The sequence below is a fragment of the Cynocephalus volans genome, chromosome 15, assembly GCF_027409185.1.
Source record: "Cynocephalus volans isolate mCynVol1 chromosome 15, mCynVol1.pri, whole genome shotgun sequence".
Classification (NCBI taxonomy): domain Eukaryota; kingdom Metazoa; phylum Chordata; class Mammalia; order Dermoptera; family Cynocephalidae; genus Cynocephalus; species Cynocephalus volans.
In genome coordinates this window covers 4270567-4414745 of record NC_084474.1, presented here as the reverse complement: position 1 = coordinate 4414745, position 144179 = coordinate 4270567, and the positions used below count along the sequence as shown (strand labels likewise).

The 144179-nt window shown below is 37.3% G+C and overlaps 1 protein-coding gene and 1 non-coding gene across 5 annotated transcripts; one reads left to right on the top strand and one right to left on the bottom strand.

Moving 5' to 3' along the window:
• Positions 1–2074: 2074 nt before the first annotated feature.
• Positions 2075–2239, bottom strand: LOC134364261 (U1 spliceosomal RNA). Its single transcript, XR_010021818.1, has one exon. It is a non-coding gene; the product is annotated as a U1 spliceosomal RNA (small nuclear RNA).
• Positions 2240–31120: 28881 nt separating this feature from the next.
• KAT6A (lysine acetyltransferase 6A) lies at positions 31121–139519 on the top strand. 4 transcript variants are annotated; one of them, XM_063079120.1, is made up of 18 exons: positions 31121–31200; positions 33217–33304; positions 33618–34537; positions 85420–85528; positions 89885–90000; positions 90607–90688; positions 93324–93459; positions 94785–95101; positions 97424–97542; positions 114410–114525; positions 121596–121737; positions 123233–123394; positions 124478–124571; positions 126527–126758; positions 127494–127701; positions 128894–129496; positions 132472–132784; positions 134835–139519. In XM_063079120.1, exons 3-18 carry the CDS (start codon positions 33938–33940, stop codon positions 137495–137497), a joined length of 6012 nt encoding a protein of 2003 aa, XP_062935190.1. In that variant the 5' UTR covers positions 31121–31200; positions 33217–33304; positions 33618–33937; the 3' UTR covers positions 137498–139519. The 4 variants fall into 4 exon arrangements, with proteins under 4 accessions (XP_062935190.1, XP_062935189.1, XP_062935192.1 ...); XM_063079119.1 differs by having other exon boundaries at positions 33217–33347; XM_063079121.1 differs by lacking the exon at positions 33217–33304 and having other exon boundaries at positions 31127–31200.
• Positions 139520–144179: the final 4660 nt, after the last annotated feature.

Here is a 144179-nt window from a genome sequence, read left to right as displayed (position 1 = left end):
ATACCAGCACCCCAGCTGCTTTGGCTGCTCCAGCTGTGGGTAAATTGGCCCCAGGTGTGGCTGGACTTGTAGCTTTGGAAAATACAAACCAGAAGCCTTGGCAGCATCCACCGTGATATTAGGTTTGCAGGCTTGCAGCATGACAGAGCTATGAAGGCTTGGGAGCCTCCACTTCAATTTCAAAAGACATATGGAAAAGACTGTGGTCCCAAGAAGAGATCTGTCACAGGGCAGAGTCACCACATACAGTCTTCACTGGAGCAGTGCCAAGAGGAAATGTGGGGTTACATTTGCATCAGAAAAACCTGGGCCAAACCCATGGCTCACTTGGGAGAGTGTGGCGCTGGGAGCGCCGAGGCCGCTGGTTCGGATCCTATATAGGGATGACTGGTGCGCTCACTGGCTGAGCGTGGTGCGGGCAACACCAAGCCAAGGGTTCTGATCCCCTTACTGGTCACAAAAACAAAAAAAAGAGAAAGAAAAACCCCAACAGTGCCATGCCTAGTAGAGCCATGGGAGTAGGACCACCATGAAGACCCCAGAACTGTAGAGCCACCAGTGTGTAATGCCAGCCAGTGAGAGCTAAAGCATCACCTGACACCAGGAAGACCATAGGAGTAGAGCTGCCTGATGACTTGGGGATCCAACCCTCACATCAGCATGCAGAGGACATCGAACATAGAGTCAAGGTACATGATTCACCAGCTTTGAAATTTAATGCCTGCTCTGCTGGGTTTCAGACTTGTTTAGGACCTGTTACCACTTCTTTTTGGCCTCTTTCTCTCTTTTTGAATGGGAATGTGTACCCTATTCTTGTCCCACCATTGTATCTTGGCAGTAGATAACTTGTGATTTCACAGATGAGACTTTGAACTTTGCACTTTGAGTTGAAACAAGTTAAGACTTTGAGGATGAAATGAATGTATTTGTATTGAAAAGGACATGAGTTTTGGGGGATCAGGGAGGAATGCTGTAGACTGGATGCCCCCCAACCTCACTGAAGCTTAAATCCCTGCTGTAACTGTTGAGGGTAGGAAATACTACTATGGTAATCGAAAGGTGGGGCCTTGAAGAGGTGATTAGATTGCAGGACCATGCCATAGAAAATGGATTAATAACGGTGGTCATGGGTGTGATTCTGAGGGCTTTAAAGAGAAGAGCACATGAGAGGTGAGTCTCTCTCTGCTCTACCATTTTCTGCCATGTGAGATCCCAGGGTCACTATTGTCACCACCAGATGACAACAATGGGCCTGTGGGCTTCCCAGCCTCCAAAACTGTAAGCAATAAATTTTGTTTTCTTTATAAATCACCCAGTTTCGGGTATTTTGTTATAAACAACAGAAACAGACTAACACACTGGCTTAACTAATAAAGACATAGGTATAACAACACATATTCACCATTACAGTATCATACAGAGTATTTTCAGTGCCCCCAAAATCCTCCATGCTCCACCTACTCATTCCTCCCTCTCTGCTAACCCTTCACAACAATCTCTTTCCTGTTTCCATAGTTTTGCCTTTCCCAGAATGTCATGTAGTTGGAATCATACAGTATATAACCTTTTCAGATTGGCTTCTCTCCTTTGGTAACATGCATTTAAGTTTCCTCCATGTCTTTTCATGGCTTGATTAGCTCATGTCTTTTTACTGCTGAATAATATCCCATTGTCTGGATGTACCACAGTTTATCCATTTACATATGGAAGGACATATCTTGCTATTTTTTTAATCCCCCAAATTAATTATTATTATTGCTGCTTTATAACAACCAATGTTTGTTTAGAATTACCCATGTTAGATCTTTTCTTAGGATTATTTTCTTTCTTCTTGAAACACATCCTTTGGAAAGCCCTTTAGTGAGAAGCAAATTTCCTTTCACTTATCCCTCTTGGAATTTATTGGAATTCCTGAATCTGTGGATTTCTGTCTTTCATTAGGTATAAAATATTCCCTGCCACTATTACTTTCAATGTTGCCTCTCCCCATTCTGTTACCTACTTCAAGAACTGAGAACTCTGTGAGGACTTATACAGCACTGCTTGCTTCACAAATACATACCTTTTTTTTTCTTTTAAACCCTCACTACCACAGTCCCTCACTACCACAAATTGTGCAGGCAAATTTCCCACATCTGGGGAAATCTCAGGGGTCAGCACATCCCGAGTGCAACAGGATAAGCTTCATCCTGGCAAAGCCACCCTCATGATCATGGTATTTCCCCTGCCATGTAAGTCCTAACACACATCTTAACTAAGTGCTTTAGTCTATTTGAACTGCTATAACAAAACAGCCTAAAGTAGGTGGCTTATAAAGAACAGAAACTTATTTCTCACAGTTCTGGAGGCTGTGAAGTCTAAGATCAAGGTGGCAGCATGGTGGGTTCTGATGAAGGCCCGCTTCCTGGCTTATCTTAGATGGATGCCTTTCCTGCTGCATCAAGTGGCAGGAGAGTGAAGGGAGGGGTCTCTTTTATAAGGGCACTAATCCTGTTCATCTGCCCTCATGACTTAATCACCTCCCGAAGGCCTCACCTCCTAATACCGTTACTTTGGAGGTCAGAATTGCAGCATACAAATTTAGGGGGACATAAACATTCAGGCCATAGCAACCAGTCTTTCACAGTCTCTATTGCTTTTGTTTCTGGGCTGCATTCTTTGAAATTCCTTCATATTTATCCTCTACTTCAATATTTAAATTTTGTCCATTATACTATTTAACTTTTCTGTTTTTGTCCCAACTTTTTTTTTTTTTTTGGCAGCTGGTCAGTATGGGGATCCAAACCCTTGACCTTGGTGTTATAAGGATGCACTCTAGCCAACTGGGCTAACTGGCCAGCCCCTTGTCCCAACATTTTATGATAATTTTCACAATATGGATAAATGGAAAGACTATTACCCTAAACTCCCATACACCCACCACCCATACTCTAGAAATTACATTTTACTCTGCTAACTTTATTACGTATCTATCCATCAGTCCATTCCTCTGTGCATCCATCAGTCCAACTCTTGTGTGCACATCAAAGTCAGTTGCATCATCAGTACACTTTCCCTCAAGACTTCCATTTAGTTTTTAAAAAAAATTTTTTTTAATTTATTTTTTATTAGAATATTCATTGTCACAAATCATCTTACTCTTTATGTCCCTTATCCAATCCTTCCCCCTCCCCCTCCTCCTCTAATAACCATAGATTTGTTCTCTCCATCTGATAGATTAGCTGTTCCTCTGTTGGTTTGTTGCCCAGATGATCTGTCCAGTACTGAGACAGGTGTGGTCAAGTCCTCCCATATTATTGTAAATCAGAAGCTTCTTCTATTACTCCGGAGTGTGCTTTGTGGAGAGAGAGGACCTTTTCTTTCTTTTTTTTTTTTTTTTTTTTCCTTCTCCGCTGGTGCCTCTCCTTATGTCAATGCAGTTGAGAGTCTGGCGTGCCATCTGCACGGTGGCTGTGACTGCTGCTACAGAGACTAGCAGCTTTTGCGGAAGCCGTGGCAATTGCGGTGGCTGTCGTGGACTACCTGCATGGAAATGGTGTTTTTGGTGTGCTCTTTACCTAGTTGCAGCTGGGTTCAGCTTCCCCCGGCTTCACACCTCACAGCCCCAGCAGGGCATAGTTTTGATTTTTAATTTGTATATTTTCCATTTCAAGAAGGTCCATTTGCTCCTCTTTCAGATATACCCAGTCATTTTCTGATAATCTCTTGCTCATCACTCATCTTTCCAATTTCTTCTTTTTACTTCTTTTATTTCTTAAATATATTAGATATGCTTACTTTATAGTCTGTATCTAAGCTTGTCTGATCAGTGATTAAAAATACAGAATGCCAAAAAGAAAAAGAAAAAATATGGAATGCTTAATTAAATTTGAATTTCAGGTAAACAACAAATAATTTTTTAGTATAAGTATGTCCTAAATATTTCATGGGACATACTTATACTAAAAATCTATTCATTCCTTATCTGAAATTCAAATTTAACTGGATGCCTCATATTTTATCTGAATCTTATCTGAAAACTCCCATATCTTAAGTCTCTATAGGATCGATTCCATTGTATTGCTGAATCTTACTTGTGATGGCTTGTTTCTGTGTTTATTCTGTGATTTTAGGTTGCTAGCTCATTGTTCTCTAAATTTTGCTGTCATGTTTCTTCCAGGCCTAGGTTGAGGATATAATCTTCCAGGGAGAAGATGCATCTTCTTCTGCCAGGTATCTGGGGCACTGTAGATCTGGTCCACTTTAAAATTCTTAGCTAGTGGTCTTCTGGACCATGCAAAGAGTGAAAATTTGGGACAGAAACCCTCAAAAAGACTAGTAGCCAAAGAATGTCAGGGAAAGCTTTCTCTCTTTTTTTTTTTTAAACTTCTGCCTAAACACAATGTGGAAACCATCTTCCTTGCTGCTGGCCTTTTGTAGGTGTACATTCTCCTAGTTCATTCTTTTCCTTGAGATCTTACTATTGCTGAGTCCTACCTTTACTGTTTGGGGGAGTAGGGAACTCCCACCCTGCACAGACCCGATCCTTAGTACAGTGCACAGGCTCTGGGTCATCATGGAGCAGCTTCCATATTTACTAACTTACTTCCATGGACTTCTGTGCTGGTTTATTCCTGGCATTTAAAGGAATTCCACCTGAATTCTTCAGATGCATCTATTTATTTAAATGAGTGATTTTAATATTTTGGTTAGCTTTTGGGATCTTTTGTAGACTCTCCAGTTAGCCTTATTGCTGGAAATCTGTGTTCTTTATTCATCAATCTGATTTTATAAAGAGTTGCTTCAGGTGTTATTAAATATAGAGATCTAAACCAGGTAGACCCTATCTGATTATTAACATCTATAATACAAAATAAGTGAAATTTCTTTTGGAATTCTATCTTACGTTAAGAAGATAATCTTTTTCTGGGTTTGCCACGTGGTATAAACATGGTATAAAAATAAATCAATTAAAGTAGCCGCATCAAAAAAAAAAAAAAATGCAACTGGAATGACCAGCTTTGCTTGTTCAGAACACAGGTAACATCACACCTCTTTCATATTCAAAGTAATTACCCAATCAGTCCACTAGTGACCCCCATTTCCACTGCTGCAGAGCCCACTGGCAGCGGGGGCTCCCAGGCATAGACGTTTTACTTCACACTCAAGCACTCGCCCACATGCCGGGGCGGCGGGGTCAGGAGGCAAGTCCAACCTCTCTGGAGTGACAGTGCTCCTGGCTACACAGCCACCCTGATCATCTTAGCCTGGGTTTTGGTTCAGACTCCCCTTCCCTAATAATAAGTGACTGCCAGGGACACTCAAGATCTCTTCCTGATAGAGTACTTCAAACAGACCTGACTCAATAGAGCTGAAACATTCTAATAACATTGTACCTCAGTCCCATAATTTTCTGGAGAAATCTTGGTCCCTATGCAAAATTTCCTTTCCCCTTCACAAGATAGCAAGTTGTAAGGGAATGGCAGCCTTTGTCAAGTCATTAGAAATGGTCACGTTATAGCCTTATCACAGGGCAATAGGTACCTAATTAAGAACGGCCACTCAAATGATTTCGTTCTAGAAAAAAAATTGCTCCCAAGATGAGGTGCTTTTTGATCTCTAATACCACACATGGGAGCAGATGGGAAATTTTGACTAACAGTTTGTGGCTTAAAAAATGTAGAACTGTTTACCTCACCAGAAAACCACTATAAAAGAGTTTAAAGAACTATATCCTTATAGTTTGATTATTAGCTGCAAGGAGAAAAATAGTAACTCTATAGTAGTAAAACCAGACAATAACTTGACCAGGTGATCAAAGTTAACTTCACTAACTATACTAGTCCATTCGGTTGCTTATAACAAAATAACTGGAACTGGGTATGTGGTAAGAAAAAGAAACGTATTGCTTACAGTTTCTGAGGCTGGAAAGTCTAGAGTCCAGGGAACTCATCTGGTCAAGGCTTCCTTGGTGGTGGCTTCAGTGACACAGGGTATCACAGCGTGGGATGCTGGAAGCAGGGAGAGAGAGAGACTCTCATGTGCTCTCCTTTTAAAGCCCTCAGAACGACGCCCATGACCACCATTATTAATCCATTCATCAGGGCATGGTCCTCAGAATCTAACCACTTCTTCAAGGCTCTACTTTTCAATTACCGTGATAGGATTTCCCACCCTCTTAACAGTCATAGTGGGGATCAAGCTTCTAATGCATAAAACTTGAGGGATACAATTCAATCCTTACCACTAGCTAAACATCTCATTAAAAAAGAAGAAAGATCTCAAATCAATAACTTGACTTGCAAGGGCTGGTCAGATCAGTTCATTAGAGCGGGATGTCATAACACTAAGGTCAAGTGTTTGGATCTTCATACCTGCCAGCTGCCAAAAAATAAAATTAAAAAAATAACTCTCCACGTTATGAAAACGAGAAAAGAAGAGCAAACTAAACCCAAAGCAAGCAGAAGGAGGGAAATAATAAAGATTAGGGTGGAAATAATGAGATAGAGAATAGAAAAACAACAGAGAAAATCAGCCAAACCAAAAGTTGTTCTTTTTAAAAGATCAACAAAATTGACAAACCTTTAGCTAGACTAAACAATGAAAAATAGAGAAAAGACTTAAACTTGAAATCAGGACTGAAAAAGGGCCCTCACTCCAATTTACGGTGTGGGGGGAAAGGAATGAAAGAGAATAATATGAACAAGTGTATGACAACAAATTAGATAATTTCAATGAAATGGACAAATTCCTATTAAGACACCGTCCAAAACTGACTCAGGAAAAAAGCCGAAAATCTGAATAGGCCTGTAACAAGCTAAGAGATTGAATTATTAATTTTAAAACTTCCCACAAAGAAAAACTCAGTTCCAGATGACTGCATTGGTGAATTCTACCAAACCTTAAAGATTTATAACAATCCTTCATAAAAAATTATTCTAAATAGTAGATTAGGTAACACTTTCCAATTCATTCAATGGGGACAAAACCAGACAAACATATCACCAGGGGAAAAAACCCTACAGACCAGTAGCCTTTATGAATACATTGGCAGATGTAAAAATTCTCAACAAAATACTAGCAAACTAATGCAGCAACACACAAAAAAGATTATACACCACGACCAAGTGGGAATTATCCTAGGAATGCTAGGTTGGTTTCAGATCTGAAAACCAATTAACGTAATATTCCAAATTAATAGGACCAAGGACAAAAACCATTTACTCATCCAATAGATGCAGACACAGCATTTCACAAAATCTGGCATGTTCCCATGATAAAAAATACTCAACATAAGAATAGAAAGGAACTTTTTCAAACTGATATAGGCCATTAGCAAAAACCCACAGCTCTCATACCTACTGGTGAAAGACTGAATGCTTCCCCCAAGATCAGGAACGAGACAAGGATGTCTCCTCTCACTACTTCTCTTTAACACGGTACTAGAGGTGCTAACCAGGGCAATCAGGCAAGACAAAGAAATAAAATGTATCCGAATTGGAAAAGATGAAGTAAAACTATCTCTACTTACAGATGACTTGATTTTGTGTATAGAAAATCCTAAGGAATCCATAAAAAAAAACCCTTAGAGCTAATAAACAAACTCAGCAAGTTTGCAGGATACAAGATCAATACACAAAAATCAATTGTATTTTTATATATTAGCCATGAACATTCCAAAAATCAAACTAAGAATCAATGCCATTTACAATAGCATCAAAAAGAATAAAATACTTGGGTATGAATTTAATAAAAGAGGTGCAAGACTTGTACACTGAAAACTGTAACACACTGTTGAAAGAAATTTAATAATATCTCAATAAATGAAAAGACCTCCCATGTTCACAGATGGAAACATTTAACATTAAGATGGCAGTACTCCCCAAACTGATCTACAGATTCAATGCAATTCCTATCAGAATTTTAGCTGGCTTCTTTGCAGAAATAGACAAACTGACCCTTAAATTCACATGGAAATCAAGGGATCCAGAAAAGCCAAAAAAATCTTGAAAAAGAACAAAGAAGTCTCATAGTTTCCAACTTCATTACAGCATGGTTCTGATAACATGAAGGACCAGGGTTCAATCTCTGTACTGGCAAGCCACAAATAAATAAATAAATTTTAAAAATACACAAAAACAAACAACAACAACAAAAAAAACCAATTTCCAACTTCAAAATGTGTTACAAGGCTTCAACAATCAGCTGGCAGTCAACTCAGTTTGGCCAACTGCCCCCTCAAAAAAACTTCAGCAATCAGGATAGTGTGGTGCTGGCATACAGGTAGACATATGGATCCATAGGACAGAATAAGGAGTCCAAAAATAAACCCTCAGAATTCCTTTTCAGTCATTTCAAGGGTTTCCTGCTCTATGGGGTCTGGTACTTGAGAATTACTGTATTCTTTTGGTAGTGTCATACTTTCTTGGGTTTTCATATTTCTGGTATCTCTACATTGATGTCTGGTCATCTGGTAGAGCAGCTGCTTTTTCTTACTCGGGGGTGGGCTTTGAGGAGACGTCTTCTTTTTCTGGTCTCTGCTGGTGACTCTCTTTGTGTCAATGCAGTTGAGTGGGCTGTGAACTGCTTGTAAATATCTGTGGCTGCTACTGTGGCAGCAAGCTGCCTTTGCAGTGACAGTGGCCATGGCACTGGCTGTGCTGGATCACCCATGTGGAAGTGGTGTTTTCAACGTGCTCCTGCCTTCTGCCACTAGGACCCCAGGCATGCTCCTGCCTTCTGCTGGGCTCAGGGTTACTGCCTGCAGCTCCCACCTAGGTCCCTGGGTGTGCTCCTGCCTTCTGCCCCAGAAAAAAATCCCTTATATCTATGATCAATTGACTTCAGACAAGGTCCCAAAACAGTTTAATGGAGAAATAATAGTCTTTTCAACAAATGGTGCTGGAAAGACTAGATATCCACATGCAAAAGAATTGTAGTGGACCACTATTTCATACTATACACAAAAAATAACTCAAAATGGATCAAAGACCTAAATGTAAAAGATAAGCCTATAAAACTCTTAGAAGAAAACATATGAGTAAATCTTCACAAGCTTGGTTTAGGCAATGGTTTCTTAGATATAACATCAAAACCACAAGGAATAAAAGAAAAAAGATAATTTGGACAAGAGAATTAAGAATTTTTGTGCTACAAGTGATACCATCAAGACAGTGAAAAGACAACCCACAGAATGGGAGAAAATATTTGCAAACCATATTTATGTGATAACAGATTGTATCTAGAATATATCTTAAAAGCTCAACTTTTATTGTTGACACATAACACAATTTAAAACGGGCAAAGGAGGCTGGCAGGTTAGCTCATTTGGTTAGAGCATGGTGCTGATAACACTGAGGTCCAGGGTTCCATCCCTGCACCAGCCAGCCACCAAAATAAATAAATAAATAAGACAGGCAAAAGATTTGACTAGATATTTCTCTAAAAAAGTTATATAAACGGTCAAATAAGCACATGAAAAGATGCTCAACACCATTCCTCATTAAGGAAATCAAAACCACAATAAAAGTGTTTCACAGCCACTAGGATGGCAATAATCAAAAAGATGGACAAGTTTTGTTGACGATGTAGAGAAAATGCAACCCTCATAGGCTGCTGGGAATGTACGATAAAATGTGGTATATCCATACCTGGAATATTATTCAGCTATAAAAAGAAATAAAATTCTGATACACGCTACAATATAAATGAACTTTGAAAACATTATGCTAAGTGAAAGAAGCCAGTCACAAAAGATCACATATAGTATGATTTGATTTATACAAAATGCCCAGAATAGGAAACTATAGTGACAAAGTAGACTAACTGTGAAGGGCTGGTGCTAAGGTGAGGGCAGGGCAGGAGGGAGATGAGGAGTAACAGCTAACTGGTATGAGTTGTTTTCTTTTAGGGGGGGATAAACATGTCCTAAAGTTAGATTGTGGTGATAATTGCACAATACTGTGAATTTAATTTTAAAAAATCACTGAGTTGTACACTTTAAATGGGTGAAGTTTATGGTATGTGTATTATATCTAAAGAAAGCTGTTTTAAAAATAATTTCATCAAAGAGGGGCAGGTGGAACTCACACACCTCCAGAGACGATACCCAAAGAAAGAAATAATATTCCTTTTGTGGGATTCTGTCTTGGGATGAATGACCTGAATTCACCATGAGGAAACAGAAAAGAGACTGAAGACTTTCCTGTAACATAACTGGGCTGTATTCTTGTATGGTCTGAAACATTTTCTCCCATTCTGTGGGTTGCCTTTTCACTGTCTTGATGGTACCATTTGCAGCACAAAAGTTTTTAACTCTCATATAGTCCAAATTATCTATTTTTGCTTTTGTTGCTTATGCTTTTGATGTTATATATAAGATATTATTGCCTAACCCAAGGTTGTCATGAAGGACCAACAAAGGTTGAGAAATTTACCAGATTAGAGACTAGAGACACGCAGTACGTGATCCTATGCGGCATCCTGGGGGAAATTTCTCAAACAATATATTTGGGTTAGTTAACAAAATTAGAATGCAGACTGTAGATTAGATTGAAGTATTGCATTTGTATCAATTTAAAATTCCTGAACTTTATAACTATACTATGGTTAGGTGAGAAGATATCTTTGTTATAAGGAAAAAACCCTATAGTGGCACTGGCTGAGCATGGTGCGGACAACACCAGGCCAAGGGTTGCGATCCCCTTACCGGTCAAAACAAACAAACAAACAAACAAAACCCTATAGTGGAAGGCAGGACATAGGTGATCTGCTCTGCCACAGAGAGATCAAAATCCTCATGAAAAGGACATACTCAAGGGCTTCAAAAAGTTCAAGGAAAAGTGTGTATTATCTTTTAATTCCATTTTTCCACAAACTTTTTGAAGTACCCTTGTATACATTTTTACATCAAATTATTATATGCTATTTTATACATAAATGTATGTGTATATATAATTTAAAATAAAAACATAATTTAATGCAATATACGCATGCATATGTATATAGAGAAAACAAAACAAATATGGCACAATGTTAAAAATCTTTGGGTAAAAGATATACAAAAATTCTCTAGATTACTCTTGTAATTTTTCTATGTGTTTGAAATTATCTCAAAATAAAAAGCTTTTAAAAGTCTATGGGTGAAGAATCTAACTTTCATGTTTACCATTTTATTTTAAAAAAACTCCTGCAACAAATATGGCAAAAGGTTAATAGGAATTGATCCTGTCTCTTGGACCCAGCATGAGGTAGTGGAAAGAGCCGGCAGCTGAGGACAGAAGAGGGCCCCTCACATCACATGGGTCAAGTCCCTCAGCCTAACTCCCAGGGAAAGAGCAGGTCCCTGAGCTGTGCACGACCTCTGGCCTTGACCCGCCTGCTGCAGAGACAGAGGCAGAGGTCATTCTTCTCCACATGCAGCCTGGAATACCTCACTTACATTGCTGATTTAATCCCCCTGAGTTTTTTCCACCACACATCAGGTTGAATAAACTATTCTGATTTGGCTTTTTTTTTTTTTTACTACAAAATGTAACAAATACGCAAAAGAGTGTACGAAAAGATACGTTCATTTTCAAGGATAATAATATAAACACCTGTGTTCCATCAGCCAGGCTATGAAATAGAACAGTATTCACTCTCTCTCTCCACCCAAATCTCATCCCTTCCTTTCTCCAGTCTCTTCTGACTTTTATGATAATCATTCCTTTGCTTTTCTTCAGTTTTTATCTACTGAAATAAAGGTGTATGAGCCCCACCCACATGGTCAGATCTTCCAATCACCTTAATTATGAACAGACAACAGAGAGGCAAGACAGATATAAAAGCAATGGAAAAAGCCCAATTTAGAGAATCAGAGAATATGCAAGGAGGAAAAATCTTGAATCCATGTTCGATGCCTTCTGCATGCTGGTGTGGGAGTTGGGTCCCCAAGTCCTTGGGCAGCTCTACTCCTGCTGCTCTCCTGGTTTCAAGCCACACACACTTCAGCTCTCCCAGGCTGATGTCCCACTCTGGTAGCTCCACAGGTCTGAGGTCTCCATGGTGGTCCCACTCTCATGGTTCCACTAGGCATGGCACTGATGAGGCTTCTCTGCTGCAATTCCAACCAAACGTTTCTGCTTGACATTGCTCTAGTGAAGACTGTCTGTAGTAAATCTGCCCCTGTGACAGATCTCTTTCTTTGTCCTCAGACTTTTCCATCATTCTTTGAAATTTGGATGTAGGCTCCCAAGCCTCCACAGCTCTGGCATTCTGCAAGCCTGAAGACTAAACTCTATGTGGACACTGCCAAGGCTTCGGCTTGTATCAAAGCTGCAGGTCCAGCTACACCTGGGGCCAAGTTAGCCACAGCTGGAGCAGCTGGAGCAGCTGGAGCAGCTGGAGCAGCTGAGGTGCTGGTGTGGGGAGCAGCATCCTGAGGTGGCCATGGGCAGAGAGGTAAGATAAAGTATAACATTTATAAAACAAGAAGGTATTATTAAAAGGAACATTAGGAGAATAAAAAATAGCCCTTAGAATACTAAAATGTTAGTGGATATGAAGAACTCAATAAAACATTGGAAAAATATGCTTTGGAAATTTCCGAAGTAGAAGAAAAAGATGAAGGGATAGGAAATTAGAGAGAAAAGGGCAGAAAATAAGAGAATCTGTCCAGTGGGTCCAAAACCCAAGCAATAGGAGATCCAGAAAGAGAGAAAATGAGAAGTGGATGTCAGCAATGACATAATGCAAGAAAACTTACCAGAACTGGAGAATGAGTTGTTGAATCAAAAGCCCCATTGAGTGTCTGGCATATGGGTTAAAAAGACTGACACTAAGGTACAGCACTGTGAAATTTCAGAACATTGGAACAAAGAGAAAATTCTACAAGCACCTAGAGACAAGGGAGGAAAAAACAAGTTATAAAAAGAAAAGGGGTATAATCTGGAATCTGAATAGTTTGGGATTTTTCCTTAGAAACTCTGGAAACAAAAAGACTACAGAGCATTGCCTTCAAGATTCTGAAAGAAAAAAATTTTTATATAATTTTATTTTATACCCAGCTCACTTATTTATGTATGAAGATAAATTAAAGATATTTTCAGACTTTCAAAATCCCCTAAAATTTGCCTCCCATGTACCCTTTTCTTAAGAAGCTCTGAAAAAAAAAAGAGTCAAGAATCAGGAAAGATATGAGTAAAGAGATGATTCTAGAAGATTCTAGACAGGAGAGGAGCAAAGAAAATAAAGAAAGAACACGAAAGGAGGTTTCAGAACCATAGCTACATATCAGATGTAGAGGCCAACCAATCCAGTGTACTCAAAAGATCAACATATTGAAGGGTATAATTTCCAAGATGTTGCCATTGTACCATCTTTTAACTTGAGGACAGAGTGAGCCTGGCACTGGTTGTTACCTAACCTTGACGTGGCTCAACCATATGCTAATGAATTTCTGCTCTATTCTCTATACCCTGCTGCCTGAATCATCTGAGGACACTTACTTCACCCTACAGAAGTGGTGTGCTTTGATCTACTCTTGAGCACTAGAAGTGGGCCATAAGCACAGGGGCATGAAATACAGAGCAACACACTCTCTCTTAAATATTTCTGTCATGCATCCAACACCTGGCCCACATGCACTCCAGTCCTGCTTTGTGCCATGACCACAGTGAGCCCTGTGATACCAGCCTCACTCATGACCTTACCCACTGGCCTCTCACGACAGTAGCCCTTTTTTACACAACTAGGTTTTTACTTGTTTTTCAGTTTAAAAAAATAAACAATAAATTATTTTGTTTAGGAATACAATCATAGATGGAAAACTGTAAAGGAAATTATTACACAGGAGAGTGGTTACCTGGAAGATGGGGAGGGGAATATAGAGGGAAAAGCAATTGGAAGGAAAACAAAGGAATCAGTAATATTCTATTTATTAACCTGAGTGTGTATAGGGGTGTGTGTATATGTGCATGAGAGGGGAGGCTATGTGAATGTCCTTAGTGTAATTATTCTGTAAATTCCACACTTTATATATTTATCTGTGTGTTATACCTGAATGTTTGCTATATTTCACAACAAAAATTCCTTTAAAAGAGATTGAGTAAAATTACTGGCATTTTGCTCAAAAATTCTTTTTCCTTAATCAAGGATTTCTAGACAGTGGCAGAGTAATTTGAAGCAGTCTTTTCCCTCAAGGTATTTCAATGATCCTTCTAAAATCCATTTTCAAGTGCTCAAGTAGTTGCATATGGCGGGAGGACAGAAGATACAGCAGAGCAAAGGAGATGAATCCCTGGAGGCAGAAAATGCCAGGCTGTGGGGGTCTTGGGCAGCTCAAACAACTCTGTGCCACCACAGGGAGGTCCTAGCTCAGTCTGGACAAAGACCAGGTGTGTACGGCCAGCCTTTCTTCATCAACACATCTGGGACAGATCAGGATGTACTATGGGGTTCCAGTTATGTGTAATAGTTAAGCTCACAGCAAATGCCCTAGATGCTTAAAGCAAGTGGATATTTTTTTGAGATACAGCTCTTGGATTGCCACCGAATCTGGAAGAGATTGAACACCTAGCCATTAGACACCAAGACACCACGTAACCTAAGCAGCCTTACACGAATCAGGTGTCAGCTGACCAATCAGCTGTTACACTGCTCCTGCCCACAGGTACTTCATCATCAAAAGGAGTAGGTATGTGTAATCAGGACCAGACCTGAACAGGTCCTGAAAGACAGATGGACTGTATTTACAGTATGTCTACTCATGGTACGCTCTGGCTCCTGCTCAACTGTGGCTACTACTGTGTCCTTATGGAGAGTTCTCGAAATCCAGTTGACTGGGGAGGAACTTAGAGCTTGGCTTACCAATGGTGCTTGTGGTATAGTAGCCTCACTCAGAAATTGTCCTTAAGGACAGCGAAGCTGTTAAATCCTCCCAGGAGGTTAGAACATTAAGCAGCACATTTTTCTTGTCTAAGACATCCAGAAGAAGAGATTAGCCTGATTTAAGAACCTACATTGATTCACAGACAAAGGTTAGTGGCTTGACTGGATGATTAGACCTTGAATGACCATGATTGGGAGATTGCTGACAAGGAGCTTTGGGGAAGAGGTTTGAGGACAGACCTCTCAGAATGGGCCAAGAGTATGCAACTACTTATGCTCAGGCAAGTGTTCACCAACAGCTCTACACTATGGAGAAGGCTCATGACAGTCAGGTTGGCAAGACGACTTATGCTGTGGATACCAGTCAACTTTCTTCTCCACCCAGTTCAGTACTTGCTCAATGACTCATGAATCGAGTGGTAGAGGTGGCAAGCCAACATTGTGTGTCATGGGATCATTGCCATTGTTGAGTGCCCAACACACCAGCTGCTGTAGCCAATCCTGATTCCCTAGGGGAACCAGCTGTCATATGGTAGATTGATTACATAGCACTGGGACTCTTTGGTCAATATATCCTCTCAAGGGTAGCTGCATATTCTGAACTTGGATTTGTTTTCTTGTCTGCTTTATTTCTTCTAGCACCATCATCCACGGGCTTTTGGAACATTGTACTGTCACGGTATTCCCACTTAATATTACTTCTAATCTAGAAGATCAGTCCACACTACAAAAAGAAAGGTGATAGGTTTATCTTCTCAGGATTCATTGAGCTTACCAAGTACTCAATCATGCAACAGCAGCTGGTTGCCCAGATAGGATGGTGGAATGGCCTATTTTTGCCAGGTGGGAACAATAACATAATTGCCTACTGCCTCAGAGAGACACAGCAGGAAAGAACTTTCCAGTCGGAATGGAACGCACATATAGAAGCACATAGACATGAAAAAGCACAGCATATCTGAGCCTTGCAGGTAACCGAGAGAGGGAGAAAATGGGGATGGCAAGAAAATGGGGCAGGCAGCAAGCTTTGCAGGTCTCACTGAGCAGCATGGGCTTCCCCCATAGGTGATGGAGAGCCAAGGAAGGGTGCCATATGCGGTCACAGGGGTCAGCCCAAACCCGAGTACAATTTATGCTTTGCAGGAAAGCTCTCATAATATCCTCCCCTCCACAAGACTAGTCGCCCTAGTGACACTTTCTTGCCCCTTGCTCTGGAGAATTCATTTCACAAGTACTTGGTGTTTTTAACATACGTCCACCAATTCTTTGATAGTCCTCCCTCCAGGAGGTGGAGCTTCCTCTTACCTTTGAGTGCCAGCTGGATTTGGTGACTGGCATGTAATAATAGAATATAGGAAGAAAGCACTTTACAGTGGAGACATACCTTAACTAAAGACTCAAGGAAAGAATCCCTTGGAAAGAACATGCAATAGAAATAGACCCATAGAAGATCCAGCTATTGTAATGATCACAAAGAGCTTTAATGGGTAGGACCAGTATGATATGTTCAAGAAAGTGTCACCAGTAATACATCATGTTAATGTCAGGTAGCCCCTCACTCATGCAATGAGAAGGGCACATCGCTTTGAGGTCTTCTTCCCAAAAGCTGGGTGAGGGCACACAAGAACTCTCTTGTACTATCTTTGCAACTCTTCTGTAAACCTAACATTCTTTCAAAATAAAAGTTGAAAGAATAATTTCAAAGTAAAAAGCAAAACATTTAAAAAGGGGGAAGAGGAGATAGTAACTTTGCTTCCAAAAGAGCCTTACTAAAGGGATTTTTAAAAGATATATTTCAATCAGAGTGAAAGTGATGGAAAGACTGAGATGCAAGAAGGAACGATGAACAAAGAAATTTTTTAAGTATTTGGGTAATACTAGACAAACATCAACCATAATATAAATAATTAGTCGTGTTTCAAGAGTTTAAAAAATAGAGACAATATACATAACAAAAATACCAAACATATCAAGAGGGAATAAAACAGTTAAAATGTTCTAGGATTCTTGTGCCATTCAAGATGATGATATAGATATTAACTTTAGACTTTAATAAGTATATACGTTAACATTTCTGGGGTTACCACTAAAAGAAGAATATTTATCATCCAAAGCAGTCATGATTTTTTAAAATCTAAAAATAAAGAAAATCCAAAATAGGACAGAAAATATAGAAATATAGAAATAGAAATAAATATAAAAAAGACAGGATAAATAGAAATCACAAAATAAAATGGTAGAAGTTATACAAATAACAATAAATGGACTAAATGTTCTAATTGAACAATGAACTTTAAACAGTATTTAAAAAAAATACTCGGCTTATAAGAGACATTTCTAAGACATAAGCATACAGATGAAAGTAAAAGAATGGAAAAAGTTATAGCAGGTAAATACTAACTACAGGAAAGTTAGTACCAGACCAAATAAGTTTTAAGGCAAAAAGCATTACTAGAAATAAAAATAAGCAGAATATAATGTTTAAAAGGTTTAATTCCGTAAAATGATATCATAATTCTAAATGTGTACTCATCTAATAACATAGTCTCTAATATATATATATATATATATAGCCCCCAATATTTATACATATATATATATACATAAATTTGGAGAGAATGTCAAGAATAAATAGACAAATCCACCATCATAGTAGATTTTATAATACTACTCTTGATAATAGATAAATCAAGCGAGAGAGAAACATCAAAAGGAAACAACAAGAGTTGAACATAATTAAGAAGCTTGCTTCAATAGCCACATATAGAATATCATTTTACAATATCACTTTTTTTCAAGCAAAGTGAAATATTTAAAATTTAACACATGCACTAGGCCATAAGGCAATTCTTGACAAAATTTTAAAGGATTATTTTCATGCAGATTATGTTCTTTAACTGTAGCCCAATTAAGTTAGAAATGATAATAAAAAGATGACCAGAAAAATCCCCATATCTGAAAATTAACAAATATAAGTCTAACTAACTGAGAAAAACATAGAGAATTGAAAATGATAAAAACATCGCATATTAAAATATAGAAAGAAGTGTTAAATTCTTACCTTAGAAAAGAAAAAGAAGTGAAAATAAATGTGCTAGTGTCCACTCAAAAAGTTAGGAAAAGAACAAAAGAATAAATAGAAAACAGAAAATAGAAAAATAAAATAGAAATAGAAAAAAAGAAAGAAAATAGAAAAAAAGAAGTATTAAAGACAAGGATGGAAATTAAGGGGGCAAAAAGATATACAATAGAGAAGATCATCAAAGCCAGAAGTTGTTTCTTTGAAAATATTCATAGCACTGATAAGCTTCTGTCAATAACGTTCATGGAAAAAAAGGAGAGGTGAAAATAATATCAAGAGCAATAAAAAAAATTAAAGATGCTACAGAAATTACATGGGTTATAAAGAGATATTATAAACAACTTCCCCAAAACTAAAATGAAATGTATAAATTCTTAGAAAAATATTTTATCAGAATTGATTAAAGAAGACAGAAAACCATAATAATCTTACCACTATTAGGAAACTGAATAAGTATGCAAACATTTTCTCTTAAAGAAAACACTAAGTCTGGATGGTTTTATTAGGGAATTTTTCCCAAATATTAAAAGAACAAATAATTCCATTTTATAAAACTTTCTAGAGTATAGAAAAGGAAGGAACTCTCTTTTCTCATTTTATGAGGCCAGCATAACTTTGATACTAAAACAAGTAAGAATAATTCAAGACTGGAAAATTACGGATCAGGTTTACTCTCGGGCATAATCACACAAATCCTAAACAAATGATTGATGAATGTAATCCTAATATTTATAAAAAAAGATAACATATCATGACCAAGTTGGGTTTGTCCCAGAAATGTAAGGTTGACTTAACTTTAGAAAACAATCACTGCCATTCATTACCTTTAGAAATTAAAGGAGAAAACCAACCATCATGTCATTAGTTGTAGGATAAGCAGTTGGCAAAGTTTAACATTTGTTCACGTTAAAAACTTTTAGCAATGTGGAAATACAAGGGAAGTCTTTAACCTCATTACTAGGATCCTCAAAATACCTACGGTAAACATCATCCTTAATTTGGAAGCATTCCTTGTAAGATAGAAGCAAGAAAAGTATACCTACTATCAACACACAGAGGACAAAGAAAGTATTGATGCGTCTTTGTAAATTAATAGTGGGAGCTTCTGTTCACCAAAAGACACCAGTAAGAAAAGTGAAGAGAAAAGTTTAAAACTAGGGGAAATATATGCAACATATATAACTGACCTGTATCAGTCAGTACCTGGAATATATAAAGAACAAAGAAAAACGGAGAGCACTTTCAGTCTTCATTGGAAGTTGTATTTCCCCAGTAAAAATAAAAATAAAGAAGCAAGAGAGGAAGAGAGGAAGAAAGGAAAAAAGAAAGAAAACTAAGAAAAATATAAGCAACACAATAGAAAAATAGGCAAAAGACTAGAACAAGAACTTCACAGAAAAGGAAACTAAAATGGCCAATAAACACAAGGAAAAAAGGTCAACTTCACTAGTAATCAGGGAAATGCAAATTTAATACTACAAATAATAACAATACTAGTAAGAATTAAACTTATAATGTACTTAATATACAACATAGAGTGTTTTTAGTGCTCTATCTATAATAACTTAAAATTCTCACAACGATCCCATGTGGTAACGTGGTATGCATTAGTGCTACTCACTAATACACCCTGCATGAGAAAATGTAACAAGTCTTAAAATCAGATAGTATAAATCCTCCAACTTTGTTCTTTTTCAAAATTCTGTGACAATTCTTTATCTTTTGCATTTCCATAAGACTCTTAGAATCTGCTTGTCAGTTTCTACAAACAAAGCCTGCTGGGATTATGATTGCAATTGCATTGAATCCACAGATCAGTTAGGGAATAACTGGCATTGAGTTTTCCAACCCCAAAACAAGATACATCTTTCCATTTTCTTAGGTCTTCTTAATTTCTCTTGGCAATATTTGGACTGTTTGATGAACAGATCTTGCACATTTTGTGTCAGATTTATCCCTAAATATTTCACATTTTTGACATTATTGTAAAAAATTGTTTAAGGTTGCTTGTTAGTATGTAGAAATACACTTGGTTTTTTTTAAAAAATTGTGATAAAATACACATAATATAAAATTAATCATGTTAGCCATTTTTTTAATTGAAACATGATTGCACATATCTGTGGGGTACAGCATTGAATATCAATACCTGGTGTGCAATATGTGATGTTCAAATCAGGATAATTAGAATATTCAGCATTATACAATGTAATAATTTTTTGTGGCCCTTTACTAATTTCTCATTAACCATCCCCACCTTCTCACTTCTGGTGGCCTCAGTTCTGTGCTCTCATTTTGAAAGTTCAATGAGTTATTGTGATTGTTGCATCTTTGCTTCCTTTCGTTGTTTCTCTCTTATTTTTCACTTAGGAGTGAGGATGTGGTGTTTCTTTCTGTGCCTGGCTTATTTCACTTAATTTTCTCTAAGTTCTTCCATGTTGCTGTGAATAACAGAATTTCATTCTTTTTTATGGCAGAGTAGCATTCCATTATGTATACATACCACATCTTCCTTATCAAGTTGCCTGTTGATGGGCTTTTAGGTTGGATCCAACTCTTGACTACTGTAAACAGAGTGTAATAAACATGGGAGTGCAGGTATATCCCCCTGATATGATGATTTCCATTCCTTTGGGTATATGCCCAGAAGAGGGAGCGTATGGTAGTTCTATCTGTAGTTGTTTAAGGAAACTCCACAGTTTTCCATAACAGCTGCACTAATTTACAGTCTCAACAACTGTGTAGGAGTGTTCCCCTTTCTCTGCATCCTCACCAGTATTTGTTATTCTCTGTCTTTTTGATAATAGCCAGTTTAGCTGGGGTGAGATGATATCTCAATGTGGTTTTGATTTGCATTTCCCTGATTTAATGATGTTGAACAATTTTTCATGTGATTGCTGGCCATTTGTATGTCTTCCTTTGAGAAATGCCTATTCAGCTCCTTCACCCATTTTTTAAGTTGGGTTACTTGTTTTTATTTTTACTATTAAGTTGTTTGAGTTCCTTGAATATTCTGGATGTTAATTCCTTGCTGGATGCATGGTTTAGAAATATTTTCTCCCATTCTGTAAGTTGTCTTTTCACTCTGTTAATTGTTTCTTTTGCTGTGCAGAAGCTTTTCAGTTTGATATAATCCTATTTGTTTATTTTCTCTTTTGTTGCCTGTGCTTTTGGGGTCTTATTCATAAAGTCATTGCCCAGTCCTACTTTCTGAAGTGTTTCTTGTATATTTTCTTCTAGGAGTTTTATAGTTTCAGGTTTTGTATTTAGGTCTTTAATCCATTTTGAGTTGATTTTGGCATATGGCAAGAAGTACAGGTCTAGTTTCATTCTTCTACATATGGATGTCCAGTTTCCCCAACACCATTTATTGAAGAGGCAGTCTTTTCCCCAATGTATGTTCTTGGTGCCTTTGTCAAAGATCAGTTGGCTGTAAGTATGTGGGTTGATCCTGGGTCTTCTATTTTGTTCCATTGGTTTGAGTGTCAGTTTTTATGCAAGTACCTTGCTATTTTGATAACTACAGCTTTATAGTATAATTTAGATCAGGTAGTATAATGCCTCTGGCTTTATTTATTTATTTATTTTGCTCAGGATTGCTTCGGCTATTCAGGGTCTTTTGTTGTTCCATACGAATGTTACAATTGTCTTTCCTATTTCTGTGAAGAATGTTATTGGTATTTTGGTGGGGATTGCATTGACTCTGTAGGTTGTTTTGGGTAATATGGACATTTTCAAAACGTTAATTCTTCCAATCTAAGAGCATGGATTGTTTTTCCACCTTTTGTGTCTTCTTTAATTTCAGCAGTGATTTGTAGTTCTTGTTGTAGAGAGCTTTCACCTCCTTGGTTAAATTTATTCCAAGGTATTTTACTTTTTTGGTGACTACTATAAATGGGCTTGCTTTTTTGATTTTTTTCTGAAAGTTTGTTATCGGAGAATAAAAATGCTACTGATTTTTGCATGTTGATTTTGTATCCTGCAACTCTACTAAAATTGTTTATCAACTCTTCAGAGTTTTTCTGTAGAGTCTTTAGGTTTTTCTGTATATAGGAACATGTCATCTGCAAACATGGACAGGTTGACTTTGTCTTTCCCCATCTGGATGTCCTTTATTTCTCTCTCTGGCTACTACTTCCAATACTAAACTAAATAGGATTGGTGAGAATAGGCACCCTTGTCTTGTTCCTGTTCTTGGAAAAGCTTTCAGCATTTCCCCATTCAGGATGATGCTGGCAGTGGGTTTGTCATATATGGCTTTTATTGTGTTGAGATACTATTCTTCTGTACCTAATTTGCTAAGAGTCTTTATCACGAAGGGATGTTGAATTCCATCAAATGATTTTTTTGTATCTATTGAGATAATCATATGGTCTTTATCCTTGATTTTGTGGTTGCGGTGTATCACATTTATTGGCTTACATGTCTTGAACCATCCTTGAATCCCTGAGATGAATCCCACTTGATCATGGTGTATAATTTTTTGATGTATTCTGATCACTAAAATTTTGTTGAGAATTTCTGTGTCTAAGTTCATCAAGGGTATTGGCCTATAGTTTTCTTTTCATAATTGAGTTGTCTGATTTTGGTGCAGGGTGATGCTGGCCTCATAGAATGAGTTATGGAGAATGGCTTGTTTCATTTTTTGAAATAGTTTGAAAAGAACTGGTATTAATTCCTCTTCAAAGCTTTGTTAGAATTCGGCAGTAAAGCCATCTGGTCCCAGGCTTTTCTTTGTTGGGAGGCTGCTGAATACAGCTTCAATCTCATTGCTTGTTCTTGGTCTGTTGAAGTTTTCTATTTCTTATGGTTCAGTCCTGGTACTTTGTATGTGTGCAGAAATGTATACATTTCCTGCAGGTTTTTAAATTTGTTGGTGTATAGTTGTTTATCATAGTGTTTAATGATGCTTTGTATTTCTATGATATTGGTTGTAATGTCTCCTTTTTCATTTCTGATTTTTGTTATTCAGGTCTTCTCTCTTCTTTTTTTAGTTAGCCTAGTTAATGGTTTGTCTATTTTGTTTATCTTCTCAAAGACTAATTTTTTGTTTCATTGATCTTTTGTATTACTTTTCTGGGTCTCTACTTTATTTAGTTCTGCTCTGATCTTAATTCTTTCCATCTACTAATTTTGGGATTGGATTGTTCTTTGTTTTCTAGTTCTTTGAAGTGTAGCATTAGGTTGTTTATTTGAAATATTTCCATTCTTTCAATGTAAGCATTTATTGCAATAAGCTTCCCTCTTAGTGCTGCTTTTGCAGTATCCCACAGGTTTTGGTTTGATGTGTCTATTTTCATTAGTTTTGAGAAATTTTTTGATTTCCTGTTTAATTTCTTAAGGACTAATAGGTCATTCAGGAGCATGTTGTTTAATTTCCATGTATTTGTATAGTTTCCAGAGTGTTACTTGCTATTGATTTCTAGTTTTAATCTATTGTGATCAGAAAAGATAGTTGATTTCAATTTTTAAAAATTTGTTGAAATGATTTGTGACTTTACATACAGTCTGTTCCATATGCTGCAGATAAGAAAGTCTGTGAATGTTGGATGAAATGTTCTGTAGATGTCTGCCGGGTCCAATTGGTCTAATGTGCATTTTAAATCCTGTGTTTCTCTGTTGATTTGTTGCCTAAGTGATCTGTCCAATGCTGATAATGGGATTTTCGGGTCCCCAAATATTATTATATTATGGTCTCTGTCTTTCTTTAGGTCTAGTAGTGTTTGCTTTATATAGCTGGGTGCTCTGGGGTTGGGAGCATATATGTTTATGTTTGTTATGTCTTCTTGCTGGATAGATCTCTTTATCATATACTTTGGCCCTCTTTGTCTCTTTTTATGGTTTTTGGCTTAAAGTGTATTTTATCTGATAAAGGAATAGCTACTCTTGCTCACTTTTGTTTTCCATTTGGTGATATATATCTTTTCCCATCACTTCTCTATTAGTCTTTGTGTCTTTACTGGTGAGGTGAGTCTCTTGTACATAGCATATAGTTGAGTATAGCTTTTTTAAAAAAAATTTTTATTTTTAAGTTTTTATTTATTTTTTATTTTGGGAGTTTCTTTTTAATCCAGTCAGTCTTTTGAGTTCAGAATTTAACCTGTTAATATTTATGGTTGTTATTGAAAAGTATCATTTTAGTCTTGACATTTTATTGATTTTTGTTTGGATGTTTCAAATATCTTTTGTTCCTTTCTTCTCCTTTTATTTGTCTTATGTGTTTGTTGGCTTTTTGCAGTGGTTATTTTAGTTTCTTTCTTTTTTTGTTTGAATTTTTGTTCTACCAGTGGGTTTTGTTCTTTCTTATGTGTTCTGGGTAGTGTTTTTCATTTTATGGATATATGCAGGACTTCCTTGAGGATTTCTTGTAGGGCTCATGGTGTGGTGGTGAACTCCCACAGTTTTTGTTTGTCTGGGAAATGCACTATTTCTTCCTCATTACTGAGGGATAGCCTCACTGGGTATAGTATTCTTGGCTTTTATTTTTTAATTTTAGTATTTTGAATATATCATCCCATTTTCTTCTGGCCTGTAGATTTTCTCTTGAGATGTCTGTTGTTATTCTCATGGGGACTCCCTTATAGGTGACTTGACACTTTTCTCTTGATGTTTTTAGGATTCTTTGTCTTTCAGTTTTGCCAGTTGGACTATAATGTGTCTTGGAGAGGACCTTTTTGAATTGAATCTGTTCAGGTATCTTTGAGACTCCTGGATCTGAAGGTCCATGTCTCTCCCTATACCTGGGAAGTTTTCTGCTGCTATTTCATTGAATATGTCTTCAATGCCTTTTCCTTTTTCCTCCCCTTCTGGAACACCTATGATTGGGATGTTTCTGTGCTTAATGTTGCCTGGAACAACCTCATAGATTTTTTTCTCTTGCAGGTTTCTTTTTCATTCAAAAAATTTTTTTCCTTTTTTTTGTCTGCCTGAGTTATTTTGAGAAGAGTGTCTTCAAGATCAGAAATTCTTTCTTCTGCTTGCTCTCTAGCCTGTTGCTTAAGCTCTTGGTTGTGTTTTTTATTTCGTTGAATGAATTCTTCAGTTCCAGGAGTTCCACTATATTCCTTTTAAATGTATTAATATCTTTGTAAATTTCCTCCTTCATTACCTGGACAGTTTTTCTCACTTCATTGTCTTCTAAGTCTTTTGTATCTCATTGAGTTTCTTCAGATTGTTGCTTGGAATTTTTTTTCAGTCATTTCAAAGGTTTCCTACTCTATGGGGCGTGATGCTTGAGAATTATTGTACTCCTTTGTGGTGTCATATTTTCTTGTTTTTTCATACTTCTAGTATCTCTACATTGATGTCTGCTCAGCTGGTAGAACGGTTGCTTCTGTTATTCTGGAGTAGGCTCTAAGGAGACTTCCTTCTGTACATATGTTTTACACTGACCATTGAGTAGGGTGTTTTAGATTGGCTCTGGGTTGCCACAGTAGTGTAGTCTCCATGTGAGTATTTTGGCTGTATTCAATGTTGGAATTGCATGTGAGTGCCTCTGTGGCCTATACATTGTGGTACTTAATGGTTCCTTGTTGTGGTTAGTGACGCTGTGCTGGGTCATCAGGGACATGGACAAGATCTTGAGTTCTTGGGAGAAGCTCCTGTGTGCCCTGTCACTCTTTGGCTGGGGGGGTGTCCCTGGGTGGGCTTTTTGGCACCCTAGCAAATGTCCCATGATGCTGATGGGTGAACTGGGGTATCCTGGAGCCCCTCAGATTGAATGGCTAAATCTGGGTAAAGTTTCTCTTTCCTCTTTCCTCCAGGCAGAGGCTTCTTTTGGGTCCTTGCTTCTCTCAGTTGGGGGATGGGTTGGTGGTGTTTGGGAATTTTCTTCCTTACTCTATTTGGCTATCATAGATTTCTGCACTCTCCAGGAATTCTGTGTGTCTCTCTCACTGGATCAAGGCAGTCACATGGGCTGCACACATAACTCCCACCCCTAGGTGTGTTGTCAAAGAGGGCAGCATACTTCCCTCAGTATGTTGGGCCACTGGGTCGCAGGTCTCCCCTCACTCACCTGTTTCCCTGGGCTCTGCTTGTGACCTTCTTTGGGTCAACGTAGTCAAGTGGTTGATGGGCTACCTGCAAAACAGCAGTGGCTGCTGCAGTGATGGTGGCTGATGTTGTGGCAGCAGGCCACCCTTGTAGCTGTAGTGGCTGTTAATGACCACCCATGTTGCAATGGTGTCTGCAGCAGCAGCAGGCTGCCCATGTGATGGCACCCCACACACTTGCCAACTGTTGGCAGGGGCTGACCATGGCTCTTGATGTCCCTGCACCCTCCTGCCATCTCTTGGCAGGGGCTGACTACAGTTCCTGAGGTCCCTGCAGTCCCTGAATGCTCCTGCCAGCTGTTGGTGTGGGCACCCATGGCTCCTCCATCTTAACTATTTTTAAGTGTACCATTCTGTGTGATTAAGTACATTGATTCTGTTTGCAGCCATCACCACCATCTATCTCCAGAACTCTTTTCATTTTGCAATACCTAATCTCTGTACCCATTGAACAATAACTCCCCATTTCTTCATTATCCCAGGTCCTGGTAACCACCATTCTACTTTCTGTCTCTGTGAACTTGAGTACTCTAAGTCTCTCATGTAAGCAAAATTGTACAGTATTTTTCTTTTTGTGACTGGATTACATCACTGAACACAATGTCCTTAAGGCTCATCCATGTTTTAGCATTTTAGAATTTTGTTCCTTTTTAAAGACTGAATAACACTATATTGTATGTCTACACCACATTTGTTTATCCACTCAAACATCTTAAGACACTTGGGTTGCTTCCACCTTTTGGCTATTGTGAATAATGCTGCTATGAGCATGGGGTGTACAGATACCCTTCGTTTGAAGGAACTCTTTCAACATTTCTGGCAGCTCAGGTTTGCTAGTGATAAACATCTTAGATTTTTTTTTTTGTCTGAAAAATTATTTCACCTCCATTTCTGAAAGAACTTTGTGCTGAATAATTCATTTTTTAAAATCTTTCAGTGATCTTGAGACATTTTTTCATTTTCTTCTTGGTTGCATAGTTTCTGAGAAGGCTGATGGAATTTCTATCTTTGTTTTTTTGTATGTAATGCATCTTTTTTCCTCTGGCTGATATTAATATTTCTCCCTGGTTTTCAGCAATTTTTGCATAATGTGCCTTGGTGTGATTATTTTATATTCTGTTTGGTGTTCATTGAACTTCTTGAATTTGTGGGTTTACAGATTTTATTAATTTGGGGACTATATCAGCCATTTTATTTCTTCAAATCTCTCCCACCCCCTTTAACACAGGTTGAATTCATTTTCAGTACTAAGATGATGCCCTCCTGAGGACTAGCCTATGAAAAGTCTTTACATGCTGGCTGGACTCATCCATATTAGAGCTCTGGGAATTGTTTTGTTTCTTGGTGGTTGTCTCCCCAGGTAGTTTCTCCTCAAACACATGCAAATCAATATTCATCCAAGGAATGAAGAGGCTCCCTCTGTAGATATCTGAAGTTCTATATTTGTGTAGTTTCTCTCTTTCTGGTTCTGTGCCCTGCAAATTCAGCTACTTTGGCCTCCCTTCATCCTGATGTTTGTCTGCTTAAGTCAGCAATGTTGCTGGGCTTGGGCTCCCCTGCCTCTGTCCTGTGGCCTGGAAACTCTCTCAAGGCAGTAGGCTGGAGCAATTATATGGCTCCACTTGTTTGCTTCTCCTATCTTGATGATCACTGTCCTGTATTGCCTATTGTCCAATGTCTGAAAACCACCATTTCATATATTTTGTCAGGTTTTCCAGATGTTTAAGAGGGTAGGATAAATCCAGTCCCCATTACTCAGTCATGGTCAGAGCAGATGTTCTTACCTGGAGAGATTTTAAAAATACAGAGCCAAATTCACTTATTCTCAAAAATTTAGACTCAGTAGGTCTGATGTGGCATCCTGGACTCTTTACCTATTTAAAAAGTACTCAGGTGATTCTGATAAACAGGCAGTGTTAGAAACTATATCTTGATATGTCAGGCTGAGCCTTGTTCAGACATTGTTCTATTTAGAAGCAAGGCCAGAACTTTTCATTTTTGAAACTTTTCCTGATTCTGATGGGGCACTTACAGCAACCAACAATCCAGCTGAAAACAATTGAAAGAGCTAGATAAAATACAAAACACCTGCTTGAAGGCATCAGCTAGCTGCTGAGGCAACCAGATCTTGTGAGGACACAATTGCAGAGAAGTGGAAATAGGGGGTTAGAGTTTAGTATCCACTGGGTCGAAGGGTCCCAGGGAACATACAAGACTCTCAGGTGGAACCCCTGTAGGGCATGCAATAGGAGCAGCAGCACTTGCCAAAACCCAATTTCAAGTTAGTTCAGTATCTGACTGATTAAAGTGATTAGCCCTCGCTCTAGCTCCTTTGCAAAGCATAGGGTAAGCCTTCTCTGGATCAAGATAATTTTTTCCAGAGCATCTACAATTCTTCATAGTTAATGTGTGACATTCTATTAAAACTGCCAGGCAAGCCAAGAGCTGGGGGATAAGGGAGAAGACCAATACAAATGGAAAGAATATACAATAGAAACAGACCCACAGAAGATCCAGCTATTGTAATGATCAGAAAGAGCTTTAAAATACCTAGGATAAATATATGTTCAAGAAAATAGAGGCAAAGATAGAGAAAATATTTAAAAAGATGGAGAACTTCTCCAATGAATTGGGTTTCATTTTTAAAAATCATATGAAAATTCTAGAACTTAAAAATATGACTAAAATTAAGAAATGAATGGGTTTAAAAGCAGATACAGTTGGATAAAAATATACAAACTCATGCACAAAAAGAGAAAAAAGAGAAAAAGATGATAGAAAATAGAGATGATGAACAATGAAAAATTCTTACATGTGTATAATTCAAGTCCTAAAAGGAAAAGAGATGAGAAGAAATAGTGATCAAGAATTTCCTAAAACAGATAAAAGGTATCAAAGCTACAAATTCAAAGGACTCCATGAGGGCTGGCCCGTGGCTCACTTGGGAGAGTGTGGTGCTGATAACACCAAGGCCACAGGTTTGGATCCCTATATAGGGATGGCCGGTTAGCTCATTGAATGAGCGTGGTGCTGACAACACCAAGTCAAGGGTTAAGATCCCCTTACTGGTCATCTTTTAAAAAATAAAACAAACAAAAAACCCAAAGGACTCCATGAGTGTCACCCATTCCACTCATGAACACAGGTGGGATGAGTACAAAGAAAAGTACAACTAGACATATTATTGTAAAACTGTTGAAAACTAAAGACAAAAAAAAAAAAACCCTCAAAAAGTAGTCAGAGGACAAAAAAGACACTGCTTTCAAAGGAGTAAAAAGAAATGACAAAAAGTAGAAGTCAATGGAAGCACATCTTTACAGTGCTGAAAAAAATTTATAGCCAGCAATAATGACAAGTAATATCAAATTTTTAAGCAAAAAACACAAAAAACAAAATCCCAGAGAGAACCTGTCACCAGCACACCTGCTGTAAAAGAGGAATTACTCAAACGGAAGGAAAAAATTCTAGACAGAAGCACAGAAATGCATGTTTAAACAAAGAGCAATATAAAAAGTATGTAACACGAAATGGGAGCGGGCGGCGCTTTTTTGCGCAAGACTACAAAGGTACAGATAAGTAAAGCAAAACTAGACAAAGGGGAGTACATCAAACTAAAAAGATTCTGCACAGCAAAGGACACAATAAACAAAGTAAAGAGACAGTCTGCAGAAAATGTTTGCAAACTACACATCAGAGGCTCTTGCATCCAGAATGTATAAGGAACTCAAACAACTCAACAGCAAAACAAACAAAAAACCCAATTAGAAAACAGGCAAAAGGACCTGAACAGACATTTCTTAAAAGAAAACATACAAATGGCCAACAGGCACATGAAAAAATGCTCAACATTCCTAATCATCGGGGAAATGCAAATTAAAATCATAATGAAAGACCACCTTACTTCAGTTAGACTGGCTGTTTTCAACAAGAATGAAAACGTACTGGCGAGGATGCGCAGAAAAGGGAACCCTCCTACACTGTTGATAGGAATGTAAATTGGTGCATCAGGTGTGGAAAACAGTATGGAGGTTCCTCACAGAACCAAAAATTGAACTACCATTTCATGTTACATACTCATTCCTTGTTATTATTGAATGGTTAGGTAGTCTGTAGTAAAGAATTGGGCTAAGGATTAGAGTGGAGGAGGGATATAGGATAGGAAAGTATGGGTTAAGGCATAAAACAGGGCTTGAGGTGGGTTGGAAACTCCAGCTCCTTACTAGTGGCTTAAACGATCTTTATTCCCTACCTACAGAGACAGCGAGTGAGCGAGCGAGCGAGCTCCTACCACTTGTCCAACAGTATGCTAGGCACTGGAGATGCAAAAAGGTGTCATAGGAGAGCATTTGTTTGGGGACACATTTATATAGCATTTGTAAGGAACACACATAAAGCGCAGAAGGAATAGAGCAAATGATCAATACCACTGGAGTTCAGAAAAGCAAGTAACACACAGCCAAGGTAGTGAGTGAGAGGTCTTTAAAAGGCAAAGCTGAGATAAGGCAAGCAGGTGCTGGGAAAGACGGTTTAGGCAGGGGCACCAAGCACATCAAAGACCAGTAGCAGGAGTACACTTCCACATGCAGCTAGGCACCGCTTCGTGTGTCTTTCCATTCGCCATTTACCGCCTTTTCAGCGAATGCAGAAAAAGAGTCCGACTCAGTACCCGCCTCAAGGAGCGCAAGCTGGATGAGAGACAAGACCACGACGCGTACACGCACCCGGAGGCGGACGCACGGCCCCGGAGGGCGGGCGATGCTCCAGCGGGACGGCGACGGGCAGGAAGGGAGCGGCGGAGGGCGACAGCTTCTTTGCCTCCGCGCCCCAGCCGTGACGGTGGGTACGCTCGCCGCCCAGAGCTCGGATGCCGGCTCCCGCCCGTCTCCCTCGCCGCGCCGCCTTTTGTAGCGGTCTCACGTGACCCGCCCGGCCGGCTCTTCCCTCCCGCCCCGCCCCCGGCCCTTCCCGGCCGCCGGCTGGCTCTTCCCGCTCCGCGGCCGCCCGCCCACCCGCGCCCCGCCTCCCTCCCGGCTGTTCCCTCTCCCTCCCCCGGGCGGCCGTTCCCTCGCGCGCGCCCCTCCCCCCGCGGCTGTTCCGCCGCCTCGCCGCCCCTCCCCCCGGCCGGAGCTCACTGTCTCCAAGATGGCGGCCGTGTCAGTTTGGGGCATCTCCGCGGTCCGGCCCGGGGCCCCGGGATCCCGGCTCGCTTTCCCCCCGGTAAGTCGGCGAGGGGACAGTCCCGGCCGCGCCCGGGCGCCGAGCCCGAGGCTGAGCCGCTGCGGGGCCCGCTCTGCCGCCTCGCAGGGCCGGCGGCCGCTGCAGGCCCCGCCGCGGCCTGCACCGCCTCCCGCTGCTCTGCGCCAGGCCTCGGGCTGGAGCGCCGGGGCCGCCCCCTCGCGCCCGCCGCCGCCGGCTCCCTGCGCGCGGCCCGTCCTCGTGCCTGGCCGGCCACCTCTCGGAGCTCCGGCGCCCCCGCCCCACCGGCCGGGCCCAGCCTCGGGGAGAAGGCAGCGGCGGCGGGCGGCCCAGGCCGCGGCGCCTCGGGCGGGCCGTGCGGTGCCGGGCCGTGCGCGCCAGCCCGCTCCACCTCGGGGCGCGCCCGCCGCCGCCGCCCGCGCCCAGCCGCCCCGCCCCGGGCCCCGCGCTCCCGGCGCTTCTGGCGGCCCGGGCCGGACGGCGCGGTGACAGGCGCGGTGCCGGGGCGCGAGCGGGTGGCACGTGTGGTGCGGTGTCCGCGGCTGTCAGCCCGCGCCGGCCGCCTGTCACCGCGGCTGGGTGCGCGCGGGCCCCGCCTGTCAGGCTCCCGGCCGCGGGCGGCTGCGGCCCTGAGGGGCTGGGCGCGGGAGACGCTGTGCCCCCGGCCCCTTCACGTGATTTCATTGTTAACTTGGGTCTCACGGACGCGGCGGAGCGACCCGTCGGCGACCGCGGGATTGTGCCGGTGCAAGTTTTCAAAGTTTTCGCCCTTTAAAAAGAGAGCGCGAAGATGTGTCTGGGGGTGGGGACGGGGACGGGGAGGGGCGGTGCGAAGCAAGCTGCGCTTTTTCTCCAGCCGCCCGAGCTCTTTCTGAGAGTAAAGATCCGCGTCTGCAGGCGCTTCACTTTCTGAAGACACGGACATTGGGACAGTCCCCGCCGGAAGGACGACGAGTAACTGTCATGCGTTCTGCTACCTGCGAGCTTCATCAGTCTGGACGGTCCCAGCTGCTTAAACTCGGGCTGTAGCTTCTCATTTGCTTTAGCGTTAATGTCTGTGTAATGGACTTTCTTGGAGTAGGAGTAAGCTGATTTCTAGCCTCTTGAGAACCTCACCAAAATGAAGCGTAACTCTCTCAGGGGGCTTGTTTTTAGTCAGCTAGTCTTAAAATAAGCCGTGGCTCAGGTTTGAGTTTTTGCTTCAGCCTTTTCCTCCTATCAGTTGATAGTAATATCTCTTTCCTAACATCTATTAGTTTTCTTTTTCATTTTAATGTCACTGTTAAGAATAGTTTCTGTGGGAACCATCTTTCTAGCATTGTCAATATTGTAATGTAAATGATCCCCATAATGAGAGCTAAAGTTTAAAAAAGAAACACCAGTTTTAGAGTTCATTATTTTAGTGATTTTTTAAAAAATTGTATCTGCCAAAGTCTTTTGTATGAAAGAATAATGACTTTGATCCAGAGAGGCAATATATTTATATACTTGTGTTTTATTTATTAATGTTCATTTCAGGACAGCAGTCTTGAATTCACACCTTTATTAGATGGACCTCTCTTCAGACCCACAAATAGCTGATACATTTTTTTCTGTACTGTACATTTGATATCAGAGCATGTGCATTCAACCCCAGTGATTCTGGGCCTTTCTTGTTTCTAGTTTCTCCTTCTGTAGATAGCTTTTAAACAATTTGATAGTTGTTACTCTCTCCGGTATATGGATATTAATATCTTAGTTTGAGGTAGGAGAGTCTATCGGCCTATGAGTCTTAAAACTTGAATGAAACTAAATAGTTTAAAATTCTTTAAGCACTTTCACAGTCGGCTGTTTTCAATGTTACTTTTGTTTCCATTCAGAAAGTTTAAGGCACTGTTGTACTTAAATTATAAACTTGGTCTGTGTAAATTGTATTTGTTTTTTTTTTTAAATACATAGTTAAATTTTTACCAGTTTTCTGCCTGTTTTACTGTTTTTGTCCACTCTGAATGTCTGAAATTTTGAAAGATGAAAGATTCACTTTTATTTTCATTGCAGGATTCTTTCTACTAATCCAGATATTTGTTGAAGTGCTGAATAGTTTCTTGGGGAAAGATATCAAGGAAGAGTTGAAATTCACAGACTGGTGAGCAGAGATTGTGGAGTACAGAATAGCCAGCACCCCTCTGGTTAGTTGTAGCTTAATATCATTCATAGAATATTTCATCTTGTTTCTCCCTCGTATCCTGATTACTCATCTCTTTTTTTTTTTCCTTTCTTTTTTTATCCCAATAGTTTACATAGATGATGATTTTGCAGTGTTAGTAGAGATGTGTTAGAACTCTTACAGGTGCCCAATAAACACTTGCTATTTGATTGCTTTAAAAGACTAGGATGCTTTAATTATAGCTTATTTACAGCCTTGATAGAAAACTGAACTTGTTTTAATTGTTTTACAGGCATAAGATGCACATTTTTCTGCTCTGAAGCTGGGAATGAGATGTTCTTGAATTTTTACAACTTTATGAAGAGACCCATGGTGCTATAAAGAAATTTATTGGGAAGTTTGAAGACATTTCAAATAACAGGTTGTTTTGGTTTTTAAGTAAAAGTGGGGAAGCATTCTATTTTGTGAAAGGAGGAAGGACTCAGACCAGAAAACTTGTATGCTATGGTTGACTGGTTTCCAGCTTCCGAGAATCTTATTTTCCATGGTGTGAAACTTACTCAGCATCAGGATAAGGGATAACGACTCTATGGATATACAGAATCCTTCACCATGGTAAAACTCGCTAACCCGCTGTATACGGAGTGGATTTTGGAGGCCATCAAAAAAGTGAAGAAGCAGAAACAGCGTCCTTCAGAAGAAAGGATATGCAATGCAGTGTCTTCATCCCATGGCTTGGATCGTAAAACTGTTTTAGAACAATTGGAGTTGAGTGTTAAAGATGGAACAATTTTAAAAGTCTCAAATAAAGGACTCAATTCCTATAAAGATCCTGATAATCCTGGGCGAATAGCACTTCCTAAACCTCGAAACCATGGGAAATTGGATAATAAACAAAATGTGGATTGGAATAAATTGGTCAAACGGGCAGTTGAGGGCTTGGCAGAGTCTGGTGGCTCAACTTTGAAAAGTATCGAACGTTTTTTGAAAGGTCAGAAGGATGTGTCTGCATTATTTGGAGGCAGTTCTGCCTCTGGTTTTCACCAGCAGTTACGATTGGCCATCAAACGCGCCGTTGGCCACGGCAGACTCCTTAAAGATGGACCTCTGTATCGGCTCAACACTAAAGCAACCAATGTGGATGGGAAAGAGAGTTCTGAGTCTCTTTCCTGTTTACCTCCAGTGTCACTCCTTCCACATGAAAAGGATAAGGTAAGAATGGAGTATGCGTCAGTGTTCACAGAGCATAGAGATACAAGATGTTACAAATTCATGTTTCTAGGAGGTTATTTATAAATTATGTTCAAGTTTTGTGTTTGGGAACTTTTGTGGAGTGATCGTCTCTAATTTTTTATTGATAAGTTTTACCTGTGAGACCTTAATAGATGCTAATTGTCCTGATACTTTGAAATATTTGAAGCCTAAGATTCAAAGTGTAGAATGTTGATCTACCTAAAAGGACATATTTAGATTAGAATTAAAAAGTGGCATACAACTTTAAAACTTTTAAGTAAAGTTCCTTATAATACCTTACTGTAGAAGTTGATGAGCAGTCAAATGCAGAAGAGTTGGATTTTAAACAAGCAGATGACTCTAAGAACCTGTATAGTTTTTCTTTTTTTCCATTTTGTTGCAGGTTATCATTAGACGGGGATGACACAGATTCTCATGACCCATAGTACTAAATAAGCAAATTTAGCGAGTCTTGTTTATGCTGTTTGTATTATGGCTTCTGCCATGTGTTATGAGTTTGCATGTGATGAAGTCCTAAATGTTATTATTTATGACAGCAATATTACATAGGACAGGAGTATATTATCCTGTATTAGAAAAGTGCTGGAGAGTTGGGAGTTTTGATGCACAGATGGTATACTTTGTTGTGTGCTTTATGCCATTATTTTGTTGAAAGTATGTCTTTTTAATAGTAAATTTTGGCCATTAAATAGATATTTGGGGATCAGGAGAGTTTTGTTAGTAGCTATATTTTATATTGATATAGTATCTTAACTGTAAATTTATTTGAAGTGTCTTGAATTGTATTTTTTCAGAGAGTGATGGTGCTTTAAGTTGCTGCACACCTTAGTATACATGAGTAACGTAATCTTCATTTTGCTTAAGATCATGGATGAGAAGATTTTAAGGTTAACACCGAATGTACTTAAAAATATTTCAGATTTGATCTAAATTTATTGTAGTTGTAAACAGTCCTCTGAATAACTAACTACCTGTAAATTTTCAAGTAACAATCGGAAATTAACAGTGTTTTCCTTAAAATTTTTAGAGCTCTATTTTAGGGTTCAATTTTCCCTGTGAACTTTGAAATAGGAGTGTTTTCTTACTTTTATTACCTTTAAAATAATTCTCATAGAGGAATGAATTGATAGAGAATCCCATTCATAAAATGGTTCTATGTCATTTGAACATTTATTAAGAGAGTGTATTAAAAATTAAAGGTGAGCAAGTAACTAAAATGTAAGATTTCTTATCTGTAAGAGCTGTTTCTTGATCACACATGGCTGAAGTTAAATAAAATGTAACGATTAGATTCTTGCAACTATTATCAAATGATATAATAGGTTAATTGCATAGAAACAGAAAATAATTTATAGTTAGACAAATTCAGTGCCACACCTGTGAATTGGGTATTTTAAGTTCTTGTTAGAACACCTGGGTATTTGCTTTTATAATAATTTTCCTTGCTTGAATTAGGTATTTTAATTTTTAAATATTAGCCATGGATGAAATATCAGTTTTACATGTTTTTAAAAGGTAGTCAATATGGTATAGCACAGGACAAATCTAAGTCCTAGAACCCTGGGATTTCATTTTTTTGAAAGGGATCTTGAGAACCATCTAATCCAACAGTTCTTGTTTTACCGCTGAGCCAAGGACCTTGACTGAGGCCATTGCACAGGACTTTGGCATGAAAAAGTTTAATTCAGTAGAGGTCTGCTGGTATGCTTTGGTTAGAAATACCCATTTCATTAGATAGATTTAATATTTGGTGCTGTTAACCGAAGTAACTAACTTTGGAGTATATGCTTGGGAAAAATGAGTTTCTTTGGACTTCTGTGGCTACTGATCTCACTGGAAAACTAATTTCATAGTCTTTATGAGATTAGAGTTAATGGGATTGGTTCTATATTTTTAAATGGAGTCTTATTTTCAATAGTGAATTTCCTGAGTAACTTTCCTAAGATGCAAAAAACTCAAATTCAGAATCATAATACAGTGAACTCTATGGTGAGGAATTATTTCTCTTTGTCTGCTCTTTTTATTGTATTTTAATTACTTCCTTTCCTTAAAACTACCCAATCAATTCCTGTGCAGAATTGATTGGCTTGCTGTTATGAATCTAGACATTCTAAAAAAAAAGATTATCCAGAGTGCATTTGACAATGATAGAGAAAGGAGGGTATAGGCCAGAAGTAGTTTCACTTTTAGGCATTAATTCAGTAAATAGTTACTGAGCACCTATTGTAGGCCAGGCACTCTGCTTGGAACTTAAATGGCTTTATTCTCCCAGGAATGTTAATACAGTATATCTATCGGCTTGGTCAGCTGTGGGGTAAGAGACGAAATTCGAGGATCATGTGGAGTGATCTGAGCAAGTTCCTTTTTACATTTTCTTGTATCAATTCTAAGTTTTTATTTATCTTCTTGCAATGTTAACCTTTGGAAGGAACTGTAGAACTGTATGTTAGATTTTCAGCATCTTAGTGGTTTTTGTTTTTTTGGGGGGGGGAATAAACTGTGTAGAAATTGTGTGTGTGTGTGTGTGTGTATGTGTGTGTGTGTGTGGTCAGTCATGCACAAAAGCCAATGTGCAGAAATATTTTTAAGAGGAGTTTTTGTGAAGATGCTTGAACTTTAATGTGTTATTTTCACATTGATAAGTAGTGAGGAGAATCAGTGGGATACTGTGATTTAAAAGTCTTATACATGTCATAAGGATAATTTCTGAGTTAGCTTTAGGGTGTGATAGTTTATGGTGAGTTTATTTATTTAACTTAAACAAATGCCAGGCATTGCTTTAATGCTGTATATATATTAACTCATTTAATCCTCATACAAGTAACATAATAGTGCCAGCAATGAAGTGTAGGTACTGTTATTTTATAGATGAAGAAACTGAGGCATAAGAGATTCAGTAACTTGCCTGAATCACAAATATTAGGTTGCAGAGCTGGGATTTGAACTCGGGCAGTCTGGCTCCAGAATCTTTGTAACTGCTCTACTGACTCTTGGGAGTCATAATGTATAATGGCTACTGCACTCAAGTACAGAGTTGTGAAAGTCCTCAGTGTTAACTTCATAGCATATTCCCTAATTGTAAAAGACACATTTTTTCCCTCTCCTTCACTGTTTGTGTCCCTTTTTTTCTCTTTTTTCAAAACTGACTTTGGACCAGTGATAAGAATGTGTCAGGAACCAATTAGTAATAATCTAGTTTTGCATACCTGAGGCCACTAAAAAAATAAAATTTCATCTACATGACATTTTGTTTTATCTTTTTTTTCTTAAAGATAATTTGTGTGCTTATTTTCATTTCAGTTGCCACTAAAATTTTTGGATTTGCAGTTTGGGGATTGGTCGCATTGCTATAACACAGTGCTTTCATTTGGGATAAAATATTGCCTTCCTTGAATTGTGGTATATAGGTGAGGAGACTAGAGTGTAATTGGCTTAAATAGCAATTTCCTCTTAAGTTTCTTTCTTTTTGAAATATATAGACATTATTATTGAAAGGTAATTGTTCATTTACTTCACTTACTCATTTTTTATTCAGCAGATATTTCAATGCCTACCATGAATAGTGTATTTAGGATTTAAGACCTGTGGGGGATTGAGGCAGACAGAATAGGGATATGAAATAAATTTTTTGGAATCCTTTTTTAGTTTGTGAAATATAACTTTTTTTACGTTAATTAAATAAATTTAACATTAATTATTAATTGTTAATTTCATAACAATTAAACATCATGCGTCTTTGAGAAATAATTAGATGTTTCTTGGATGAGGCTTATTATTATTTGAGATTGTAATGGTCCATTTAAAAAATTATCTTTAGACACTGAGTCTTGGAAGGAGTCTTGTTCCTTTCAGGAATAATTTTCACCTTGATTTCAAACTTCTGGGTTCATTTTACACACTCAAGAATAATTTACTTGAATATACCTGGGCAATTCCAAAAGTTCATGGAAAAATAGGGCTAAAAGGTAATACAAATCTTTCCATTAACTTTAAAGCCCCCTCATATAGTTTATGTTCCATATTACTAGTCCAGAAAAGTATGTTCTTTTATGGTAATAATCTGAATCATTAAAGTGTTGTTATTCTGTGGAGTAGTATATGGAAGAGAGTTATAATTTGCTAAAGCATTCAGTTGGAAAGGGAAAGAGAAGGTATTGTTAAATAATGTTATTGTTCAGGTTATTACCCAGCTGGTTAACCTGGAGCAGAAAGATCAAGTGATAAATCTCTTGTTGTCTACTGTAAGTTACATCTCAATATAGTAAACTCTTAGTAGAGTCCAAATTGTTTTGTTTTACTGGAATTTGTATTTTAAAATCATATAGTAAGTGGGGCTTTGACAGGAACTTTGGTGTAGAAATACTGATTAGAATGGGGATATGTTTTCAGTTTAGTGAGAGTTAGAATGATAAAGTTTTGATATAGCTATTTAGAAATGGCCTTTATAGTAAGATTGTTTTACATTATATATGTTAGAATTAATGGTATTATTTAAGAAAGTTGTCTATAACTTTAAGCTTGGTAATTTCAAATTCAGGTATCCTGTTGCTATGCTACTTTATAAAAAAAGGCAATGAACAGTTTGTTGTCCATGCTGTTAAATTCAAGGGTGTGTGGACTGCTTGACAGAATGATTATGCACTTAAAAAACAGAAAAAAATGAAAAACTTTGTGAAAGCAAAAGATGCTGGAAAAAAGTTGAGGATACAGTGACATGGATAATATAGATTTTGTAATGTTAGCAAGTGTGAAACTGGTTGGTCTTAATTTTTATATAACATATTTAATAATTTACTAATTTTTATACCATATATTTCTTACATCATTGTTTATACCACGTTTTAGGTGACTCCGAATATGCCAGGCCCTGAGGAGAAGCTGGCTAGAAATAAATATTTGTTATTAACAAGTTACTGAGGTGGATTATCGTTGAGTGTGGTTAGCAATTGACTTTTTTTTTGGCAGACTTGTTCTTTCCTTTAAAGAACCCAGAAATTTGTAAGTAACCCAGGCAGAGATATGTTTGTAATATTTATTTAAATACAATCAACTGTACCGATATTTTTTGGTCTTCCAGTAAGCCTGTGAGCTGAGGGATTTCTGGTAAATTTCAGCCCGTGATATAGTTGAAACAAAACTTGAGCTGTTAAAGTTTAGGTTAGTTGTTAATCAAAACTTCAGAACTTTTGAACTCAACCAATACACACAGTCTAGACATTTTTCTTAGAGTTCCTAGCACTTTATTCTTTCTTGGCTTGCTTTCTAATAAGTTGGTTAAATAAAGGGAAGAAATTAACAAAGACATCAGATTCTATAGATTGCTTTGGTAGTAGAGATGTAGAGGATCTAACCATCTTGACCTCCTTTTTTCTTTGCCCTGTATCAATAGGGTAAGAGAATGTAAACAGTTGCTTATAGAAACCTACAAATAGCTGACATTTGTTAAGGGCTAATGATGTGTTGGGCACTGTTCTGAGTGCTTTATCATGTACTTTCTTATTGAAGTCTCAAAAGAACTCTAATGGTTAAGATTTATTGGTATAATTATATAATAGCTATTTAATAATGTTTAATGGCACACATTTTCATTGTGACTCCTCATAAAAACCCAAATGGAAATATGAATGTAAAGAAATGCAAAATACATTAAATTTCTTTTTATCCTTGCTGCCTGTTTCTTATTTAATTCATCCTAGACATATTGGCTAGTACTTTTTCTGTGTTATACTTACCTTTAATACTTTACCTTTCAGTGAATCTGGGGAAAAAATTATATCATTCCAGGCTTCTTGAGGTTGTAAGAATCTCCTTGCCATCTTTTAGATTTTTTTCTCTTTCCATTTAAAATTTTGGAGAAAATGTATTTTGTACACTGTCTTGGTTCTTAGCTTTGTAAGAAGACTGATTCCAGATGCCAAGTTTCCTGGTTAAAGTAGAATTAAATTTTTTTTTTTCTAGTGAACTGGAGAGTATTTCTTAAAATTACAATAATAAATACTTTAAATAATGAATACCCTGATTTATACTTTTTTAAAGAAACAAAACACACGTTACGTATTTGTAATAGGAATTATTAAGAGCTTCATTTTGGTAAAGTTGTTTACCAATTGGCTTCACATGGGTGGAGTCATTTCACAAAGGATCTGCTGCAGATGAATTAGACCAGTCGCAGCTTCACCCTTCTGCTTGTCCCAGCTGGAGTAGGATTAGGTCTTGTTCAACTGCAGCTGGTTCCCAGGAAAATGAAGCTTGTTCCTTCTGATTTCTTCCCTTGACAGGGAAGTCATAGTCTCTAACAGATGGTTTTCATCAGCCCTGTACATAACTCTGTAAATTCAAGGCCAAAGAATTACTTTCAGCCTCTTTAGGGAATAGGTGAAGAAACAGTTCATAATATAGCAATATTTTGGTAAGCTTTGAAATTAAGCATAGAGATTACAGTAGTGTGATATTTAGATTTCCAGAAAGCCATTTTGGGTCAAAATAGCTTTTAACTGCCAGCAATTAAAAAAAAATGCTAAGAAAAAATGTCTCGCTATAGTCTTGATTGAGGTATATTTTGTAATTGAATTATATTATGCTTACAAGGTATAGATAAATTCTTAGAAAAAAAGAATTGAATCTTCTACATTTTGTAGAATTTTGAGCCAGTAGCAATCTTGGATCACAGTGATTCTAATCTCATTTCAAAAATAAGAAAACTGAAAGCCAGAGATTTAAGAATCTTGTCTAGTGCCATACAGCAAGTTAATAACATCTGGGAGAATTGGTCAGATCCTTCTAGGTTCTGTGCTTTTTCCATTATGTCGTAGTACTGTGCTTTATAGTATTAGAGAGCAATGAATATAAAATAATGTATTTAGGATTCTTTTCCTTAATGGAAACCATAGAATAAATAGACCGTGTTCTAGAGAATTTTGGTGGTTTTGTAAGCCACAAACATAAATCTGTTCATTTCAGTGTTTGAAAATAGCTACACACTCTTGTTAGAAAGTTGAAACAATTTTTTTGGAAAGACTGCTTTCTTATGGCCCAAATTAGAAGAATTACAGTTTTCTTATGTTTTTGGCTAAATATTAGAAGAGGAACATGTTCAGCTACCTTAATGCTGGAAGAAAAAGAACTCCGTGAGTGCTGGAAAAACTGTCCACTTACAGATAAGTCTGATATTCAATAGGCCTGCAGCTCAGATGACCTCTGAGTGACTTGAATAATTGGTTAGAATTAACAATTTTTGAGACTGAGATAAAGATAGCAAGGTACAAGCCATTCTGTTAATTAATGAAGTAATTTTTTATCAAAGTCATTAAATACGGTTGACCAAGTATGTGTAGTCTAGCACTCATTTGTATATACATAGTATTTGGGAGGAGCTTGAGAGATTGGTGATATTACCAGTGAACTGTGCAGGGAAAGCAGCAGACAAATCATTTTCGTCTTTATTCATCTTTATGACTCACAGTTCATCTCTGGATTACTTCTACTTTGTCGTAAAACTTAGCAAGCACATTAGAATAGTGGCAAATAAAGGTTAAGATTGGGGAAAGTTATTCATAAAATAATTGGGTGATTTTAAGATTATTGCTTTAACTTATTAAAGAGAAAATTATTGATATAAAAAGAAAATCTGGCAGCTAAAAAAATTAAATCTTTGTGTGTGTGAAAGAAGGCAGTTGGTTCCTTTGCCATTTACCTTTTGTGCCATCACCTATTTACCTGAAATAGGTGATTTCAGGTATGCAGAGGTGTTATCAGAGTTGTACTATAGGCTGCTTTTTCCTGTAGGGCATTGTGAACTGTAGTTGACCTAGAGAACTGCTAAGTGTTGGTTTTCAATTCTTTCAGCTTTATAGAGTTCCTTTTTTTCTTAGTCATTGGCTATAGTGAAGTATTTTAACTCCTGAGTTTTCTAGGTCCTGTAACAGAACTCTTAGAAACATTATTACTATTTTTGTGTATTGAGTGTGAAGTTTCCCAGTTTTTTATTCAGGGCATCTTTAAATATTTGACTTAGTGTTTAATCTTCTTTCACCATTTTCCTGCTTTATTCCTTTTCACGTCAGTCAATTTTTCTTTAATTCTATAACATAAATCTAATCTGTTTTTCTAAAGCAATCGTTCTTGACACTAAATCTATTTTAGAATTACCTAAGGAGCCTTAAAAAAAATTACATTAGACTAGCAGTGGGACCCAGGTTTCAGGTTTTTTTTTTTTTTTTTAATGTGCATCTAATGTGCGGCCAGGGTTGAGAACCACTGCTCTAAATCTTAGAACCAAAGTCTGTAGTGGGAACTCACTGAGAGGGAGTCGGGACAGAAGCAGTAGGTACTTTTTACCTAATAGTTGAAATTCAGACAAATAGATGAAATAATATACTTCACACCTACTCTTAGGAACACACTTTGCACCCAAGACAGTGTATTTCTGGAAACCTAAATTCTATTTTATGTTACTCCCTGACTATAACTGCCCGAATTTTCCACCTTTTTCTCTCCTTACTCCCACTGCATCTGCTCTCTTATCTCATCAAGGTCTCATATGGTGTATAGCAGGGAGAAAGCTACCTATGATTCCTATGGGTGCCCCTCCTACCACTCTAGTGTTGTTCTACTAATTACTTGGTCTTGCTGCTCATCCTCAGCTTACTTGCAGTACTCCATCAAATGGGCAAACCCCAGCTTGAAATTAAGGCAACCATTTTCCCTCCCTGCTCCTCATCAGGACATTTTTTTGTTTTGGAGAAAATCACGCAACTATATGTGTGTGAGGGGGTGCCACTTACAAATTTGTGGCCTCTAAGCTCAGCTCTGCCTTCCACTGAGGGTGTATGTCTATATCCTCTGTTCTCTCTGCAATTCAGTGTTTCTTCCACTCCTTTTGTCTTTCTCATTTTTAGTAGATACTCCCATATGCTACTTCATAGAGAGAATAGAACTTGTCCATCCGTGTGAGCTAATTCAGTTTATATACCTCTCATACCAACTTAAATACATCTGTGCTTTTTTCTTTTTTTTTCTTTTTTTAAAGATGACCGGTAATGGGATCTTAACCCTTGACTTGGTGTAGTCAGCACCAGGCTCTCCCAAGCGAGCTAATCAGCCATCCCTACATAGGGATCCGAACCTGTGGCATTGGTGTTATCAGCACCACACTCTCCCAAGTGAGCCATGGGCTGGCCCCCATCTGTGCTTTTTACATTTTTGCTACCTTCTCAGAGGACAGTGAAAGAAGTGTCAGAGGCTAATTTCTCCTTTTGTGTGCAGGCACCTGTTCCTTCCTGCCTCAGGAGCCTTGTCTCATCAGTAATGCTCTGCGGTCTTCTGACTCTACCATTTTTCTCTTTTACTTGTTAGCCCTTAGCATGCAGAAATCTCTCCCATCAGAGTAAAAACAAACAAAAAACAACTTCTCAGGTATGTAGCTGTGTTAGATCCTTCTCTCTACATGCTCTCTCCTTCCCTTCATTTTTAAACTTGTTGAAAAATGTCTGTATTCCATATCTGCTACATTCTGGCTTTTGGCCCTAGAGCACTATGTGAAACTGCTCTTGTGGATGATTTTTCAGTCTGATTTTACTTGACCTCTCAGCAACATTTAGCTTTTATTGAGCATTCTTTCCTCCCTTGACCTCTGGGAAATGTAAATTTTTGAGCCATATTCCAGGCCTACTGAATCAGAAACTGGGGCTGGAGCCTTGCAACCTATATGTTAATAAGCCCTCCAGGTAATTCTGATACACACTAAAGTTTGAGACCCTCTGTACTGTATCAAACTCCTTGCATTTCCTCAGATCTACCTTGTTTTCTGTTGCTCCTATATTTTTCTCCCATCTGGAATGATTATCTTTTCTCTCTTCATCATCAATTAGCTCTTATTTAACCTTGCAGACTTAGTTTAGGCTTATCCTCTTTCTATTCTTCCCTTTTTATCACCTACCCTGCTCCCAGGCTAACTTAGAGAGCTCTATTCATGCCCTGATGTTCTGTACACACCTTCATCAAAGTCCATCTTACATTGTAGTTTTAGTCTGTCTCCTATTAGTGAGTTTAAGACCTTGTTTTTCATCTTTGTATTTCCTTAGCACAGTGTCTGGTTGCTTTGCAAATATTTGTTGAGCATCTTCCAAGTGCCAGCACATTGATTAGGTTCTGGGTGAAGGAGATACAGTCTCTATAATTAACACACACAGTGATAAATGCTCTGGTGTGGTAAAACAGAGTACTGTAGAAACACTGAGGGGGTGGGGACAGTTAGGGAAGTCTTCTCAGAGGAAGTCACATGTGAGGGGTTAGTGAAGTGGGGAAGCAAATGGGTGGGGTGGGAAAGAGAGTGGTTCCTGCATGGGGAACAGCATGTACAAAGAACTAGAAGCAAAACATTGTAGGCACAGAGTAAATGTTTCATTGAATATGAATAAAAAAATCACACGTCTAACTTTTAGATCTCGGTTTTGAAATCAGCACCCTCCCCAGCAAACATTGCATTTTTTAAACAGCTTTTATACTTGATATCATACTTTCTCTGAGCTGATGGTTAAGGTGATGGGGTAACCTCTAAGCCAGCAGGATACATTTATTTATTTATTTATTTATTTATTTATTTATGCCTTTTAAAGCGGAAAAAAGGATTTGTTTTATCTGAAAATTATTCTACAGAGTAAGGAACACATCGGTGGTGGCAGAGGTAAACACATTCTTCTTGTTGCATAAGAATAGGTCAGGATTTCAAACTTGCAACTTTAAATTTAGAACATTGAGAAAGCATGAAAGGCAGCCAGCATGGCACCCACAATTGTGGTCACTTCTGCAGCCCCACTGTGTATTGGCTGTTTCCTCTTATTGCTGCCACCTGAGGCTTCCTATTGCTCTCATGAGCCCTCCATTGTAAGAGTACCAAGACATTGGTTAATGTGCTGTGCAACCTCCAGCTTTTAATTTGCTGTTTAATGCCTGCTTTTGTCTGTTTGGGACTGTATAATGTATGTCATTTTCAGTAAAAACTTATCTTTTATTCTCATTGAATGCTTTACAATGCTTCATTATCTATTAACTTTGAAAGAAGACTGATAGAAATAAACAGTCTTGTTTCTGATAACTTCAGCTAAGCAGGACAAACCTAGAGGAGAAGGGAAAAGGGAAATAAAATCTTTTGCTCCAAAACTTCATATGGGTGGTATTTCAGATTATAAAGAATTTTGCTTTCACATATATTTTCTTTTGATACAGCACTTTTGTAGTAAGGTAGACAGTCCAGATGCTATGATGGCCAAGTTTTACTTTTGCAGAATTATATGATTAGTTAGGGGAATGAATGCAACTAGAACCCAGATCTTTTCCAGCTCAGTACTCCTTCAGCCACCTCAGGGTACCTCTTGTGAAAGACTACAGTTGATGAAAATGACAAGCATTTAAAAAAGTGAGTGCTCCTCTAGCATTTGTTACATACATTTGTTAAACCATTTATCAAATCCTATGTATTATTAATCTTCGTATCCAGCTCCCAGCACTTTGTAAGATGCTCGGAAAGTGTTTTTCGGGTTGAAACCATTATGTTTGAATTGGAAGGAGGATGATAGAAATGAAGTTGATTTTCTTAAAAAAAATTTGTTCATCTCTCTTAATAAACTAAGAAGTTGAACTGTTTATCCTTTCAAAATTTATAGCCTCTGTGATGTTTTCTAGAAATATTTGATACTCAGCTGAAAAGTACCATTTGCTGCTTCCTTCAAGGTAATATTTGTTCTCTGTTACCCACATAGTATTTTTAAAAGTTAAAAAAATTGTGTTTTCTCAGTAGATAATACATTCATCAATATATAAAATTCAACAAGTACAAGAGTATATTCTGGGAAAAATATTCTTCTAACTCCTATTCCCTAGCTACTGAACTCTTGACCTTTGTAAGTTTCTTTTGTACCTTCCAGAGAGATTTTGTGTGTATACAGGTGATCACTTCATATATGCATTTTTTTCCTGTCTTTTTTCCACAGTTGGAAAAAAAGCATACCTTAATGTACGGTTCTGCACCTTACTTTTATTTTTCTCCCCACTTAACAATATATCTTAAAGAGTGTTCCATATCAGTACATAAGACTTGGTGGTAGTCCATTGTATGGGTGTACCATAATTTGTAAAACTAGTCCCTTGTTAATGGACATTTGTTTCCAATTTTTTGTGATTACAAATGGTGCTTCATTAAATAACTTCATTTGAACATCATTTCACTTATAAGTCTCATAAGTGTCAAAGAGTGTTATGTCTTTGTAATTTTCATATTTCTATGTTTGTCTCCATAGAGATTCATCAACAGTGAATATGTGAGGTACCTGTTTCCATGTACCCTTTGCAACACAGTGTAAACTCTTTGATCTTTGGTATTCTGATAAGGGAAAACTCATTACACATTTTTGACTTCATTCTTTTACTCTCATTAGACTTTTCTCTTCCAACCTAGTGACAGGGACAACTTCTGATCTTTATTTCTACTAATAGGCTGTTTTAAGACTGATTATTTAAAAATGTAAAATTCTTACAGGTAGTCAGATTTGTTGAATTTTGTTTTGTTTTAGTGTTGTTATGTTGTTTTACAAATATCTAGGTCTTTCTCTGGGTCTCTCTTGTAAACAGTGATGTATACTGATAGATTTCTGTCTTGTGGAATGAGCCCCTACTTCTCCACCAAAACAAAAGTCTTGGCCCTGTTGCTTTTCTACTGATGGCAGGGAAATCCTATTTAATCGTTTCTTTAGTATATCATGGTTTGTTAGTCTTTTTAAGTGCATATTATGTAGTACTTGTGTTTGAAAACCTGTATAATTTTGAAAATATTGTATGCTGGGTATTATATTTAGGTCATAGCTACCCTTTAAGGAAGGTTGCCTGTTTTATAGATGAAACAAAGGCTCACAGAGGTTAAATGATTTGCCCAATGTTATATAGCTGAAGTATAGCAGGTTGGAATATTGAGGCTAATGGGGTGGTCAAAGGAGGAAGAAACCATGTATTCAGAGTTGAGATAAACTGAAATTCTGTAAAACTAGTGCAGTAGTTTATAGTACTCCCTGAATTATTACAACACTAATTCTGATTAGTTTAGGACGTATATGAGAGTATTAAAGATTCCCAACCTCACCATTTACTTGTTATTTGATCTTTAAGTTACTTAATTCTCCATGAGCCTCAATTCTCTTTTCTGAAAAAGAATAGTAACTACCTAAATTAGCAAATTCATAAAGCAACTATCTTTTTAAAGACAGTTTTTAGCTTGAGTAGGTCGTAGTTCCAATGGCTTTTTAGCCTTCACTTTCAAAAATAAAAGCAGGAAATACTGCTGACTTCCTTCTCTTTTCTCCAGAAAACAAAACAACAAAACAAAACAAAAAAATCAGTTTATTAACCCACAAAATATTGCCATCATATTTTGAAGACCATTTGAAATTTTCATGAACATGTATAAATTTTAACAGGACGTAGAAATAGACATCTGGATAATTTAAAAAGCATTTGTCACATATTATATAATCTATTTAAATTAGGATGGATGTTCTCTGGTCATATTCCTTTGGAAAAGGCAAAATATTTGAACAACACCTCTCTGCCCCCAATTTGGCCCCATTTTTTAGTATTTGGAAGTAACAATATATCTTTCTTCCCAATAAAAGAACAGTAATAACAAGAACTTCATAAGCAAACAGAAAATAAGCAGAGTACCCCCTTTGTTAAAGTTGTTAAGATAGGTCTTATTTTTGTTTTTGTTTTTAAATACACATATATTTTTTTATTTTAACATTTACTTGTACATTTTTGTGGGGTATAGTGTGTTGATTCAATACATACATATGCTACACAATGGTTCACTTAGGGTTGATAGCATAGTTTTATACCCTAGGTCTTTATTTGTTTTATTTCTTCTCTTCTGACCTGCCTCCAGAAGTTCAAGATTGGGGTAAGGATGAAGTCATGGAGCTAAGTGACCTGTAAATAAAAGTCCAGATAGTAAATATTTTAGGCTGTGCTGTCCATGCAGTCTCTGACCTAAACTATTCAAGTCTGCTCAAAGCAGTCATAGGCAATATGTAAATGGTGGAATGTGTGTTCCAATAAGACTTTAGTCACAAAACAGGTGGTAGGCTGGGTTTGGCCTGCAGCCTGTAGTTTGCTAACACCACTCCCCCCCACCCCCACCTGCCCCAGAACAGCAGCAGTGTATTACTCTTAGTAGTGAAATATGTTGAAAATAATTTAAAATAAAGTAAGGGATGATTTAATATTTTAAAAATTAAAACAAACCTGTAGAATAACATCACTGATTCATTTACTATATGCTGTCTTGGAACATGAGTTGTTTATATACCTATGGATACTCCTGAGAGTATATCATGTATATGATTGTTATTTGTCTTATATTGTCATTATTCAGTGTCACCACTCCCTTCTACTAATGTAGTTCAAAGAGACTAAAAGTGTTGTAAATTCTAAGCTCTGCAAAAAATCCAAGTTAGTTACAAAAAAAATCCAGTTACAAAAATGTCATAGAAAATTGTTCCTATTAGCAATATTACAGAAATCAAAATTATTTCATTTACAGTTGGGACTATTTACAATCAGAAAATTATTTGACTCAACATTTATCAAGAGTTCAAATTATGTAGCACAAGCTATTAGGTGCTTAAACTAAAACAAAAAAAGGGTTAAGATCTACTGCTCTAGAATTTTAGTTAGCACTCCTGAACAGCTGCACAAATGGCCTATTTCCCCCTTTTATTGTATGTGGGAAAGAAGCCATGATAGGTAGAAGAAGTTAGAGAATCTCAACATAAGTATGCATTGAAGTATTTCTGTAAATTGCTTTTTCTCGACAATATTGAAAAATATGTAATTCCCAGACCAGAAGGGGACATCCCTGGGTACTCAGTCAGTCACCATCATTTAGGATAGTGAATAGAATTTGGGCTGTGGGATTTGATTTCTGGTTTTACCACTTAGATAAGTATTGTGAGTTTCTTCATGGGATGATGACACTGCACACGGTTTTAGAGGTTATAAGAAACACTATACTTGATAGCACAGTGTAACACTGGTAAATAGTAAGCCCTCAGTAGATGTTACTTTCTTCTCTTCTGACCTGCCTCCAGAGCAATTTATTAATGTACCAAAATAAGGAGAAAAAAATGTTCCTGGCACATAAGATCTTAAAATTTTCCTGAAGGTATAAAGAAGTAAAAGAGAAGCACTTTCAAAATAACATGCAGACAAATTTAAGGCTTCTCAAATGAGAGTCTAGCTCAAATAGGTAAAAAATACATTTAATTTAAAGATCTTAGGAGTTCTTTAAATTCAAACCCTTATATTTACAGATGAGAAATGACTTCCCCTAAGTGTTTATATGTTGTCTTTATGTGTCGAAAAGGAGATTCTCTAACATCAATTGATTAACCAGATATTACTGCCTCTTGATTAGAAATTTCTTTATCTCTAAGCTAAATTATCTGCTTTAGTTTAAGCACCTAATAGCTTGTGCTACATAATTTGAACTCTTGATAAATGTTGAGTCAAATAATTTTCTGATTGTAAATAGTCCTGACTGTAAATGAAATAATTTTGATTTCTGTAATATTGCTAATAGGAACAAATTTCTATGATATTTTTGCACCTCTGTAGAAAACTAACTTGGATTTTTTGCAGAGCTTAGAGTTTGCCACATTTTTAGTCTCTTTGAGCTACATTAGTAGAAGGGAGTGGTGACATTGAATACTGACAAACAAAAAATATGAAATAATTGCTATTTAGCATCTTTAGTCATACATCCTATATCTTTCTCTGCTTGCCTTAGTTAGGCCCTCATCTTTTCTTTCTTGGGTTCTTTCAGATAGTTTTCCTTTATTCATTCAATAAATAAGTAATGATACCTGACATGTGGTAGGTACTATTCTGAGTGCTGGGGATTCAGCACTGAACCAAATGGATAAAAATTCCTGCCCTCATGGAGCTTATATAGTCATGGGAGATTGGTTCCAGGACCCTGCAGATAAGTCATTTGGCATAGTATTTACATATAACCTGTGCCTATCCTCCTGTATACTTTAAATCACCTCTAGATTACTTATAATACCTATTTCAATGTAAATGCTATGTAAATAGTTGTTATGCTGTATTGTTTAAGGAATAATGACAAGGGAAGAAGTCTGTACATGTCCAGTACAGACCAACCATCCTTTTTCTTCCCTTGAACATTTTTCAGTTCGAAATTGGTCAAATCCACATATGCAGAATTCACAGATACAGAGGGCCAACTGCATTATCTGGCAGACTCCAGCTCGAGACTTTTAGAGCATACCTCTATACTTTTGTCTGAGTGCTCTCTTTATAATATCAGGGCCCTCCCCTTGTTTAGAATCTTCAAGTCTAGTAGATTTCCTTTGCCTTCTGGATAAAGTTCAGGCTCCTCAGTCTTTATGAAATTTCATCTTTTGACATGTTCTGCTTAACCCTCTGCCTTCCAGCATATTGAAATTCCTTATCGGTACCACATTCTCTTACCTTTCAGTTTTTACATGTACGTATATCTCTGCCTGGAATGTCATTCTTTTAGACATCCCCCCCAAACAAACAAAAATAAAAATAGCTAATACTTATGTTTTAAGCCTCCTTGACTTAACCACTACTACTTCTCCGCTTTGGTGAGGCAACTCTCTTCCTTTATAAACAAACATATTCTCTTTTTATCTGCCTGTTCTACTAAAATTAAAAGCAAGGGCTGCTTTTTTTAAAAAATTTCTTAGTGTCTGTAAAGAGGCCTGGCTCATAGTGGGTTTGAAATATTCATTGAAAAAATGAATGAATGGCCTGAACTTCCACCATCTCAGCACTGTCAACCTGACTGAAGAATGTTGGGTGTTCATTTAATAAAACTTTGAATTTGTGGAGTGCTTATTACTATGTGCCATGTGATAGAGATAAATAGATAACCTGTCCTCAGATGAGTCCACGTTTAGGCTGACAACTTTATTTTCACAACAGAATATCCTTTTTGTTTTATATATATTTACAAAAAACTAATAAATAGTATTATCAAGTATCCATACACTGCTGAGAGTATCTTTTTACTGAAGCAGTGTTTTAATCTATTGAAGAGATACTGATAAAAATTTTGGGAAAATGGAAGTACTGCAATGCTAATATTATTTTGCACCACTCAGAGATGCAAAGTCATTTGGATAGTTTAGTAATAAATATATTTTGAACAACTGTGTTTGCTCATTAAATTGTTTTTACTATCTTTAAAAATGTGAAGCTTGTAAACATTTTTTTTCCAATTAAGAACCAAGTTTTGACCTTTGAGTGCTACCCTGGGAGAAAAATTTCTTCCAACTCCTTCCCTGCTTTATAGTAGAGCTCTCTACTTGTATATCTCTGTACTTCACGAACATCCCCCCCCCCTTTTTTATTTAAAACAGATTTATTCGTTTTCATATTGCCCTTCTCTCTGACCCTTATTACATTGGGATACTACATTGGGCTTTTATTACATTGGATATTACATTGGGCTTTTGTGTTTATAACTATTAATCTCTCAATCTGTTGTTTTATGTTTACAGAGATATTAAGTGTTTTGTGTACTTCATGCTGGTTTTTCAGTTCAGGGATATGCATATGTGAATCTGCTATTTTGGAAAGCATTGTGAGAATATACTTGGTGTGTATTTGTTATAAGGAAAAGAATTGATCTTTGACTAATGAGCATTGCTTTTAATTTTTATATTGCCCACTTTTAATAGTAATTTTAAAACAATAAGTAGAAGAGATTTGTGTTTCTCAGATTGCTTCCTTGGATCCAGTTTCTGAATATGTGTACAGAGAACAGAGGATTCCAAGGCACAGTAAGCTTAGCAAACAGTGCATATTCATAGTTCACATAAACATAGTGAAAGGATTGTGGAATTTTCACCTCTACACCTGTTTCACTTTGCTAACTGAGCTTATTTGTATAAGGGAAGACAACCTCCCTTCCCCCATCTCTTGTTTAGGAAGCACTGCTATTATGCATTTTTGGGGGCTCTAATATCCTTTTGGAACTCAACCTGTTGGTCTTTTAATGGGAGTTAGGGTCTTTGCACTTGTCTGCTTGTGTGTGGAGTTTTTTGTTGTTGTTGTTGGGCTTTTTTGTGGCTGGCCCATCCTGTATGGGGGATCTGAACCCATGACCTTGGTATTATAAGGCTGCTCTCTAACCAACCGAGCCAACTGGCTAGCCTGCCTGTCTGCATCTGTGGGAGTTACTTGAAAGGGAAAAAAGAGCCAATCTATTTCAGTTGGAAAAGCCTATCTCTAGAGTCTGTGTAAATCTATGAGCAAATTTCTTTGATATTTTTTAATTCCTGTGTGAACATAAGATTTGGCCATTTTGGATTATTGGAGTAGGAATAGATAAATTGATATTCAATTCAATTGTTCATGGCATTAGAAGGGCAAAATTATGATGAAATCAAACGCCTTAAAAAAAATAACTTTCAAATGAAAAATACCCTTAACACACATATTTAGTTTAGCCTTTTTTGTTATCTATTTCTCTGCTGAAAGGATAGAATTAGTACCTATACCAAAAGTGAAATGTGTCTGTAAAACTGCGGTTTGACAGTGAAAGCTTTGTAGGTCACAAATTTGTAAGCACCTTGAAGGTAAAGTATTCTGTCTTTTATATCTTTATATTGCCCACAGACACATATTGTTTTACGAGTAACAGTAATTTGTGTCCTGAATTTAGGGCAAGAAAGACTTTGTATGTTCAGTTACAGAGATGTGTTTGACACTTGACCACCTCTTATGTGTTTGTCACTTCACCACCTGGGATCTGCTCTTGGATGCTGTCATGATATCTGGAAGGTCATTTGTATCGTTACCTCCTGATTTATCTGCCCTCCTGGCTGCCCAGCTCTGCTTTCTCCTAGCTCCTACAGGCTGAAGGGATCTGGCTGTAGATTGCAAAACTGCCTGCTGTAGCACAGGGCTGCCAGCTTGGGAGTCAAGGTTCTCTTTAGTACAGAAGGGGCAAGAGACCATGGCCCTGACCTCACTGGATGGATTATTTGTGATGTGTCTTTGTGGACAACATTGGTAGAACACCTCTGACTTTGACATTTTAGCCTACTCTATTATATTGTTCTCCTTACTGCCTAAATATCTTCCTTCATGCACTGGTTATCCCATTTGAAATAGAGTTTTTGGAGGGTTAATGATTAAGAGCAATTGAAGAATTATGAACAATAATTTCTCAGCTAATTAGAGAGACCTGAACCTGTAAATCTAACCGGACCTAACCTAATCCTGAACCTATAACTAAAGTTAATAACTGCATGTACCAGAACATTTTATTGGATCATACGCTGCTCCAGCTTCTGCTTCAATATCTGTCTCTCTTGTATACGAGGCAGGGTACTTATCCTAATTGAGTAACATCTCTGGATTTCTTCCTATTTTAAAAAATATCTGCTGATCTGCTGTCCTCCCTGCCCCATTTTATCCTTTTCTGTTTTCTTACTTTCCTTCTCCTTTGTTCCCTATCTGTCCTTGTTTTACTGCTGTGATCCCCCCACTTCCAATTGATCATACAATGGTTGAAGGTATATTTGTTGGTTTAATTTTATATATGTTTAAAAACTAGTAGCTTGAGACATTTCTTTGTGTGTATTTTTCAGGAAGAGTGTAGCCCCTAAATCTCAAGCCAAAAATGTGGTTTATTTAACTTTTTTATGGAATTTGGCCCTGGGTAGCTATAGCATGGTATAGGACATTGTGAATGGCCTATAATAGCTGATTACAGAATTATGGTTTAGAAATTGTTTTGCGTTGTTTTGTAAATCGGACAGGTTGACAGGAAAATTAGCTATAGCAAAGAGACTGTAATAACATATTTGACATCTCTTTTTGTACACACATCACATCTAGTCCAGTGGCAAATCCTTTTGGCTCTACCCTTAGTGCAGAGGTTGGCCCCTAATCCAAATCTGGTTCCCATCTCTCTGCATAGCCCTTGAGCTGAGAATGTCTTTTACATTTTAAATAGTTGAAAAAATCAAAGTAATATTTCATACGCACATTAAAATTATATGTAATTAAAATTTCAGTGTTCATAAGTAAAGTTTTACTGGGGCACAACCACTTATTGTTTCTGTATTGTCCATGGCTTCAATCACACTATAGCAGCAGAGCTGAGTAGTTGCAGCAGGGACCGCATGGCCTACAAAGCTTAAAATATTTACTCTCTGGTTCTTTACAGGAAAAAGTTTGCCAAACTGTGCTCTAGAGTATGTACAGAGTCCATCCACTTCTTATTTCCTCCACTGTTGCTATAGCTGGTTCAAACTTTCTTGACTAAACCATTGCTACTGCCTCCTGATTGATTTCTTCACTTTTGTCCTTGTCCACTTACAGCTACACAGCCAATGGAGTGATCTTTTTAGAAAATAAACCAGGTCTTGCCACTGCTTTTTTCAAAAACGTTCAATAGTTTCCTATCTTGCTCAGATTAAGTGTGAAAAGTAAGATTAAAGCCTTTAAAAACCTACAAAGCCATCAAATTTCTTCCGTAACATTTCTCTTTTGTAATTAATCAGCCTTGTTGTAGAATGAGAGCAGACTACAATATAACAAGTGTATGTGGTTGTGTTACAGTAAAACTTTATTTATGAAAACAGGTGGCAGGTTAGATTTGTTTCGCAGGTTGTAGTTTGCTGACTCCTGCTGTAGATATAGTATGAAATCGTCCCAAACCCTCTCTCTCTCTCTCTGTCTCTCTCTCTGTCTCTCTCTCTCTCTCTCTCACACACACACACACTCTCTCTCTCTCTCTCTCTCTCTCACACACACACACACTCTCTCTCTCTCTCTCTCTTCCTGGTTTTACCTCTTACTATTCTCTCCTTCCCCTAACTACCCACCAGTAATATTGACTTCTTTGTTGTTTCTAGGTACATCCCTGCCTCGGAGCATTTTACATTTACTGTTTCCTCTACTGGGAACACTTTTCCCTCAGATAGTATCAGTTGGGTACCTGTGTGTCAACACTATGTGTTGACCTTAGCTCTTGGGATGTATTAATGAGCAAAACTTAAAATCCCACACTAAATGTTGCTCACATTCCTCTGTGCGTGCATGTGTGCAGACAATAAAAAAAATAGCAAACATAAACAAATAAATGATATAGTCTGTTATAAGATATGTGCGGTAGAAAAATAGAGCATGGTAAGAGGGGATTCGTGGATAGTATGACATATATGCAGAGTTGCAGGGTTCTCCAAAGTAAATATTTGCATGGCTTGTTTACCTCATCTTTCCTGACTACCCTGTATAAATTGCAGTCCTGTTACCACACTTGGGACTCCTTATTGCCATTTCCTGTGTTATTTTTGTATATAGCACCTTTTGCCATCTAATATGCTATATATCTCATTTATTTTTGTTTTTCCCCTCCTTCTAGAATGTTAGCTCCAAGAGGGCTTTCTTTAGATCTCCTTTTTCCTGAGTGTCTAGCACATAGTGGGTGTTGTACATACGAGATGAATCAGTCTAGGTGAGTTGATAATCCCCAGATGTATTCTTTACCAGTGGTATTTGTATCATGCTAATCACTCCAAGTATTTACTGCTTCTTAACAAGAGATATGTTAGACTCTTGGTTAATAAAATTGGAAGCAAAAGAGGAGGCTCAGTACCACTAAGTACTCTTCAAGACGATTTTGTTTCTATTTAGACCAAATGGGTACTTATTTATAGTTAGGAAGCCATGAAGAAAAAAGGGATATTGGGAAATGATTGAATGAGAAAGAGAACAGAAAAAACATAGGCTGTACTTACTGATAAATCTAAATAGTCAGTGACATGGATGTCCAACTTCTGAAACAGAAATGGCCGTAAGGAAGTCTGCCCATAGGTTCCTCCCTCATCCATCATATTTCCCTTTCCCAATTCAAAATATCCCCCCCAACAATTGATTTAGAGCAGGGGTCAGCAAACTAGACCCAGCTATGGGCCAAATCCTGTCCAAGACCTATTTTTAACATGGTCATGGAATCAGTTTTATATTTTCAAAGGGCTATTAAAAAACAGAACAAAGAATATGCTGTAGATGATATGGACCTTATGTGGTCTGGAAAGCTTAAAATGTTTACTTTCTAACCCTCTGCAGAAAGTTTGTCAACCCCTGGAAACACTTTCTCGGTTGCTTCCAGGGAAGAAAGATACTTACTTCCCTGTTGTGGTCTTCATAAATAAATAAAACTTTAGAATTGGAACATGTAATCCACCTCACTTATTTTATAGTGAAACCTAGAAAGATACGTTAACTTCTTAGTGTCACACAGCTTTTTAGATATAGATCCTGGGTCTCTAGCTCAATATTCTTTTATTTACTTTTTTCATGTCAGTGAAGAGAAATAGTCTCTCTTCTGTGATATCTTGGGCAAATTATCTTCTCTAAGCCTCAGTTTTCTCATCTGTAGCACTGAGAAATTGATAGTATAAGGTTTTTGTAATGATTAAATGAAACAGTGCATATAAGCTACTAGTGTATAGTTAAATGCTCAACAGATCATAGCTGTTTATTTTGTCATGGTGTAGTTAAAAAATTTCTGGTGCCTAGGAATTGCTCCTCCCCTCATATTTTTGGGGGGTAAGGTCTGTGAGGGAAAGTGTTGGTGGCATCTAGAGCTGTAATTCGGATTTACTTTGTGTCTCAAAAAGTAGAGATCTTCCTGTTTTAATAACGTTGTGCTTCATTACTTTTGGGGAGCTTAATCAACTTTCGGAACATTGTTCCAATGAGACATTTTGTTCCAGGTTGTGAATAGCTGATTTACAGTTTTGAACAAAATTGGATTGCAGATTGATACTACTTTTCTGAAAAGATTATGCAGAATACATTTTGGTCATTTTGTTCTATGTATTTTTAGTGACTGAGTTTATGGAAGATGTGAAAGGAAAAGATGAAGGGCAAGAAGAGAAGGAACTGGACTGCCTATGTGAATTCATCTATAAGCCAGTCTTATTTTTAGTGCATGCTGACAAAGTGCTGAAAGACTGTTAAATTGCTCAGGATGTCATTTATACATGGATTAGTGCTAATTCAAAGTTTACCTGGTCTGTGGTGGCAAGTGTATTAAGAGCTGGGAAGCCCATCAGACTGTTCAAAAACCTCCCCTCCCACCCTCTGTTTAAATAAAATGGGGTTAATAAGTAAATATCAAGGACAGTTTTGAATGGAAGAAAATCACAAAAGCACTAACAACCTTGGTTAAGATTGGAGTGAGGAATAACATATCTGGTGTTTAAATGTTATTGAATAAAGGAGTAACAATACATATGCATGCATGAGCATTTTAAAAAACTGAAATATGACAGCTGTTTCCCTCTCTAATGCTATATTTATTTATTTATAAATTTACATTCAATAATGCATTCTTTTCTGTGTATAATTTTATGAGTTTTGACAAATGCATGGGGTTGTGTAACTACCGACACAATCAAGATGCAGAAAAATTCCAATATCTATCCCAGAAATTTTACTCATGCTACTCTTTTGTAATCAAACCTCCCAGCTCCCACCCCAACACTGGCAAATCACTGAGCTATTATTCTCCCTGTAGTATGGCATTTTCCAGACTATCGTATAAATGAAATTATATATAACTTTTTTTTTTTTTCTGACCGGTAAGGGGATCTCAACCCTTTGCACAGTGTAGTCTGCACCACACTCAGCCAGAGAGCGCACCAGCCATCCCTATATAGGATCTGAACCCTCCGCCTTGGCGCTCCCAGTGCCGCACTCTCCCGAGTGAGCCACGGGGCCGGACCTATATATAACCTTTTGAGTCTGGTTTCTTTCTCTTAACATAATGCATTTGAGATTCATCTGTGTTGTGCATATACTTTGTTCCTTTTCATTGCCAAATAGTATTCCATTATATGGATGTACTATAGTTTATCTATTCCCCCACTGAAGTGCATTTGGTTTTAGTTTTTGGCAATTATGAGTGAGGGTACTATAAATATTCATATACAGGTTTTTGTGTGAACACAGTTGTATTAGTTTCCTGTGGCTGCTGTAACAAATTGCCAAACTGGATGGATTTAAAACAACAGAAATTTATTCTCTCACTGTTCTGGAGGTTGGAAGTCCAAAATCAATATTACTAGGCTGAAATCAAGGTGTTGGCAGGGCTACACTCCTTCTGATGGCTTTCCAGCTTTTGGTGGCTCCTGGCATTCCTTGGCTTGTGGCTAAACAACATCACTCCAATCTCCACCTCGGTCTTCACATCATGCCCTCTCCTCTGTGTGTATGTCACATCTAAGGACACTTGTGATGGCATTTAGGGTACACGTGGATAATCCCCCAGTCTCAGAATCCTTAATCACATCTGCAAAGAACTTTTTTCTAAATAAATTAACATTTACAGATTCCAAGTTTACAGATTCCATCTTTGGGGGCCATTATTCAGCCCGTAGGTTTTCATTTCACTCCGGTGAATATCTAGGGAGGCGTGTTTTGCTGGTTGTAAGTGAGGGTATGTTTAACTTTTATGAGAAACTGCCAGACTGTTTATATAGTGGCTGTACTGTTTTGCATTCTTATCAGCAACGTATGAGAGTTTCATTTATTCTGCATTCTTACTGGTGCTTGGTATTGTCATTTAAAAAAGCTATTCCACTAGGTATGTAGTGGTATTTCATTGTGGTTTTAATTTCTTTCCCTAATAATTAGTCATATGGAACATCTGTTCATGTGCTTATTTATATCTTCTTGGGTGAAATATTTGATCATATATTTTGCCTATGTTTTTATTGGGTTATTTTCTCTTTGTTCAGTTTGTTCTTTTATTTTCCCCCACACCTCTGTTCTCCCCCAAATTTGTCCTGGGCCCCAGGAAATTAGGAACATGCTTGCTTGTGCTTTTGTTATTCTTGATATTTCTTCCTTTTTGAGTTTCCAAGAACTTGAGTTCTTTTCTGTCTCTTCATAGATTACTCAGTAAAGGAAATAGAAGGAGAGAGAATCTAAATTAGCATGTAGATTAACATGTTAGTCAGGTCTGAGGTTGTAAGTGATTAAAACCCTTCAGTGAAAAGGGTGATTTGTTAGTGCCTAAAAACAAATTGTAAGGGTGGTAGGGATGGAATTGGCTTTAGGGACAACTGATCTGGGATTCAGTGATTGCCTGCACTCTCCTCTCCTGTTTGCTCTCTTTGACTTGATTACATTGTCTTCTGTCTCAGACAAGTTATCGCCAAATGATTGGGATTATGGTTGCAGGTGTCTTAGGACCCATGTCCTTTCACCTTAGTGACCCCAGAGGGAAAAAGGGATCTTCTTTGCAAATTTAGCTCAGAAAACCCCTGGGGAAAGTCTGTTTTTACAGACTTAGCGTGGAGTCACATGCAGATCCCTAGAGCAGTCACTCTGACCTACTTGAACATCTTAAACTTAATGTGAACAAAACAGACTCTTTATCTTTTTTCCCTGTAGTTTTCTCCATATCAGTAAATTCAACCTTTTATCAAAGCCAGAAGAGTCTTCCTTGATTTCTCCATGATTTCCTGTAATGAATAGCCCTTTTATTCCATATCCAGACCATCAGCCTTGCTCCCTGTTTTGAAACTACACTAATTCTCTTTCTTCTTGAGACCTTTGCACATGCTGTTCCTTCTGCATGCAAGGCCAGCCTTTTCTCATTCTTTAAGTCTGTGCTTAAATGTCACTTCCTCAGAGAGTTCCTTTTTTGGAAGCAGGTAACTCCTCCCTCATCCCATCTCTTTCTAAGGTCCTTGTTTATTTGCTTCACAGAACTACTTATTACAGCCAAGTGTCATTTTATCCATCTTTTTACTTTTTTTTTTTTTGTCTTTTTCCCCTTAGACTGTAAACTGCATGAATTTAGGGACATGATCTTATTTACTTTTGTATCTCTGATTCTAGTACAGTATGAAGCACATAAATGGTTTTGAATGAATGAATCAGGAGAATGCATTTTTATCATCGACCCAATGTGGTTTAAGTGCACTTGTGGAGTGGGGATTGGTGGATAGACAAAAACAGAATAGCCACTTCAACAGGCTCCAAGTGAACCTACATTAAGAACCACACTTAATATATTTTCAGTTTTTTGAATTAGTATAGTAAATGTGATTGTCTTATGGATAAGATTGAAATCCTAGAATCTGAAAATAACGGTGATTAATGCCTGGTATTAATCGTTATGCTTGTTAATATTTTTGATTGAATAGAAATAATCACTAAGAGGAATCTGCAGGAACAGATCTAAACTAATAATTTAAAATCCTTTCTTAAAACAATCACCAGTAGAGTTTGATTAGTGCACTTTTCTCTAGCTATTTAGTAGGGTGGACTGAGTGACATGTTATTGGGCCAACCACATGTTTTAAAGTATTAGTAATGACATTCATTTTCATGTGGTTTTTTTATGTTTACCCTCAGGGACTTCTGTTTAGCTTCTTGTATGGTCCCTTTCTAACACTTTCCCTTTGGTCCTTCCATTTATTTGCTGCTCTCTGAACCAGCAATGCAAAATTTAAGGCAAGGGAGGTATCTGGTGCCACGAATGGTTGGGCACATAGTTGGGCACAGTTTCTGAACCTGGCTGGGAATGACTGCTGAGTTAGTGAGAGTTAAGGTCATTGTTTAATTTGTTATACAAACCAGGTCATTTTTGAAATGAAAGCAGGTGTGAGGACAGCAGGCATAAAGGTGGCCTGTCTCACACACCCTGGTGATAGGGAGGTGATAATCAGAATTGTTGCAGAATTAAGGTAGTCTGTGATTGGGAAGAGATTTGCCTAAGTGTGTATAGGAGGCAGCCAGGCAGAGCTCTGGGCTTTCTTAAATCCTTTTGAGGTAAGTGAAGATTTCTGTAGATCTGCCCTAATTAGTAAATGTGGTTGCCTTATGGATAAGATTAAAATCCTAGAATCTCAACCTAATTCTTTTTTATTTTTTCAGAGAAAACTAGTACTGTGCTTTGATATAATGTTCACTCAAGGAGTATATGGGTTGTCTGATCTCTGCACTTCTGGCCTATTAATAGAAGGTTATTGAATGTTTTTGCACTAGTGTTGAAGGATTTTCCCAGATAAGTTCATATCCTATAAGTTCATGTCGTATATAAGTTCATGTCCTACAGATGGTACAGGTTGAGTATCCCTTATCTGAAATGCTTGAGAACAGAAGTGTTTTGTTTGCATCCTTAATCCAAAAATCCAAAATGCTGAAATGAGCATTTCCTTTGAGCATGACCTTTGAGCGTCATGTTGACACTCAAAAAGTTTCAGATTTTGGAGCATTTTGGATTTTGGATTTTCCGAGTAGGGATCCTCATCCTGTAGTAGTACATATTTGAGAGTAGGCTGGAGAAAGATGGGGCTTTAAGATTAGTTTTTAAGTCATATATAAAGCAAATTTGAACTCTTAAAATAGGGAGAGGCCTATAGATTTTATAGACCAAGTACATGCCATAGAATATTGTCCTTACTTTTTAGGTTCCAATATGGGAATAGTTAATAGAAGCATTGTAGTTGAGAATAATAGCTATGATAATATGTAGAAAGACTGATTCTATAAAGTTAAGCTTGTCATTCCAGAATTAGGTTTGTTTTTTGTTAGGTAAATGGGTACTTTAGTGAGACTTTTATCCTCTTGACAGAGGATGTTAATATTGAATACTTTGTGGAAAAACAGAAAGAACATTAAAAGTTTTGTGGAGAATGTAAAATACACACACATATACATACACATGTTAGTCATCTTAGGGTCATATGTCACCTTTTCTATGAAGACACTTTTGTTATGGCTTTTCATGTATTTTTTTTTTAACTCCCTTAGTAGGTTATCTACACCTACCACAGTGCTGTATATGGTTGTTCAGTGAGAATCCAGTTACTGTGAAGTTTCCTGAGATAGCATTAAAAATAATATCTTAAAATTTTACTCCCGTAAAGTAATAGCAATACCTTTTTATGTTTTAATTCAAATTACTTTATGGTAATTTTGGTTTACATTTTACTTCATTAATCAAGTCAGACAGATCTACTTACTGTTATCCCCATTTTATGGACAAGGAAAGAGACCCCGTGTAGTTTAACTAGCTTTTTTTGTCACTTACATAGCTAGTTACTTATATGCAATGCTCTCGTTAATGTATTTTCAGCAACTGATTAAACTAAAACCTGAAAGCATTATATTAAAGGGTGAAGGACAATATATGGTGTGAGGTACTCAGCGTAGAAGCCAGCTTTGCATAGGGTGCTGTGCATGCAGTCATTTACTGTAGTTTACATTAAAAATTGATGTTCAAGGTAAAAAATTGTTATGTGGACATTGCTGTATTTATCTTTTATAGTGCTTTATTCATCAGCTTTTAAATTACAGTTTTAAAATATCTTCCATCTATACAGACTTTCTAGAACTGTACCAATACAGTTGTCATAAGCCACATGTAGCTGTTTAAATTCAAATTTAAGTTAAAACAAATTAACGGTAGCCACCATCCACATTTTCAGTACTCACTAGCCTGCATGTGTTTAGGGGTTACTTTATTGGACAGCATAGATATAGAACATTTTCATCATCCCAAAAAGTTCTATTAGATAGCACTGTTTTTAAGAACAGTATTAAAGAAAATATTACTTGAGGACAGGGTTTTGTTTTCACATATTAGGCGTTAGAACTTTTGGAGTTAAAAACGTTGGCTTTAGTTTATCCTAATGAGGGGAGCTTTGTGATTTATTATCTGTGGATCAAGCCTGTCATGTTCACACTCTGCCTAATCTTTTATTAGTCTCTCTTGCTCTGTGTAAATCAGTCATACTAGGCTGAGGGGGTATTTTGGGCTAAGTAGTACATAATTTGCAAATGTGTATTTTATGTAGTTAAAGCCTTAATGCTTAATATCTTTTTCCTTATCAATAAAATGAGGATGAGATATTGACTACATGGAATTTAGATTAATTGAGGAGGTTATGTAGTTAACAATTCAAATCCTAATGAACCTTCTATTCTCAGGAGAAATCTTTGCTCTGTTTTGAAGCTATCTCAGCTTCAATTCTCCTCTAGACACTAAGCCCTTATAGCTCAGTCTAGTGCTTCATGAACTCAGTCCATACATTGGTTAAGTAACTCCTCTGGACCAGTCACTGTCTTTAATTATTTGCTAATTCATTTGATTACCTTTTAGGATTACTCATCAGGATTACTTTGAACTAGATTATGAGCTCCTTGAAAGTAGGAAATCCTGTGTTATATTTAACGTACTTATAATTTTAGAAATTAAGAACTAAAAGAAATGCTAGAAATAATCATGTCAGATATTTGCATTTTATAAATGAAGAACTCTAACAGGTTAAATTACTTCCCCATAGTTGGAGAACTAGGACTAGAGAACTGGCCTTGTGTTAGGCTATCTTCTTGACTAGTTGATTGTTAAATTAATCTGAAGGAAGTCCTAAGCACTATTCTGGGTTAAGGCTGCTGTATTCTGTGTATAAACTGTCAGTATAGAATAAAATTATTTATAACTCCTGATTTCAACACATGATATTTCCTTTTTGTCTCTTATGACACATTCTTAGGGGCATTTTGTATGCTATTTTTGGAGATACAGTATTAGATTTTGAAAAGTCATTTTTGGTTTTAGACTAGAATAGATTGACTGGTTTCTCAGGTTAAATAAATACTCCAGATTTGTATTTTCATGTATTTGGTGGTATTGTATTTATATAACGTGTTATGGGGTTGGAGTGTTCATTTATAGAAACAAATAAACCTGACTGTTTCTATGAGCTTTGAATTCTGATCTCTAGTTTTATATTCCAGTTATAGTTTGGATTTCTTTGTTATTGTGTACACACATGTGCATGTGCACGTTACACACATATATACGCACTCATAGACACTCACAGGAGTGCTTAGAACAGCAAACTTTTCTAGATACAGACAAGATTATACATTCCTATACACTTTAAATTATTTCTTAAAATTTATTTTTATTTGCCACAGTTCTTGGCAGAGTGGTGGGTATACATTAGGTATTATAAGGTAATTGTTATTTGACAGGATACTTTTGCTTCCAGAAACATTAATTGGTTTATATCTGTAGTAGCGTGTGCTTGTAGTTGGCATGGACCAGACCAGGTTAGGCTCTTTTGCGGAATACAAGTTATTTCCCTGTAGGGTTAGAATCCCAGCCTCCCTCCCTGCAAGAACTGAAATCAGTTCCAGAAAAGAGTCTTTGCTTGTGAATCAAGATTTTAATTACAGGCTTTTCTTCTTCCAAAAGCAGTTCCCTTTTTTGCAGTTATTCTTTGGGTGAAGAGAGAGAGAGAGAGAGAGAGAGAGAGAGAGAGAGAGAGAGAGTGTGTGTGTGTGTGTGTGTGTGTGTGTGTGTGTGTGTGTGTGTGTGTGTTTGCATTTGCTTGCAACATTTGAATCTATGCAGCACATTGGCTTTCTAGACATTTCTTTGTATAGTAACAGCATGTGCACAGGGGCTGGCAGGCTATAAAATAGTTTGTCTCCTCTTCTCCCTCCTTTCAACCTCACTCCCTCCCTAGATCTGGTGACATTACATAGATAAACATGCTGGCTAGGAAAACAGTGGAAGGAATTGAATGTCTGCCAAAAATTTGCAGCATGAAAGTAAGCTGACTGCTCCAGCCTGGCTTTCCTGATCTCTTTTTCTGTGTGCGCAGTCTGCACTTGTCAGGGCTTTCCTTGTTGAGCATTACGTCACCTTGTTCTCCACCCTTATCACACAGTCTTTTCTTTTGAAGGCTACTGTCCTCAGGCTTCAAACTTGTTAAATACTTAAGGCTTTATTTATACTGATATGGAGGTGGTACTGAGAATGAAATCTATTTTAAGTCTGAAAGAGAAATTTTAATTTGATGTAATATTGACCTAGGGTATACTTGTGTGTGTGTGTTTCTGAGCAATATTAGGGTAGTGTAGAGAAGAAGAAGATAAGGTACTGGTAACTCCCTGAAATTAATTAGATTGCTTTTTAAAAAATATCTGTTCTTCAGGAAGAGGGATATCTTCTTAAAGGGCATTGAAGACAGCTTAGAGAAGTACTGACTTTTAAATGTGAATATTTATAGTAGCTGTATTTATAAGAATCAAAATGTGGAAACAACTCAGATGTTCCTCAGCTGGGGAATGGATAAGTGGACTGTGGCCTGTCCATGCAGTGGAATGTTACTAGCAACAAAAAGGGACAAACTATGATACAGCCGTTAACATGCATGAGTCTCAGATGTTCTGTGCTAAGTGAAAGAAGCTAGACTCAGAAGGCTACCTACTGTATGATTCCATTTCTGTGTAGAAGTTCTGACTGATTTTTAACTGTTGATCAGTGTTGTGAATAGTCATTTCTAGAGCAGAAGTGATTTCATTTACTTGTCTGTTGCATTAAAGAAGATTATGTGGGATCTTGAAATTTGGGGGTTTTATTTTCAAGACTGTTAATAGAGTCAAGTATCTGGACTGTGTAAAATGTGCCAGTGTTTAAAGCTTTATGTAGTCCTTTAAAAAATGAGATCCCACTTCTTTTCTGAATCCTTCAGACTTACTTGAGTGTACTTCATACAGTGGAGGAAAGCATTATTTTGAATAGGTTCATTTGGGCTTCTTTAACTATGGTATTTTTATTTCATTTGTTTCTTACATATGCTACCCTGTATTGTGATGTATTTTTGATGCGTATGTTGTTTTTACAGCTAGGTTGTACGACCCAGCAGCAGGAAGCTAGCTTTATTACACCTTTGTTTCTCTAGCACCTAACTCAGTATCCTTATACATAAAAAATATTATGGATGATGATATGTGGATATAACACTGAAGATGAGAATAGTGTGAAGTGATTTCCCTAGCTTACTGTATTAGTCTACTAGGGCTACCATAACAGAATACCCATAGACTAGGTGGCTTAAACAACAGAAATTTGTTTTCTCACAGTTCTGGAGGCTGGAAGTCCAAATCAAGGTACCAGCAAGTTTGGTTTCTGATGAGGCCTCTCTCTTTGTCTTGAAGATGGCTGCCTTCTTGCTGTGTCCTCGCCTGACCTTTTCTCTTTGTGTGTATTCACCACATGTTTCTTCTTCTTGTAAGGATACCAATCTTATTGGACTAGCGCCCTACTCTTTTGACCTCATTTAACCTTAATTACCTCCTTAAAGGCTGTATTTGTCCATTTCTGTTGCTTATAACAAAATACACAGAACTGGGTAATTTATAAGAAAATGAAATTGATTGCTTAATGGTTTCTAAGGCTGGGAATTCCAAAGTCCATCTGGTGGTGGCAACAGTGACCCAGGGGTCTCACATTGCAAGATGATGGAAGTAAAGAGAGCAGAGAGAACATTAGAGAGAGACAGACTCTTCTCCTCTTTCAGAGCCTTCCAAACCATGCCCCTGACCACCATTTTTAATCCATTCACTTTTGCATGGTCCTACAATCCAATCACCTCCTCAAGGATCCACCCCTCAACCACCACAATAGGACCTTCCACCCTCTTAACAGTCACAATGAGGGCCAAGCTTCCAATACATAAAACTTGGAGGACACAATTCAAGCTGCAGGGAGTTTGCGGAGGACATAATCCAATCCACTACAAAGGCCCTGTCTCCAAATACAGTCACATTGAAGGTTGGGGCTCCAACATATGAATTTGGGGGTGGGGTGGGCAGGCACAATTTAGTCCATAACACTGACCTTCTGAAGGTAGGTATGCCACGTTATTAAGATATTAGATAATATACCAGTCACAATCCAGTCAGGGAAACAGAAACCACACTAGATATTTCAGTAGAGACAATATAATATATGGAATTGATAAAGCAGATGTTGGAGAGCTAAAATACAAGATGGGAACACTGAAGTAAAAAAGAGGTAGTGGCCTCCTGAAGCAACTCCTATTCCTTGGGCTGGGGGAACAAAAGAAAGAGGTTCGGGTTATTAGCAGCTTGGAGGAGGGACCCCACAGAGCTGAGATTCAGACCTATGAGGAGGGCCCACTGCCTGTTTGCTTTTCAAGTCTTGGACAGGGGCCCCACAGAGTTGCAGCTCAGACCTCCCAAGAAGATGCATTGGTCTGCTGCTGGTGGTATTTCTGAAGGGAGAGCTGAAAACTGAAAATGACTGTGTAGGAAAAGGGCTAATGTTAGGGTGACACTGGCAGGAACAGGAGACAGACTGGAAGGAGCAGGTTCCTTCTTCTGTCATCTTTACTTTCTAGTCTTCCTCTAGAGTCCCCTGTTGGTGGAGCCTAATGGGATGCCAGCTGTCAGAGCAGAAATAAAGTGCACAGAGTCTGAGCCCAGTATCACAAAGCAGAGCATAGAAAGGCAAGCTTGGAATTGAGAGGCAGCAGCTTAAGAGTTAGCATAGATACTACTAGCCAGGAGTACAGCCTCTCTGAAATTCAGTTTGGCAGTATATATCAAAAATCTTAGAAATGTGCACACCTTTTGACCCTGTAATTCCAGTTCAAGAGATATATCCTAAAGAAATAATCCAAAAAGTGAGTGAAGATTTATGTACAAGGCTGTTTGATTACACTACTGCATATAACAAAAAATTAGAATTTCAATGTTCATCAATATGGGATTAAATTTATCTTACTACATGTGGTGAAATGTTATACAGCCATTAGAAAGATGTTGATTTGTATTTATTGTTGTGGAAATATAAATTTATTTATTTGCTTATTTAAAAATTTTTTTTTAATATTATGTTCTTACATTCTAAGATGTTGAGCAGTTGAGGAGGGGGGAAAGGTGGGAGGAGGAGGAAGGGGGGGCATGGTGAAGGCCCGTGGCACCCCCCTCATTCTGACAGGGGAGACCAGGGGGTTTCCAGTGACAACTCGGGTCCTTGCTGGGCTGGATACTGATGTCAAGGGGGTGTAACTGAAGCCCTTGGCCCCCCACCACCCTGGCTTGGGAGCCCAGGGTGTTTTTGGTGGTGGCTTGGTGGTTGTGGTGGGGCTGGTTGCAGATGTTGGTGGGTGTGGCTAAGGCTCTCAACTCCCCACCTCCCTGGCTTGGGCACCCAGGGCATTTCCAGCTGCAGTTCAGTAGTCATCGCTAGGCTTGGTGAGGACATGGGGTGGGGGTGTGTGTCAGTGGCAGTGGAAATATAAATTTAACAAAAAAGCAGATTATACACCATATGTAGTATAGACTTATGTGTAATTTTTTTTTTTTTTTTTTAAATCTATGTGTGGAAAAAGCCAAGAACAATACACATGAAGAGATAATACAATGTCAGGTTGAAGAATACAAGCTCTGGAGCCAGATTGCCTGGGTTTATATTTATATCTGGACTCCACCACTTACTGTCTTTATGACCTTGGGTAAATTAATCTTTCTGGGGATCTGTTTTTCCATCCATATAAATGGTGATAATAATATCTACTCCATAGGGCAGTTGTGAGCTGTAAGGATGTTAACACCTATGAAGCATAAAGAACAGTGCTTGTGAATATTAAGTGTTCAGTAAATGCTAGCTATTAAGAGGAGGAAGAGAAACATGAGTTTTACTGTCTTTTTCCGCTTTATTATCTAAAATTTTTACTAAGAATATTATGATTTTGTTATTACAACAAACAATAAAGCTTTTCTACTAAAACTAAAAACAGTGAAGCAAAGGTGTATTAAGTATTCTTTACTTACTTTTTGAAGACCTAGAACTCCAAGATGCTTTGTTTGTGGGTAGAAAAGCATTTCTGGCTGTGGCCTAGATAGAGCTGGCAACTGAGGCTTGTTCTTTGATAAGCCCCTATTTCTTCATGTAGGGAAATTTTGTTCTTCCTCAAAATCTGTGCAGATGCTCAGGGATGTGCATTATTTTGGGTGCCCTTGGCCAGGCTCCTGAGGCTTCTATCCTACTTTGGCTTCAGCTCCTTGGGTGGTTCTTGTCCTCCTGCTCTGCTCTGCACAGACTAAACTTAAGCCTTCTTGCCTTTTTTTTTTTTTTTTTTAAATTACAAAAAAATTACTTGTTTTTATGTGGACTGTGAGTTTCAAGGTTTTTATTGTAGAATAAGAAAAATTTAGAAGTGAGTGTTAAAACAGTTCTTAAAAGTCCACCACGCCCGTAGGATTTGTCACTGGCCACCTCTTTCTCCACATTCGAACCTTCTTCCACATTTCTTGACCTGCTGAAAACCCTCTCCCTTAGTTTTGTAGGCAGGATAGTTTCGCCTTACTCATTTACAGACATGTGAATGTGCTGTGCTAAAATAAAAGGTCTTGTATTGCCCTTTTTAGGAGCCTGCTGTAGCTTCCACATTTCTGCCTTGCTTTTTCCCCTTAATTTCTATGAGGATGGAAAAAAGGGGGTAAAAGACTGATTTCTTATTGCTATCAATAATGTTACTCTTGGAAGAAGTCAGGAAAACCTCTGGTCAGTTTTAGTTTTAAATATCTAAGTTTAGATCCTGTCACAATGTATTATTTTAGTATCACTATTTACTTTACCATTAATGGAAACTCAACGTTTTCCATCTGTAGAGGTTTTTTTTTTTTTTTTTTCTTTCTCATTTTTTTTCTTTTGGAGGTGGGGGGTGGGTCTTGGAAGAAATTATTTTGTCTGGAGGTTTTTTACTTGAGTGACTGAGTTAAAGTTGCATAATGTATTCAGAGTTATGAACTTGAAGTCACGATATCTACCTGACTTTGAATACCACTTTAGTCACTTTACTAGTCATGTGTAGCCTTTGACAATGATTTTATCTTTGGTAAAATAAGGAGTATATAATGGTTTTGGAAGATTCCTTCCAGTTCAAAACGCAATGATTCTGATAGTAGCACAACTATGCATCCTATGAGATATGTGTTAGTTATTATTCTTGGTAGGTGTTGAAGAAAGGATGCTGTTTGCCAATTTGTTCAAGTATTACTTAGGTTAAACATTAGTTTGGCTGGAATAATACCTACAATTATATTTTTTTAAAAATGTATTGAATATGAAAGCCTTGTTGAACATCTTGCTCCTTCTAAACCATCACTTTTATAAATATTTAAACGTAGAAAATATTCTTTTGCTAATGCTCTTGTTCTCAAGTATCAGTAAAAACATTTTTATAAGTGGGTACGATTACACAGTATGGTAAATATGTATGTATAAAAAAGACTTCAAAAATCTTAATGTAGTTGTATAAGTAAATACCATATTTAGAAAGTTTATTAGTCCACAGGAAATTTTAATCATCTTTTCTATTTCGGGAGGTTAAAATGGAACAAAAACTTGCCCTAAGACGTGGCAATCCATCAGTTAACAAAAATAAGCTTCTGAAAAACGGTATATAGGAAGCCAGCAGTTATTAAGTGTTTCTTTTTTTTTTTTTGTCTTTTTCGTGACCGGCACTCAGCCAGTGAGTGCACTGGTCATTCCTATATAGGATCCGAACCCACGGCGGGAGCATCACCGCGCTCCCAGCGCAGCACTCTACCGAGTGCGCCACGGGCTCGGCCCTATTAGGTGTTTCTTAAATTTGAGGTACACTCCCATAAGTCTGTCTCATATAATCCTCATGATGACTTGAAAGGTAGGTGTGTTGTTGTACCCTTTTACGCTACAGAGGTTAAGTAACTTGCCTCAAGTGATGCCATGGTGACAGAATACGGTCTATCTCTCAGTGCTCCTGAACTGATTCTTATAGGTAGGGATACAAAGGACTTTGAGAGAAGTGGTAAAATAACGTGTAGAAAGAGTGTAAAGACAAGTGGGTGGATTGGGAGTAGAGGAAGATAGAGTGAGAAAGGCAGTTTAGTGTATAGAGGAGGAAATTGAATACCAGACTGTGGGAGCTGACAGGATATGTTGTATAAGTTTTGAGCCAGGGGAGTGACTGGATAAAAATAGTATTTTAAGAGGATTAATCTGGTAGCAGTATGCAGAAAAAAATCTAAGGAAAGAAAAACTAGAGGGAGTCATTCCATGTAAGAGATTGCATATGGTGATATGACTCTGACTTAGGGGAGAACTATAGGCATATAAAAGAAATTAAAGTAGAAAGACAAGGACCACACAGGAAAAGAGAGGCAATAATAATTTGGAAGTATTATGCAGTATTTGGGTGAATGAGGAAAATGATGTATCACTGACAAACAGAAAGTGGAGCTTTCAGATAACCATTCAGCATGTGAAAGGAGATATAACTCTCCACACTTTCTTAGTGTAGAGTTTAAATTCAGCAAACATGCATATTGTCATTTTTGATGTCACCTCTGAAGAGGAAGTAGAAAATTGTTATAGTATCTTAACAGATGATTGCTTTCTCATGTGAATTTACAGTAATCTACATACACAGTAAAAGTATAAATTGAAATTGATTATTACTGATCTATTATATCATTAACTTGTTTTTAATAATTTTATTGGGTCTAATTGTAGAATTAACTCATCATAATAAAAATGAATTCCAATCTAGTACCCCTGTTAAAGCTTTGTAATGGCTAATGAATGAGTTTTATTAGAACTGATTAAAATTCAAGGTTTTCTTATTATAGATTATAAATAATGGAAAATGGACTCTTTTCCAGGCCATTCATGTTATTTTACTATTATGTATCTTTTGCAACTATATATCTTTGAGGAAAAGTTTATCCTAAAAAAATGTTTAATAAGCAGCCATAGAGTGCTTGATAATACTAATCAATACTATATGGGTTGCTGAGAATTTAAAGAGATTAAATTGCACCCAAGTCAAGTTCCCCAGATTATAGAATCCAGGCTTTGAGTAAGTAACTGATAAATCTATTTGGAACTAAACATGGTTTTGTTGTATTTTAATTTCAACAAGTGCTTATTTAGTATGTAGTGTGTGCAGGACACTTAAGAGGTGAATTAAGAGGTATAGGGTGATTTCTGCTTACCTAGGACAGTTTTTTTCTGGAAAAGATGAAGAAAAATGGAATTCTAATAAGGGAATTCAGAAAGGATTTGGGTGGAGCATGAGTTCATCAAAGATCATGAGTAGTGAAGGAATGAAGAATTTGGGAAAACTGAGATAGAAGGTTTGCCTGACGGGAAAAGAACCATGTGTTTTAGAATGTTCAGCTTTTTCAACAAGGTGTACCTGCCAACAAAGTACAAATTTCCTAAAGTGAACTCTCTGCCAATTTCTTTCTCTTATAATAGTGGAAATAACTAATTGTGCAGACTACTTTTGAATTTTTTGGTGTATGTGAGTAATATGAATGGTACTTAATTGGTTTCCAACTATTTTGTGTGGATTTTTGTTTTGTATTGACTGACATTTAAAAATGCTTTGAAAATGTGAATAGTGCCTCTCTTCTTTGGTCTCAAATTTTTATGTTACATTACAATGCTCACCAAACAGTAATATTTGCTAGACTTCTTATGCATTAGATATTGTTGCGAAGACCTAGCAATACTTGTTTTCTTATTAATGCTCAGTCACTGAACATCGTTTTGGTTTCCTTCACTATACGGTGCCTGAGAATAGTGCAATTTCCCTTTCTTCTAAGTTAAGACTTACTCCTCCTTCTCCTTTAAGTATTATGTAAAATAGAGTCTTTCAGTGGTAGATATTATCAACTATATCAACTGTATAATGTAGCTGCTGAAAATTATTTATTTCTGTGAAATCTCCATTGAAGAAAATTAATTTGAAGTTAAATTTGCTTTACTCGATTATGATTGTGGGAAAAGAAAGGAGCAGCATAAGCAAATACCACTAGAAGACATCTAGGCCGTAGCTTTGGTTGGGTAGGATTGAGAGAAGCTTGAGGTGGTTTATGCACAGAGTAACCTAGCTAGATAAGATACATAGTGGTTAGAAAGAGTTTTTAGTTTGAGACTGAGAAGTTCTTAATTGTAGTTTTTAATTCTTAGACTTGTCTTACAAGAAAATTAAGGCATAAAGGTGAGTTATTTTTATATAATTGGATTAAAAGATAACCAGTTTCCAGATAGATACAGTAAGAACAAAATAGTTAAAATTTAAATTCTTCCTCATTAGTATAGTGGTAAAAAAAATTAAATTAAATAAAAATTTAAATTCAGTAGCCAAAATTTAACTTATTAGTAAATTTTTTTTTCTTCCGTTTTTGGAAGGCTACAACTATATTTCTAAATCTAGTTATTGCACACAAGATTAACATATTAAGGGAGTTCTCCAGTAATAGTAACAATACAGGTTTCAAGGTGAGGACAAATTATAGTAGTTGCTTCTCACTGAACCTTTTACTTGAATCATCTGACTTTTGAAAATATGAAAAATATTACCACTTAATTTTGTTCATTTTTTTTATTGTGGTAAAAGTTACATAAAACTTCCATTGTAACCATTTTCTTTTTTTTAGTGTACAATTCAGTGGCATTAAGTACATTCACAATATTGTCAAACCATCACCACTCTCCATTTCCAGAACTTTTTTATCGTCTCAAACTCTGTACCCATTAAACAACAACTTCCTCTTTACTCCCTTTCCCCAGCCTCTGGTAACCTCTATTCTACTTTCTGTCTCTGTATTTGCCTGTTCTAGGTACTTCATATAAATGGAATCATGTAATATGTGTCATTTTATGGTATACCACTTGATTTTTTAAAAATGTTTCAGTATTATAGTTGAACATAAGTTTTGTGTATGCCCATCTTTGCTGCTACTATAACAGAATACCACCAAGTGGGTAATTTATAAAGAAAAGAAGTTTATTTGGCTCACTGTTCTAGAGGCTGGGAAATCTAAGGTTGTGGGGTGTCATCTGGTTAGGGCCTTCTTGCAGTGTCATAACGTGGAGGAATGGCTGAAAGCAGAAGCAAGCACATGAGACAGGGAAGAAAAGGGGGCTGAACTGCAGCAGTAGTAATTAACCCACTCCCATGGTAATGGCATTAATCCGTTCATGAAGGTGGAGCCCTCAAGGCCCAGTTACCTACCAAAGTCCCCACCTCTTACCACCACCACAAATGGCAACCAAGTTTCAATATGAGTTTTGGAGGGGGCATTCAAACCATAGCAATGCCTTATAGATATTTTGTATTTAAGTCTATGGAAGAATGATGTGCCCATTATTGCTTTATTGCCTAGTGCATGTTTGAGTGTTACAGGGAGTCTTATATGAATTATGTGCTTCTTCCATATGCTTTTAATATTGGCTATGCTAATAGTCTCAATAATTTCCAGTGGGTATAAAACTTGAAAGTTTTCATAGCTTTTAAGAAATTACGTAAGTTTATTGCATATTGATAACTTATAAAATGATATCTTAGAGATTTCTGAAGTCATAAGTCAGAATTTAAAAGTGTAATTTTTTGGCCATGAAAATTTTGGAAGTGATAAATTCTAGAATTTATCATTCAATTAAATCTTGAAAGAACTAGAAATAATTACATATAACATAAAAGTTATTGATTGTCCTTTATGTCAGTGTTTAAGGACAGAGACAACATAAAGGTAGATTTTGAGTTTCCCAGAAGATATTAGAAAATGGAGAGAACTATAAGTTCATCATGACTTTTTAAAAAATTAAAGACAAGTCTTAGGGGGAAAGAAGTGAATATTGGACTTTAAGATGGGAGTATCTCAGATAATGTATCTGGATATCTAGCAAATGTCATTATTTAAGAGATTCTAAATGATCGTTTCTAAAAATTCTTTCATTTCATGGTTATAAACCTCAAGTAACAGATCATTGGGCAAAATTCTTACTGTTCCTGTCTTGAAAAGTCATTTCCAAAAGCTGTCAGAATGTCTATTTGTTAGAGCATCTACAATGTGTTTGTCTCAAGGCTGCCATCTGCTGATTATTATGGAGAGCTCCACATAGTGCTTAAGGTGATGTAGAGCAACAGATGATAAAATCTCAGTGCTTCCTGCCACAAGTCTCCCCCTACTTTTGAGAAAATGAACGGAGGTGGGTTGCTGTGTCAGAAATCTTATTTAATTATTAATGGCCATGAACTCACTTTGTGAGATTGCTTTGTAAACAGTAGAGCATTTACATATTATTATGATTATTATTGAGCAATAATTCATACCTTTATCAGGCTCATATCCAACTCATTGTTCTTTCTATATAAGGTACAATTTTTCTTTTTCTTTCTAGTTCTACAATGTAATTTAATTAATTATTCAACAATATTTATTGAATACCTGTTATATGCAAAACACTGTTTTCAGTACTAGTAATGCAGTTCTAAACAAACAGATAAAAATCAGAACCTTCCTAGGGTTTACATTTAGTTGAGGACAAATAATAAGATACACATATACACGTCAGTTAGTGAAAAAGGTTGAGGAAAAATAAAGCAGCAAGGGAGCTATGAATTATTGTGGTTGGTGGCCCATTTTGAAATGTAAGATGGGGTGTTCAAAGAAAACCTTACTGGGAAAGTGATTTTTGAGTAGAGATCTGAAGGATCTAGGGACTGGCATTCTACATAGATGGAGAGCAAATAAATGCAAAGGCCCTCTGGCTAGTTGAAGAAAATGCAAGCAAGGAATCAGGAGTATGATGTAGGAGGGAGAGAGCAATGAGAGGAGGTCAGAGAGGTAAGAGTGGGGGAGGTGGAGGAGGACTACTGCAGATCACATAGGTCCTGTGGCTTTAATCTGAGATGGAAGCAATTGGACTGGAGAGTTTGGGGCAGCCAAATGACATGCTTTGATTTACCTTTTAACAGGTTCAGTCTGACTGCTGTATGTAACGGTGTGTAAAGTCATTTACTACAACCTTCTTATTTTATTAGCTGTAGGAACGGTTTATTTTACATAGATAATGGGAACAATAATGTATAAGAATAAAGCTTGGAGAGGCCTGGAAGCAGTGATTATATGGCATATTCTCTGTCTCTACACAGATTTTTAAAAATTCTATTCACAGATTATCAGTTATTCTTATTTTGTGTTTGTGATACAGGTGATTGAAATGAGCTTGTAGAGTTGTACTTGGGAGATATTATGATTATTTCTTCTATCCATCCTGTAACCACCTTAGTACATGTCAGGTTCAAATCTTATAGTGAGCCCAATGTAGTTTTAGCCTGGTCTCACTGGTTTTCATGCTCATTAATAGTCTGGGAATGAGATGACCTGGAGTTATAATTTATTATGCTCTTAAAAATATAGTCTGATATATTCTAAAACAAATCACCGTGTACTGATAGGCAGTGCTGTTTGATCAACAAATTAAAGAAAGCTGCATAGACTGTGTCTTAATCTAGATGATTTATTTGAACCATTTTTTGCTTGTAGCTCATCAGCTAAAATGACTAATTCCCGAAGTACTGTTACTCTTACCCAAATTGCACTTAAACAGAAAAAATAAACTGAAATTATTGCTTAGTTAAAATATCATGATCGTTGTCAGTAATAGTATTTCTCCATGGATTCAGTTTTGTTTTGTTAGCTGAAAAACTACATTTTTATGCTTGATCCTGTGATGTCAAAGAATGACCGTCTTCAGTGGGAAATGTGTAGGTTAAGGAGAGATGGCTGCACTGCTATGTATTACTGAAACTATCTGTTTTATACATTTTGGGTCTGTTTGGACCAATGACTTTATTTGACCTAAAAAATTGCTTTTTCAATCTCATTTTCACACTGTGTATTAGTCTTTTTTGTTTTGCTATAACAAAATATATGGAACTGGGTAATTTACAAAGAAAAACGAAATTTATTGCTTACAGTTTCTGAGGCTGGGTAGTCCAAATTCCATCTGATGGTGGCAACAGTGACCCAGTGTTCTCACGTTTCAAGATGATGGAAGCAGAGAGAGAGCAAGAGAGAGAGAAAGACAGACTCTCCTCTTCTTTTAAAGCTCTCAGAACCATGCCCCTCATCTCTCCAAGGCTCCACCTTTCAACTACCATAATAGGTGTTAAGAACCCACCCTCTTAACAGTCACAGTGGAGGCTAAGTTTCTAATACATAAAACTTGGGGGACACAATTCAAGCTTCAATGAATTTTAGGAGGACAGTTCCATCCAACACACACTGTAAATAACAATACTGTTTAAACTTAAGTTGTCATTACTGGGACTAGCATATTGTTTTGTGTAGTGCATGGACTGTGGTCATTTGATAAAGGCCAGAATAATTAAAAATGACTGTCTACACAGCTCCAAGTAACCAGGCAGCCAGTTTGTCTGAATCATGGTGCCCTACCCCCACTTTAATGAATAGATTTGAATGGCCTCAATTAATTTGGTTTTGGATAGACAAAGTCTAGTTATATAAAGCATTGGTCATATATAAAAGAAATATTGACAGCAGTAATATTACAGGGAACATATAGATACAGTTTTGCTAGGTATGATTTTTCAATACCTTTTTTTGCCTTTAGAAATTTTACTGTCTAGTTCTAGATGATAAAGATACATGTTTGAAGACACAGGTTACTGCATAGGTTTAATTTTTTAAGACTACGTGTCCTATGATGAAGAATAACAATAATTTGTTTTTCAGACTCTCTTTTTTTAATCCTTACATATTTGCTCCCTTCAGGACTAACGTGATCTAATCTCTCAGAAGTGGTAGCAGATTAACCAAGTATTCTGCTACACTTACATGTCTTAATTATGGTAATTTAGTTTGAAGTTGTGATACTGGCCCCAGTCTGCCCTGTAGCTTCCTATCCCAATATTAGTAGGCTTCTCCACCTCTTTAGTGATTGCAGGTTACATAGGATTCTTTATCCAAACCCAGTTTTTTTCCTTTTTTAACCAGACTGCTGAAGTGATTAACATGCTTTATATGTGAATGTGGTACTCTGACATACTATTAGTAGGTCTTGACATTAAATTGTGTCCATATGCCCCTAGTAGTACTACTTTTCTGTCCTCTCTCCCTGTTTTACAAAGAGGGTGGGAGTGGAGAGAGACCTAGGAGTTGATACATTCCTTGATCTCCATTGTCTTTAAGATGATTTTTGTTCCTTATTGAACAAATTTTTCTACATGAAGTTCTTTCTATCTACTCATACCAGGATCTCTGCTTTTTGGGGAGTGGGGGGCTGTTATTTACCAGTATTATTTTCCCAAAATTTTATCTTTGCAGAACTTCCCTTTCCTATCTTGGGCACATTTCTGATTCTTTTAACATCTTGCTTTCCCATCTTCTTGACATCCTAACTCCATTTTGTTTGTTGTTACTTTCTTCACCTCTCAACTAGAATGTAAGCTCCATGACAGTAGGGGATTTGTCTGCCTCGTTACCACTGTACCCTCAGTGTCTAGAACAGTGTTTACTAAATGTTGAAGAGTTCATACACTAAATGTTAAAGAATTTACCCTTTGGGGTTTCCTTCGTTAGCTAGAACTTTATACTTAGGAAATCACAAACTCTTAAGTTCCACTGCGAACCACAATCCTACTACTTCTCCAATTCTTTCACCTACTACTGAATCTTTGTCTGTTTCATCTGGGTTGTTATGGCACCTGACCTCTGCATCCTTCCAGTCTGTCAGCCCCTTCTGCTCATGATGTCCATCTTCAGCTGTGTGACCCACCATCGTAGAAATGTTATCATTTGCACGCTAGTGGCCTTCACCCTTTTTACTTACCTTGTCAATCTCCAATCAGTTCAAGCCTTCAGAGGTGTTAAAAATTTTATTTATTTAACCATTTTGATTGGAATTCCTTTGAATCTTAGCTTCATGATTAGAGCTGATTGACAGTTTTATTTTCCATCAGTAATTGATTCCCTAACACCTTCCAACAAAGAGACTTCCAGGACTTCTCTGCTCTCTGTAAATGCCCAAACCCTTACCTTTCTACTTCTCTTTTAACAAGTGAGCTTGCCTTCTGTTTTAGTGAAAAGTTGGAGGTCATTTTTCAGAGGCTCTTTCAACTTTTCTCTTCCGTATTTTGAATTTATTCTCTCTGTCAGCACATGCTCTTCTGATTATGTCTTGACTGAGGAATGTGTGTCCACTTTCTCTTTTGATAGAAGGTGTTTTTGTTATCTCTGTTCTTGGACCCAACCTGTTTCACCTCCAGATTTCCTCAGTCAGCCAACTAGCTAATCCCTGCCCCACTTTTAGCAGGTGATTTTATTATTTTTCAGAAATGATGGCGGCTATTAGAAATGGGCACCCTCAACTTTTTCCCATTCCCTCCATCTCACCTACAAACAATACACCATTCCAAACTACTAAAGCCAGTCCCCATACCCATGCTTAAAAAGCTATCCTCTTTTCTAAACCAGTGTTATCCGATAGAACTTTCTGTAATAATAAAATTGTTCTGTAATGGTTCTATCCAATATTGTTAGCCACTAGCCACATGTGGCTATTGAGCACTTGAAATGTAGCTAGTGTGACTGAGGAATTAAACTTATTTTAATTAATTTAAATTTAAATAAGCCCATTTTGTGGTGACCATCATGTTGCACAGTGCTACTCTAGACTTTACAAAATAATACGTTCCTGTTATTTCTTGTTTCTTGCATCTCTTTGACCATGTTTTTCTTCTCTTCCATGTTTAAATAGGTTTACTCTTTCCCATCTTGAAAACCTAGAATATATTAAAACCTTTGCCATTTTCTCTTTAGCTGTCTCTTGTCTGCTCTCTGTCCCTTTGTGGCAGTTTGTTGGTTCTGTAAGGTTAGTTCTTATCCTGTCATTGAAAAGGGCTCTCTTCTATTGAGGTTTCCAACTGCTCCTCAATTGCAGAATCCAGTAGATACTTTATCTTTTCAAAATTATTTGTTGATTGCTCTCTGATTCTTGAGGCTGGTCTTTTTGGTGTGTTCCCCCGCCCCCCAGTGCTCCTAAACATTGGTATTTCTCTATCTCAGACTTCATCCCATTTTCCCACTCTCTCTCCTTGCACACAACCCTTTTCTACCCACCTTCTCACTGGGGTGCTGTCAGTTATTACCTGCATGATGATGTTTTAAATTTATCTCCAGCCTGTTCTTTCTTCTAAGTTCCAAACCCAAATGTCCAAATCACCATTGTTATTTCTTTCAGAATATTCCAAAGGTACCACAGTCCAGCTCCATATTATTTATGAATTTAAATTTAACTTTGTAGTTAAAACATACATGTAGAAAAGTGCACAGATTATAAGTGTACACTTTAATTACACGTAATTAACATCCATGAAACCACTACGCAGGTCCCAAAAAAGAATGTTATCAGCACCTCAGAAGTCCCTTTCCTTCTTCCTTCCTCCCTGGAAGAACCACTATCCTGACATAACAACATAGAATTGTATTTGAACATTACTTAAATAAAATCATAAGTATGTATCCTTTTATGTCTGTTCTTTTATTCAGTATTATTTGTGACATTCATCCATGTTCTGGACTATAATTTGTTTGTTTTCATCACTGTTTCATATTTTACTTTATGGATATAGCACAATTTGCTCAACCACAGCTAACTATTTGGATAATTATTCTTTGAGTAAAAGTTATTATTATGAATAATGCTGCTCTGAACATTTTTGTGTGTGTTTTATTGTTATATGTATGTATGTACTTCAGTTGAGTACATAGCTAGGAGTGGAAGTGCTGGATCATATGGTATGCATATGTGCAATTTTAGTAGATAATGTCAAATAGCTTTCAAAGTCATTTGGCAATTTATATTTATATTCCTGTCAGCAGTGTATGAGTTATTCTACTTTCTTATCAATGCAATATTGCTGGTCTTCATAATTTTAACCATTCCTTTTTTAAAAAATTAATTTTTTTGCATTCTGTGATGATATTGCGGAGCATTTGTGGGGGAAGGGGGAGAGGAGAAAGGGGAAGGAAACAGAATGGGAGAAGGAGGAAGGAGGAGGGGCAGGGCTGAGGTCCATAGCACCCCCCTCACTCCTGCATGGGAGCCCAGGGGGCCTCCAGCAATGGCCTGCCTGGTCATTGCCGGGCTGGGTGCAGACGTTAGAGGGGTGTGGATGGAGCCCTCGCCCCCATCCCCCACCACCCCAACTTGGGAGCCTTGGGTGCCTCCTGTGGCTGCTTGGTGGTCCTCACTGGGCAGGTTGCAGGTGTTGAGGGGTGTGGCCAAGGCCCCCAGCCCTTCCAGCTCCCTAGCTTGGTAGCCCAGGGGACTTCTGGTCCTTCTAGGTTTTATAGGTGTTCTTTGGTGATGTGAGACCTTCACTAGTTAATATCAAACTTTGTCTCTGGTCTGTGGGTATTTTTCTTGCAGTTCTGTGTTGGATTATTTGCTGTTCCTACCACTTAAACTCTGCACTGGAACTAATTTATTGTCCTTTGCTTACTTCTAAAATGGGGGAACTTCCTGTGGGGACCAGTACTTGAGCCATGTGGTTAAGCTAAATTGTTGCTTTGCTTCTGATTCCCTGGGGAAGGCTTTTTGTGCAGCTCAGGTTTTAATGGTTGACTTTATAGGTACTTCTGGGTCTTGTGTACACCACGGTTGTATAGGAACTCTGGCTGGGCCTGAGTCTTTTCATCAGTCTGCACCCTCTGCAGTTCTATATTCCTGACCAGTCTCCCCTGAGTGGTCCTATGCTGATTGGGAGGCAGATCATCTGTGCTTGCTGTGCCCTGGTGTTCTCCTAGTGGGCCCATCTCCTCTACTGCCCATGCTCCAAACACTTCCCATGGGACGGGCCATGCGCTGGTCCCTTGGGATGATCCACCAGCCTCTGAATGGCTCCTTTTTTTCAGTTGTTGTGGCTCCTCCGATGTGGGTCCACGGGAACCCTATTAATAGTCTTGCTGGCCTGAGGGCCACCAAGGCCCTCTTCTTCCCTGCAGGCTCAAGGCAACTCCATCTGAAGGGCACAGCTGCAGCTTTTGCCAGCTTCTGCTCCATGTGCTCAACAGGGCCAGCCTTGAAGCAATCGGGGCTTGAGACAGTTGGAGCGGTTCTTTCTTTCTCTCATCGTGGCTTCTCTTACCTTCATGCTCTCCTCCTCCTCCCCTGAGCTCTAGAGGTCCCAGCTTGGCTGTCGTTGCTTTTTAATAGTTGTAAATTGGTTGATTTGTGGAAGAGAGTGACGTTGGGAACCACTGTTCTGCCTTCTTGACCAGAAGCAATTTTAACCATTCTTGAAGGTCTGTTTCCTTGATGACTAACGAAGTTGAGCATCTTTTCTTATATCACATGTTCTATGTGTGTTATTCATGTATTTTCTGTGGGGAAATACCCATGGAAGTATTTGCCATCTGTTCTCTTGAGTTGTCTGCATCTTCTTTAATGTAGGAGTTCTTTATGTGTTCTGGATGTGAGCCATTTGTTGTTTAAATATATTGTTAATAGCTTACATTCTGTGGCCTGCCTTTTCATTTTCTCAATGTTGTCTTCCTAGTCATCCATCTTCCTTACTGTGCTTTGTTGCCCCAAGTCAGTTAGCCATTAGTTTTATCTTTTAAATATCTCTTATTTCTTTTCTTTTCAACCTTCCTTTAGCCATTGTCTTAATACAGGCCCTTGTTGCCTTCCAATCCATTTTTTACTGCTTATAGAATGAGTTTTCCAAGATTTAAGTCTTGGTCATACCAATCCTCTGCTTAAAATCCTCCAGTGGTACTTTAGAGGCTGTAGCATAATGCTCAAATCTCATGACCTGTCTTCTACTTTCTTTCTAGGACTTCTATAGAGTTTACTTCAGGTTTTCACTCCTGGATGAAATCCTTCCTGACTTTATTCTCCAGTTCTTTTTTTGCATTCCTTCTTGGAGGAAAGGATGTGGTAGTCTTCACCATAGCCTGAATTATGAACACAGTGTCTAGCTGTTCATTTCTCATTTAATCTCTTGGCTAAGCACTGCTCTCAGCTTGTTTGTGTTGAACTCTTTGATGTGATATTCCACTCAACTCTCTCATTGATCTGTTTCCTTTTCAGGCTTTTCCTCTACCAACCACTTAAGCATTGGTGTTCTGACTTTAGCTATCTTCTTTCCACCTGTTCTTCGTGGGAAAACTCATCAAATCTGATGGTTTTAATGCCATTTTATATATATATGTCTTCTAGATTTTTATCTCCAGACAAATCTCTCTCACAGACTCCAGATCCTTGTGTCATAGTGTCCATGAGCATTGCAACATGGATGCTCCATAAGCATTTTAAGCTCAGTAAGTCCCAAATTAAGCTCATATCCCCCCTCCCAAATCCAGTTTTAGATTTTTTACCTTTTGAACACTCCCATGTAGTGGGCCTGCCTGTCAAGTACTTCTATAAGAACTTAAGTCAAATAGTACTTTTGTGAAGCTTTTCACTGACACCCCTTTCCTCTACTTGATCATTTCCTTTTTTTTGTTTCCCATTGTTGTTTTGTTTTGTTTTGGGTTTGGGTTTTTTTTTGTTTTTGCAGCTGGCCATTGCAGGGATCCAAACCCCTGACCTTGGTGTTATCGTACCATGCTCTAACCAACTGAGCTGAGCAGCCAGCCTGTTTCCCACTGTTGTAGTTCTATCGTGGTACCTACAAACATTTTATTGTACTTTTTCTGTTCTCCCCAGTAGACTAAAAGCATCTTGAGGCCTTTCTGTTGCCATCCTGCACAATGCCTAGCAAGAATAGTTGGGAGCCGAATGAGAATGCCTCTGTTAAACACATGTAAAATTGAACTCGTCATCTCATTGCTTTCCTTCTAACCTTCCTTAGAATGACTTAGGTTTCACGGTTGAGGACATCACCGTCCTCAGTTACACTGGTCATGTTTAACTCATTTTCTTTTATATTACTCCCACAACTAGTTGGTTTCTAAGCCCGTTGCTGTTTCTTCCATTCCATTTCCTGGCTTCAGTTCAGGTTCTCATCTTGTCTTCACTAGACTATTGCAATCACTGTTTGCTTTACCTGTCTTTAGGCTTTCCCTTCATTTGTCTTTGATATTGCTACTGAAATTATTTTTCTCAAATATAGGTGGTTATCTCCTGGTTCAGTAACTTTCTATTGCTCTTTTTTGCCTGCAAGAAAAAGTTCAACTTTTTTTTTAATCAGAAATTTTTATTTTTTAAGCTTTATTGGTGTATGGTTGCTATATGAAAAAATAGCACATATTTAATATATACATTTTGATGAGTTTGAAAGTTTAGCTTCTTTACAACACAGTCAGTGGTAGTCTTGACAAACTGATGTAGCTGCTTCTTTTTCCTCCCTTATCACAGAAACCGTGTACTTCTAAGCACTGGCCTCAGCAGACTGCACACCTCAGTTGTTCCTGTTTATACTACCTATGTTGTTCTCTCCATCACTTCTAGGGGGCAACAGTGCTGTAGATGAACATGGACACCTAGGTTTAAACCTGCTTCTAAAACTTACAGTCTGTTGTCCTTGGACGAGCTTCTTAAAGATCCCATAACATAGTATTGGCACGAGATACATGTTTTCCCCTTTTAACTCTTCCCTTCCTCCAAACCGCAATTGGAATTTCTCTCTCCCACTGCTACAGAGCACTTGGTGTTTCTTTCTTACAGCACTTTATGTCTTCTGCCTTACTTTATTTGTATACATTACTGCTCTTCTGCTGGATCACATGCCTCTTCAGTGCTGATACTATGTTGTTTTGCACTTAATTCAGTGAATGTTTAAATTTTAGGTGAAGGATTTGCTTTGTATCATTTAGTTTATAAGTGACAAACATGACTTTTTGAAGTAAACTTTCTAATTGGTCACCACAAGGACCAGTTGTAAAGGCCCAGCCAAAACAGGCTTTATAAAAACTCACCCATTCAGTTGGAATTTTAGGGTAAAGATACAGTTGTCCTAAAGTTACACGTAACTCTCACAGGAATTTAAAACTATAATCTTAATGTCTTTATATTGATACTAAAAGAAAAGTGTTAGTACCTGAATGAATTATGGTTTTTTTTACAGCCGGTTGCTGAACCAATCCCCATCTGTAGTTTCTGTCTTGGTACAAAAGAACAAAACCGAGAAAAGAAGCCAGAAGAACTCATCTCCTGTGCCGACTGTGGCAACAGTGGTATGTGATTTCCCCCCATTCTTCTTCTAAACCATGTTGTCAAAGCAAGAGTTTGTATCCTTGCTCCTTATGAAATTAAATTTTAATTCGGTCCTGCTTTTAGGTAACTGAAATGAGCTTCTACCCTAGGGAGGGATTTGAATGCACAGTTGAAATGTTTAATTCAGTTAATTTAAATCAGGTTTTAGTTTTTTTAATAAAAAACTTTCTGTGTGTTTATTTTTTCCCATTGATCTTTATATTTCATTATTGAATATCAGCTTAAGTCACCACAATTAGTTTGAAATTATTGCTGGTTTCTTTAATAATCACTACTTATCTTTCCTGATTTATGCCTCAGGCTTTATGAATAGAACCAGGATGATAACAGATTTGCTTTTCTTGGTGGAAACTTACGTATGTCACACTCGGAAATAAAGTGTTGACACTGCAATCTAGTGAGCAATGTGGAATTCTGTGCCCTAAGAAGGACTTGGCAGAGTCTCCTAATTTGTCAGTACCAGAGATGTTCTTGCTCTATATTTAAGAATTCTCAAGACCTTACAGGAAGGCCTTAGCAAAGCATCATTGTCTTTGATCATTGGCTTAAATTTCAGTGTTTTATATCAGTAACAGTCAGGATTTAGTCCAGAGAACAGAAGCCACACTAGATGCTTAGGTGTTCGTGAAGTTGTTGGAAGGGCCAAAGAGGCAAGTTCCAGGGTTGGCTTTAAGGACTGATTCCTGGAGTATTGCAGTGCTGAGCCACCAGGGAAGTCAGTGTCTGCTTCCATCTGGAGGAGGTGGAAGCTGGAGGCCAACATGTAGAACTGTTAAGATGCTGGATTTGGCCTCTGGATCACAGCAGCCTCTGGATAGCTGTGAAGGACAAGAGGAGATACTGCTGTTTTCATGATTTTGCTGATCATTAGGAAACAGTACTAGGAGGAAGGTGATCTTTACTTCATTTCTGCCTTTCAGATATCCCTCAAACACATCTAGTTGGTAGAACTTAATTCACGTCTAGAGCCTAGGAAGCGTAGTTTTTAGCTTTTTTGTTTTTGTATATAGAAGGCATTAGAAGAAGATGGGACTAGTCTTGAGTGCTAGATGACCATATCCAGCATAATATCACAAACCAAAATGAACTCTGGATGGATTTCACAATTAAATATAAACCATAAAATTATGAAAGGTTACATAAAAATATAATGGCATGCCATGCAATGCAGTGATGGCCAAACTATTTTCATAGTGGAATTCTTTGCCCAAATGAAATCTTATGGGAACTCAAATATATAAAACATAAAAACGAATCTGTTCTAGGTGAGGTGGGAATGAAATAAAGGGGAGGGGTGTTATGTTATATAGCCTTACCTTCTGAGAAGCATTATACTTGAGGTGGTCTCTCAGTCTCTAAGCTAGGGAAGAGCACAATTTGAAAACTGTACTGGAGAGGTAACTTTTTAAGAAATAGTAGAACTTAAGAATAGTAGAATAAATAACTATTAGTTACTAATAGCTATTACTTATTGCTGCAGACATAAATTACTTCAAAACAGCAGCTTAAAGTGATGACAAACTTTCTTTATTTCATACTGTTTGTGTGGGTCTAGAGTTTGGGAGTGGCTTATCTGGGTGGTTTTGACTTTCTGTCTGTCATGAGGTTGCAGTCAAGGTTTTAACTGGTGCTGAAGTCATCTGAAGGCTTCCATGGTGGCTCACTTACCTGGATGGCAAGTTGATGTTGCTGCCTGTTGACAAGAAGTCTCAGTTCTTTGCCATGTAGTCCTTTGCATAGGAAAGGCATGGCAGCTGGCTTCCCCTGAGCAAGTATCTTAGAGAAAACAAGATGGAATCTGCAATATATTTTACAACCTAGCCTTAGAAGTCACACTCCGTCATTTCAGCAATGTCCTATTGGTCACACAGATCAACCCTATTCAATGGGGGAGGGAACTACATGCGGAAGTGACTGCCAGAAGGTGAGAATGACTGGAGGCCAGCTTGGAAGGTTGGCTGTCACAGTGACCTAGGAAGAAAAGCACGGACATAGTTACATATATGGAAGTTGATGTTGTCTAAATTGAGAATTAACATACCCCCCAAAAAGAGCAAGAGTAGTTTGGGGAAAATAATTGCATTACATATGGCAAAAGGCCCAAAGCTGTATGACTACAAATAACATGTTTGCATTTCTAAGCATAAAGTCCAAAAAAGGAGAGCCTGTGAACAGGCAGTTTATATGAGAGAAAATTAATAGTTGAGCATATAAGAAATGTTTTATCGAGGTAATAATAGGAATGCACACCAGAGCAGCAATGAAGTGTCATTTTGTAGCTTTTATAATAATAAAAATTTAAAGATAACGGAACCCAAACCTAGAGCTGATGAAATTGTGTTAAAACATTTGTACTTTGCTCCTGGCACTGGATGTTGCTTCGGGGTTTTTGGAAAATGTTTTGGCAGTGCATATCAACCTATCAAGCTATAAAACTGTTTACTTCATTTCACTCACCAATCCTGCTTTCAGGAATTTATTCTGAGGAATTAATTTAAAAGAAGGAAGGAATCTATAAACATGAAAAAATTCATTTAGTTTTCTCTAATCATAGGTAATAGTCTAGGTATTTAACAATAGGAAAATGTTCACATAGGGTATGGTGTATCAAATCAGTGGAACATAATCAGTTTGAGGAATATAAATGTAAAGATTACCTGAATAAAATTATGAAAAGCAAAACAAAAACTGTATATATGCTATAATTACAGTCATGCACGGGCTTTCAGCTAGTTTAAAAAAGAAAAGTAGAACATGAAAATGGCTATTATTCCGGGATGATGGGATTATGGATGAAATTTTCACATCTCTCCCATTTTCCTTCAGTGTTAGTGATGTTTTGGTGATAAACTTACTATTGCATAAAAGATTCTTTAGGAATATAGAAGAGAGGAGAGAAGACAATTTAACCAGCCCTTTCTCTCACCAAAGAAAAGTAAACATAACTAACTTCTAGAAGAGGAGACAGATCTTTTCAAAGTTGAAGGCAAATTGGCTACTCTAAATTTTTGAGAATCAAACTGATAACTGTCTCTTGGAAGAGGAAGCATTTTTCTGTTGCTGTTAATTCTGATCACTATAGAAATACTTCTTTCAGTTTTAGTTGTAGCTTGAGTGCCTTTAATCATGAGGGGATTTTTATTATGTACAGTAGTTCCCCTGCTTATCCACAGGGGGTGTGTTGCAGGAACCATAGTGGATACCTGAAACTGCAGATAGTACCAAGCCATATATACAGTATGTTTTTTCCTATACACATATACTTATGATAAAGCTTAATTTATAAATTAGGCACAGTAAGAGATTAACAACAATAACTAATAAAATAGAACAATTATAACAATACCAGCATCACCAGTCTTGTGCTTTGGGGACATTATTAAATAAAATAAGTGTTAATTGAACATAAATACTCGATGCCACAGCAGTTGATCTGATAACCCAGATGGCTACTAAGTGACTAATGGGAGGGTGAGCATATACTGTGTGGATGTGCTGGACAAAGGGACCATTCATGTCTCAGGCAGGACTTCATGCTACTCAGAATGGCATGCAGTTTAAAACCTATAAATTGTTTATTTCTGGAATTTTCCATTTAATATTTTTGGATTGCAGTTGACTGTGGAAAGCAAAACCATGGATAAGGGGGACAATTGTTTTTTTTTTTTTTTTTGTCTTTTTGTGACTGGTAAGGGGATTGCAACCCTTGGCGTGGTTTCGCCCGCACCGGGCTCAGCCAGTGAGCCCACCAGCCATTCCTATATAGGATCCGAACCCGCGGTGGGAGCGCCGCTGCGCTCCCAAGCGCTGCACACTCCCGAGTGCGCCACGGGGCTGGCCCTGGGACAATTGTATTTTTAAATCATGAAAGTAACATATATTATAATTTTAAAAATGAGAGCATAAAAGGGTATAAAGTGAATAGTAAAATTCTTCTTCAAAATGTTTATACCTTCATTTTCTGGGATGTTACCAATGTAAACAGCTTTTCGAGTGTTCCTACAGAAATGGCCTGATCATATTATGTTCTCATATACATACCAGTATGTGTACAAACATAATGCTTTGATGTGGGCTTAATAAAAGTTTAGAATTTGTCAGATTTTTAATAATCAAATGGGGGGGTTCTAAATCCTATTTAGCATTAATGAGACTGAATTGGGGTGCCAACTCCTGATGAGACATGTAGACAACATCTTGTTTTATTTGATGTATATTTTGTGTTTAAGATAATTGATTGTTTCTCCATCATTTCTTTAGAACAATAACAAAATGATTTTTGATTGTTTCACTCATGAATTTCCCCCTCTTATTAGGTCATCCATCCTGTTTGAAGTTTTCCCCTGAATTAACGGTTAGAGTGAAGGCCTTACGGTGGCAGTGCATCGAGTGTAAAACATGCAGCTCCTGTCGAGATCAAGGCAAAAATGCAGTGAGTGTCTTTGCCTTCCAATGTGGGTATTTCATTTAGAAGTGGAGTGTACAGCTGGCACTTCCGTTTAAGTATGGCTGGTTATTTTTCAGTCACTTGGTCCAGTAGCCTGTTTTAGAAAAGTAGTCTCTTCAAATTACATGTTATTAGTTTAGAATACTTGCTCATTTGGACTTGGATTATTTTTAGGTAATTTGTAAAGCACCTTAATTGTATATTTGAAGAGAGACTAAGCTACTTTAAGGAAATACTCATGAAATTTCTTGAGTAGTATGGAGGCATTCATTTAGGAATGGTCAGGTAGTATATTAATTACAAATCATCCTTTTCTTTTTTATTAAAACACATCATGGTTAGCTTATTTCTGGTTATTGGATATACTTGAAAGTAATGAAACTGTAGTTCTTCATCAAAGATTGGCTGAAGCAAAACTTTTTACTAACTCAACCTGTCCATTTACTTGGTTAATACAAATTAAGGAAACTCATCTCTTTTTTTGAGATCTTTGAAACTTCCTAGATTTTAGGAGGTCATGATCCTGACATGCTTCTGTTTCATAAGGTTAAGCAGAACTGTCCTTTCTTTTCTTTCCTTTCTTTTTTTAAGGATAACATGCTCTTTTGTGATTCATGTGACCGAGGTTTTCACATGGAGTGTTGTGATCCTCCACTCACCCGGATGCCAAAAGGTGAGAATACTTTCTGAAATCAAACAGAATAAAAACAAATGTGTTAGTAAAAGCATGTTTTATCTACTTTGTTAAAAGGGAAGAATAATTGGATCTTTCTTTTTGGCGTTGTGTAAGTAGAAAGAGAGCTGTCACCTTAAAGGTGGGAATTGTCTTTCTGTTAAGGCATCTTAACATTCTTGTATGGTATAGATTTATTATTATTTTCCTCCATTTTCAATATTTAAGCAACCATGAAGGGTGAAGTGGTTCATTTATGAATACTTGCCAGTCTCTCACTAGAGAACAAAATACTTACATAATATCTTGAAATCTCTTCTTCCGCACCGCGCTCAGCCAGTGAGCGCACCGGCCATCCCTATATAGGATCCAAACCCGCAGCGGGAGCGTCGTTGCGCTCCCAAGCACTGCACTCTCCCGAGTGCGCCACGGGGTCGGCCCGAAATCTCTTCTCTTGTACAGAAGCATCTCTTTCTTTAAAGGAGGAAATGAGATTAGAAAAGTCATGTTGATTATATTACTGCTTAGCACTTTTGAGGGGCCTAGAGCTGTAGAGATCTGTTATATTCAAAACTTTAAAAAAAAAAAAAAAAACCTGTTAATAAATAAGTTGTGAACAAATAAGTGTCCAAATCATACAGCTTAATGTTATTCTGTTTTCCTGATTCCTGTTCCTTGAAAGGAACAGTTGGGATATAATTGCCTTTTGGTTGGACTTTCACAGAGTACTATCTTACCATATGCTTATAGTTTCTTTAAAAAATTTAGTCACCCCATTTTGTCTTATCACAAATTCCATCCCAGCTCTGATTTTGTGATATATAGATTTCCTATGTAAAATGTCTATAGGATATTTGATGATGTCTGCTTGGAGAAACTTTTCTTTTTGCTGGAAAAAGACTCAACCGTAGGTTATAGTCACATTATCCACTTTTGGATCTTACTTGAATTAGTTTTATGCCATTCTGTTGATTGTTACCTTTTGAGAAGTCTTAAATTTATATATATTTGAAGAATAAATTACCCCCCTTTTCCTGCTTTTTCCATTTATTTGAAGTTTGTGCAAGAGGCCTTCTGAGAATCCTTCAAGAGAAGAGAGATTTTCTTAGGACTTCTTTCCTGTGTATTTAACTTCTACAAAAGAGGTTTTATAGCAGCTTAAAGCGAGAAACATTTTATTTTGAAATTATTTCAGACTCACAGAAAAGTGGCAGAAATAGTACAGAGAGCTCTCATTGTATCCCCAGCTTCTCCTAATGTTATCATTTTACAAAACCATTGTACAGTTATTGAAACCAGAAAGTTAACGTTGATGTAATACAAACTAATCTACAGACCTTATTTGAATTTCTGGTACAGGATAAAGGCCAGGATCTCACGTCACATTTAGTTGTTGTATTTCCTTAGACTCCTCCAGTCTGTGATAATTCCTCAGACTTTGTCTTTTTTTTTTTTTTTGTGACCGGTAAGGGGATCACAACCCTTGGCTTGGTGTTGTCCGCACTGCACTCAGCCAGTGAGCGCACTGGCCATCCCTATATAGGATCCGAACCCGCGGCGGGAGCTCCGCTGCGCTCCCAGTGCTGCACTCTCCCGAGTGAGCCACGGAGTTAGCCCAGACTTTGTCTTTCCTGACCCAGACACTTTTGAAAACTACTCGTCGTTTATTTTGTAGAAAGCCCCTCAATTTGGGATTCTGTTGCTTTTTCATGATTAGATTAAGGGTGTGAATTTTGATAGGAATACCACAGAAGTGATGTTTTGCCCTTCTCAGTGCATCATAACAGGGGTACATAATAGTGATGTGTCTTAACACTAATAGTAGTGTTAATTTTGATCATTTGATTACAGGGAAGAAAAATGCAGACACGTTAAAGTTACTCTTTTTTCCCCTTAGTACACTAATTTTAGCATCTGTCAGTGATTTTTGCCTGCACCAATTATTACTGTGGTGTTTGCATAATGGTGATTTTCTATTTCCATCATTCTTTCTATATTCATTAACTAGAATTTTGCTGTAAAGAAGAGCTATCCCTTTCTCCCATTTATTTATTTCTCCCACTTATTTTCCCATTATTTATATCGTTATGGACTCATGGATATTTATTTTATTCTATGGGTTATAATCCATTGCTGTAATTAATTTTTTTGCTCAAATTGCCCTGGATTTAGCTATTGGGAACTCCTTCTAATTGGCTCCTGTGTTCTTTCCATATACCGCTCTCATTTTTTGAGCACTTCCTTTATTTTCTGGCACTACAAGATCTTGCAGGTTATCTTTTATTTTCTCTGACCTGTAATCAACCAGTGCTCTGTTGAAAACTGGCTTTTTTTTTTTTTTTTTGGAAGGTGGTAATTAGACACCAGTATCTGTGTGCTAGGTAGAGAGCAGGTGTTTTTAACTGAAGATCAGTGGACTTTATCCATGTGTGGGCTTCAGGGTATATGTGAATCCTTTCCAATTATTTGTAGAATTTTATGTGTATGTTTTCACTTTTATTTGTGGGGGGGCCCTTTCACCAGATTTTTAAATGACAGTTCTTGATTTGAAAGAGGTTAATGGACTTGGACTATCTGAAATCTTTAGTATATTTTTGTTTATCATATTTTTGTGTGGGATTTTCTTACTTTATAGGCATGTGGATATGTCAAATATGTCGACCTAGGAAAAAAGGACGAAAACTTCTACAAAAGAAGGCAGCACAGATAAAACGGCGCTATACTAATCCAATAGGACGTCCAAAAAACAGGTTAAAGAAACAAAACACGGTGTAAGTTGTACTTGTGGCAAGGTGAGGGGAGAAAAGGGTAGGGTCTTCTCCATAGTGTAGGATTCACTTGTTTTCCTTATGGGAAAAAATGTCCATTGTTATAACTGGCACTTTTATATAATAATTATGGCTGACACTTATTGAACCTTTAAAAAAATGCCAGGCACAGTTCTAAGTGCTTTACATGTGTTAAATTATTTAATTCTCCCAGCAACCCAGTGAAGCATGGGTACTGTTGTTAACTTTTGTTTTTCAGAGGAGGAAACTAAGGTATAGGAAGATTAACTTGTACGGGATTATATAGCTAGTGTTGAACTGGGATTAAACCTAAGTAGTCTGGCACCAGAGTCTTCTGTTGCTTCTCTTATGTAAAAAACAGGAAAGAAAATTTGATTTTGTTGTAACATTTCACAGGTTTATCCTCTGATCTAGTCTCAGTTATTTATTAAGTATACAAATCACTATATAGGTTCTTCCTTTGGGGTATAGCTAAGTCCCATTTTTGTATTCTCCTGAGGTAAAGTAATTCGAGTGTTTCCATCTATTAGCAGAAATCAGAAATTGTGGACTAGGAAACTGGGCTTTGTCTGGAGGAGGTGGGGCAAGATTCAGTACCTGATTCTGTCTTTTGTTGAATATCTCTATAGTAATTCACCTTTGATGATATGTAAAATATCTTCAGGCCTGTAAACCTCTTTTGGGAATTTTATTCTCAAAAATTTTACCCACCTTTTCTACACTTAAGACTATCTTGAACGTAGTATAAGTGAAATGATTTGGCATTAGCAGCCTGAAATATGCAGAACCAGTATTGGAGTCTATACTTTTGTCTTAAATTAAGCTTTAATTTTCCTATAAAATGATCTATAGATTCCTGACTTTCAGAGAGTAACTCATTCTTGTGTTTAGAAGTAAAAGTATAATTCAGAGTTGGTGCAGAGATCACAGTATAATAGAACTTTATACTTGGGAGGATCTTATTTGTTTTCCAGTCCAACTCTCATTTTACAGATGAAGACACTGATGTTTAGAGAAAATGTGATTTGTCCAAGATGTACAGCAGAATTATGACTCAAACATGTTTTCTGACTTGTGGCCCAGGGTTTTTTTCACTGTAAATAACTAAGCTTTGCAGAAATAGATGTTTCTAATAATATTACTTATCATTCATATATAGTATTATTTATAGTGTACAGAAAATTCTTAACAATATAGATTTTTAAATAAAGCTATAGTTTATTTTCTAAATTATGTTATATATTAAATAGAAACCTTATAAGGATTTCTTTTTAACGATTACTTTTTCCCCCCATTTGATTCTTTAGATCAAAAGATTCCTTCAGCAAAGTTCGAACTGGCCCTGGAAGGGGTCGGAAACGTAAAATCACTCTTTCCAGCCAGTCAGCATCATCATCAGAAGAAGGCTGTTTAGAGAGAATAGATGGCTTGGACTTCTGCAGAGATAGCAGCGTCCCCTTGAAGTTCAACAAGAAAACCAAAGGGCTCATTGATGGCCTTACCAAATTCTTCACCCCTTCCCCTGATGGGCGGAAAGCTCGAGGAGAAGTGGTAGACTACTCTGAGCAATACAGAATCAGGAAAAAGGGCAACAGAAAATCAAGCACTTCAGATTGGCCTACAGGTAAAAGTCTGAAACAAACTTATAAACAAAAGTTTTCCAAAAGTGTGTTATTTAGAATAACACTAGTTATCTAGAATAGATTTATATTTGATTATAAAAAATTAGTTATGGAATATAAAAACATATTAAAAATACATATTTAGGTGAAACTGTGGTGGTAATTATGGCAGGAATTTAGAGGCTAGTGATAAAGTTGTAGAATGGACCAGTAGGAGTTCTTAGGCAAAAGGAAGCTTCTTTGTTGGCAGAACCACAAAGAATCTGCTCACAGAAATTTGGGGTGTAACCTTGAATCAAGGATAACTTTATATCTCATAAATTACGAAATAAGTCCTGGGATGAGCATCATGATGTTTGCTTTATTCTCAGAAGGAATTAGAAGGAGTAGAGGCGGATAAAATGCTGTTGATCTAACATAAAGAAAAGACCAAAATGTGATAAGTCATTGATTTTTCTACTTCAGGTCTTAGCAAATATACATGGATACTTCAGAAAGTTCATGGAAAATCTCATATTATTGTTGAATTCTGTTTTTCCATAAGCTTTTCGAAGTACCCTCCTAATTGTAAGTTTTCATGGATTACATTTAAAAAGAGAGAAAACCACAGCTCCACACTATTTGCTTATATATTGGGCTAAGTTCCCTAGTTTTCAAAGGAGAAAACATCTGTGGAGAGGACTTAATAGTGTAGCAGATAATTCAAGTCAGAGGAGAAGAATTTGATTAGCTGTCCCCATAATTAAAGCTTAAAATAACCTCATTGTTGAGCCTTCAGTTTAGAGAGCCTAACCCTGTGAAGGAAGTAGAAAGGGCTCTGAGAAAAGTAGAAGCATGAGAATGAGCTATTTTGGATCAAAAGGGCCAAAGTCATAGTGTCTCATCTACTACAAGAGAGTTTCTTAACTGTGATCTCCTCTGAATGTCCTAATTGGTAAGTGGTTGTACTCACCCCTTCTTCATTTCTGCTTATATACGTGGTTGAGTGGTCCAGTGCAGGAGAAAAAACTCCTTATCACTGTTAGATTCCCCCTTTTGTACTTTATTGATTGGTTTTTCACCAGTGTCAATCAACTAATTACTCTTCAAGCATCAAGACTTTTCATTTCTTTATCAGCCATGTAGACTATAGATAAGCTCCAGTCTGAGCACATTTATCTAAGAAAATACGCAATCCATTTCGATTGGACTTAAAAGGAAAAAAAATCTCAAACCAAATCCTAATAAAAGTCATTTTTGAATTAACCATTTGCACTGGAAATGGATTATTAGAAGAACCTACTGGAAAGTTTTAGAAATAGAAATTGTTAGAGAAAATGTTTAAAGTATATGGAGAACAAATGTTGAACTTTAAGCACTGGTATGAGCATTTGCTTTAATAGACTCTGTAAGTTTCTTTATGAATTGTAGAGTTTAAAACACAAATCGCACATCATCTGATACAGTGCTGCTGAATGCTGTATTGTGTGTGCCAGTGTCCATCTGTGTCATGCGCTAGGAGGCATTAGAGTTATACAGAACCTTTAAGATTGTACTTTTTTTCCAGTTGGGATATATTGTCAACAGTGAGTTCTTGTCATTTTCTCTTCCTGTACTAAATAGTAACAGGCTGTATGTGCAGTTGACTTGAAAAGAACTGTCACTGATTGGTCCTTATAGTCGTACTCATACAAAGAGGAAATGAGGCCATCAGCAGTGTTATCTTCAAATGTGAAGGATAAGGAACTACGTAATCCCTACATACTCCCTTCACTAATTTTTTTTTGCCCAGTTGAGGAAGATCTGTCATTTAGTGGATAATTACCATAAATTCTCATACACAGAGGATTATCATCTATGATCCTCAGGTTTGTGAAGTTTGTGCTTTAAAAGGGCACCCAGAATGTGAGGGGAGTTAGTACTTCCTGACATCAGTTAAGGTAGCTAATTCAAAGATTATCTTTTTAAACATTGATGAGTTAACTCATACTAAAAGTGAGTTAATTCATACTATTTCAAAATAAATTTTATACTCCTTAGACCCTTTTCCTCTTCTGCTTTTCTTTGTATTAAAATATGATCTTTTTAAATGAAGTTTAGATTTAATTATGTAGTATTTTTAGAAAACTTTAAGACAATTCAGGATTTTCACTATAAGGCAGATATAATATGTAAATATTGAGTAGTGTCTTTCTAGGAGTCTGTTTAAAGCTGTCCTCTTCTCTGTTCTATAAATAATATTAAGGTCTTCAAATTGAAATAAATACTGTTGAAATTTTTTTCTAGTTCACATTTTAAACCAAGGATAATACAAATAACACGGGAGCCCTTTCTTTATGTTGCAGACAATCAGGATGGCTGGGATGGCAAGCAAGAAAGCGAGGAGCGGCTTTTTGGGAACCAGGAAGTCATGACTGAGAAAGATATGGAATTATTTCGTGATATCCAAGAACAAGCACTGCAGGTAAAGCTGGATATTCAGGTTGAACAATCAAGAAGCTTGTTCATGGATGAGAAACAGAGGATTAATTATATTGTGGGTAAAGCAGTAACAGCAATTTGTCCATCTAGTCTGAGAAAAGGTTTCCATGTATATGCAGTTCTTCAGGCTGGGGTATTCTTTTCAAACCCATGATAACTGCTTTGGTTTTGCAGATAAACACATTGCTTTGACTACCAGTATCAAATGAGCTTGGTTTATTTATTTTCTCTCTTATTATATGAAGAAGAGTTTAGGATTACGTGCCAAAGAAGAGTTTAGGATTATGTGTTTACTTATGTGCCAGATGCTGGAGATGCTAAAGTGAATAACAGAATTCCTCCCCTCAAGTATAGCCCAGGAGAGACTTGTAAGTAAGTAATTTTATAAATGTGAAAAGTTCAATTATAGAATACACAGTGTTTTGGGAGAATAGGGAAGTAAGCCTCTACCACTGCCTGAAGAGGTCAGAGGAGGATTCATTGAGGGATCCTAAAGGATATGTAAGAGTCTTTCAGGATGTCAGGGAATGGGGTTCCATATAATCAGAAGGAACAGAAGTGAAGATGCAACAGACTTGAAGGTAAGGGACAATGCTTAATTGTAGGAATTAGAGTGATTGAAGATAAAGAACATAGGGTGTAGAGAATGACAAGAGATGAGGTTGGAAAAGTCTGCAGGGGCTAGATCATAAAGGCTCTTCTAGTTTATGTTCATTTATCTTTTGTCTTTTCCTTCTTTGCTACCAACCAATGCATCATGTAAGCCAGGTTGAGTCCTCTGTTTCTTATCTCGAAAGTAAGAATTTATAAGATCTGATGCTGGGGATTCCAGTTTTGTAGGTAAAACTCTTTGGATTAAGAGACCCATTGGTGAATAGACGTTTTATGTCTGTCATTATGGGAGAACTTTCGAAAAATAAAAGCAGCAAGCATTTACTCAGCATTCAGCCATATTATTGATTTAACAAAGTATTGGCTTTGAGTCAGAGGGACCTTCTGTCATGTACTAATTTCTACTTTGGGCAAGTTGCTTATCCTCTCACGGCCCATTTCCTTTCCTACTAATAAGTAAAACAAAGTATTATAAGTACTACAGTAGAAACGTACATGGAGTTCAGTGAGAGTAGTTACTTTCTTCCTAACTGGAAGAACTTTTTTTTCCCTGAGTAAGTTGCAGACATAATGCTAATAATATCCCTTTACTCCTAATTATTGGTGTATATTTCCTAAAAACAAGGGCATTCTTGTATGTGACCATGGTCCAATTATCCAGTAAGGAATTTAACTCAGATAAAGCATTATTATCTTATCTAAAGACTTTATTAAAATTTCACTGGTTGTATCACTAATGTTCTCTATAACAAAAGGATAAAAGAACTTTTCCTGGTTCACTATCCAGTCCCGGGTCATGTGTTTCATTTAGTTGTCATGTCTCTAATTTCCTTGTAATCTGGAACAGTTCCTCAGCCTTTACCTCTCATGACCTTGACAATTTTGAAGTATGTGAGGCATTTATTTCCTAGAATATCTATCACTTAGGGCTTGTCTTGTGTTTGATCATGGTTAGAAAATACCACAGAGGTGGTGTGTCCTCCTCAGTGCGACATATCACTAGGCATGTAATATCTCTTTGTGTCATTGCAAGTGATGTTAACTTTGATCATTTGGTATTCTGCCATGTTTCTTCTTGGCAAAATTATTACATTCTTTCTATATTTAAATATCTTATGGGGGTATACTTTGAGACCTGGCAAATATCCTGTTTCTCATCAAACTTTTACCCACCAGATTTAGCGTCCAGTGATGATTCTTGCCTGAAGCATTTACTTTGTAGGGTGCCAAACATGATTTTCTAATTCCTTCATTTTTATTACATTTATTAGTTGGTATTCTACTATTAAGGAAGAGCTTTTTCTTCTTGCCACTTATTTATTCACTTAGTTTAGACTCATAGATGCTTATTTTATGGGTTATAATCCATTGCTATTAGTATTTCTTTTGATGCTTACATTGTTCCAAATTTGGGCAGGGGGAACTTCTTTAAGCTGGTTCCTGTGTCCTTTTGACATGTCTCCATCATTTTTATTTACTTCTGGCTGCAGCAACATGTTCTAGTCTCTCACTGTTCCAGCCATAGATCCCTCATTAATAGGAGTAAATGGCAGTTCTATCCTTGTACTCACCTGGGTCCAAAGAGGCGTCATCCTTGATTTTTTTTTTTCCTCTGTCTCATACTGCACCATTAGCTCATCAGCAAATCCTAATAGTTCTGCCTTCAGAATATATCCAGAATGTGATCACTTCTTACTACTTCCAAGCCACCATCATCTCTGCCTTGGGCTGTTGTAATAGTCTTCAGACTATTTCCTTGCTTCTGCTTTTGCCCCTCACCCCCATTTCTAGTCTATGTTACTTATACAGGTGCCGTAGCAGTTATTTTCTAACTTAAGTTAGATCATACCACTCCTCTGCTCAAAAAACCTCCATGTCTTCCAGTCTTGCTTCGAATTTTTAAAAATCAAAGTTTTTTTGTGTCACTCTGTCCCCTTACCTGCTTGCTTTTCCTACATAGTACTTACCACTTCGTAAATTTAAGTACTTATTTCTAGAATATAAGTGCTTTGGGAACAGGGAATTTATTTTTGGTCACTGCTGTATACTGAGTACTTGGAATATAGTAAAGGCTCAGTAAGTATTTGTTTAATGAATAGATATTTGAATGAAATTTTCTGCTGGTAGAAATGGGCAAGAGTTGGAATAATAGGAATGTGGTGAAAAAGGTAACTAGAGAGAGTTAAAAGGGGATGCTGAGCTCACTAAAGCCCAGTGGAGAAATGTAAATATATATTGACAATAATCTGGCTAATGTTATGTTTCTTTCAGCATTTTATTAAACTCCTGATTGTTCATGTATGTATCTGGCACCAGGGAAATAAACGGATATTGAAAGTCTAATTCATGCTTATTTTTATTGGCAGTGCACTAAAATTCTACTGGTGGTAATTTTTCTCCATGAAGTTCATTCATTAGTACTCATGTGTCTGGCTTGGTACTAGAGCTTATAGGGTAAATAAAAAGACATAGACTCTGCCTTCGTGAAGCTCTTAGTCTTATAAGTGAGACAGACAATAAACAATCATAAAAATAAAGCTGTAATTAAAAACTGATAGATAGTAGGAAAAAAGTAAGGTTGCAGTGAAAGACTATGACAGGGGCCTCCTGATCTAGATAGCTGGGGGTTGGGGTTGGAGTGTGTGTGAGAAGGGAAGACTTTTTGTGTGTGTCACAGGCTATAAAGTACTACTTTTTAAAAAATTTAATTGAAACATATTGATTGTACATATTTTTGGAGTACAGAGTTATATTTCAGTACATGTGTGCAGTATGTAGTGATCAAATCAGGGTAGTTAGCAAATTCTTCATTGCAGAAATTTATTGTTTCTTTGTGATGAGAACATTTAAGCTCCTCTCTTTTAGCCATTTGAAAACATACAATAAGTTTTTGTTAATTATAGATGCTTAGCACTACTGTACCCCAACAATAGAAATTATTTTCTCTATCTAGCTGTAATTTTGTGTCTGTTAACCAACCTCTCACTATCTCCCTTCCCTTCTCCCTGTTCCATCTATAGTAATCACAGTTCTGCTCTCTGTTTCTAAAAGTTCAACTTATTCTTTATTTGTTTGTTTGTTTCCACATATGAATGAGAACATGGGGTATTTCTCTTTCTGTGCCTGGCTTATTTTGCCTAACCTAATTTTCTCCAAACTCATCCACACTGCTGTGAATTCCAGAATTTCATTCTTTTTTATGGCTGAGTAGTATTCCGTTTTGTATATATACTACATTTTTCTTATCCTGTCATCCGTTGATGGACATTCAGATTGGTTCCAGCTCTTGGTTATTGTAAACAGAGCTGCGATGAACATGGGAGTGCAGGTATCCCTTCAACATGGTGATTTCCATTCTTTTGGGTATCTACCCAGAAGTGGGATTGCTGGATCATACGGTAGTTCTATCTCTAGACGTTTGAGAAGCCTCCATACTGTTTTCCATAATGGCCATTCAATCCTGCTAAATCTGTATGAATTTCTCTGCATCCTCATCAGCATTTTTTGTTTTGTCTTTTTAATAATAGCCAGTCTAAATGGGGTGAGATGATATCTCTGTGTTTTTGATTTGCACTGAAGATTAGTGGTGTTGGACATTTTTTTATATACTTGTTGGCCATTAGTATGTCTTTTGAAAAATTCAGCTCCTTGGCCTGTTTTTAAATTGGATTATTTGGTTTTTTACTGTTGAGTTGTTTGAGTTCCTTATATATTCTAGATATTAATCCTTTGTGAGATACATAGTTTGCAAGTATTTTCTCCCATCCTGAAGGTTGTCTCTTTGCTCTTTTGATCCTTTTGCTGTGCAGAAGCTTTTTTAGTTTGATATAATCCCATTTGTTTATTTCTGCTTTTGTTGCCTGTGCTTTTGAGGTCTTATTCATAAAATCATTGTCCAGTCCTATGTCCTGAAGCATTTCCACTATGTTTTCTTCCAGGAGTTTTATAGTTGCAGGTCTAACATTTAGGTCTTTAATCCATTTTGAGTTGATTTTGGTGAATAGTGCAAAATAGAGGGAGTTCTAGTTTCATTCTTCTGCACGTGGATGTCCAGTTTTCCCAGCATCATTTATTGAAGAGGCATCTTTTCCCCCAGTGTCTGTTCTTGTTGCCTTTGTCAAAGAACAGTTGGCCATAAGTATGTGGGTTTATCTCTAGATTATCTATTCTGTTCCATTGGTCTATGTGTCTGTTTTTATGCCAGTACCATGCTGTTTTGGTTACTATAGCTTTGTAGTATATTTTGAAGTCAGGTGGTGTAATGCCTCCAGCATTATTCTTTTTGCTCCAGGATTGCTTTGGCTGTTTGGGATCTTTTATGGTTCCATATGCATGTCAGGATTTTTTTTTTTATTTCTGTAAAGAATATCATTGGTATTCTGATAGGGATTGAATTGAATCTGTAGATGGCTTTGGGTATTATGGTTATTTTGACAATATTAATTTTTTCAAGCCATAAACATTGAATGTCTTTCCATTTTTTTGTGTTTGTGTGTGTCCTTTTAACTTCTTTCATCAGTGTTTTGTAGTTTTCACTGTAGAGATCTTTCACCTTGGTTAAATTTATTCCTAGGTGTTTTATTTTTTGGCAGTTATTGTAAATGGGATTGCTTTCTTGATTTCTTTTTCTGCTAGTTCATTGTTGGTATATAGAAACACTAGTGATTTTTGTATATTGATTTTGCATCCTATAACTTTACTGAATTCGTTTATCAGCTTTAAGAGTTTTTTAGTAGAGTCTTTAGGTTTTTCTGTATATAAGATTATGTCATCTGCAAACAGGGACAATTTGACTTCATCTTTTCCATTTTAGATGCTCATTATTTCTTTCTCTGGACTAATTGCTATGGCTAGAACTTGCAGAACTCGGTTAAATAGGAGCAGTGAGAGTGGGCATCCTTGTCTTGTTCCTGTTCTTAGAAGAAAAGCTTTCAGCTTTTCTACATTCAAGAAGATGTTAGCTGTGGATTTGTCATATATGGCCTTTGTTGTGTTGATATGCTTTCCTTCTATAGCTAATTTGTCAAGAGTTTTTATCATGAAGGGATGTTGAATTTTATCAAATGCTTTTTCTGCATCTTTTTTTTTTTTTTAAGATGACCGGTAAGGGGATCTTAACGCTTGACTTGGTGTTGTCAGCACCACGCTGTCCCAAGTGAGCTAACCGGCCATCCCTACATAGGGGTCCGAACCCATGGCCTTGGTATTATCAGTACCACACTCTCCTAAGTGAGCCACAGGCCAGCCCCTTTTTCTGCATATATTGAGGTGATCATATGGTTTTTGTCCTTCATTTTGTTGATGTGGCATATCACACTTATTGATTCGCGTATGTTGAACCATCCTTGAATCCCTGGGATAAATCCCACATGATCATGGTGTATAATCTTTTTGATGTGTTGTTGAATTGTTTTGCTGGTATTTTCTTGAGAAATTTTGCATCTGTGTTCATCAAGGATATTACCCTGTAGTTTTCTTTTTTTGTTGTGTCGTGTCTGACAGTGGTATCAGGATGATGCTGGCCTCATAGCATGAGTTTGGGAGAATACTCTCCACTTTGATTTTTTGGGATAGTTTGAGAAGAATTGGTGTTATTTCTTCTTTAAGGGTTTGGTAGAATTCAGCAGTGAAGCTGTCAGGTCCTGGGCTTTTCTTTGTTGGGAGACTGGTGTATACTGCTTCAGTCTTGTTGCTAGTTGTTGGTTTATTCAGATTTTCTGTTTCTTCTTGGTTCAATCTTTGTAGTTTGTATGTGTCCAGGGATTTATCCTTTTCTTCCATATTTTCAAATTTGTTGGCATATAGTTGTTTATAATAGTCTCTAATGATTCTTTGTTTTTCTGTGGTATCAGTTGTAATGTCTCCTTTTTCATTTCTGATTTTTGTTATTTGGGTCTAAGGGAAGACTTTTTAAAGGAACTGTTTATGCAGAGACATAAAAGGTGAGTAGAAAGTCAGCAAGGCAAAGAGGTAGAGGAAAGAATGTTCCATACACAAGGAGACTGCCTGCATAGATGTCTTGAGGCATAAAAGAACTTGATAAATGTGAAGAACAGAAGTCCAGTATAACTAGAGTGCATTGAATAAAAGAGTCACACAGAATGAAGGTGGGAAGATTGACTGAGGCCAGAAGTTATGATTTGGGTTTTTATCAGAATTGTAATGGGAAGCCATTAAATGGTTTTTAGCAGGATCAGATTTTTATTGTAAATTGGTTTTTCTTGGCTCCTGTATAACGAAAGGATGGATTGGAATTAAGCAAGAGTGGAAGCAGGGAAACCACTTTGCAGGCTTTTCCAGTGATCAAGATGAAAGAAGATAGTAGCTTGGACTAGAGAGGTGGCAGTGGAAATGGGAGAGAAGTGGATAGATTTAGATGTAGTAGATGGAGATGAATCAGCAGAACTTGGTGATGGATTTGATGTGGAGTCGAATGTGTAGCTTTTGAGGGAGCAAAAGATAATTTAGGATGACTTTCAAGTTTTCTGACCTAATGTAATAGAGGAAGTGGTTTGAAGCCAATTGAGAAAGTTAATGTTGATTAGATGAGAGGATGTTTTGAATAACAAAAGTATTCATAAAGATAATGCAGAAAGTTATTTTTGGGAGCACAGATATGGCTTAGTATAAGCTGCTTCAACCTGTGTTTCATAAATTTTGCAGAAAGATTTTATTACAGGGTCTTAGGCAGTCTTGCAGCAACACTAGCAAGAGACAATGATAAAGGAGTTAATAGTGGAATCCTTCCAACCAACAACTCAATTTATTGAGTGCCTGTGATGTTCTAGAAATTATGCTAGGTATAGTAGCTATAATTAAGACATAGTTTCTAAGTGTACATTATATTTTCATACTAATTTTAATGTCTTCTGATTTTGAAGGATTTGTTTGGTTTTTGTGTGTTTCTAAAAAGTTACAGAGCATTTCTGAAATCAGCATGGGCTATTTGCATAAAGAGTTAAATAGTTATTAAAAATAGGGTAAGCTAGGTTCCACAACTTTATTAACCCCATAAGGTAGGGATTGTTATCCCCATTTTGCCTATAAGGAAATAGTTTTAGTTGAGTGACTTCCTCTAAGTTATGTAATTGTAGTACTAGCAGAACTGTAAGTAAAACTTAGGCCTGTGAGACTTCAAATTGTGTGCCCTTAATCACAATAACATCCTGTGTTACTCTGTAAAAAATTGTTATGGGGGCAGCAAAATCATTAGGCATGTGTTAAGTGCAAATAAGGAAAGGTGCATAGGAAGATAAACATCAGTGGTATAGAGTACCAATTAAACATAATTCATTGCTGTATTGAATGATATAGACTCTTTCATATGTTCAGATATTCACAGTATGTAGTAAGATTAGTATGATCTGAGATGATCACAGAAGAAGCAAGCTTAAAGATTGATTAGAAGGTAGGTAAATGGAAATTATTAGGGCTTACCAGATGGGATAAACAACACTCAGCTTTGAGGAGGAGATGATGACTATACAGCAGTCCCCACTTATCCACAGGGGATACGTTTCTGACCCCTGGTGGATGCCCGAGTATCCAACCCTATATATATTATGTTTTTTTCCTATACATGCATACCTATGATAAAGTTTAATTTATAAATTAAGCACAATAAGAGATTAACAATAATAACTAATAATAAAGTAGAATAATTATAACATACTGTAATAAAAATTATGTGAATGTGGTGTCTCTGTCTCTGTCTATCCCTAATTTCACAGTACCAAGGAGAAATCACATCAGTAACAACAAAAATAGTCATGGGGTACTGTAAGCTTTCAAAACCCTTCAAAATACAGCCCTCTGCTAGTAATTCAATTTATTTCTTGCCATTTCCCAAGGAATGCTGTACCCTGTTTTATCTTTCAAATAATTAAAGCCATGTGTTTAGTAATAGGTATGTGCCTTTTACTATATGCCAAGTACCATATTCAGCATTATGTATCAATTTGTTGCACTTAATGCAACCTTATTATTAATTACTTGCCCCTATTTACACATGAAGGAATTGAAGCCTTAAAAGGATTATTTTACCTAGAGTTACACAGTTGTTAAGGATCAGAGTTAGTATTTGAACCCAGATAGTGTGACTCCACAGCCATAACTTGTAACTGCTACTTTACAGAGCTATGCATAAGGTGCTATGACAGTGAACAGGAAGGCATCTGACTAGGAAGGTTAGGGAAGTCTTCATAGAGGAGGTGACATTTGAGCAGGGTGTTGAAGGGATGACTAAGAGTTTACTATTGGATTAGAGGAAAAAGCCATTTCAGATAGAACAGCCTGGGTGTGAGAAAGCCTATTGAGCTGTTGGAGCTGCATGTAGTTGGTCTGGCTGGAATACAAGCAAGAGATGAGGTTAGAAAGGTACGAGATTATGAAGAACCTGTATTCATGTTAAGGAATTTGTGCTTTAACTTATAGGTAAAGTAGCTCTTTAAAAGTATTTAAATAGTAAATAGCTCTTGAGGAACTACTAAAGAATTTTTTTAAAAAGGCTGACATGATCATATTTGCATTTTAGAAACTCAGCTCTGGTAATATTGTGAGCAGTAGGTTGAAGAAAACCTGAACAAGGACATCTGCCAGTTGGATGGTGACACTAGTCAAAATGAGAAGTGACTATGGCCTGAGCTAAAGCAGAGGACATAGACAGTAGCAGAGATAGATAATCTCACAGATAATGTTTCTGAGGAAGATACAGGATGGAATGGAAAAGATACAGTGTTGGGTTGGGTGTTGGGGCTGAAGGAAAGGGCAGAACCAAGTGAGTCTCCCAGCATTCTATGATGATGATACTAAACATGGGAATATAGGAAGAGGAGCTTGGTTAGATGGAGGAAGAGACGGTGCTTCTCTATACACTGTGGGATTTTGTTAAATCTGAAATGGAGAACTGTGGCAGAATGTTATATATATGGATACGGAGGTCAGAAGGGCTTCGGGTGGGAGATTTACCATGTTGTCAGCACACAGGTGATAGTTGAATTCACATAGATAATAATCGAAGTTGTTATGATAGATAACATTCCTTAATAATAAATATTACTGAGTACTGGTTACCATGTCCCAAGTACTGGTGATACAGCAGTGAAGCAAACATCGTTTTCAAGAAAATCCTTATTCTTGGGAGCTTACAGTTTAGCTTGGGTGAGAATGGGGTAAAATAAATGGTATGCCATATGGTAGTGTTATGGAGAAAAAGCAGGGCAGGAGAGAGAGACTTCAGAGGGAGAAGATGAAAGTGTACAGTGCTGAACTGATGGGATGGGGGCTATCCCTCTGACATTTAGCAGAAGCGTGAAGGAGGTGAGGGGATGAACCATGTAAGTATCAGGCAAAGGAGCAGGAAGTATAGAGCCCTCTGCCAGGATTCATGCTTGGCATGGTCACAGAAATACAAGGAGGCCAATGTGGTTAGAGCCAAGTAAGTAAGGGTGAAGATGGTAGACGGTGAGGACAGCAAGGTAATGGGAGGCCAGGTTCTGTAGGGTCTTCTAGGCCGTTGTGAGGATTTTGACTTTTACTCTGAACGAAATAGGAATCCTTGGAAGGTTTTGAACAGAAGAGCAGCATAGTTTGACTTAGGTTTTAACAGGATTACTCTGTTTCCTATGTAGACTGAATGGGGGGTGGACAGTAATAGAAGCAGGGAGAACTTTAGGAGGCTATTACAGTTATCCAAGTAAGAGATTTTGAGGTTTGGATTATGGTGGTAGTGGTAGGATTGGAATTCTGATTATGTTTTGAAGGTAGACCCATCAGGATATGCTGATGAATTGGATGATGTGAAGGCAAGAGTCAAGGATGATGCCAGAACACAGTTGGAGGATAGAGTTGCCAGTTACTGAGATGGGAGAGAATAGAGGAGGAGCAGGTTTGGGGAAAAGAAGATCAGGAATTTGATTGTGGACATGTTAAACTTGAGATGCTTATAAGACATTCAAGAGAGGGGATATCAAGTAGACAGTGGGACATGTGTGTCTGAAGTTGAAAGGACAGATCTGAGCTGAAAATCTGAATTTAGGACTCAAGTAGGTGGTACTTAAAGGAATGAGACTAGATGAGATCACCAAGGGAGAAGAGAATTTTGAGGAGTCCTGGCGTATTCCAAGTTTTGGATATCAGAGAAACTGAGAAGGAATGGCCAGTGAAGTAGGAAAAAACATTGAGACTCTGGTTCCTTAGAAGCCAAGTGAAGAAAATGTTTCAGAAGGAAGGATCAGCTATTAAATTCTGTAAATGGGTCAAGATGAAGATTGAAAATTGACTATCAGAACATGGAGGTGATCTTAAAACAGTTTCCATGATCAGGGCAGGGGAGAATGAACAGGTAATTGGAGTGGGTTCAAGAAAAAATGGAAGAAAAGAAATTGGTTATAGTAGTACGTGGCTACTCTTTTGAGGTATTTTATAATAAAGAGGAGCAGAGAAAGAGGTAGTAGCTCGATAGAGAAGTAAAGGCAAAAGAAGGTATACATTTTTTTTTTTTTTTAATATGGTAGGAATAGCAGCTGATTACATGCTGATGGGAATGACCTAGTAGAGGGGAGCCTGATGACTCACACAAGAGGGGGAAACTGTTGGAATGATGTCCTGGAGCAGGTAAGGGGATGTAATCTAATGCACAAGTGGAAGCGTTGGCCTTAGATAGGAGCACAGACAATTTTCCCATAGTATTAGGGAAAAGCAGGATATATGGGCACAGAGGTTAGGCATACGGATGTGGCTGAGGAAAGTTGTGGAAGTTGTCTTTTGATTGTTTCTATTTTTTTTAGTGCGGTAGGAAGCAAAGGCATCAGCTGAAAGTGAAGATGGATTAAGAGGTGCTGGAGGCTCAAGGAGACAGGAGAAAGTATGAAATCATCCTTTAAGAGAATGGGAGAGGGAATAATGGAGTAGGGAAGCCACAGGGGCCCATTGGAGGCTAGTGGTTAAGAATTACAAACTGAGTTAGCATGATTATGTGTTTTTCTTCAACCACGTTCAGATATGAGGGTGATAACTTGGATTATGTGTAGAAATGAATTTAATATGATGGGATTTTGTTGTTGAGTCAGGAAAGACACAAGGAAGTTAAGGGTATATGCAAAGATGGAGTTATAATGAAAGACCTTAGAATCTAAGCTATGTGGATAAAGGAGGACACGAGGAGAGTGAAAAGCTGCTAGGGTCACTGGATTATAGGCCCAATAGAGGGGAAAGGATAGGTTTCTAGATTATATCAAAGGAGATGGAGATGGAGAAGTCTGAGTGTAGAACAAAACTGCTCAGGAGAAGAGTTTTTTATCATTTCATGAACTTTTATGGCTTAGCTGTATATCACTGTGGTACAGCCCACAACCTTTTATTCACAATCCTGAAATCTAAAGAGTCCTGAAAACCTTAAAAAAAAAAAAGAAAATATGCATAAAATTTACCATGTTAAACAATTTTAAGGGGCTGGCCGATTAAGCTCACTCAGTAGAGGATGGTGCTGATAACACCAAGGTCAAGGGTTCGGATCCCTGAACCCGGGAGCCACCCCCAAAAAACAATCACTTTTAAGCGTACAGTTCATTGGCATTAAGTATATTCATATTGTTATGCAACCATCACTGCCATCTGTGCAGAACTTTTTCATGTTACAAAACTGAAACTCTGTATCCATTAAACAGTAACTTCCCATTCCCCTCCTCCCCTACCCCCACCCAGTCCAGTCCCTGGCAATTATCATTCTGTTTTGACTACTCTAGGTACCTTATATAAATGGAATAATACAATATTTGTCCTTTTTTGTCTGGCTTATTTCACTTAGCATAATGTCCCCAAAGTTCATCCATATTTTAACGTATGTCAGAATTGCGTTTCTTTTTAGGGCTGAAAAATATTCCATTGTATGTATATATCACATTTTGTTTATTCATCCATCCATCAGTGGACACTTGGGTTGTTTCCAACTTTTGGCTGTTGTGATTATGCTGCTTTGAACACTGGTGTACAAATAACCTGTTTGAGTACCTGCTTTCAGTTCTTTGGTGTATGTATCTAGAAGTAGAATTGCTGGGTCATGTGGTAATTCTGTTTAATGTTTTGAGGAACTGCTATACTGTTTTCCATAGTGGCTATAACCATTTTACATTCCTACTAGCAGTGCGACAAGGGTTTCAATTTCTCCACATCCTTACCAACACTTGTTATTTTCTGGTGTTTTGTTTTTTAAAATAATAACTATCGTAATGGGTATGAAGTAGTATCTCATTGTGGTTTGATTTGCATTTCCCTAATGATTAGTGATATTGAACATCTTTTCACATGTTTGTTGGCCATCTGTATATTTTCCTTGGAGAATGAAAAAAAAATTTATAACTCATTTTGCAGTAAGATCTCTATTTACCTAAACTCGGTCGTTGGCAAAACATGATCTGAGCTGGTGTGAAACTATTTGCATTTTTTACTTATTCCAGTTAGTGTGAGTATTCATATATTTTGCTAAAGAAATATTAATGTGTCTGATTATGGAGTACTCCAAATCCTGCTGGAGCTTTTGATTTAATACACATGTATACACTATAATACTTTTCTGAAATCAGAAAGATTCAGAATTCCACAACACATTTTATTCCAAGAGTTTCATTTCAGATAAGTTTGTGGACTTGTAACTTCACTTTGGAAAAGCAAGTTTCAGTATTTAAAAACTTACAAACTTTTAGAATTCAGTGAGTTGAGGGCTGCCTGCACTTTCTGTCTCTCCTCTACCCATTTTGTTCTTTTCTTTGTGCTTCACTGTTGCTATTTCTAATCCTGGTGTTTTTGTCTCTCAACCCCTCTGAGCCTTGTTTTTTTCAGTCTGTAAAGTGGGCATATTGTTTTCCACTTTGGGAGATGGATTGTAGAGATTAAGTGAGATAATATCTGGCACAAATGCTTCACAAATGCTGATTCTCTTTATTACTTAAGTATATGCTGTCTTATGTGAACTCTCTCTACGTACCTCTTTCATCATGTAACTTTTAATCCTTAATGAAAAGAATTATTATTTCTATGAGAAAATGTGTGAATACCAGAAAGACATCTCTTCCCACATTTCACAGCCTCATACAGATAACTGGGGGCAGTCCTACTATTTACTCTCACCTCAGAATGTCATTCCACCATGGGTATGGAAAGAGAAGGTCGAGGGGGAGCTATCTAATGGATAGAAAGGGGAAGGGAGCAGGGCAGTATTTATATAAATTATAATTTTGTGTTTGTATCAGATCTTGAGTAGGGAGTACTGCAGGAGTGGCCTCTATATATTAGAAATTGGAATTATATAAGTCATTTAATAGAAGCCAAGTTTTTGTAGAAGAGTAATAATATTTTCTTATAAACTGCTAGCAATAAAAGTTTTTTTAATCTAAAAATAGGCATATTTAAAGGTTTTTTTTGGTTTAGCCCAATTACTAGTACATTTAGTACCACCCCCCCACCCTCCCACCCCCAGTTATCTTACATTATGTAGAGCTAGGGCTAGGGTCTGGAGCTCACAGACCCCTCCAGCCCATTCACAAACACTTCACACGCAGGTCCGTGATCTAGGTAACTGGCAAAAAGTCCTTGGAGCCTTGGCTGAAGAAAGAATATTCTTTATTCAGCACAAACATGTCTGAGAGCTAGGAAGTACAAAGAGAAACTCAGAAACTCAACTACTACTGGCAAAGTCCAAAGAAAAACTGAGCAGCTGCTGCAGAGTAAACATGCTCTATTTTTAGATATAAGCTCTGCCCCCAGCTCTGCTTCACAAACTGAAGAACACACACAAGCAACAAACTAGAAAGATACATGGGTGCACATGCACAATAACTCCACCCACACACAGCTTGTTTACAAAAAATGTGCTGTTCGACCTCCAACCAGACCTGAGCTGAGGGAGCCTGACTAAATTATCCTATTTTCCCCACACATTAAAAGGTCAATTCTGGCCTGGAATATATGTTATCTTTTAAGGAATTTGGCATATTCAAAGGAGAAGGCAGTTCACATGAAGTGGCAGAACTTGAGTTAAAAATTCTTAAAAATACATTTTGTGCTCCTGTTTATATTAGATAGCCGCTGCTTTGGAAAGTTGCATGTTTAATGAAAAAGTATTTGGGTTGAAATTTTAAAATAAAATGACCTAGCAAAGGTGACCTTGTAATTCAGATATGATAGTTTGATTTTGGCAAGGAATGGGTTAATGAATGGTTCAGATGGCAGTGCCTTCTCCCTGTGCACAGAGCGTTGCTGACTTCTCAACCTTAATCAACGGAAGCACTAAACACCATACTCTGGAGGCTCTGGAGGCTTGCCCGAGGGAGCTGGGAGTGGTGGAGGACACGAGGGTGAGGGCATGTGCCAGAGCATTTCGCAGTGCAAAGGTGAGGGTAGGTGTGGGCAGAGGGGAAGTCTGCCATGAGGCTCATTCTGTACAGGCTCTCTCAGTTGCTATGATGTGCAAACAATTATACTGGAACTGGATGTCCTCTTTCACATCGGGCATCCACTTGGAAGAGCGATGGGTAGCTGATGGGAAAGCTGTCAAACAGCAGGCAGTGCCATGGCAGGTGCATGTTTTCAACTTTTGTGCTACCTATTTATCCTTTCCTCAGGAAGGTAGATTTGTTTTCTGGTATTTGGTTATTCTGCTATTTTCCTATACTGCTGTTGTTATTTTGAGCTGTGAAGATAGATGAAAAGATACTTTATGAGTGAGAATACTTGATTCTGGAATGGAGTTTAAAGAACAGCCTTTTAAAAGCCATTTTACAAAGTTCTATTTTGGTTTTGAAAAATTAAAAAATCCTAGTTTAACCCTGTCTTGTATTTCTTTACTGTTTTTGCATTTGGAAGAGCCCAAGTACTTGTTGGTGTTATAACGCAATTTATCCAACTAATAGAAGATGTTTGTCTTTTGTTTTGAGGTGTCTAGGGAAGAGCTTGAGGTTTCGCTTGGCTGTATTCCAGTGTGAGATAAATCCCTCAGCCTTTTAAAAAAGGGAACGGTTAGAAAGACCAGGAGAGTTCTCAATTGAGTTGTAGTGAAGAAGCTTCCTTGTTATAAATGAATTTATAGAAAAACAGTGAATAAAAATTTCTAATCTTTTTAGGTTTTTTTTTTTATAAGATATGTGTGTTTGTGTCTGTGGGCTCCAACGAAAAATTTTGAATGATCTCTCAGTGATCTTTAAAGCATAAAGTTGAAGGATAGTTTTGGTTGTTCTTTTGATGAAGTTATTAATACTTGTATTTGATTAGGCTAAATTCTAGCTTTGTTTTTTTCTTAAATCAGTTAATATTTATAGAGCATCCATGACAAATACATATACACACACAGGTATATGTATGAATTTGTCGCTGGATGGGGTGCAGAGAAAATCAAATTGCCCTCAAGGGGAGGTTTTAATTTGAGGTTTTAAACCCTGATTTTTGTTGGCTTTAGCAATGGCTTATATTTGAATTGCTGGTGTGGAAGTCAAGCAAGTCATAAAGGCTTTCAAAGTTATTCTTTGTTTGGATATACATCATACAGAGGTTGTTCAAATTATGGCAAGGATAGGGGGGCATTGAGTGTTTTCATTATAAACAGAAGGTAGAAAAAAGGGATAGCCTGTGTATAACAAAGTATTTTTCTCTTTTGTCAAATCTGTGCAGAGCTACTGGTGAAGAGAATTTTATGTGTACTGCGCAATGAATTAAAAACTCTTTTGAGAGTACTTGTTTTGTCATATTCTTTTTATATTGTTCTTGAATATCTATATCCCAGACTAGAAAATCATTCTTTTCTCTATGTGTTTACATGTTAAGTAGGTGGTTTCCATTGTTGTCAGGTGAGTCAGCATATGTATGACCTTGATGAGTATGCAGCATTCCTCTCTACCCTTTTAAAAATCATTCTTTATCTTACATCCCCAAATATTCAGCAGTTTCTCTTTGTCATTGAGGTAGTAAGTTTAGTTGAGGAAAATATTGTCAGTGTTACTAAGTATAATAAATGCAGTAATACCAAAGACATTTGGTTCTAAGAGATTTATTAGCATTTTAATAATTAATTTGGATGCTCTATTTAAAGAATAATACAACTTATTTCAAAAATTTTTTTTGCTTGTTGGTTTTTCTTTTATTCTCCTATGGAATCCTTAGAAGACAACATTTAGATTCAGATCTTTTTTTGGTGTTAACTCAGTGTATCTAATTTAGCTAACTTTTGCAATTATTTCTTGACTGCACAGAAAGTTGGAGTGACTGGTCCCCCTGATCCACAAGTTCGCTGTCCCTCTGTCATTGAGTTTGGGAAGTATGAAATTCACACCTGGTACTCTTCCCCATATCCTCAAGAATATTCAAGGTATGTTTTGAGAGACCCTTTACCTTCTGTTTTTAGATTCATAGAAGTCTAGAACTAGAAGGGATCTTGAAGAAGTTTTAGTTCAGTTCATCTTTTTACAGTTGAGGAAATGTCCATAATAGCAGCATGCTTTGGCACCCACTTAATTCCAGTTGGCTTTAGATTTTCTCTTCTGTAACCTGTCCAAAAGTTGTTGTTTAAAATTAGAAACCTGACATATGGTCAAAATAAAAGGGGAAAACTTTTTCTTTAAGAGAAATTTGCTTCTACTCCTTACCCGAAGAATTTTTAAAAAAGAAAAAAACAGAGAATCTTATATATAACTATAAATAAGTACAAAGTTTCACTTGAGTAGCCTTTGATCTACATTTTTATAATTTAGCAAATTTAGTGAATTGTTTGTTTCCCCAGGAATAATTGGACAAATGGTATAAAATTATATGTAAAGAGCTTGGGTTTCCAGATATAAAAATCAATCACTCACTAGCTTTTTGGGATAAAGCAACATGCTTAGTGGAACCAAACTGGGTTCATGTCTCAGCTCTGGCATTTTTTAAGCTGTGTAACCTTAGAAGTTACCTAATTACTCCATGCCTCGGTTTTGTGATCTGTAAAATGGAGATGCTAATAGTACTTACCTCATGTGGTTATTATGAACATTAAATGAGTTAAAACAGGTAAATCAGAAAATGGTAAATGCTCAGGGCTGGTTAGCTCATCTGGTTAGAGCATGATGCTGATAACACCAAGGGCAAGGGTTTGGATCCCCATACTAGCCAGCTGCAAAACAAAACACCAAAAAAAGAAAATGGTAAGTGCTCAGTAACGTCAGTTATATTATAGTTTTTCTTTAGGGTTGAAATTAAAAGAATGAAATAAGATGTGATCAAAATAAACACCAGTTTATTGTTTGAAGTATAGAAGTCACATTAATGTTCTTTAATCTGTAAATTACTTATGCCTCAGTTCCTCATTTAACAAGGTGTTGTGAGGAATAATAAATCATGGTGCTCTTTGGGTTGAACATATGTTCACAATATTCTTATCATATAACTTTTTACCTATCTAGAAACACTGCCTGTCCAAAATATTAGCAAAATTAATTATAACAACATTTAATTAGTGTTTTATAGTGTGTAGTATGCTTTAACATAGGTTGTTTCCAAGAAGCTGGGACAGAATAGATCAGTATATTTGTTAAAGGGGCATCCACTAAAACTCAACATCATTTTTATTTTTTCTTTCCCCACAATGTAATAACTTGCTTATCTGGTTTCCAAGACTATAGCAGAAGTAGAAAAATAGGAGCCAAAATGCTATTACAGACCTTGACTCAGTGAAGAAATGACAACTCACAAAAAAGGAAAAAGAAACTAACATACAAGTTCATGAAACACAACAATTGAGAACCATTTACTGTAGGGTCAGTTAGCCCTAAACACTGTGCTATGTCTTTAAGACAGCACTCTGTATCATGGAATAATAACAATCTGAGTTTAAGAGAAGGTTAAGTTATATTTATATTTGTATATTATTATATATTTATATTGTATTTATATGTGGTAAAAGAAGGCAGGAAATTCCTCAACCACCTATAGAACTCAGGTGTTCAAGGTAACTCATTCCTCAGGAGTTCCTGATAGCCAGCATCTTGTATAATCAAGAAGAAATATTCTGAGGAATTAATTTCTTCATCAGGTTTAAAATACGTTATTATTATCATTTTTTTAGTGAGTTCTTTGCAAGGTCGAAAAGAAAGCTTGTTCAACATGTATATCCACCGTTGCAGGGATTATGGTGACGATAGATTGAAGCCACAGGCACCCTGTCTTTTCTACTCAAGGGAAGGAGAGGAAATTAATAGACATAGGAATGGAAATAGAAAGCTGGCCTCGGTTTTTCAAGAGAATGATGAGAGTGGAACTGTGAGCTGTGTCTTTTAAGATATCAAAAGGGATTCATTGAAAATACTGCTTTTTATTCTGATGAGATTGTCACTAAAACCAGATGTGAGGGAACTGGTTATCAGTGAAGAAGTAAATATTGCCAGTAGAAGATAAATAGCCAAAAAAGTATAATAGGAATCATAACAGAAAGCAGAAATAGGATAGGAACTGTAAAGTTCATTAACTTCCTTAAGCAGAATTTTGGACATTTTCTATACATTTCTTTATCAGTTGTGAGTTTTCCTTGTAGAAAATATTCTCTAATTTAATAGGCTCCTTGAGTTTTCCAGTAGAAAATATTCTCTAATTTAATAGGCTCTTTAGTAATTAAGACATTTTCTGTCTATATATTCGTTTCTCTTAGTTGCATTTTTTTTTTTTTTTTTAAACTACATATATCTGTTTAAATGGGTTTGGGTCGTTTTACTTCTGAGTTCTTTTAAACTTGAGTTGAATAAAATGTTTAGAGATCTTATATTTTCTAAATAATAAACGTCTTCTCTTAAGTTTGGTAATGCCTACTTAAATTCTGTGCTAAATTGCTTCTAAATTATTTTCTTATTAAAGGGTTTAAACATTTTTTTAAAAATTTCAAATCTCGAAGCATGCCAAAACAGGGCAATTGGAGCAAACTGAAAAGAAAAAAAATCACAAGAGGAAAAATCTTTTGAGAAGTGAGATTATGCTTTAGGAAGTACCCCATAATATCCAGGTATTTGTGTGTACATTGTATATTAAGTAATCATTCATCCCTGACTTTACAAAACAAAGCAGCAACAAAGCAATAATACTGTTTCATTTGGAGCGGTTGGTTAAGTCTCAGTCACTGAAGAGTTTTAGCCATAAGTTTCTCCAGTGCCACGTGATGCTCCCACATGGCAGAGATAGGTTCTTAGAGAACCCCAGTGTACCATTAAAAATATGACATGGATGGGTTTCAGGCAAGAGAATCTGTTATCATGGGATATCCTTTTCTCCTGAGCTGCTTAGAGCTTAGCTCCACAGTAACCTCTTTGCTACGAGATCAATTTGAGATCCTAACAAGGGAGATTCCTGTATAATAAAGAAGATTCGGAAGCTCCCTCTGCCTTTTGTTTCTCTTCCTGACTTGATTTGATGTATAGATTATGAGATCATTGCTAGAGCCAGGTTTAATTATTCTCATAATCCCAGTTACCAAAGAGAAACCAAACAGAAACCTTAACACCCTTGGCTATTGGATGAAAGGAGAATTTTTTTAAAAATCATAAATAATAGCAGCTGTAATTACCATTCAGTGAGCTTGGTACTGGAGTAAGCATCTCTGGAATAACTCTGTGAGGTGTGTTAATTGTCTTCATTTTACAGAGCAGGACCCAGCAAATGTATTTAAATAATACAACTTGTGGCAGAACCAGGATTTAAGCCCACTTCTCTCCTTCCACACAAGCCATAACCTTTAACCACTGTGCTTGCTCTGCTCCATGCAGCATGTGTATCTAGATTGATTTCACTTGACTTATACCAAGTGATTTAAACAAATAATCTTTGATCTAAGTAATATTTGGTGTAATTTTTATTGTTATTTTGGAATTTTACTACAAGTTGACCTATTATAAAGGCCACACAAACTGCTACCGTCTTGAGCAATGTTCAGAAGCCAAAATGTACTGTAGGAATTCCTGGGAAGAATATTTGCACCATCCTAGAAGTAAGAAAAACACACATAGCTGCAGCCCAGCCTCATTTCAAGGATACAGGCTATACAACATGATGCAGCTGATCAAAGCGACCACACAGCTTCTGATTTGATACTGGAGGCTCAGGTGCTGTCAGGAAGAAAATCACCAAAAGCCCCAGCAGGATTCTCGAGGGCTAAAGTAATCATAATCTCCATAATGACCTTTCATTTCATGTCGTCCAGTGTTCTTTCTGTATGATATGTATTTTCAGTGAGAGAACTGAACTGCAGCTATTTGTACTAGTACCAGGAGAAATGTTTTGTTTTTCATTATTCCCATAAGATTAACAATGTCATCCCAGTGGGCTTGGTTCTAATAACATTTTTAAAACATTTTAAAATGTTTTCAGCAAGAACTGTATTGGAATAAAGTAGATCATAATGTTTGCTTTTACTCTATTATTTTCATATAATAAGGTTTACTGAATGTGTTTTCATCATTAATAAAATGCCGTATATCTTGCTGTTCTAAGAGAATGGCATGAACTAGTAATTTACTAGATAAGACTTGGCAGTAATTTTCTCAGAGATTATATTTCTCTAATGTTTTCTTGAGCAACTTGGTTACTGCCAGAGCTTTAAAAAAATTGGCCTTTTCTCACAGACTTGAGGAAATACATTATACTCTCTTCTCTTTTCTTTTGCTTTTGTTTTTGTTTCCAGAAAAGTAATTAGTATTTATTGAGTATTTTTGTTATTTTTTTATTAGATAGAATTGTATGTATTTATCATGTACAACATGATGTTTTAAAGTATGTACAAGTATACAAGTACACACGTACATTGTGGAATGACTAAATCTAGCTAATTTTAACATAAAATCTACTTTATTTTCATGTTTCTGTACTGAGAACTAACGGTTGGATTGGATGCTCTTAAAGTTGGCATTTATCTTAAGCATAATTTGGAAAGCTTAATGCTCTGTCGTCTGTCACTTTTTTTTCCTGTCATTTTTCTTTCTTAATACTTTATGAAGCACAGAATTTTGTTTAGGTTTCTCGGATTCACATTACACGGAATGTTTAGCTGTAATAAGTAGCCCTCAAAGTGAAGCTTTTTTCATGTAGTGTTACTTCTGCATCTTCACCTTGTGATAAGTGAAAATGGCTCATGAAGAATCCAGCACAAGTGAACAAAGGAAAGTGGTAGAAGAGTTAGGCAGGGTGCTTGTCAGTTACATTTAAATAGGGAGAACTCACTTTTCACCTTCCTTTTAAGAAGAAATCTTTCAAAATCCAGATAATTGAAGAAGATGGTGTGGATCACCTTTAAGACTTAGTTAATACGTTGAGTGCCCACATTAGATGCTGAAGTTTACAATTAGAGTCATTTCATTTTGAGATTTGTAGCTGTGGTGGTAAAAAAGGAAAAAGCTATTCATCTCGCTGCCATTCGTATTCTGAATAGTGGGGTTTGAGGCGACATGAAAGGACATACCCCAAGTAGTCCATGATATATTTCTTTTCCATGCTCCTACTTCTTGACTTTAATTTATAATGTCAGTCATTATTGTTTCACTCAGTACTTTATTTCAGAATGATTTTTTACTAATAATATAATTTCAGGTTGTGTTGGTGTGGCTAATATTAGAGATTTTGGAAGACAATATTGCATATTATAGACATTTAGAAATACTGTACCACAGCAGTTCCTTGGAAGCTTTCAATGTGTTGAATGGCAGTTTCAAAAATAAGGCGTAAGATTATATGGGAAGAATTAATGCACATTGTTAATCATCAGGGGAGAAGGAAAAAAAAAAATTATATGCCCTTTTCCACCCTTATTTGAGCATGAACTATTTAGTACACACAGGACTGTTGTTCCATATGCCTTGGGAAAGGCTTTAGTAGAATGTTAGGTGTTTTCAGATAAATTATAATTATGTGTCAAAGGCTGCTTCCAAAGTGGGAATTTGAAAAAATAGTTGCGGTCGTCACACTATAACAAATCTAACATGTTTTTTGTATGTTAATCTACTTAGCAAATACCATTTTCTTTATTCTAGGGTAATCTTTTAAGTACAACCGTCCAAATGGATAGCACCTAAATTAATGAGGCTTTTAAATTTCCTTCTGCCTTGATAATTGAGACAAGATATTTTTTGTCATTTTACCATTCAGTATTTTTGCATATGCAGTTTTAATAATTGTATCAGATTTCAGATAACCAAGGTATGGCAGTTCTAGATATAGTTCAAAATACAGGGAAGCCAACCCTGTGCTGAGGATACACAGGGTGTGTATTTTATAACAGAAGAGCCATGTGCTCTTGTAGATTCATACTAAAATAGGTGTAAATGCCATTGATTTTTAATTTGGTTATGTTTCTTCCATTACCTTATGAACTGGTCTGATACCTAACTTTATTGCCCACCTCCTTATAAAAGTGACATTAGAAAGAAAAAGTCCTGTGAAACTACTACTAAAGTAGCAAGAGTATGAAAAAATATAAATTAACAACTGAGAACATCTGAAAGAATAATTTGAGCCTTTATTTTACTTGTTGAATAATAGACTTTTGACTTACAGGATTTCATATGGTGATATAACCAGGGGAAGAGCCAGAATTTCAGGTGTACAAAGAAAGAGGTAGTATAGTATATCCTAACTTGCCAAAGCATATTCAGTCTTATAATTTCGTACTTAAATACATAAACAAAGTCTGTTTTTACAGTATAAAATGTCCGTTTTACTCAGCACTATATACCTAGTGTACCTAGCATAGGGCCTGACACACGGTAAGTATGCAACAAATATTTTCTGAAATTAATGAATTATTGGATTAAATAAAAATAGTAAATAAACAACAAATAAAGGAAGAAAGAATATATAGCTCACTAAAATCTTCACTTATTGGAGTGTTCTGAAGGTAGACTTTATTTTCTGCGTATTAGAGATTCTCAGTGGGGAGAGAATGTGAGATTTTGTCTGTTAGCAGGGTAACTTGGAAAGACTGGGAATTACTAGTCTAACAGGAAGAGCACTGAATTGGGTGTCTTGATTTCTTACCCTTGCCTTCCCGCTGTTAATTAGTTGGATGCTATGATCTAAATTAGTTTAAGTTTGGGTTTTTTCTTTCTTTCACTGAATAATGAGGATGATGATACATTTTCTTTTTTTTTTTTTTAACCGGTAAGGGGATCGCAACCCTCAGCACGGTGTGGTCTGCACCACGCTCAGCCAGTGAGTGCACCGGCCATCCCTATATAGGATCTGAACCCATGGCCTCGGGGCTACTAGCACCGCACTCTCCCGAGTGAGCCATGGGGCCGGCCCTGATGATACATTTTCTACTTCTTTTGCTGGATAGTAACAAGAGGCAAAAAAAAAAAAAAAATGAGCTGTGAAAGTTCAAGTTCCTATAAAATATAAAACCTTGTGTTTTTGTTTAATTATTATTTACAGACTTCCTAAATTGTATCTTTGTGAATTCTGTCTAAAATATATGAAAAGTAGAACTATTCTACAGCAGCACATGAAGAAATGTGGTTGGTTCCACCCACCTGCCAATGAGATTTACCGAAAGAATAATATTTCTGTCTTTGAGGTAAGGTAGATTTTTAGTAGTTGTCTCCCTATCCATTTCAAAAACAGTGCCACCTGTACTGCATCTAATTGTGCAACTTGATTTTGGGGGGAATGTTATTTTACTGTTCACTCACTGTAGAGTCAGATAAGTCAGCTATGTGAGAACCAGAGTTAGGCCAACCCAAATGACCTCAAATTATTCTGTGTTTCATTGAGCCAAAGTCATCAATTATAATATATCTTACTATTTTATGTACCACTAAAAAAAGGAAAAAGTACTGCTAAATATAATTTTTAAGACTTCATTTGATTATAAAATGCCAATCAATTTTACATATGTTAAGATGTGATAAAAGTGCATCTTAGAATCTGTAAAACATGGCATTTAAATGAAAGATTTCTATTACATATGTAAAAGGAATGTCTCATAGAGATGTGTCTGATAGCATTTAGTAAATTTTAATGCAATGACAGTGTGACTTATGCCATGTCTGTGATTCTATGTTGCTGTTAGTGGTGGTGTTTAATTTCTTGATCTCTGAGTTCTGTGGTTTGAATGCCAAGGATTAATTGAATATTTGCTATGTGTGCAGTCCTGTAAATTACCATAATGATATTAATTACCACAATTTCAGATTGTCAGGATCCACTCAGTCTCTGACTTTCTTAGTCTTTCTTAAGACTTTATTTTAGGTGATCACCTTGGGAGAAGGAGAGAGCGGGTATGGTATACAATACTGTTTTGGAATATCCAGGAGCAAATTACTTCTCAATTTAAGCATATACTGGTGTATATCTTAGAAGAAGTAATATTAAATTACTTAGATTGTTGAGGAATTCAGTTGGTATGCCAGACAATGTCTTGAGAGCTAATGTGGGCATCTGTTGGCATTTCATAAAAGAGCAAGCTCCAGCAACTCCAAGAACACAGGGCTATCAGGAGCAACAGAGCATAGTGTTCCTGAGCTTGACCAACCTAAGTCTCATTTGCCAGTTTGTTACCTAGGGAACCTACTTGGGAATAGTTAATACTCCCACAAGTAGCTTTATTTGGCGGTAAACCTGATCATGGTAGTTAGATTACATTGCTTCAGGCTGCTGACAGAGATGAGACTACAGTTATTCCTTGTTTTACCTAGTGAATGTATTTTAGAAGAGATTGCGTTTACGTCTTTTGTTGAATTAAATACTTCTGAAAATGAAGCTTGCCATCCAAAGGATTCTTGCAATTAATCTTTTTATAAAAGCAAAAAATGCTGTTTTAAAACTAGAGTATCACCTCCCTATCTAGCTATTCTGACTTTGTTGAAGTGCAGCATTTTTTACATTTGGTTTTCTTAAAATACTAGGTACAATAACACTGTCATTTTAAAAGATAGCTCCCAGGTTCCAGTGTGTTCTGATTACTGACAGCTTCTCTTAGGCTAGACTTAAAGATACTTGTAACCAATGTGTATTATTCTAAAATTAAAGAGATTCTCTACTGACCATTTTGTTCTTGTTTTTCCCTCTAGGTTGATGGGAATGTGAGTACCATTTATTGTCAAAACCTGTGTCTCTTGGCAAAGTTGTTTCTTGACCACAAAACACTCTATTATGACGTGGAGCCATTTCTTTTTTATGTACTAACACAGAATGATGTCAAGGGCTGCCACCTTGTTGGCTACTTTTCTAAAGTAAGTATGTCAGCTTAAAATTTGTTTGACTTCATATGGAAATCTGAAACAATCTTTGCTGGTTCTCACTAGGAGACACTACACAATGCAGCACTTTCTAGGTGTCATCAGCTTTTGGCAAAGGAAAATAGAACATTCAGAAACTTACCAAGTGCTAGAAGGTGCCTAGTAACATTCAACAGACTATATTTTCCTAGGAACACAAACTGCTGGTAATACTCAAGAGGAAAAGTTTTAAAATGGCTTGTATTCCCATGGTGAGAATAGGTAGAACTTGTGAAGTAAACACAGTCATTACCTCCTGAGTTCTTTCTCAGCTTGAATCTTCTCTCCCTAATTTGATTTTTAGGCACAGAAATAAGAGTAAGAAGCCATTTTTCTTAAAGGATATTTTCTTTTTCCTAATCTTCCATTTCCTTAGAGGAAAAAAAGCTGCTTTTCTAGTCAAACAATATAAAAGATGTACTAGTTCCTGGTAAAAATCTAAGTGTATAGAACAGTTAAATGGAAAATACTAGCTTTGTAAGAGTTAGGTAGGTTACTTCATCAGCTAAATAGGATTTAAAATATATTGACTAGTGTATAATAATGTATTTGTACCCAACATTCAGGACTATTTTGTGTACAGTTAGGTACAACTAATAGGAACTGGGACTGCCCTAGGTAGCACCACAGCAGGAAATAAAATATTTCAGGTTTTTCAGAAAACTGAAATAGTTGATCTTCTTACTTCTAGTGTGCCACATTAATACATCATTTGTAGCTTTGCAGATTGTTTGGGATGCAGATTCCTCTGCTAATCTTAGGCATTGACATACTGTTTTTGAGTTGCAGATGGTATTGGATGGCATTATTTTATTTCATATTTTTACTTTTCTGGGATGTGGGTTATGGCAGTGACTTAACATTGTACTATCTTCTCCCAGTGGGGTACTTTTTTCTTGATATACATTGCTATTCCCAAAGGACCAAGGCTATGGTTTTGGCTGTTAGTCTTTGCTTCTTAATAATTAGCATTATTATTCTTATTATCAGTTTTACCAGCCTGTTGTTTTAAAACTTGGCTTCTTTTTTCTCCATCAGGAAAAGCATTGCCAACAGAAGTACAATGTTTCCTGTATAATGATTCTTCCCCAATACCAGCGTAAGGGCTATGGCAGGTTTCTCATCGATTTCAGTAAGGATTGTATTAATTTAATTTCTCATTATTGCGTTTTTTAGTTTGTTTGGGTTTTTTTTGGTGGCTGATATAGGGATCATTATTGCTTCCTGTGGACCTTCTGTATATACATTTTTAAAGATTTGTAGATGATTTATTGGCTGCTAGTATGTTTTGTCATATTGCTGTATGAATCTTTAAACCTAAAGCCTAAGTTCTTTTTCTTTTGGTTAGACATGAAATATTTTAAAATAGCTAATATCAAATACAATTTTGTGTGATCTATAGCAAATACCTTCATTTTGTTCATTTACAATGGAACTTAGTTTTATGGAGTAATACTAACTCACAACAACACTAAAAACATTGTATAGCTACTTAAATTAGTACTAATAAAGAAGTACATACAGTGCCTACCCTATTTTTGTTACCAGTTATCTTAGAAAATGTGTGCATTTTTTAGTTACAGGCTGTACCTAGTGGTTAAAAATATGCAACACACCTTTAAAAATCTTAAAATGAATGATATAGGAAATAATTTAATGTGAGTTAAAAAGTGAAAGCAAACAGTTCTAAATGGGTCATTGCGGAACTTGTACTTTGTTTCACACATTTATAATCTTGCTTAGAAAGTTGAATGTATGTTTGCAATAAATTTTATAATGATTATAATTTCCCTAAGATATTGCTATAAAATAATATTTAAAGGAATGTATGTAGAAATAGTGGTTCAGACTAAAGGTTTTGATTCCTTTCTTGAGAAGTTAATTCTCATCAGGACCAATTAAGCTTGTTCTACTTGGCTTTAGACTGTACTTCTAACCATATTTTATTGGAAGTATGTGCTACATTTTCTTGGCCTATTTGGATTAGCAGTAGGGGGTAAAACTCAGATGAGATTTCCTTTTTTTTTTTTAATTTTATTTTTATTGGAACATAATTGATTGTACATATTTGTCAGGTACAGAGTTGACTATCAGTATTTGTATACTATATGTGATGATCAAATCAGGATAGGTGGCATATTTGTCATTATGAAATGTACTTATTCTTTGTGTCAATTAATATTAATATATTGTTTTGAAGTAGGACTCATGATTGGACATGTTATGTGCCATTAAATAGCAAAGCTAGGGAAAATATTTTATTGATGGTGATTAGCATTTTTTTGAGATATACATACAAGAATCTATAACTATTATTTGTTTTTACTTCCTTTTCCTAATCAAATTATTTTCCCAGATTACCATTTTTAGACTGCTTTTAAGTTTTCTTTAATGACCAAAAAACTACATTTCTTTTGCCATTTCCATTTATGATGCTTTTGCCTTAGAATTTGTGCCTTTTCTAGTTCTTGAGAGTCATGCACTAGACAAGAGGACAGTCATACCACCGTATATTCACAAGGACACTCACACGTGTGTTAGCAGTCTTGCTTGCCAGGAGTTAGAGTGATAGGTAATTGTGAGGAGAGCTCTGGGTAAAGTGAGAAATTGTCATCTAATTCACACAGAGGAATCTTAATAGGATTACATAAAAACTAAGGCATTCTTTTGTATTTCTCAGTTCAGATATAGCAGTTGCCATCTAGCGGTCCAGGTAAAACATGCAAGGCTGGTTTCCTTCATGGTACATTGAATTAAAAACTGTTCTTGCCTTATTGATGCAGTCTGTTAATAGATGTCCTGGTTTTTAACAGTTTCAATATTTTAACAAGGTGATTTATATTAACTGTAGACAAAATAATACTAACCTAATGTTCAAGATATACAAATTATGTAATCTTCCTGCAGCAAATTTGTTTTTCAAGTTTTTAAGTTTCACAATTTTGTTCCCTTTTTTTGAAGGAATTTACCTTTGAAATTATTATTGCCTATAATACTTGAATTGGTTGTGGAAGAGGGGATTGTTACTTGGTGAATCAGACTTTTTTTAGGGTCTCTCACATATTTGTGATTTGGGGGTTCCTTTAGGTTATTTGTTATCAAAGCGTGAAGGCCAAGCAGGGTCTCCAGAGAAACCATTATCCGATCTAGGTCGTCTTTCCTACATGGCTTATTGGAAAAGCGTAATATTGGAGTGCCTTTATCATCAAAATGACAAACAAATCAGCATTAAGAAGTTAAGCAAGTTAACTGGAATCTGCCCTCAAGACATTACTTCCACACTCCATCATCTACGAATGCTGGACTTCCGTAGTGACCAGTGAGTATCACATCCCTTTGTGTACTTTTGAAAGATAATTAATTGAAAAATAGTTTTTGAGTCAAGCAGCCAGATTATTGATGAAAGGTCATTTAATATAAGTGGTACACTTGGTGATAGTTAGACATCATTTTCCTTTCTATGATATTTGATTCTGTTAACCATATATGTATTTTTAAAACTGTTTTTCTGGTCTTCCTAACTGTTGGATCTAAGCTTCTGAATCTTTTACCTTCTAGTAATGGGAGCTGTTTCACAATACAGGAAGTAACAACTCTAGAAACAATGTCATTAAGTAAAATATGCCCATGGTTAATTTCCATATAAATGGTATAAAGTGAAGTATAGGTTGAAAGGAAAGACATACAGTCCACCGTTACCTAAAGTGGTCAGGAAAAGGCCACAAAGAAAGGAGATATTTGAGCTAAATAGATGGAGAATAAGAAATTTAGAGAGTGTAGGAGAGTAGCAGAAATTCCAGAGGTAGGAAGTGGAAGACGATATTTAAAATAACTTAATCCATTGCTATAGTGGAATGTGAAGTATTTGTCCAACTTCATATTTCTTAGCTATCTCACGTGGTGACTATTTCCATATTTCATCTTCCCAGCAGGCTATTTTTGAAGCATTCTTCATCATCATCATCTACAGGGGTTTCCAGGGTTTATATCTCCATGTTCCTTTTTACGTACGTTTTGTACATGTTGATCGCTATAAACTTTTCTCTGGTTCCAGATTTGTGATCATCCGCCGGGAAAAACTTATTCAGGATCACATGGCAAAGCTTCAGCTGAATTTGCGGCCTGTAGATGTAGATCCAGAATGTTTACGCTGGACTCCTGTCATAGTGTCCAACTCTGTTGTCTCAGAGGAGGAAGAAGAGGAGGCTGAGGAAGGAGAAAACGAAGAGCCACGGGGCCAGGAAAGAGAATTAGAGACCAGTGTAAGGGCATAAGTTGTCTGTTTTTGATGACAGAGGATATATTTTTGGTTTTTATGATATGTCTCATGGTATCTTATCAACAAAGTAAATTTACATTAGAATTTCAGAGCTTTATTTCAATGGTAGAAATTTTAGGAAGACTGGGTCTTGTTTACTTATTTTTGTATTTTTAGACCTTGGACCATTAAGAGACCATCAGATATCTTATAATGTGTTACATATGACTAAATATTTCTTACCAAAGTGCCAATAAGCAGCTAAATTTTAAGCTGTATAGTATGAAGAATCTGAATAGAATCTAAATCTGACAGTTGTTAAAAATGAAATGTGGATATGTTTTCCTTAAAATAGAACGTTAAGGAAATAATGTAAACGTGCGTGTTTTCTAATAGAGTGCTAAAACATACAGTGACATACAGCTGTCTTTTTAGCCATACAAGGGCTGTTGATGGACAATACCACACTGTGATTTTCAGTGTTTTCTTCATGTAATGCATGCCTTTCTCAGCTTTTTTTTTTTTTAAGTGGCGCTTTCATTCTTTAAAGATCTATGTCCTCCTTTGATAAACATAAAAAAAAACTCATGCCCCTCTAGCACAATTTAATTTTAAAAATGAAATTATTCCAAATAAAAATAAATCAAATAATTACAGAAATATGCTTTCATTTTTCTCAAATGCCCCTTCCTACTGCCCGTGCTCCAAAAGTCTATCTCCTCCCTGTTTATACATTTTTATTTCTGAGACGTTTCATAAACAATCTCATTTAACATTTGTAAGAACAATAATATTCATTTTGTTTATTGAAAATGGTGTTGCATAGGGGTTAAGAAAGAGCACACGCTCTAGAGTCAGACAGCCTGGTTTGTATCCCAGCTACTTCGTTTACTGTTGCATGACCTGGGCCAGGTCACTTATAATTGTTTTGTATCTCAATTACCTCATTGTAGAATGGAGATATAATGATAATACTTCATACAGGTATTGTGGGGATTAAATGAATAATGCATATAAAGCTTTTAAAACAGTGCTTGACACATAGGAAACATTCATGTTAGGTATTAAATAGTTAATAATTTTATTTTTTAAGATTAGTTTCCTTTTCTTATCTCAGTATTTAAAAGGTCCGAATAGGTAGATAAACCAAGTAAGACTGAAAAATTAACCAGCAATGTTTTATTTTCTGACATCAGGTGGGAAAGTCTGTGTCCCGGGAGAACAAAGAGCAAGATTCTTACTCTTCAGTAGAAACTGAAAAGAAACCAGAAGTTATGGCTTCAGCCAGTTCTACACGTTTGAACAAACAGGTCCTTCCCAGTGATAGTCTTCTTGCAAATAGTCAGCCATCTCGGAAGGGCCGTTGGGGGAGGAAGAACAGAAAAACCCAGGAACATTTTGGTGATAAAGATTCTAAACTGCTCTTGGAAGAGACATCAGCTCCTCAGGAACAATACAGAGAATGTGAGGAAAAATCGGAAACCTCCCAAGAACAGTACACTGAAAGTGGAGAACAGCTGGCAGCTTCTCAGGAGCAGCCACACCAGGATGGAAAGGCAGACATCCCCAAAAGAAGACTGAGTGATGGCGTTGAGCTGTGGCGTGGACAGCTGAGGAGGAGCCCCGAGGCACTGCAGTGCCGGTTCCCAGAAGGCAGTGGTAGACTGTCCCGGCGCTATAGTGATGGTGACAGGGCTCTGCTCAGGGGCTTCAGTGAGAGCAGCGAGGAGGAGGAGGAGCTGGAGAGCCCTCGCTCAAACTCACCTCCAGTCCTTACGAAACCCACACTGAAGCGAAAGGTAGCACATTTATTTGCATGTTCGTTCTCCTTCCATCACAGCTCACTGTGTGCACCTGTTCTACCCTGCAGTTCTGATAGAGTCAAGTCAGGAACTCCTAGTGTGTTCTTTTTTAAACTTTAAGCCTCGGTATTCATTGTATCTGTGATCTTCCTAGTGAACATTTGAAATGTGTACATGACTTCTTTCATTCATGGGAATTAACTTGGAAGTTCATAAGCTTATTTAAGCACTGACAGACTGTTTTTCAGCTTGATGTCTTGATGTTCAAATCATGACTTTTAGGGACTTTAAAAATATTTTTTAAGTATGTATAGATTAGAAGTGTTTATATTAGAACAGGAGACCAAAATACCACACAGTTAAATGGGAACTGAACATAGTGGTACCCTATAGTTTGGGACATTCAGAGTAAAGTCACTTACCTTATCTTGGGTGGTACTGTTTTCCCTGTACTCTCTCCCCCCACTTCTCCTATGCCCCTTCAGTGGTTTGACTTAATCTTATTTTAAAAATATTTTCTAAACTATATTTCATCATTTAGCATAGTTTGAATGACAGCCAGTTAGTTAATAAGTGGTATGTGATGATGGTAATGAATTCTGTTGAGCTGTATACCAGAAGTATCCCAGGCTATGGAGTGCACTTTAGACATTGCCACAAGCCAGCCAGACTGAAGTATGTCAGCTTCCTGGATAAGCCCCTCTTATCCACTGTAGCAGTGGGTGACAGCTTTCACTCAAAGCAATGAAATTGTTCCTTTCCTTGGCAGGGCCTTAAAAATAAAAGGTGGGGCCATTTTTTTTTAAAATAAGCTTTTTCAGAACAGTTTTAGATTTACAGAATTATTGCAAAGAAAATACAGAGATTTTCCATATATCCCAAACCCAGTTTCCCATATTATACCTCTTAAGTTGAGATGCTACATTTATTACTGTTAGTGAACCAGTGTGGATACATTGGTAACTAGAGTCCATGCTTTATTCAGATTTCCACAGTTTTTCCTAATGTCCTTTTTCTGTTCCAGGATCCTATGCAGGATACCACATTACATTTAATAGTTGTGTGTCTTTACGCCCTTCTTGGCTGTGACAGTTTCTCAGACTTGCCTTGTTTTCGATGGCCTTGACAATTTTAAGAATTACTGGTCAGGTTATTTTGTAGAATGTCCCTCATAATATTAGAAGGGGGTAGTGGACTTTTGAAAGGGAGACCATGGAGGTCAAGTGCCATTCTCATCACATCATGTAAAGGGAATATATATGTGTGTACCAATATGTATCAAAAGCAAGGGTATTTTCACTGTTTTTTTTTTTTAGTTTTTTTTTTGTGTGTGTGTGTGTGTGACTGGCCTCACCGTGCACACCGGCCATCCCTATATAGGATCCGAACCCGCGGTGGGAGCACTGCAGCGCTCCCAGCGCCGCACTCTCCCGAGTGCGCCACGGGGTCGGCCCTTCACTGTTAATGTTAACTTTGATCACCTGGTGTAAGGTAGTGTTTGTAAGGTTTTCCCACTGTCAGGTTACTCCTTTTATTCCCCCTTTCCATACTGTACTGGAAGGAAGTCACTGTGCACTTAAGATATGGGGAGCTATGCTCTACCGCCTAAGAACAGATGATCTGCATAAATTATTTGGAATTCTGCTTGGGAGATTTGTCCATTCTCCCCCATCAATTTATTTATTCAAGCATTTATTTATATCAATATGGACTCAGAGATACTTACTTCTTCAATTTATAATTCAGTGCCACTGCTTTTTAAAATCTGTTGCTCAAATTGTTCCAGCTTTGGCCATTCAGAGCTCTTTCAGTTTTGCTCCTGTTTTCCTTTAACATACATATCCTCGTCATTGCAGTTTTTTTTGTTTGCTTGCTTTGTTTTGAGCACTTCATTACTTTCTGGCACTATAAGATGCTCCAAGTTCATCTTGTATATTTCCTGCCCCAGTCCTAGACTCAGCCGTTTTCCTAGGAGCAGGACCGTTTTTAATCTGATTTGAAATTGTAATCTCAATTTGAAGGAATAGTAAATTTGAAGTAGAGAAAACGAATATTGACTAACTCTGCTATTTATTGCATGATCATGAAGAATACGTCTTTGCCATCCTAGAGTTTATATTGCCTATTTATAAAGTAAAACAAATTGTGCTATTTGCTTGTGTAAAAAAAAAAAAAAAAAAAAAGGATATTGTAACAAGCAGTGAGATCATGTGCAAAGTACTTTTGAAGTTCATGAAATTCACTAGACCGGGAATCAGGAGACTCTTTTACAGCCACTTTTATACCAACTAGCTCGATGATCTTTTTGGCCTCTGTAGAATGAGGGGATTGGATTAAATCAACTGTGGGACATCACCTCTATTATTTTATGATATCTGTTGTATAATTTAGGATATTAGGTCAATCTAGTAAAGTTGTGCAAAATGTGCCACATTTCAATAACTTTTGCTTTTGAAATGTTTCACTAACACCAGTTATATACAGTTCATCTTCATATTTCTATATTCTACTATAATTTTATGGATTGCTCATGATGATGGTATACAGCTTTACTTAATAGTTCTGCTAGCCTTTGTAGTAGTGTTATGAGACAAAGTGGGGTTCTTTTTTGCCCTTGAGGAAAAGGGAAATTAAGGGCCTCTTGGTCATTTCAGTGTTGGAATAGGCAACTCTCTAGGGTGTTAAATTTAACCGAACTATTAATGAGAGAATTGTAATATCTGCTATTTGGACATGCCTGCCTATTCTTGTATAAGTTGTATTCAATTATCAAACATCTTTGTATCCATAATACTTTACAGTATCTTACTATAGTATTTTGAAATAATATTCAAAATGTCTTTTTGGCAAACAGCATCCTGTTTTTTTAATATGTGCTAATTCTGTTAGTTTTTAAAACTTTTTTCATGTTGTTAATAGAAAAGATGGTGTTCATTGCTATAAAGAAAATACTTGCTTTCTCTGTTAAATAGAAACCAATTCTTCACCGAAGAAGGAGAGTGCGAAAGCGCAAACACCACAATAGCAGTGTAGTCACAGAAACTATTTCTGAGACTACAGAGGTGTTAGATGAACCCTTTGAAGACTCTGACTCTGAGAGGCCAATGCCAAGATTAGAACCCACATTTGAGATTGATGAAGAGGAAGAAGAAGAGGATGAAAGTGAACTCTTCCCTAGAGGATACTTCCACCGTTTGTCCTCACAGGACGTTCTCAGGTGTCGGTCCTCTACTAAGAGGATGTCTAAAGATGCAGAAGATGACGAAGAGTCAGATGATGCTGATGGTATGTTTACAGAACTGTTACATAGTGTAGTTCTGTTGTCTTTAAATGTACAGCAGCAATAGCTGCACAGCCTTACACAACAAGGCCAAAAAATGAACACCACTTACTAAGCAAGAAAAGGAAGGCTTGGCAGTCTCTAAAAAGTTGTGTGAAGTATATTCATCCTCGTTTTTGCATTTAGTTTCCCCTTCAACCCAGGACCTATTTTTGCTTCTGCAGAAAATATCTTAACGTTGGGAAACTGTTCGTTTTTGCCTAGCCCTTTCTCTGTCTTTATTGGAATTTTTAGCTAATAGGTGAATTGGACTTAGCATTGGGAAGATGTAGTAACCCTTTACTAGAATGTGTGCTCTCTAGACTTCATCTGGTTTGCTCATTGCTCTATGCTGAGCGCTTGAGGTAGGCACTCAGGAAGCATTGTTAAATGAACAAATGCTGAGAAGACAGTTCCTCAGTAAAAGCAGATTCAGTAGGTTGTAACTGGCTTCCCATCTGTTCAGGAATCCTTCCTGAATCATCTCTCTAATGTGTCTTACCCAACTAGCAGCAAATTTCTAATAAATGTTAACAGTAACTGAAAATAAGTTCTGTGTTTAGATAAAAATCCAATTATTTACTTTTAAAATAGCCTTGTTGTCATTTCTTCTTTTGAGATACAGAAACTAGGGCTCATCTATCTTAGCCAGGTCAAAAACTAGTCTTTCGCATCCCGGCCTAAAGGTTTTGCTGGTGTATCATTCTGCCTGAGTCCGCAGTGTGTTTGCCTTACATGGGCTCAAGCTGAGCTCTTTCTTTTACTTTGCTGGGTGATTTGAAGAAATCTAGTTGTCTGCTTTGGGTACATTACCTTTTTAGTTTTTATGCATTAACTAATTGAGCTTTTTAGTCCACTTTTTAAAATAAATTTACTCAGTTTCAAATCTAGTTGATTTGCATTTTTTGCATTCTCATATTTTTATATAATAAATACTTTTAATATAGTAATAAGATAACTGAGTTCTTTGCTTTATTGTGAATGATTCTTCAAAGTTTTATTCATGTTATATGTTGAGATATATAACCAGGAAGCTAAAAATTTATTTTGTTAATTTGGCACTTTACATTCTGTCTTGGATCATTGTACACTAAAGTAGTGTCCCCTGTTTAAGTTCCTGTCGACTTGGACAGATTGTCTCTGATGCAGCCGTTTCTTTTGTTTACTTTCAAGTTACTACTGCTACCTGTGCCTTTATAGCTCTCCTCCCCAAATCCTGTTCTTGCCTTGGTGTTCTCATCCTTTAAAAATTAGTGGGGAATGTGAATGTACTTAATTCCACTGAACCATGCACTTAGAAATGGTTAAAATGGTAAGTTGTATGTTATATATATTTTACCACAATTTAGAAAAAAATAGTGCTAATATCAGATTATTTCTAATAAACATCACTGGTGCTTTTTCTTATTTGTATAGGACTGAATGCCCTGGAGCTATTCCTGTACAAACACAAACTTGATTGAACAGTTGTTCACATAATGATGGCTCAGTTACTGCCTGGAGTAATTGGCTCATGATACTACCTGAAGTAATGATTTTGAGGAAACTGAAAAAACCAGAGAGAGAACATAAATTGCAAACAGGAAAAAAAGAGTAAATAAATGGATATGTAACTTACACAGTAAAGGCAACTTGATAAAATCACTCCTTCCCACTTACTTGTGTATCTATAAAGCTTATGTCCATTTTACAGACGATGAGACTGAAACTTAGAATAACTTCCCAGAGCCACAAGGCTGGTGGTGACAGATTTACACTGGTCTCAGCCAGTGTCTGGAAGCACAGTGTTGACTAGCACTTCTTCAGTGCTCTGCCACTTCACTGTGTGACTGTACAAGATGCCATTAATCAGGGTTAGCCTTTAGATTTTCAACTTTAAAATGAAGAGAATCAGGAGTTAATTACTAAAAGTGATTTATAAAATCATTTCTGTTGTACGTGCTGGTCTCAGAAAAATGCACTAGTAATGTAAGGTCTTATAACCTATCTTTATTATTTGTTATCCCTCCTGCACAGACACTCCTATTCTAAAGCCAGTATCTCTCTTGAGAAAATGTGACGTGAAGAATTCTCCACTTGATCCAGATACATCCACACCTATGAAAAAGAAAAAGGGATGGCCGAAAGGTAAGAGCCGCAAACCAATCCACTGGAAGAAAAGACCTGGAAGAAAACCAGGATTTAAATTGAATCAGGAAATCATACCCATTTCCACTGAAGAATGCATTGTTGAGCCCACTGATCCTATTCCTAAACCTGGACGTAAACTCAAAATTCAAGAGGATGAAGAAACCATTGAACCAAAAGACTTGCCCTTATCCGAAGAAAGGAAGGAAGAGGAGGTGCACGTGGAAGCAGAAGAGGTTGAAGAGGTGGAAGAAGAGGACACAGCCAGCAGTGAAGTTAGGGCAGCTTCTCCAGGGGACAGCAGCAATAGTCCTGAGGCTGAAACTAAAGAGCCCGAGGCAGAGGAGGAAGAAGAGAAACCCAGCATCTTAGAAGAGCAGAGACAGTCGGAGGAAGAGCAGCGCGAACTAGACGAACAGCAGCGAGAAGAAGAGGTGACTGCTGTGCAGACAAACCAGAATGAAGACCGCGATGCTGACGATGAGGACGATAGCCATCTGGAATCCACCACAAAGAAAGAGCTAGAGGAGCAGGCTGCTAGAGAAGATGTCAAGGAGGAGCCTGGTGGTCAGGAGTCTTTTTTAGATACTAATATGCAGAACAGCAGGGAGAATATAAAGGATAAAGATGACACAGAACCAGATTCTGAAGAGGAACAGCCTTCCCATGAAACATCCGTGGTGTCAGAGCATATGCCAGGGTCTGAGGATGATCATGAAGAAGATTCAAACACTAAAGAAGAATTAATTGAATTAAAAGAGGAAGAAGAGATTCCTCATAGTGAGCTGGATTTGGAAACCGTACAAGCAGTGCAGTCTTTGACACAAGAAGAAAGCAGTGAGCACGAGGGAGCCTACCAGGACTGTGAAGAAACACTGGCTGCTTGTCAGACCCTGCAGAGTTACACCCAGGCTGATGAAGACCCTCAGATGGCAATGGTTGAAGACTGTCATGCTTCAGAACACAACAGCCCCATATCCTCTGTTCAGTCTCATCCCAGCCAGTCGGTCCGCTCAGTCAGTAGTCCCACCGTGCCTGCCCTGGACAGTGGCTACACCCAGATCAGCCCAGAGCAAGGATCCCTGTCCGCACCCTCTATGCAGAACATGGAGACCAGCCCCATGATGGATGTGCCTTCCGTATCAGATCACTCTCAGCAGGTGGTGGATAGTGGCTTCAGTGACCTGGGCAGCATTGAGAGCACGACAGAGAACTATGAAAACCCCAGCAGCTATGACTCCACCATGGGCGGCAGCATTTGTGGGAATAACTCCTCTCAGAGCAGCTGCTCCTATGGTGGGTTGTCGTCCTCCAGTAGCCTCACCCAGAACAGCTGTGTTGTCACCCAGCAAATGGCAAACATGGGCAGCAGCTGCAGCATGATGCAGCAGAACAACGTCCAGCCTGCTGCCAACTGCAGCATCAAGTCACCTCAGAGTTGTGTGGTGGAGAGGCCTCCCAGTAACCAGCAGCAGCCACCACCGCCGCCACCACCACAGCAGCAGCAGCAGCAGCAGCAACAGCAGCAGCCAGCACCACAGCCTCCACCACCTCAGCAGCAGCAGCCACCACAGCCACAGCCACCACCGCCTCAGCCCCAGCAGCCTCCAGCCCCGCCCCCACCCCAGCAGCAGCCGCCTCTGTCACAGTGTAGTATGAATAACAGCTTCACTGCAGCTCCTATGATCATGGAAATACCGGAATCTGGAAGCACCGGGAACATCAGTATCTATGAGAGGATTCCAGGGGATTTTGGTGCTGGCAGCTACTCTCAACCATCAGCCACCTTCAGTTTAGCCAAGTTGCAGCAGCTGACTAACACCATTATGGACCCTCATGCCATGCCTTATAGCCATTCTCCTGCTGTGACTTCCTATGCAACCAGTGTTTCTTTGTCTAATACAGGACTGGCTCAGTTGGCTCCATCGCATCCATTAGCTGGGACCCCTCAAGCACAAGCCACCATGACACCGCCCCCAAACCTGGCATCCACGACGATGAACCTCACATCGCCTCTGCTGCAGTGCAACATGTCTGCCACCAACATTGGTATTCCTCACACGCAGAGGTTGCAAGGGCAAATGCCAGTCAAGGGGCACATTTCTATCCGCTCCAAATCTGCACCCCTGCCCTCTGCGGCTGCTCACCAGCAACAGCTGTATGGCCGCAGCCCACCAGCGGTTGCCATGCAGGCTGGTCCTCGTGCATTGGCTGTTCAGCGTGGCATGAACATGGGGGTTAATTTAATGCCAACCCCTGCCTATAATGTCAATTCCATGAATATGAACACCTTGAATGCCATGAACAGCTATCGAATGACACAGCCCATGATGAACAGCAGTTACCATAGTAACCCTGCCTACATGAACCAGACAGCACAGTATCCTATGCAGATGCAGATGGGGATGATGGGGAGCCAGGCCTATACCCAGCAGCCTATGCAGCCAAGCCCTCACGGAAACATGATGTACACTGGCCCCTCCCATCACAGCTATATGAATGCTGCTGGCGTGCCCAAGCAGTCACTCAATGGGCCTTACATGAGGAGATGAGCAAGGTGGACTCACAGTGAGAAACTTAAATATATATAAATAAAGGAACCTTTTATACTGACAAACCAGAGAAAAATGGACCTTTTTTCCAGTTAAAATATTACTGTAGATTTAGAGGAATTTTTCTTTGGTTTATTTTATTTTTTAGAAAACCCTGATCTTCTCTTTTTTTGGGTTCATTTTGTTCTGGGTTTTGGTTTTCACAATATTGAACATTTTACAGTAGAACTCAACTAAAAGTGGGTTTGGGGATAGGGGAAACATGCACAAAATCTTTTCATAATTAAAAAGAGCCTTACTTTCTTTACATACCACATGGACAGAATTTGTGTAAAAGCAAAGTATCTTTATTTTATTTTAAAATGTTTGTTTCCCCTCACTGTTTGCAGCTCCCAATGTTGTCATTTTTAAATGTTATATATACATCTCGAGGGTTAACCAGACCCTTTCCTCCAAACCCAACCTTTCATTTCCTACTTCATTCCAGCAGGAGGCACTTATGGGAGACTCAGATGGGGACATGGAGAACAACCCAAGCTCCTTAAACTTATTATTATTAATATTATTATTATTATTATTAATAAAGTGAGGCAGAAAAATGCTTCTCCTTTTAAAATCCCTTCCACTCCCTACACACACACACACACACACACACATTATTATTGTTATTAATAAAGTGAGGCAGAAAAATGCTTCTCCTTTTAAAATCCCTTCCACTCCCTACACACACACACCCACCCACCCACACACCTCTCTTGAAACCTTTCCCCAAGAATGTTTCTTTATAAATGGACTTCATTGAAATCTGTTTTTTGTGAATCAAGTGTAATATAATTTTCCTTTCTTTTTTGTAATATTCCCGCTCAGCACTCAGAGACACAAAAATACTGTAAGTCTCAATAACAGCAGGATCTCAGAGGAAAGCGGTTTGCAATCCTAATCCAGCTTTTGGAGGAATAGAGACGGCCAATTAACAATCGAAAAGAGGAAATTAACCTCTTGTTTTTTTACCACCTGGTGAATCAGCCATAACGCACATATTCCATCCAGCCTTTTGTTTTTAGTATGTACTTTGAAATGCTAACTAAGGGTCTTGATTCTTGAGCCTTTGACTCTGACAAAACTCAAATAGCAGTCCCCAGAGTTTGCCTCTTACATTCTTTCCTTAAGTGTTGGTGGATGACAGTACATTTCAGTGATTTGAAAAATACCTGACAAACCTCTGACACTGCTTATTTTATATTGAACAGATGATATACAGTGTGTGCTGGAAGGAAGATTATGGTGTGACTTTTATAGCTACTTACATGATACATACCTCTAATTGTCATTTGTTTTTGGAGATCCTGAGTCCATCCCCTGTGGATCAGTGTGCCAGCCCCTCTCCTGTGAGTGGCTGATGAGAAGAGGAATAATTCGACCACCAGCATAGTAGGGCACATCTGGGCAGCAGGATTTTAGCAGGTTCATATGTTGCTCCCAACTCCGTTCTCTTTTCTCTTGTGCAACCAGTTTGCCCATTCTCTTCCTATTACTTGCTCCAGGGATAGGTTAAAAAAAAAAAATATATATATATATATATATATATGTGTGTGTATATATATATATATATTTTTTTTTATTCCATCATTAGAAGATGGAAACTATTATACCACTTGGTATGTGCAGTCAAATATCCAAAAGGGGGAAGTACTGCTTAAAGAAACACCTGTAAGCATTAAATTCTCTCCTTTATTTGTACATTTTATATAGATAAATTTTTAAAGTACTAATTAGGCATTAAATTTTTTCAAATGCACACGTTTGTTGGTTTTTTTAATACACTTTAATTGACTTTCTCAATTAAGTGTGTTAGATAGAAAAAGGCAGAATTCCACATCTTTCCGCTGTCAACTCTGAGCATGTATGTGCAAGGCTGTGTAGGACCCAGTTTCTCTGTATATACTATTCCAGTCCCGGTCATCTGTGTAGAATGTGCACTGTGCTGCCCTCTCCCTACACCTGCAGCTGTGTCATTGCTTCCTGGTTGGGGTGGGGTGGGGTGGGGAGGGGAGGGAGGTATATTGGGAGGAGGGTGGGTCAAGGCAGAAGGAGAAGCTGTTGAATGAGGGCTGTGAATTCAGTTTCTGTTGGTTTGCAGTTGTGTTTGGTTTTGTTTCTTTAAAAAAAAAAAAAAAATTCAATCGGGCAGCTCCCTTTTCCACAAGCCTCTTTGTGACTGTAGAACTATTGTAGAAAAAAAGTTCTTTTCTATATTATAAAAGAAATTATCCAACACCGTAATATTGGTACCTGTCATTTTTTCACTTTTGTTTAAAAAAAAATGTATTTTTAGCAAGATAACTTGGGTAATCTTCTAAAAAAGAAATTTAAAAACTCACTGTTAGTGACTTTGATGCCTTTTAAAATAAGAGCTTTTTCATTTCATTCCATCTTTAAAATTTTTTATCTTTGTTGTAGAATATTAAAAACTATTTTAAGAAAGATAAAAATTCTCTTTAAAGAGATCTCTAGAGTGTGTGAATAGAGCTCCAGATGCCTCTAAAAGCCGCATGTACAAATGAAGCTAAGTCTATTCCTGTCTGTTTATATTTGCTTTTCCTGTTTGTAACCTCTTTGTACTTTGTTCATGGTGACTTGTAAGCTAAGGGGAAGGGTGCCTAGATGCCTTTGTATTCTCCATGTCATGCGCTCCTGGGCCAGTGGGCCTCCCTTCCTCTCCTTGTATGTAAGACCTTTTTTTCCCCCTTTCTAGCAAGTACTTTCAAAAGAACTCTGTACATTTTAACATACAAAAAAATAAATTATGTTGAGCCATTTTGGATGTCTGTCTTGCATGTGGAATTTTTCTCCCTTCTGAATACTTCAAACTCTCCAATTCTTTTTCTACACACACAGACCTATAAATATTAGTCTTTTCACATTCCTCTTTATTATAGAAAGTATAAGTTTATGTATGGCCTTTGCTTTGAAATTCCAGTTTTCATCTATGTATATGTTTAAATGCCAACAATATAGATGGTTTTGTCCTTTTCCAAAGAAAATGGTATGATAACCTCGCTTCGGTTTTTGTAGGGAAATTCATTTGAAAACCTTCTAAAGAGATTGTAATTCACCCAACCAAAGAAAGGAAGTGCAGTTGCAATAACAAGTAGCTCCTAGACTTGGAATAAGTTGGAGGAGTAATTTATATTAATCTTATTTTATAATACAACTCAATATTTTTAAAGGAAAGCATTGTTTTTTGTTTTTCATCTCATTTTATATGATTGTGTGATCTGGAAAGACTTGTTCTTTTTCAGAAATCGAGGACTGGAACACTGATGACATTTTTTGGTGTTTTCTCTAAGTTAGTTTCCTTGCCTCTCTCATCATTTAGAATTTTGGGTATAAGGCAGATTCCAGAAAATCAGATTTAGCTTTGGGAAATCGACCTTAGTTCCTGTGGTATGGGTGAGGCAGGTACATGTGTCAGTGGCCTCCAGACTTTATCTGCCCTTTAACACTGAGTTAGGAATTTAGGAAGTGTATGCGACATTACCTATAGGGGACATCCAACCTACAGCAAACACTTGTTCTGAACCTCATGATGATAAAGTGTAGACATTATAGTCCCGTCTTCTCCAGAAAAGAAATGGTTCGTCTCCCTTGACTTCTTCACTTGCTTGAGTAGCCATAATTTGGACACAGGCTCTATCACTGCACTATGCAATCACCAGTGGATTGTCTCAAAAACATATTTCTTGCTTTTGCAAAGTGCCTGCTTCAAGTGAATTCAATGTAAAGCAATTCTGGTTTTTCTACGAAGGAGGTAATGTAATCAAAGAATATATTGTAGACTTTTTTTTAAGTGTTAACAGCCCCAACTATATATTACGTTTTAAAATTTAGTTATATAGTCCCATGTATAGCCAACTCATGAATGATCTCTGAGTAGAGGAGGTGTTCCTGTTTATTATTGAGCTATGGCCTTTTCCACTATACCAGAAGGTAGGTGTGGGAGGAAAATTATATGACACTTGATTAATGTGTACATTGCCCTGGTCTACTACTACTAGATTCTGTGTCATGTATTCAGTAACTAGAGTGCTGGAAGTCGTGTTCTTTTAAAGCCTCTCTGGGCATCTCAGTGGTTCCTCACTTCTTTTGTAGCATGATAACAACTGAATGTATTCACCGAACACAGTCTTCCCAGGCTGACGATTCTAGCTCTTTGGGGAGAATTATCATTTCAGATTCTGCAAATTACAGCTTGGGCAATACGTGGTGACTTTTGTCATATTCCTTTCTCTAGTCTTTTCGTAATGTACAAGATATGGGTCAATGGCGATAATTGAAAAGAATAGTGAAAGAAGAAACAAAAAATAACTGCCCTTGGCAGACCAGAGTATGAAGGATTATTAGGACAAGTTGGTGGAGGGGGGTCAGAGGGGAAAGAGCTCTACTTTGTATCCTTGATGTGACTTTCAAGAAGTCTAAAAACTCAAGTGAAACATTTCTGTAAAGGAACTCGAGACCATTTAGAATAACATTTTTAATGTTGGCAAGTGTCTGGAACTCTTGAGCATGGTCATCCAAGTAAAAGCCAACAATCCCCCAAACAAAACCCAACTCATTTATTAATAAAGTTCTGTTAAGGGGTAGGATGGGTTTGTTATATAACTTGGTGTGGTTACATAATACAACACAGACCCGTGGATTTTCTTTCCAGAGTGACAGCTACAAATTGGCTTAATGGAGACTCCTTGCTACATTAATAAGCTGCCTGTATACTAGTATACAGATTATATAAGACCTCAAAAAGGTGACAGCTGTAATTTTTGCCTGAAATAAGGAAAGCCATGGGGTATGATGGGCTTTGGTTTTTGAGATCTGTTAAAACACTAGACAGATAGGCAATACTTTTCTCGTGGCTATTGTGAATAAACTTTCAGTGTGAAATATACATTCTTGTTACTCAAGGGGAAAAGTTCTCACAGTTAACTCTAAATAGACATTTGAGAAAGCCAAATTTAAGTCAGATTCAAAAAAGAAATATTAAATGTTCTCTGGGAAGATGTGTTAATTTTCAACCAGCCGTTTTTAGTTTATACATGCACAAAAATGAGCAAGCAAAGACAAGTGGGATGAACTGAGGTGACCTGATGGCCTGCTCTTACAGCACACACTACACTGCTGGTGTAGTTAACTGGGGTTTCTATTAATATGCATTGCAAAATTGTCACATGCTTAATGTTGGAAGACACAAACCATTCAGATCACCTCTCACATTATTTAAATTGGCTTTAAAAGAGGTTTTTGAGCTCCAGAATCTTATATTTTTGAAATTTTCGTATAAAACTTTAAAATTGGAATCCTAAGTTTATTGTGAATTAAGTAAAGAAAAACATTCATACACAAAAATTCTTTGCTAGAACTGAGACCTTGCCCCGTGTATAGACCAGTTTTATTTTGTTGTTGTTGTTGTTCTGCGTTTTTTGTTTTGTTTTGTTTTGTTTTGCACTGGCTGGTAGGGATCTGAACCGGTGACCTTGGTGTTATAAGGCTGCACTCTAACCAACTGAGCCAACCGGCTAGCCTACAAACCAGTTTTAATTGTTTAATTGATTTATTACATTGAATAAAGTCATCTTGATTTAATTTTCTTTTTAAAAGAAGGTTACTTAAAGCAGTTATTGTCAATGATATCAAAATGATTGAATTTGATCATAGTTTTCCAAAGAAGACGAAAACATTGGCAAAGAGACAGTGATGAAGGCTTTACTAAAGGCCAGGAAGATAATTACACGATTTCAAAGAAGTTTGCCTTAGCTCGTTTAGGGAAAATAACTAGAATTGACTAGAACTCCTAACTTGACATCCTCAAAGGGTTCTTGATTGAAAGTTGTAAAGCTGAAAACATTATGGAATATTGTAAGAACAAGTTTAAAGGACCAGTGAAGTGCAGACAATCCACAATCTCATGGTGGTTAGATTTAATTTTAGGATGGTGCAAAAGTGATGCGCGTTCAGTAGAAACTGTACCTCAAGTACTCATACAACCATTTTTCACTTGCAGCACAATATTCAATAAGTTACCTGAGATATTCAACACTTTATTATAAAATAGGCCTTGTGTTGGATGGTTTTGTCCAACTGTAGGCTAATGTGTTTTGAACACCTTTAATGTAGACTTTGGTGTTCAGCAGGTTAAGTGTATTAAATTAATTTTCGACTTACTATATATATATATATATATATATGTATATGTATATATATATATATATATAAAATTTTTGGCAGCTGGCTGGTGCAGTGATCAGACCCTGCACCTTGGTGTTATCAGCACCACACTCTAACCAACTGAGCTAACTGGCTGCCCAACTTACTGTATTTTCAATTTATGATGGGTTTATCGGGGTGTAATCCCATAGTAAGCCAAGGAGCATCTGTAATTTTATTAAAAGTACAAGGGAAAATGAAGCAAAACAGACCCAAACCAGCCACTGATGCATACCTTTGTTATGTCTCTGGTATACAGATTATGCGGATCTCAGGTGCCGCATACCTTTGTTTTGATGCTGAGGATTTCAGGTGTAGTCCAACTTCTGTCATTCTGCTCTGGCCTCACTGGTGTTATGGACTTTGTCCTCCGTGGGCTTCTGGCTCAGCTGCCTTCCTCTGCAGTTTCAGGAGTCACATG

Bases quoted from the DNA above. Each gene is read 5' to 3' on its own strand.
- KAT6A (XM_063079120.1), top strand. From the start codon at position 33,938: ATGGTAAAACTCGCTAACCCGCTGTATACGGAGTGGATTTTGGAGGCC. The intron at 90,689-93,323 runs GTGAGAATACTT...CTTACTTTATAG, and splicing joins ACTCACCCGGATGCCAAAAG to GCATGTGGATATGTCAAATA. The intron at 114,526-121,595 runs GTATGTTTTGAG...TATTATTTACAG, and splicing joins TATCCTCAAGAATATTCAAG to ACTTCCTAAATTGTATCTTT.